The 144,179-nt window shown below is 38.7% G+C and overlaps 6 protein-coding genes and 3 long non-coding RNA genes across 12 annotated transcripts; 4 read left to right on the forward strand and 5 right to left on the reverse strand.

The window, feature by feature from the left end:
* The first annotated feature begins 13,734 nt into the window (after positions 1–13,734).
* On the forward strand, positions 13,735–27,191 carry LOC122968634. Its single transcript, XR_006398856.1, has 5 exons — positions 13,735–13,865; positions 14,678–14,719; positions 14,997–15,314; positions 24,207–24,303; positions 26,692–27,191. It is a non-coding gene; the product is annotated as an uncharacterized LOC122968634 (long non-coding RNA).
* Positions 27,192–43,733: 16,542 nt separating this feature from the next.
* Positions 43,734–46,001, forward strand: LOC122968910. The gene is made up of 2 exons (XR_006398910.1): positions 43,734–45,475; positions 45,508–46,001. It is a non-coding gene; the product is annotated as an uncharacterized LOC122968910 (long non-coding RNA).
* On the reverse strand, positions 45,874–53,218 carry june (JunE proto-oncogene, AP-1 transcription factor subunit). 2 transcript variants are annotated; one of them, XM_044334437.1, is made up of 2 exons: positions 53,184–53,218; positions 45,874–49,106 (listed from the first exon to the last, which is right to left on the reverse strand). In XM_044334437.1, the coding sequence occupies exon 2, from the start codon at positions 48,944–48,946 to the stop codon at positions 47,891–47,893; it is 1,056 nt and encodes a 351-aa protein (XP_044190372.1). In that variant the 5' UTR covers positions 48,947–49,106; positions 53,184–53,218; the 3' UTR covers positions 45,874–47,890. The 2 variants fall into 2 exon arrangements, with proteins under 2 accessions (XP_044190372.1, XP_044190373.1); XM_044334438.1 differs by lacking the exon at positions 53,184–53,218 and adding an exon at positions 50,677–53,162.
* Positions 53,219–59,919: 6,701 nt separating this feature from the next.
* LOC122967917 lies at positions 59,920–66,791 on the forward strand. Its single transcript, XR_006398709.1, has 3 exons — positions 59,920–60,085; positions 60,192–60,256; positions 66,718–66,791. It is a non-coding gene; the product is annotated as an uncharacterized LOC122967917 (long non-coding RNA).
* On the reverse strand, positions 62,268–68,553 carry LOC122968524 (oncostatin-M-specific receptor subunit beta-like). Its single transcript, XM_044333842.1, has 12 exons — positions 68,276–68,553; positions 68,026–68,171; positions 67,769–67,922; positions 67,611–67,672; positions 67,230–67,461; positions 66,882–67,058; positions 66,684–66,785; positions 66,419–66,586; positions 64,834–64,962; positions 64,588–64,681; positions 64,376–64,442; positions 62,268–62,836 (listed from the first exon to the last, which is right to left on the reverse strand). The coding sequence occupies exons 2-12, from the start codon at positions 68,164–68,166 to the stop codon at positions 62,381–62,383; spliced, it is 1,782 nt and encodes a 593-aa protein (XP_044189777.1). The 5' UTR covers positions 68,167–68,171; positions 68,276–68,553; the 3' UTR covers positions 62,268–62,380.
* Positions 68,554–69,193: 640 nt separating this feature from the next.
* On the reverse strand, positions 69,194–73,440 carry LOC122968526 (leukemia inhibitory factor receptor-like). Of its 2 annotated transcripts, none has more exons than XM_044333844.1 (6): positions 73,181–73,440; positions 72,878–73,080; positions 70,325–70,476; positions 70,066–70,219; positions 69,669–69,935; positions 69,194–69,552 (listed from the first exon to the last, which is right to left on the reverse strand). In XM_044333844.1, the coding sequence occupies exons 2-6, from the start codon at positions 72,945–72,947 to the stop codon at positions 69,254–69,256; spliced, it is 942 nt and encodes a 313-aa protein (XP_044189779.1). In that variant the 5' UTR covers positions 72,948–73,080; positions 73,181–73,440; the 3' UTR covers positions 69,194–69,253. The 2 variants fall into 2 exon arrangements, with proteins under 2 accessions (XP_044189779.1, XP_044189778.1); XM_044333843.1 differs by having other exon boundaries at positions 69,669–69,941.
* Positions 73,441–77,151: 3,711 nt separating this feature from the next.
* Positions 77,152–90,573, reverse strand: crata (carnitine O-acetyltransferase a). Its single transcript, XM_044332894.1, has 14 exons — positions 90,361–90,573; positions 88,633–88,929; positions 86,738–86,856; positions 86,285–86,338; positions 85,635–85,800; positions 85,060–85,234; positions 84,760–84,938; positions 81,090–81,190; positions 80,827–80,946; positions 80,550–80,672; positions 80,176–80,311; positions 79,798–79,860; positions 78,649–78,786; positions 77,152–78,301 (listed from the first exon to the last, which is right to left on the reverse strand). The coding sequence occupies exons 1-14, from the start codon at positions 90,385–90,387 to the stop codon at positions 78,086–78,088; spliced, it is 1,914 nt and encodes a 637-aa protein (XP_044188829.1). The 5' UTR covers positions 90,388–90,573; the 3' UTR covers positions 77,152–78,085.
* Positions 90,574–91,065: 492 nt separating this feature from the next.
* On the forward strand, positions 91,066–111,425 carry ptpa (protein phosphatase 2 phosphatase activator). Of its 2 annotated transcripts, none has more exons than XM_044332895.1 (10): positions 91,066–91,160; positions 92,183–92,286; positions 92,429–92,515; positions 93,167–93,292; positions 94,696–94,813; positions 95,991–96,090; positions 96,978–97,102; positions 97,704–97,804; positions 104,204–104,311; positions 110,548–111,425. In XM_044332895.1, exons 1-10 carry the CDS (start codon positions 91,136–91,138, stop codon positions 110,620–110,622), a joined length of 969 nt encoding a protein of 322 aa, XP_044188830.1. In that variant the 5' UTR covers positions 91,066–91,135; the 3' UTR covers positions 110,623–111,425. The 2 variants fall into 2 exon arrangements, with proteins under 2 accessions (XP_044188830.1, XP_044188831.1); XM_044332896.1 differs by lacking the exon at positions 91,066–91,160 and adding an exon at positions 91,225–91,334.
* Positions 111,426–119,512: 8,087 nt separating this feature from the next.
* Positions 119,513–123,619, reverse strand: ier5l (immediate early response 5-like). The gene has a single exon (XM_044334362.1). It carries the CDS (start codon positions 122,223–122,225, stop codon positions 121,332–121,334), a length of 894 nt encoding a protein of 297 aa, XP_044190297.1. The 5' UTR covers positions 122,226–123,619; the 3' UTR covers positions 119,513–121,331.
* Between the last annotated feature and the right edge of the window lie 20,560 nt (positions 123,620–144,179).

The following is a 144,179-nucleotide window of genomic DNA, read 5'->3' on the forward strand; positions in this document are numbered from 1 at the left end:
TGACAACAATCAACCAAAGATGAGAGACATTGTAAGAAAGTTTCGGGAGATCGCTGTTGAAGTAAGGAAGATGCAGGAGACAATAGATTGAGTCAGAGCAGGTGGAGCTGTTGTTGGAGGACTCGTTTTCATAGTTGGAATCTTGGTCTTTGAAGCAGCTCTATGAACTATGATAAAAATCTCCTATTTTTATCATAGTTAAACTTTTCAAAGACTCTTGTGATTAGTTTAGAGCTCCATGTATCCAACTGTGCAGCCTGACAGTGAACGCACCGAGACTGAGACTCCTCTCAGAAACAGAAGAGAAACATTCACCTCGCTTCTGTCTCAGAGTCGATAAAACAACTGTTCAAAATCACATTTTATTGGCTGTAGTTAGAGTCTTGGCCCCTCTTTGTGTTTTTGACTCATATTTGTTAACATTCATTTATTTTAGTTGTATATATGTACAGTATATATATATATGTGTGTGTGTGTGTGTGTGTACTTACTGGTTCCCAGTACAGGAACATCCCTGTTCCTCGGTAGTTAAAGTCGTTGTATTTGTTCCTTTATATCAGTGATGGAGCTGTGTTTCTTGTATGAAAGTTTCTATACAAATAAATGAATAATAAAATAAATAAATTCTCACTCATCACTTATAGAAGTTAAAGCATCTTATAGACAAAGCTGGCTGGTCGAACAGTTTGGTTTTTATAAGCCCTCAAAGTTGCAGTGCCACATCACATCAAATGTACCCCTTACAATGTAAAACAATGGGGGAGGCATGAACTTGGTCATGAAATTTCCTACTAAAAAATATGATTTTTAATGTAAGATTTGGCCAAGGTCATTTCGCAAGAAGAATGCTCTATATACATACAGTACATTATATACAAACTTTGTGTGAAGGTTGGTGTTATTATTTATTTTACAATAATTATAGGTCTCATATGTATAATTCAGTAGTGAGGATGACCTATGAGGGGAAGGGAAAAAAATGGAGTGAGAGTGACAGTTTAGTGATAATGTACTGTGGAAAAATACCATCTAAAACTAAAATTTGTAGCTCTATACTGCAGTTTTTCCTTTATTAGGGCCCGAGCACCTAGCAGTTCGCTCACACTCTCCATTCAAATATATGAGTATTTTTCTGTGTCCAGCTGCAGTTACTTATTGTCTCTACACACCTGACAGTACACATTTCAATCAAACTTTGACCAGGTCATGTGGATCAAAAGTCTTTCCTTTTCTAAAAATAAACTGGATGAAAATTAGGAAATTAATTTGTTTTACACACAAACTCATCAAGAGTTTTCAATTTACTAATTGAAATTGAAGTGAATGGGCACAATAATTTTGATGTCACAGGTGTGAGCAAGACAGACATGTCTCACCCTGCAGAAAATTCTCATCCTCACACTGTTGAGATTTAATGTTTCGCCATGACAGAGGAAGTTGCGCCAAACTTTACATGTTTGATAAGACTCCTGGCCTGAACACATCTACATGACAATATTCCATCAGTGATGCAAACTGGCTGAATAGCGTCCCCTACGAAATTTCAGTTAAGCAGCCCCAGTAGCAGGCAAAACAGTGGACAAAGGAAGTGATGTTTATCTCCTTCTTGAACTGTCTGAAAACAGCCCGGGTCTGAAGACATCTACATGCCCGTCACAGAAGCCCTTCGATTGCGCCCGGTGTACGCAGAGGCACGAGGGTCCGTTCAACGCTGCTTGCAGCTTTAATTATTATTATTATCACTTATTATTATACTTTTATTATCAGTATCAGTATCATGTATTCACTTATATTTATAAATAATAATACTAATAATACTTTGTAAACTCAGTACTGTGGTGATTCTGTGGGATTATGACTCAATTTTTCCAGTGATCTTATTGGTGAATTTATATGTTCTGATGTCATACTCAGCAGGTAAGCTGTGCAGTGGTGGTTATCATGATGATCAACCCTGAGTAAAAGTGAACCAGCTTTGTGATTTCAGAAAACCTGAGTTAAGCCCAAAGATAGCTGCTAACCCATTAATCCCTAATTGTGATACACTGAACTCACTCCTGCTCTCCAGAGGATGACTCAATCCCATGACTTTTCCTCTGGCGCCAAACTTTACACTTTCACCTCCACTGGTAAGGTTCTATAAAGAAAAGGTAAATCATCAGTCTGCTGTCTGTTCTGTCTCATGTTTTCATATTGTGTCTGTAATGAACACTGCAGCCTCTAGAGGACGCTAGCAGCATTTTAGTCTCAGATGTTTCTCAGTTGAGTTTCAGTTTGGACAGCACACTTCACCTCCATGTTGACCTCGACCCTCCTCAGGTGAACAGACCTCTGTGGGGCTGAATCTGATCCAGGTGGACGTGTTCAGTCTAAACACCGCCGGCTGAAGCTCTGCCCTCCGGCATAGCATCAAGGTCGTCCTGTCTGAACTGTAGTGCTCCTCAGGCTGCAGCCTGACTACTCTGATTAAACAACACCTGGATGACTTGCTGCTCCCAGCATGCTGCTGCCGCCACCCAGCACCAAAGACAGAGTTAAACTGGCTTTTATTTACTCTTTATATGGAGAGAACTTAATTAATTTGATTTATTTTGATTGATTACTTATTTTACACACATCATATGTAACACAGACTAGACTGAATCATTTTTCTGCTGTGTCTTCAAACTGATATAAACAAATCTGGTTAATATCTCACTGACTTGACATTTAACACTTGAATATTTAGTGTAACATAACATGTTTTAACGGTAAAATACTCCTGTCTGAAAAAAACAGCCACACAGCTTGAAATACAAGCAGGGAAAAGAAAAAAATACATAAAACAACCACTCAAGAAAAACAAAACTAAACAAATATCAATATGAATATAAACAATATAAATAACAACATATATTTATAAAATATATTTTATTTGAATAAATAAAAAACAACATACTGGGAAAAATAAAACATTCACATGAGAAAGAAGCATAAAATAAAGAAACATATATTTTTATAACACAATATGTATATATTTTATTTATACATATATAAAAAGTGTACTTACATACAGTGTATATACACAGAATAACTTGTCTGCAGTGCTTTATTTAAAATTCTTTTGGAGATCCCAAAACTTACTGCACCAATTTTTTTTTTTTTTTAATTTTGGGGAAATATGTTTATAAATGATTCACAAGAGATGGAGATGGAATTTTGGGTTTAAATATTTCATTCAGTGTAATCATCATATATCTTCAATAAAGAACTGGAATAAGATCATACACAATACCCACAAAAAATCTGACACATGGCCACATATGTAAATTACATTTATAGTAGGGCTGCCAATCAATTAAAAAAAATTAGCTAATTGATCGCACAATTTGCTGATTAATTGCTTTTTTCCTTCTTCAGACTTGTAATAATGGATATTTAAATGTAAAATCACAGAATTAATGTAGAATCAACACAAATGAAGTAAATTTAAATTCAAATACTATTGTTTAGTAGCATCTTTTTAACTTTGAACTCAGATCCTCTCCTACATATTTCCAATTAAACCATCAAGGTCATCAAAATTGACTGTCAGCTTGAAAGGTAGATTTCTCATATGCACTTACAGAAATAATAACAAAACCCAGGCCTTTAAAGTACCAGTTGAATTTCAAAACCGTCAAGGCCATTAAAATTAGATATCAGCTTAGAGGGCAATAATTTCTCATAAGGCTGCATGATATTAGAATAACTGACATTGAAATATCTTTTTTCTGTGATATACAGTATATTGCCATATGAAAAAATACAGGAAATTTCACCAGATTCATGCTGTGTGTTATTCATGTATAGATATAAAATTAACAATCATAATTTTCATCATTTGAGTACTTTAAAAGTCTGTCCTCTTCTAACAAAACAAAATCCTCTCTTACTTCTACCACACTTGGTTCAGCTCTCTACCACCTCTTCAGAAATCAGCTTGCACTCCACTTTCAGTATCAAAACAACCAAAGCAGGCCCCACTAGTCGCCTACCACAACCTGTAAAATGAGTGCTGCCTGTTTTAGTTGTTTGATAAACTGATCAAGTGCACCCCTTCACCAGAGCACATAATGACTGCTGTTCGTGTCTGTGTATCACCTGCCTGTAAACGTGCAGGTGATGCGGCTACTGTACAGATAATGTCACCTGGATGCTAGAATCAGGCAGTTACAGAAGGTGGCTTTTGAGTGCGTGTATTCCTGTTATCAGTGGCACCTTGTCACAGTGTTGGTTCAAAGTTAAACAGTTACTGTCACTGTGGTTCGTGCCCTAATGTAAGAAACACTTAACACATGCAACACACACACACAAAACTTGAGGTATCCGGTAGGGGTGTGCCCAAATACAAATACATTATTCGGCAAAGCACAAATAGTGGGTTTTTAACGAATATTTGTTTCATACAAATATTTTAAAAATTGGTTTTGGGAAGAAAAAATAGCCATGTCAAATACCAGCACGCAGGTTGGTTACATCGCTATCTCAGTCTCTCTCCTCTGCTCTGCTGTTACATCTACAGCAGGTCTCAATGAGGAGAGTCACATCCACCTGCTACATGATGCACATTTCCTTCACATCACTCCCGGAGTTGAGGGTGTTCCCCAGAGATAAAGCTGAGCTACTGACACAAGCAAAGTGTTTACAAGGGACTCTCCATAACCTGTTGTTCCCCTTCTCCTTTCCACAAAGTTAAGTTGTAAAAAATAGGCAGAAATGAAAGTGCAATAATTGCCTTTGAAGTTCTTCTTTACACATTACACACTGTACTGTCTCTGTGTTATGGGTGTATAAATAGGCAGAGGTCTGTCTGCAATGAGGCCATGAGTAAAGTTTTAGCTCAGTAGTCAGCGCAGTCGTCTAGGAGACTCCAGTTAGAGACCCGGTGTGAGGACCTCCTTCGTAAGGTAGTTTATTCATGAACACTTATTGTAACACTTTAAATTTCTCAAATTAAAAGTGTAACAAAAACAAAAACAACATTTTTAAGCCTCTTTCCACTTTAATTCGAATACAAATACAAATACAAATAATTTTGCTGCCTCAACAAACACAGATACAAATACAAATACAAATACCAGGCTCTCTGCACATCCCTAGTATCCAGATCTATCTGGTCTTAAATCTTGCTGACACATAAATAAATCTATTTGCTGCTTGAGTTTGAGAGTTTTACCATCCTCAGCCGCGCTGGGAGGCCTGTTTATCTTCCACCACGCAGATTAAACATACTTTTCAACATCATTAGAAATGGTAGATTACATGTAAATAACACAACTGCAACACACACTGTGCAGATTACTTTTTACCTTTTCTCCAAAGATCTGTTGGGCAACTTTTTAGAGTGAAACTTTCCAAATAAAACTCCATCCTTGTCCTTATTCATCTTTAGCCGGTTTGGTTTAGCAGCACTGGGCGTGATATGTTTTTTCCCCAGGATGGCAAAGTCATGACCCACCGTACTCTGCCTCTGATTGGCTCACCCTGATATTCTTACCCTAACCCTAACCAATCTCACTTCTCATGCCTAAACTTAATCAACCCAACCAAGGAAGGCAACGAATACTAGCCAGTCACAGGCAGAGTAGGAAGGGTCATGAGTTCACCATCATAGGAAAAAAAAAATTAGCGCACATTGTCACACATCACGTCATCAGCCGCCACAGGAAGTAAATAAAACACAGCTGCGTTAATTGCATTATTATCACTAATTTATAGCATACTGTATATGTCAACTGTCTCTCACCAATATTCCAAACATAGTCACAAGGTCACATACATGATGTAATATATTTGAAAATATTGCAAAAATTGTTTTATATTTACATTATATATTTATATTAACATTATATTTTTATATTTTTTCAGACATATATTTTTTTCTAACCAGCCGATTGAAACCCAGAACCTTCTTCTTGTGAGGTGAGACAAATATCCCACAATGTGAACATATAATGTGAATAATGTGAATATATTTTTAACTGCATTAGATTTGCGTGATAATTTTGATTAAGTAAAGCAGTTGATTTTTCATATCTCACTTGTTATTTGCACACTGCAGCTTCATAAAAACAGTTTTTTTTCTCTTTACCTCTGATTAATGGAAAACTTTTTCAAATACTTAGCAATACAATCTGAAAATGGCATATGTACATACACACCTAAATTATGTAATGTATTGTGATATTTTCATAATACCTATAAGATATGGACATATTAAAATCACACATGTCAAATACAAGTTGACTATATTCCACATAAATACAGTATATGAGCAAAGCAAATGTTTGTGCTATCGACGCATAGTTTTTAATATATGTGAAGAACCGATATTGGGTCAAATTATACTGTATGTCCATATATGTAAAGATACCATATATACTACAGTGTAGTATCCAGTATGTACTGTATGTACTGTATGTTCATATATGACCATATGAGATTTATGTATGACAGTGATGTGGAAATAAGACCACTTAACACCACTTAAGCGTACAGTGTGTGCAGCAGATCTTTTTCTTCTGTTGAGACTCTGCCGCTGATGAATCTGTTCATGCTCTGACCCAGATAGAACCACAGAGCTTCACTTTTCATTCTCTTCAGTCTGGACTCTAAGCATTCAGCCTGGAGCACAGAGCCGAGGACTCCCAGTAAATGGAGGTTAGCGGGACGAACAAGATGATGATGATGATTATGATGATGATGATGATGATGATGATGATGATGATGTTGTTGTTGTATATAAATATAAACACTGCCATAAATCTAAAATCTGCCCAGCAGCGTCTATCAGATCTATAACACTGTCTGATCTCTCTGCCAATAATCTGCTGCTTTCTCAAAAACAGTAAAAAATGCCTTGGGGGAGGAAACTGAGCGGGGGAGGAAGACAAGGGGGACGAAGGAGGAAACAGGCTTTAACTGAGAGCGGAGAGCTGTCGGTTCAAACCCCAGAGAGAAGAGAAAGATCACAGGGAGAGACTGAGTGCAGCTGTCTGAGTACCACAACCAGATCAAACTATAGAATATAATTGTAGTAAAAAAAATTATGAGCAACATTATTAATGATATCACATATAAAAATAATAAAAATGCAACATTAATGTTGTTAATTGAAACTCATACAAATGACTCATTTGAGAACTTAATTCATGCAATGAATGAATGAATGCAAAAGAATTATTTTCTTCTAGAATTTCGTGTCCTAGAAGTACTTACTTATTGCAGAAGAAATGCTTAATTTGTGTTCTAGATTTACTTCATTATTGTTGTGCCTTTGCCTAATATGTGTGCACTAATTAGTAATTCATGCACTAGAATGACTTATTTGTCATTGTGAACACTGATTAGTAATCTGTGCTCTTCATTTAATCATCCCATGCTCTAAAATCACTCAATTTGTGCACTAGAATGAATTGATTTGTGATCACATTTTCTTTTCTTTAAGCTGTGCTAGCAGTCTGACAGTTGGTCAGTCAATCCATCATTTTAGTCCAGACTGAAATATCATGACAGCTATTGGGTGTATTGCCATCACCTGTTTATTAGACATTCTTGTCCCCATGATAAGGAATCCTTATGTCTTTGGTGATCCCCTGATCCGTCCACCAGCAGGTCAAATGGAATGGAATTGAATGGATCAGCACAATTGTGGCAATCCCGTGACTTTTCTCATTGCGTCACCATGAGGTTGACATTTGTGGTTTTGACTGAAATATGTCCACAACTATCACATGGATTGCCATAAAATTTGTCACAGACATTCATGTCCCCCTTAGGATGAATTAAAATAACTTTGGTGACCCCTTAACTTTTCTCTTTCCCCAGACACTTACAGTGCTCTGTAGTGAATGGATCTGAAGGCAGTGAAGGAAAATGACTAAGAGAGGAAACACTTTGAGATGAGCAGGAGAGGAGGAGGAGGAGGATGAATGTGTGACTTCATACTGCTGTTTGTGTTTCAGGGAATGCAAGTATTTAGTTTTTCTGCCAAAACTCCCAAAAGTTCATCTACGGTTTACACAGAGACCTGACATAACCTCCTCTAATTTGATCAGGGGATTTTACAACATTTCACAACATAGGGACCGATGTTTCCTAGCTCAATTTGACAGAACCTAGTGAATCACTGCTTAGTGCAGCTAATGATGCACACCTGTAGTCACTGATTACACAGATGATCTGCCCGACTGTCACAACTCTAAAAAAAAAAGCACAGCAGGACTGAAGACCTTCAAGAAAATATAACATTGTGAAACACAAAATACTCAACAGAAACCTGTATTACATTTGTGCAACAGAAACATTAGACTGAAATTAATGATTTAAAATAAAAACACTAGTAATGTTGGGAATCAGGGCATAGTGAAAAGGTGTTCTTTGAAGAAAAGGAGTCACTTGAACATAAATCTTAATATTAAGTTCATCTTTATTGAGAACACCTCTCTATCCCCAACTCATTGAAACTTGAACACCTGGAAAAGCACAAAGATTCTGGCCTCAATATTATTCCATGTGGATTCTGACATCATTCTCCTGTCTTATCTCCTAAATATCCCTTTACCCTGTTAAAGGTCTGGGATTTTATGCACTCACATCTTGTAGTGCTTCTCCCCATGCTGTTTCAAACTGGGTTAGTTTATTATTTTCTACAACTATTGTCCTTCCTATGTTTGAATAATAATACATTCCTTTTTTCCATTGTTGTAGTGTCGCAGGGTATGTGGATTTCCAAAACACAACTGATGAAAAAAGAACAATCCAAGTCCTCGGATACCTCACTGTATCCTGTAATACATCATGAAATGTGCAAAATGTGGGAGTTTCACCCCCAATATAAAGCAGTCAATTCCCTGTATATGTTATCTACAGTACATTCTATACATCATTTTACACTGGGTTGACAGCAAGTTTTCATTAACCATGATATCTTTTGTTAAACTTTCCTCCATCTAAAACTCCAATCAATTCTCTGTGTATCTTGATTCCAGCAATATATTCTACATTTTGTATTTTCTAGTGTATAGGATAATATTTCTGGAAGAGTCTGTAAACCTATTTTCTAACATCTTATAGACTAAATGATTAATCAACAGAGAAAATAACTGTCAGATTAATCACTAATGAAAATAATCATTAGTTGCAGCCTAATCATTATCAAAAACTCGCAAGCAGGAGTAGGAAGCAGTTGAACAGCCCAATGGTGAGCTGATTACATAACGATTCAATACTTTCATTCAACCATTGTTTTATCAATGAGTTTTGTTCTGAAATGAATTAAAATAATACTCAAACAAACACAATGTATCGACAACATATAGCCCATGTCTCCTCTAAACCATGTCAGCTCCTCATTGAACAATGCTGAAAAAATCTGTCCCATGAATGAACTATGAGTCTGCAAGTATCAGATCTCAACGCATCAGTGGCCAGCATCCTTTAAATCTGGAGAAAAGTGACAGAATTCAAACCAAGAGAGACTGAAAAAAACAGATGAGGAATGGTATGTGTCCCTGCTCACAAACCACAAATCCATCACAGCTGAGTCATTGTGTCTTGATAAAAACTATACATTTCTTGTCCTGCTTGGACAATAAATTCTTCTCTAGTGCCAGAAGACAAACCAGAAGAATGATGATGATCAGTGTGTGTCAGAGTTTATTCATCAGCTCAGTCAACAGAAACATGTTATTGTGTCGGAGTTTCTGTCTGTCAGCGTCACCATGACGCACACAGGGTGGAGACCATGTGACATCACTCCTTTGGGGTTAAAGGGCGTCGCTGTAACACACTGTAACCATAACGACATGGTTTCACCTCCTCCACGTGTGTGTGTGTAGTTCAGTGTTAACACAGCAGAGGTGCGTGTTGTTAGTTTGAGTCACGTCTGACAGTTTAATTCCTCTCTGATGTCATGAGAAAGTTTGTGAGAAAACAGACAGCAGGCAGTCTGTCTTTAACACACAGACTGAATATCTCACAACACCAAAACACACACTGAACACTGAACAGCAGCTGACATTCACTGGTGTCAGTCATCTTTACACTCATATTACAAAGGTATTGAAGTTGAGCTTCATATGAAAATTTCAGTGTCAGCAGTGTCAGTCATAAGTGAGAGGATTACAGACCCAACAACCCCCCCCCCCCCCCCCCCCCCCCCCCACCCCCAACCACCACACTCACCAATCAAGGCATTAGTTAAAACTGCCAGGCTGAAGCTCAGTCAAACTGATGAACTATTAAACAGCAAGAACTACAGACATCATCACTCAGGTGTCCACCGGAGATGAGACAGATCTCATGCTGCTTCATTAAACATAGCAGTGATCTTAAATAGCTGGTGGCATGGTCAAACACATCGTAGCAATCACAGACCATCTGGTACCTATCTCAGTAATCTTAAATTAGTCAATGTTCAGCCACAACCAGTCTCATCTCCTGTCAAAGAATCTGAAATTAACTCTTTTTAATGTCAGATCATTGGATAACAAAAAGCTTCTTGGTTAATGATCTGATAACTGCAAAGAATTTGCTTTGTATGTTTTTAGTTGAGACTAGATATGATGAGGTTAATTCTCAGTGCAGACTTGAACATTCATATTAATCAAAAGAATGACTCCAAAGCGTTGGAACTTGTGAATTTACTGGAAATCTTTGAACTCATTCAACGTGTAAACATCAGCATGGTAACACTCTACACTTAGTAATAACAACAGGATTAAACATTGATAATGTTTCAGTATTTGAATGATGACCTGTTTCTAACCATCATTGTGTGTTTTATGATGCCATCATAATCTTAACAAAGACTAAAAGGGGATTTTTGGTTAAAAAGAGATTCCTAGATGACAAAGTTGAAACAATGTTTTCTAATATGATGAGATCATTTGAGCCATACAGCTGTGACTGGCCTATAAATGACATAGCTGAAAATTTCAACAACATATTATCATCTGCTTTAAATACTGTTGCTCCACTAAAAGTTAAAAAGAGGTCAACTGACAGAATCTCTCCATCGTTAAACAATAACAGTGTTAATGAGATCAAGAGGATCTGTCGGGCAGCTGAAAGAAAACTAGACTCATAGTTCACTGGAATATATACAAAGAAGCCGTGACTGTCTATAACAAAGCAATACGTCTGGGGTCCATTCCAGAAAGCAGGTTCAACAAACTCTGAGTCTAACCCTGAACTCTTGAGTTGATGAACTCTGAGATGGGAAACTCCAAGTTGTCGGTTCCAGAACAGCCGATCACAGCTTGTTCAATCGACTCTGTTTGTTGAGCTTGTGTGTGGTGAATGTGTGTGTGTATCAGGCTGCAGCTACATGACATTTTAAATACATTTGTTCAGCTTTAATCTGACGGGGACAAAACACAGGAGGCAGCAACTGAAGATGAAAAATATACTTAAAGATTTAAAACATATATAGATCAAAAATATAGAGACATGACTATAAGCTCTCATTCTGATCCAGTAATGATGTGTTTGGTGGTTTGTACTTGAAAAGGCATCGAGGTTAAAAACAGTAGATACTGATTTTTTAGATTTAAACTGAGATTACACATTATGTACAATAACAATAATATTCGATACACGCTTTGATATGGACTGAATGAATGAGGAAATGAAACTCTGTAAGAGGAAGGAGACAAACCAAAGAAATGCTGTAAAATAATCTGGAGAAATTAACTCCCTGGATTAAATCTGAGGTTACAAGTCTTGGGGTTATTTTAGATTCAGATAACATTTAGAATTGACTTTAATGTCTCCTCCTTACATACAAAGCCCTAAATGGGCTAGGACCAAGCTACATTGCTAACTCCTTTGTTAACTATTTGCCTTCAAGAACACTGTGATCATCTGCTGCTGGTTTAGTGGAGATTCTCTGCAACAGCCGAAAGAAAATCAGGGATACAGTCTTTGTCAATTACACGCCAAAACTATGGAACACACTACCTGTAGATATCAGGGAAGCCAGCTCACTAAACATTTTTAAAATTTTGTATCTTTTCTGCTGCTGCTGCTGCTATTTTAATACAGAAAATAAACGGATGAAACAGTTTGTTCTTGTTAATCAAATGACTCACCTGAAGATGAAAACAGGAAAACACACATTAATTTCCCAGGAACTATTTTTTTCATCGTCCTGATGGAGTAATAGAACAAACAGATGATACACAGACCATAATGGTACAGTTGTCATTTTTGGTCTTGTTTTGTTATTTATTTATTTTTTTTAATAAACATTTTTGTATGAGAGAAATCATACAAAAATAACAAACCTCAGACTCAGTAAGTAAATATTAAATAAATCATGATAATAAAGACTATTAAAACTAGAGGAACCCAAAACTGGAATCTGATATGTAGTTTGTTTGTCTATCTTTAGTTTCAGGATTAATGTAAATATATGTGGACAAAAATAATGAATAATTCATATGTATGTGTGTTTGTATGTGTGTGTGTGTATGTCACCCTAAGCCTTCTGGCTAATAATAATCTGAAGGTACAGACAGTGTAACAAATCAACACTGAATGTATGTCAACAGCACACACGCATGCGTGCGCACACACACACACACACACACACACAGTGTCAGTCAGTCAGTTGTTTGGGATTTGTCAGATTTAATTCAGGAACATTAATCTGCTAAAAGACAAGCTGTACAAACTGAAAATACAAAGTTTGAAGTAAAAGAAGGATATATTTCTAACCTGGTCAGGATACAGTTTGAGTCCTGACCATAGACTATAAAAAAATGGACGAAGTCACCGTGACGTCACCCATTGATTTGTGGAATGTCGTTTTGAACATGGATGTATAAAGAGAACTGGATACAGCGTCGGAGGCAGAGCCTGTTCATTCCTATGAAAGTTGCTCAGTGGCACATGAAGCAAAAAAAGGCCACATTACTTATCACATCTATTGGGCCCATAGAGCAAGCGCACTAGTGACTTTTTGCTGGCTGAGCCAACTCCCTCTGGTTTAGCCCTCCAGCTAACTTGAATGGGGATAAAACAATTCAATCGTGCAGCTCTTCTAGACTTTCGAAATGTGATCAGACCGAAAAGGATCAAATTATAACAGTGAGACAAGTCATTTTGCAGGGGTTGTGACACTCAAAAAAATGTATCTGCTAATTTACAGACATCTCTTTCACAATGTAAGTCTATGAAAAAAAGCCTTTTTGGGCTCAGTAGCATCACGTGATGTTGTAATTACATGGTTTAGCTGCTATATCAAATTGGCTTCAAAGCCCGGCGCTGTTTTTGTATCCAGTTCTCTTTATTTATCCATGGTTTTGAAGCCTCATGTTTAGCAATTTGACCGTTGCCATCTTGAATTTGACTGTCACCATGTTTGATTTTTGGAGCCAGAAATGACCATATTTGGACGAAAGGGTGGATCTGACCCTAGTGCTAGCTGTTAGATAGGTTAGCACTGTACATTTATAATCTATGGTTAACTGTGATAATGCTAATGCTAATGTTAATATTCACTAGCAAAAACAAGGTCTAAAACCATTAAAACAAAATGTACTTTCCGAAAAAACTGAACAGCCAAACTCTGAACAAGACTTTTTTAGGTGACCAAAATGTTACATTTAACTTTCATGAACTGAAAACACACTGTGAAATAGCGGCAGCTACATCTATGGACCATATTCACATGGTGGCCATTTTGGCACAAGCCAACGAATGGATTTGTCATCTGAAAGCTATAGTAATGCTAACATTTATGTCAATGTTAATTGCAAACTTTACATTTCCTATTCTAACAGGATTTTTAAAAAAAGGATACAGCAACTCGATTGAAGCTTACATCCATGATGTTGAAGGTAAGATCTGGCGCCCGGCCCACACTAGAAACACTGTAATGTTAGGATAGCAAACATGACTGCGGAGCAGCTAGTTGAGTGCAGAACTCCATTCAGAAATGTTGAGATCTAGTATTGCTGTCCTTTTCTGAAAGCAGGCTGCTCACATAAAACATGGCAAAACCTGACAGTTTGACTGACAGACCCACTGAATGTGACAGTTTAACAACCAAAGCAGTGGAATTAAAATCAGATTTTTTAGTTTTTATGAACTGTTGAGTGTTGAATGAATTGGATTTGCTAAGATTAGCAGCTTTATTTCCAGCCTGTCTGTGATGATGCATCAGCTGAGTTTGTTCCATTTCTCAGAAAGGATCCCTGATTAATTTTCAAACGGCTCCATAGATACAGACTTATTTAGCATATGAGCTGTTTTATATAGTTTTCCTCAGTAACATTGGTGGTAGCAGGTGCTAACAGGCTAAGTTAACAGTGTCTCAGTAGCGTTGCATTAGCAGCAGTCTGGACAGAGGAGCTGCTAAGCAGCCTGGGAAAACTACAACTGTGGTCCCAAAAAGAAATAAAACTACAATTGTGGGTCCATGTAACACTTATTATCACCATCTTGCCATTCTTAACAGGCTGTACTTGACAGCTTCCCACCCTGAGTGTGATGTCAGAGGGAAATGGTGAATATGGTCTTTACTCTGTGAATCTGGGGTTACACCAGTTTTTCATCTTTCGCTTGCGCTTGCTGTCTTTTTCCGTTATTGTGCACAATTTCTCAGTCACAATTTTTTTCACTCGCTGACGAGTGCTTTTGGTCTTCACAGCGTGTGCCTCCTTGGTTTGGTGAAGAGAGAGACTGCTCACCAGTAAGTGGTTTCGCTTGTGGGATTTTCTTTGTTGTTGTGATTGCTGTGGAAGTAAGAAACAAGTTATTTGCTCCCCGTTGGTTAGTCACTTGTTTTATCAGTCTAGCAAGGAGCTGACACTCAGTTAGTCTGTCTTGTTACTGAGTTGTTTTGCTTTGAGTTTTGAGGACACCCACCATATTTTTATTCAATCGCTTTACATCACAGGCAGTACCTGCACTTCGTGTTCGAAGGCAAGGCCTATTAGTTGAATGTACTTCCGTTTGTCTCTTCCTAGCCCCATGGGTCTTCACAAGGTGCATGCACGCAGGGCTGGCCCCAATGCAGGCCGATAGTATCCAAATCCTCCCATATATAGACGACTGGCTGGTTTGTGCTCCAATCAGGGAACAGGCAGAGCAGGACACTGTGGCCCTTCTCTCTCATGTGACATGATTGGGCCTTACGTCAATTACACCAAAAGTTGTCTCATACCCAGCCAGTGGGTGGTGTTGACTGGGTTAACCCTGGACTCCCACCAAATGCTTGCCTCCCCAACTTCTCGGTGGGTGGAGGCCATACTACAGCTTCTCCTCCATTTCCAGAGCAACAGAAGGTTAGTGTAAAGCCTTTTTCTCAAGCTGTTAGGTATGGAGGATTGCCTGTTTGTCTGCTATGGTGGCCATAGAAAAGGGCATCTCCACTTATGATTTCAGGTTAATTTTCCTACTAAAATCTGTCTGAACATTGTCTTGTAGATTTCTAGCCGCCATAATCCAAATGAGAGAGAGAGGAGTTGATGAGTCACCTTCAATTATTACTGTCACAGCAATAAACTTAAACAGCTGTGAGTGCTCTGACGACTACTTTCACCCTGATTTTTTCAGGCTATATACAGTATGTCCTACCATGTTGGAAGTGTTAGTGAGGGCTATATGTAGGCTGACAAGGAGACTGCAGGCACTACTCAAGGATGAAGAAATTACCTCCACCTTCTTTGCATGTTTGCCTAACCATGCTAGAATTGATCATCAGACAAAGAAAAGGCAGTGATTGACAGCCTTTTCTTTGGTAAAGACGCCTCTATCATACATGAACAGGTCTTAAACAAGAAAACTAAACAGGATTTTAAGTAGGGTTAATGCATTTACAATACAGAAGAATTTTACCATTATTATGGAAATCTTGATAACCAATTTCATCAAACCTACACACTTGCCCACAAGTTCCCTCTTGTAATACAATATGTGCTTGTAACAACTATGCATGATTTACATTTGAACCACATTTATGGTTCAGTTTGGGCACTCGCAGCACTTGGTTAAGGTTCAGGGAAATCTCGTCCTAGTTATTTACTGAAAAGGTCAACAGTGACTTAAAGCATGAGACAGGATGTTTACTTTATTAACATTCAACCAACACCACAATCTTTCTCTAACTTTAACCAAAGTATTTTTGCTAAATATTACTTATTTTATGGTTTCAAGCTATTCTTTTACATTTCCATGTTTCTATGGTGTTCTGTGTATGTATGTGTGATGCATTGCTGGTTTTATTTTATGTGTATATTTGATAAATTATTGACTCCTGACGCACTCTGATGATGAAATTTGTTGTTTCATATTGTGAATTTGACTCGTGAAGAAGGTGTATGTTGCAGGGGCTTTTTCTACTCACCTATGCACACTACCAGACGTGTATTAGACAATATTCACTTTTTTATTTTATCATCTGACACACTGAAAACTCCTCTACACAGAATTCCCACTGTGTTGTGTAGAGAATCGTGACTGGTTTTGGACACAGCCTCACTCTGGTAACTGACAGAGACAGTGGAAAAGAGTAAACCCAAACTCTAGGCTTGTGGAGTTTGTGTGGTTTTATGGATGTGTGGTTTTATGCAGACTGAGGTCTACTTTGAAATCAGACTGAGAGAAAATGACTGCCTTTAATAAGTCAGGGTAAAACCTGATTGGTACAGTGCTCAGCAGGATGTGAACGATTTGGAGTTGAAGTGTAAAACATATAAAAGCATTGGTCTGGTCCTTTAAAATCTCTCCCAGCTCTGTATCCTTTCTGTTTCGTTTGAAGTTTTCTGTCCAATTTTGTTGATTTGACCTAATTAATGAATCGTCTCCATGAGCAGTGATGATGAGCAGCTGGTTGTTTTGGGCATTTGGCTTGATGTTTTTCTCTAAATATCATTTTCAACCTTGACTGAATAATCGCAGCTCAGCGGGCCAAGCAGCTCTGTGATGACCTTTGACCTCCAGAAGAAAAACACACTGAGCATGAAAATAGTTTGATATTCTACGATCATATTTAATGTAAAAAAAAACTAAACAAGAAATTAGATTTTAAAAATAAATATACAAAGTAGAGATTTAAATCTAACAAAATGTCAAAGTGAACTTTATTAAAACATGTTATTAAAGGCATAAAACCAATAAAATTACATGAAAATCAACACATAGAAATGTTGTTAGACATGACTTGAAATTAAAATATAAAATTTAAAAAACCCCGTAAAGAACTGAAAGCTGCTGTTGATTCTGATTCTGACTTCCAGTTTGAAGATGAAACAACATGTGAGGCGTTATTATTTTTAGACGGGCTGCGACCACGACTCTGGATGAAATTAGTTTATGGCTCCGTGAATGTGCACCCCCCCACTACACACACACACACACACACACACACACACAGAGTCAGCTCCGCACCGCTGGCCTCGTCCTAAACGTGGCTCTGATCAGATCTGATCAGTTTCCGCTCAGCTTGCTCTCTCACAGCGTGAACACAAAGAGGCAGCAGCATAAATTTCCTCGCCGTGTTTTTTTCTGTAATTTCATGCAGCAGAGCAGCTTCGGGGGCTTTTCCTCCATCATCCATCTGTCCGACTGTCTGACCACGCTTCCAGTCCCAGTTGAGCAGGTCGCAAGACCAACGTCAAGAAGTTTATCCAAAATGAAGCTCAAGCCAACCCCGCACTGACATCACAGAATAACTGAAATAAATATCAGTGCATTAAAACCACATGATGAACCACAGTGGAAAGCAAATATTCAACTTTATAAAGACTGTTTAGCTGCTGAAGGCTTAATGTGCTTTTGGACTGAAACTGTTAGAAACCAGATTTGATGACCAAAAACTTGAGTTTTATGTTCTGTAACTTCACTTGTCTTTTCAAAATGAAGCTGCACTATAGGACTGTAGTTGAAGAGTTGAAGGTGTTTCTCTGAGGCTTCGTTTCTACAGACAGGTAGGTGAGAGTCACATGACTTAAAGCACAGTCACACCAGCATTTTAAAACAGCAGTGGATTCACTTGCAGGACGTGGTAAACTTGCACAAATCTTTTGTGTCGAGATTAAAGGACGGGTTTACAATTTTTCAAGTCTGTCTGTTACGTTGGGTGTTGCAGGTGAACCCTAGCGCAGACAATCTGGCTGAACAAGGTTATTTTATTGTAAGGAGGGGGAAATGGGATGCAGCCAGGGGACGCTTGGACTAGTAGCTGGGAGCCTGGGGCTGTGCCTGAGGCTAGGACAAGGGGAGCCTGGGGCAGAGTCGGGCAGGTCTGGAGCAGGATCCATTAGGAAAAGCTGAGCTGAGCAAGGGACCAGGGTAGGCAAGCAGGGCTGACAAGACGAGGGGGGCAGGAGACAGGGACCGGAGACAGAGCAGACGGAACTGCATGGGACAGGAGACAGTGTGAAACCAGGAAAACAGGTAAGGCAGGAGAAACAGTTTGAAGTGTAGACTAACAAGATGAGGCTACGATCTGTCAGTGTGGATGTGGCAGAGCCGTGTGTTAGAAGATGTCTTGATTAATGAGGTGCAGCTGGTGGGGCTCTGCTCTGGCTCCAGCACACCTGTCTCGACTCAAACAAGCAGACACACACAGACCAAATGAGTCAAATCAAGTAGATATCTTTCAATGTTAGTCTTTTTAGTACCAAAGTCCCTCTTTTTGTTACTATACTTTCACCACAGCTCAACAGGGAAACACTGTCCGAGGAAACACAAAGAGGGAATTTGATGCTAAAGAGACTGTAAATGTGGCAGGTTAACTCAGACTGCTGAAGCCTCATATAAGCGTCACATCAACTTTTAAATGCATTTTTGCACATTTTTGGCCTCTATCACTTCCATTGAAAGCACATTTGAAGGGGATCTTTTAACAGCCAGTATGAACAGGAGGAATGATTACAGTGAGGAAGACCTCTTTCACTGTTCATATGGACACCTGACTGTTGTTTTAAGACAGACTTGAAAAACTGTGAACCTGTCCTTTAACTTTGGTGAACACTGACAAGCAAATCCACACCATCCGTCTTAACAGTGCTGACCTTGGAAGGAACAGACAGAAGTAGGAGGAAGTTATTGTATCATATCAGCTGTGTTGCAATGTCCAGTTTTGTTTAACCTCGTCTGTGGGAATGTAAACTGCTCCACAAAAGAGGCATGATTTTTAGAAAATTATGAGACAGGAGTCAATGGTACAAATACATTTCTTAAATAAATGTGTGAACTTTGTCTAACTAACAGTTGTGTCAGCCAAACTTCTAGAAACAACTATTTTTGTGAGGACACGTGGATGAACTTCACCGTGCCACTTTGTCGTTGGTCCCCACATACACACTTTCCTGTTGTTAGATCCATACACACACCTCCACCTACAGCTGCCATCCAGTGGCAAGATTCATTTGATTCCACATTGACTCATAAGAATAATTTAACACCTGCTTTGCTTTGCTTCATATTTGTGCTTACACACTTCTCACAGCTTCTTGATACAACCAGTTGTCCTCTACAACTCAAAGACAGATTAACAATCAGGTTTAATTTGACTAATGAACAATTAGAACAATAATTTTATATTGTTTTTTCTTTTTGACATATTGTGGTCAATTAGATGATAAGCACAAGTGGAAAGGTAGAGTTTACTTGAGAAAGCATCACGATTGCCAGATGTTTGTGTAGATAAGAGCATTTGTAGAGTTTTTGGCCTCACACTGACCTCACGTTTGGACTGTTTCACGTGTGAGTCAAAAGGTGGAGCCCTGTTTTGATTGCACAATGGACACCATAACCCGCAAAAACTGATTAACCTTTCTGGTTCCCTTTGCTTCTATTCTTCATCCCATCTTTCTTCCATTCACTCCTTTTGACAGCTTCCTTTCTTCTTTTAATTTTTCCATTCTTTTGTCCAGTCCTCTCTTCTTTTTTCTTTCTTCATTTTCCTTTTCCCTTCAAAATTTCTTGACTCAATCATTTCTTCCAATCTTATCTTCTTTCTGTCATCAGTTTTTCTCCCCTGTCTTCCATTCCTGACTCCTACTTGCATTTCTCCCTATCTTATCTTTCATTTTTTCTCAGTTCTTGTAACACTCCCTCTGTTCTTCCTTGTTCTTATTCCTACCGGTCAGGTTCCTGGCACTCAGCTGCCCCTGGCACTTATAGGCCCTTGGTGGTAAAAGGCCCCTGGTGACCAGAGGCCCCTGGTAGTCAGTGGCCTTGGGGACTGGTGCCATTGTTCTGGTTAGTAATCCATCTTTGCCTCTACTGGTTGCCCTTGAGCATCTGGTGGTTTAATGCCTTGCTCTAGGGCTCCTCTGTAGTATTTTTGGTGGATCTGCTCCTTTACTTTCCTTGTATTTCCTCTTCACAAGAGTTTCCAGACGGTGTTTGGCTCGGCTGTGTGGATTTATTTAGTGTCTGCAGATTGATCACGCTGGTTTGTATTTAACCTACTTAGGCAGAGAGCGAGCGCGCTAAGCTGAGCCCCCTGCAGGATTTAACATTTCCAACTGTCAGGACGAATTAACCGGCACTAATACCGCTTTCATCCCTCGCTGGGTTCCTTCAGTGGAGTGACTCACGGCTCTGTAACGCCGAGCAGGAAGATGTTGGAGCGTTTCTGAGAGTGATTCTTTTAAACATCCATGTTGATTAGACTCTGATCTGCTCCCAGGGGCTTCAAGAAGAAAAAAAAAACACACCAGCGTTTGATTTATAGAACAATAATTTTGGAAAAGTTCATTATTAATCTGAAGTTTACCACTTAATTGTTTTTAATGACAGGATCCAGGATGTATTGTTTTCTCAAATACACATTTTATCATTTGAAGACATTCGCTGATGATTACAACATCAAAAAGTACAGAGCCGCTGAGGTCATGTCTAATCAAATAAGATTATACGAGATTTATATCTTCTACGTGCAAGGTATGCAAACCATTGCGCTTGCAAAATATTGTGTTTTCTTTGCAAGATAAGATCTTATGCTTGCAGGATATAAGATTCATCTAGTGTATGCAACAAATCTAGTGTGCAAAATATTGGCTTGCAAGATACAAACAGTTAACAAATTAAAGGAAAAACCAATATAAAGTATCTCAGACCCCTCAATGACCCCTCAGTGCCACCTGGATGGGGTCACAAGCATTGTCATCCTGGAAGAGACCACTCCCATCAGGATAGAAATGTTTCATCATAGGATAAAGGTGATGACTCAGAACAACTTTGTATTGATTTGCAGTGATCCTTCCCTCTAAGGGGACAAGTGGACCCAAACCATGACAGCAAAATGTCCCCCCAAAGCATAACAGAGCCACCAGGTCCCCTCACTGTAGGGGTCAAGCATTCAGGCCTGGACCATTGTCTTGTCATGGTCTATGCCACACATGCACTCGCCCACTTTTAGAGAATATGGTGAAGGATGACTCATCTGACCATATCACTTTTCCACATCTCTGTAAACCAGTACCTATGGTTTTTGCACCACTGAACTCTCAAATGTGCATTCATCTTTCTAATGAGGGGTTTATGCGCTGCAACCTACTATAATATCTCTCTCTATGTAATTGTCGACGGACTGTTCTTGCAGACAGTCTGATCACATCCTGCATTGACATTCTCAGTCACCTGAGGAAGAGTTTCTCTTCTGTTTTTCCTTACATATCGCACTAATGCACAAGCATCACGGTCATCAAATGTACGCTTGTCAACCACGATTTCCTTCCCTATCTACTGATGCCCATAGATGTAAATGCGGATGTTACTTTAGTCACTGTTCCTATTGAAACACCAGCCAGTTGAGCAGTCTATGACTGAAGCTGCTGCCTCTGTGCCCCAACAATGAACCCTCTTTCAAAGTCACTTAGATTTTTTCCTCTTGCCATCTTGATAAAAATCAGAATCAACTGAGTCTGCTCAGTATCTTTAAACCTGCCACAGAGCATGATTGGATGTTAATTGCTTAATTGTACCATGCAGTGCACCTGTGTGGAAGCATCTGCATTCGTTATGGTTCTCCTCTCATTTTTTCAGGTTTTTCCTTTAATGTGTCACCCGTATGTATTAAACCCATATCTTGTGTCTGCAAGATACTATTTTGTGCTCACTTTATATTACACGCTTATCCGACATTCACATCGACTTCACACTGTGATTGACCAGCTGTGCGAAGGTGAGAACAGAGAGAATGAATTTGTGCGTGTTTTTTATTCAAATTATATCATGCATATAAACAAGACAAAATGAGGCAGATTACTGCCTTATTCTTTAAAAATTAGGAGAAAGTAAGACTTTAAAGTTGCAACATTTTTTATGAAAACAGTAGATCAAATTACTATGTCCTCTGTGAAAGGAGATGACCTCAGTGACTAACCCACAGAGAATTATCACCTGACTATGCAGAAATAAGAAGATGGATATCAGTTTCATCTTTGTACATCCAGTACAGAGATAGGTCCAGGATGTGTTTAGCCTAGCTTCATCAACAGATTTGCATTCTGTTTTCATAAATGAAGAAGCTATTTATATAAAGGAGATTTAATTCTCTAAAAATTTGAAGCCAACTTCACATCACTTTTTATAGTCACAGATTAATTCATTTTACAGTCATCAGATTTATGTGAAACGAAGGGTTGTTTTCATTTAAATCACTAAAAGGACTTTAAGATGTTCAATATGTATGAGGAAAAAATGAAAAGGATTGAACACAGAGTATTTTTGTCTTTTTGCATCTTTAATCAGAATCAAATCTAAATATCATCAGTCTCTCCCTGTTTTTTCTGTTGTTCTGGCTTGTATTTTACTGGTTTTTACTGGTTTTCTGTTCTGTCCTCTGGAGGATTAAAGGTTAAAATCTTTTTTTTCTCCCCCCAAATGCCAGAGGCATGTAGCAGGGGAAAATATTAAGATGTAAAAAACAAAAATTAAACATTAAAAGCTAGTTTAATTACAGACAGAGACAGACCACCACCACCTTATTTTCAAACTGTAAAATTTAAATAAGCTCCCCTCTCTCTTCCAAATCAAAGAGAAAAAAAAAACAGACCTCCATGAATTATAGATGAGCGTGAAGAGGATTAATTATAGCGCAGTAAAACCTGTAGCTAATGTGCTGCGTTCAGACCGACACTAATGCTGATGACAGACAGACAGAAACCTCATACATGTATCTCCACACAGGAGACTCTGTTAATATTTTCAGTTTTCTCTGCAGGGATTCAACTTTATCTGACTGACCTTCACCAACATTACATTTTATTATTAGACTTAATGTGCATCAGTGTCTCTACTTGGTCCTTCCAAATATAACAATATTGAGACTCTGTTGAGCTGGGCTGGGACAGGCTGTTTCCCCTTCAAATCTCCTTTAAAATATTACAAAACATTAAATGCCAAAAGATCAAGTTCAACCTGACTCTCCTTCTATTCTGAAACTCTGACATAGAAATGTGTTCTGTGTGTGTTCTGTGGCACAGTAAGCACAGTAAATCTAAACAGAAGAGGGGTCAGCGGGCACCCTTGTCTGACTCCCCAACCTTTTTTTTTGCTCATTTGTTTGCACAGTTAAAATGTAACAGTAAAATATCTATTTGTCTTTGTAGTTGGAAAAAAGAACTATGGGTGGCTGAAATTTGCAGATGCTGCGTCTTTTTTCTGCAACAACAAAAACAGGATAGTGTATAGTGATGGTGTAGATACAGACAGGAAAAATGGGGACAGGGGACATTGCAGTTATTCACAAGTTTGCAATCTATAGTGTAGAATCTAAATATTGTTGTGGTGATTATTTTGTTCTGCAAAGCTCACTGGTTTCTTAGCTCATTGCTTTGATTTTGGGTTTTAACAAAGTGAATAACAGTTGTTACTGATTAGGCAACATATATACAAATATATAAGAGACACAATACATTTTTCAAACGCACCCCATTGGAATACAAAGTATGGCTTGTTGCACTTATACACTATGAATTTTGAATTTGGACAGATCAATACGGATTGAATATATAACTTTTTTACCCACATCTCAATGTTAATTTAGAATTTTAAATAAAAAGTGGCAGCCATATCCTGACATCAGTTTTAAGAAACAAAGCCTAAATGACAACTAGTGTGAGTGTCCCTATGTTTTCCTTAACATGAAGCATCACATCAGGTCAAGCTGAATGTTGTATTGACCCAGAGTAATGGGTTTTGGCCCTCATTTCTTACAGTGGATTGGTGCCAGTCAGTTCACACTGCAGGGAGGGATTGCAGAGATCAAGACCCATTTACTCCCCGCAAAGAATGAACATATAGAAAGTAATACAAGTAAGTATATGAGCATATATTCTCAAACAAAACCCCAAAGTTATTGTTTAACAAAGTCACTATTGTTCTTTTTTACTTAAAAATGATTCCTTTTTAAGATCTCTTTGACAGTGTGTTTTATCCAGAGTGTCCGATTATCCTGCAGCACACTGTCACATACAATAGCTATATATGTGTGTTTGTGTTTATGTGTAAGTACAAATGTGTGTTGGTCCAGTATGTGTGCATGTGTGTGTGTGTGTGTGTGTGTGTGTGTGTGTGTGTGTGCTGTATGTCTGTGTGTGTGTCTGCAGGCGTCTACCAGTGTAGCCACGAGGAAACGGCAGCTGTCTGAACACATCGACACATACTGCTGTGAAGAACACACATACAGAGAGAGAGAGAGAGAGAGAGAGTGAGAGAGAGAGAGAGATAGAGTGAATATAATGTGAATGCTATTCTTTTGCATTTATATACATCTATAGCATTCTTGCAAGTAACGAATTGTATTGTTTCCTATACGTTCCATAATAATGTTAGTAAAACAAAAAGTGGGATATTCTGTAAAAACAAACCCCAATCACATTTAGTTTCTTTGATAGAAATCTGACTCTTAACCATAGATAAATTACACTTCCTCACCTGCAAATCAAAACATAGATTAAATGATTTTTTCCCTCAAAAAAAAAAAACATTCAGAGGAGGTTGGGGTAATGCAGATGTTCCTTTCAAGCAGCGTATGACCCGTCCACCAATTGGAGTAACAATCTGCACCAATAAAAGGGTATATGGCAGCCTGTAAGTAGCGTGAGAGGTGAAAGAGGACAAACAGTTCATGAAACAATAAGCTTTGTAGAGCTACGTCAGGCACCCCTGGTTCTGAAAGTAACAATCCCATTCATTTTTCCCATAGACTATGTTATGTGACACGGTCAGTTCTTTAGTAAAAAGTTGAAGGTACAAGACTGTGTACATAAAAATTTCGGGGTAGAAGCTAACTACAACTCCCTAAGTGATTTTACAATCTACAGAGTTAATCAATTTACTTTTAATTTCTGGGTAATTTTTGAGTGAATTCAACAACATGTTTGAATTCCAGAGCAAGGGCGACCAAGGCTCAAGTGTATTGTAGTATTCTTAGCCATCCACCATGCCAAAATCACGGAAAAAACACGATTTCTCAGAAATGAAGTTTAAATAATTGAAACTGGTGATCATAATATCCTATGGGATTGTTACAATATCCAGGCGAGTCTTGAGTTTCTGTGTTCAGTAAGATTGAGGAGATTGTTTAAAGACAATTTTGAAATGGGAAAACAGAAATGGGAACCAACGGCCTCTCCTACTTCCCAACTCTATCATGCTCCAAAAGATTTAAATGAATAAATCAAACTGAAACTGTAAATGTGAGGGTTAGTTTTACCCTCTGATCCTACATGATACACAATAATACCACATATAAATAAAAACTTCTGACAGTTGACTCCTTGTTCAAAAGAAAAGGTCATTGCAGACCAAATATTGTACAGGTTTCCTAAACTAAAGAAAAAAAAAACATGTCTCTCTATTTAAAGCAAGGAATCTCCCTCTGTCTGTCTGTCTGTATGTATGTCAGTTTGTCCTTTGCATATCTCGACAACCATTCATCTGATCCACTTCATACCTGGTGGTGGATTGCTTGTGAAGTTGTTTGGATGAGCAGTTCTCGAGAAATATATAAAAATACCTCATAAATAATGTTGATTTGCCTCTTCTTCTGCCCGTGGAGTCAACAAACAGAAATATGGATAGCGCCACTCTGCCATTGCAACCCACATTGTACTTGGAGGAGGGATTACATTTGTAGTGATAATCACTTGAACAAGAGACTTATCTCTACTATTGAACTGTGTGCTATGAATGAAACTTGGCATGTGCGTTCAAGACTTAGTGCTGGATGTATCAGGCACGTTCCGAAATCTATAAAAATACCTCATAAACAATGTTGCTTCTGCTTCTTCTTCTGACTCAACGAGCAGAAATATAGAGAATGAAGTTTAGAGAGTTAAGCTCTATTGCCGCTCCTCACACACGGGAACTTTGTTTGTATGTTCAAGACACAGTACAGGATGTTTCAGGCACGTTTTGAACATCAGTAAATTGTAGTGTCTACCAATAGTCTGCATGAGAGACGTTTAGGGGACGGGAACAACTTTCCCTAAGTATTGAGAAATTGGCCAATCCCAAACAGGCACGTTTTGAACAGGTACTGCACTTGTTTTACACAAAAACCAAAAAGAGACACAATATAAATTCTACCTATACAACACATTGGCCCATTTTAGACCCAGACTGCTTGCTTTTGCAAGATGATTTTTGGTATCTAACTTTATGTTGAACCATTCCCTCTTTATTTCTGTCATGATGCAGCTCTGCTGGTTTCTGGCAGCGGGACCTGAAGCTCTGCAGTGTGAAGTTGTTTTTACTCATGGTAACATTTCTGTGAAACTTGCCAAAAGTGGAACAGGTCCCAAGTGTGGTCACATACACAAAGTGACATTCACTCGTCCACATGAAATAGGTGGGTCCAGAAACTTAGTGACTATTCACAGGGCTAGTTGTTGAACTGCTATTGCTGGTGAGCTAGCACTAGTCAGTCACATTAACTCCTGGCTTAGATTTTCTCTCTACTGTTCTGTTGACTTCCCCCTGGCATTTTGTTCACCATTCATTCAATGAAAATAAAGATCTTCTTAGCTTAGCTCAGTCACCAACGGGACAATAACTTCACTCAGTTTATTCAAAAGACATACAGTATTTTAACCATTGACTTTTATAACTCATAACTGACTATTCCTCTTTTGTGGAACAGTTTTTACTCCGACAGAGGGGGTCAAATAAAAGTGAATAAAATACGAAACTATGCAAATTTGTGGGTCATTTTTCACCAGGGTCGAATTTAATGTAAAAAATTTGCATGGGTTTCCTTCACCCCCATGAGTGAATCCACTAATCGCTGCTATTCCATTATGAATTGAAGCTCTTGGTGTGTTCCTGATGTGTCCAGGCCAGTATTTAGGCATTTGAGGCATTGGGGCATTGATTGTGCAGCTACACATGAACAGGTGATATTCATCAAATTGAAACAAGTGATTTCAGACAAGTTTGTGCAGTTAAGAGAGTTTGGTCAATCTGACTTGGAACAGTTGTGCAAGCAAACCTCACAGAATAAAGTAAGAGTGGTTTAATATAAGTATACTAACATGTTATTGTGTGAAATCTTATGTTTCTTTGTGTCCATGTGTTGTCCACATACTTCAGATGTCAGCACATCTAGCAGTAGTCATATCTGTCCTGGGACCTGCTTCAGCGGTAGCATCATCATTAGCATCATTCAGTATTGGTTTACAGTAGGGATGTCAGTTTTGGCTAATTTTGCTTTCGACAGACTGACACCCATTAACCAGTAACAAACCGGTTCATTTTTAAGAAAAGTTAAGATGGTGTTTGTGAGAGCTGTCCAGCAGTAGGTGGTCAGAGCTAGCTTAACTTTTAGCTCATCCTTCCTCTCCTCAAAGTGGTTTTCAGTGCATTTAGTCACAGTAACTCTCGATGGCATACTAATATAAATCCTAATATGAATATAAGTTGACCCTGATTATAAGACAACCCCTCGTTTTTCAACAACTGTTTTTGGAAAAATAACTTTACTTTTTGAATATAACTTACATCATAGTATAGTTACATACACACTCTCCTACTAGGCCCTTGGAAGCGGCCAAAAATTATTTTCTCTGGCAGTTAGCATTTAAACAACTGCCTGTTTGTCTTTTTGGGCTCCTTATCATCTGTGACAGTGGTATTTGGCAGCTTGACATGTTCCGTTTCTGCAGTAGAGACGGCGGAAGACGCTTTGTGCTAGCCTAGCAACATTAATGCTACAAACAACCCATAATGCAACACACTGATACTTTATGCATTCAAAAAGAATATCTGATGTTGTGAACATGTAATTCTAGTTTACAGGTAGCATTAACAGCCAGCAGTGACCCTCCATTCTCTTCAAATACAATACATTGCTGCTCTGCTTTCTCCACTGCTTTGTTTGTTATCTCAAGTTCCAGCACTGTTGATGTTATCCAGCTGTTTCTGTTTGTTTCTGAGGGTCTGTGTAATGATAAAATGCCAAATACCTCAGTTAGGCACACAGAGACCTCTAGAGATAGAATATGAGATCATTGTCAGCACCTAACAGTTGATGAAACCATATGTTCTAATTTTGGCTTATTCCAGTGGAAAAACTCAAATGCAGGGTAGACTTTGACTTGTAATGGAATATTTTGACATTGTGGTATCACAACTTTTAATCAAATAAAAGATTCACCACTGGCAGCCAACATTTAACATTTTTAGTCTTTGTGTTAGTCTTTTTTCTGATCAGAGTGAAGCCAGCTGAGGACTGCAGGTAAGTCCACTTTAGGTCACAGCTTTATATCTCATTAGTATTTTAACAGAACCCTCAGGGGCTTGAGCAGTTGTGTTTGCCTGAAGGTGAGGTCTGCCTCTGCCAACCGGACTCTTCCTCTAACATGGACGCCTTGGAGTTTTGGTGTCTGATTTGTGCTGGGGCCTGGAGGTCAGAGCTAAAACGAGATCGGACCACAGCACAGTTTAATCCAGGCTGACATCCCAGCAGCCAAATCTGCTCCTCAGACTGAAGAATGAGCTGCTGTTGTTATTTAGAGATAAAAAACTAAAGCAAACGCCTGCAGGAAGTGATGCATGTGGACGGAGCGAGGAGCATCAGGAGGACGAGGAGGATGAGGAGGATGAGGAGGACGAGGAAGAAGAGGGTCATGGTCTACGGTGACCTCCTGACCTATTGTCTCAGCGTGAGGCCAGGACACTCGAGGACAGATGCTCTTCTTCAGTGGAGGAACACAACACTGTAAAAAAAATATATATTTTTCAACATATCCTCCAAACCTGGGTCAGTAAATCAATTGTGAAAAAGAAACATTGAAAACCCCAAGCAAGTATAAAGTAGTTTCCCTGTGAGGACCGTCACTTTTTACAGAGTGGTAAACAAGTCATGCCATGACACTGTGGTGGTGTCTGATGAACTGTGACAGCCGAGGCGCGTACCTGTCCGGACTCCTCTGTTAGAGCCTCACTGAGACAGAAGCTTTATGTAACCTCAGAGTCTGAGCTTGTTAAACACGAAGAGAAACAAACAACAACCAAATAAAGACACAGTCATGTGGAAGGTTAGAAAACAGAAGTTTGTTTCCTTATCTTTGGGAACTGTATGTGTGACAAAATAACTTCAACTCAAAGTCACACAAAATCAATTATATGTATCAATTATATCATATACAAAAAATAATAATATGCAAAAACTCTTTGAGGCTCTGAATTATGGAGCAGGAATCAGGAGTCATTTATTTTTTATTTATGCGCACAAAATACGAATTTGTATTCTTGAAATACTTTATTTATGTGCACATGCTCTAGTGTGGCATAGTTCTGTGTTATTTTGGCAGACAGGACCTTTTCTAGCAATTATGGTGCCCTTTTGCCCTGAAATTCACCCCTGAGGGGATTGATCTCTTTATAGCCAAATAATATAATGGTATTTTATTTTAATTCAATTTTATTCAGCTTTATTCAACCTCTGGTCTATGTCCAATGTATGTCTTAAACAACACATATCTAAGTCTGCATATGTCACCTAGCTCTCCTATGCCTAAAAACGCCCATGGCCCAGAGATCTTTAGGTGTTGAATGGTTCACAGTTGACTCCTTGTGACTCTTGCTAGATGTTCTCACAGCTACCAGCCTTGTGGCGTTTATAAACACCGGGGAAATTGAGACCAATTGTGACATTTTTGGCTTTCGATAACAGAACAGTATCTGCGAGCGGAAAAGCATCTTTGTGAGAGAGCATTTCTGCTCCATGTGAACAAATGTGGTCCCACGAGCTCAACCCTCCCTACACGCTGGCAGCTGCTCAACACTCGCTCGGTCACTTTGAATACTGACCATGACCTTTGATTGGCTGTTTGGTTTGATCACTGACACAGTTGAAGACAGGCCTGAGAGAACAAAGGGAAACATAAATAATGATATTTAGTGACTGATTCTTAGTGATTTGCCACAACCTAAAATTATGAAAAAGTGTTAGGCATCATGGCAAAAGCCTTAACACTGTTTAAACCCACTTTCATATTTGTGAAACCTTTATTTTTCTTATGAAAACAGAAAAAAGTTTCACTCTTATTTTTCCATCACAACCTCATTAGACCAGGTTTGAATCAAAACCCAACTTGTCATCTGGACTAGATTACCAAGGAGACTCCAGAGATTCATTAAAACATGGTTTCAGATTTGTTTAACATTTTTTCTATTTGTGAAAACACAAAAAGGGAGATTTCACTAATGGGGATAGAAATTCACAGCACGATTCCACATCTCTCCATTATGGTTGGTTATGGCCATATAGCACTCCTCTTTCTCACTTAAAAACAAAGGTATAAAAGTTATTTTTACCTTTTGAAATACAACCACAAATTATCTTTGTAGAGTAAATTTTCTAATCTGTCTAATGTGGTCTGGATGGGAAAAAAGCAGTGACCGCATTTGTTCACACAGAGCAGAAATGCTCTCCCACACAGATTCTTTCCTGCTCATGGATGCTGTTCTGTGCGCTCATATCACATACGCACACCTGGTTATTATGAGACTAATTAAACACCAGAGCTAAACTATTGCTGTAAGTTGTGCAATTAGCGAGTAGTTATAGCAAACGTTTAAAACTCTCACAAACTCGTGTTACCTTAATACAGGTTAGTACTAAATAATGCACACAGCAGTTAACCATAATGCTAACTCAGCTAACACCACCAGTTCGCTATTAGCTACTGAGCCAAAACAGTTAATAATGGTAACGTTAGCTAAGCTAGCTAACTGGATAATGAACAATTTTCTCTTCACCAGTTTATTTTTTACATACGTTGTTGTAAGTTATTTGTAACTTGTGCTTCTATAAATTCATCAAATTTTGATTATCAAGTAAAAAAATTTGATACAAATGAAATGTTCATTATTTCTCTTTTTAACAGTCAAATATTGTTCTTTTAATATCATATTAATAGTATTTAGTAGTAATCATATCAATAAAATCTTTGTAATCTTTTAAGAATCAATGTTATTATTGGATTTTGATTAACATTAATTGGCTGAAATATTTTTGGGTGCCAATGAATTCTAATTTTACCTCTAATCATTGTTTGGGTTTATTTAAAGTTTTAGTTTATGAAATCATAACAACTTTGGTTTACGTGTTTTCAGGTGAACATTTATGGCATTTTGAGGTTTTGAGGTGAGATTTGTATTCCAGACAGGCATTCATGCCTCAAATTTGGGACTGATTAATGGGTAGATTAATGTATTTCAATATATTAAGGTATTTTTAAGTATTCATATGAATGATTTAAATGGTTTAAAAGATTTTGAAGATAGCGTCAAATGTACCCGTTAATTTATGCCTTAATTGGACTTTGGACTTGAAATCAATGAAGGTATTTTTAATGGGTTATTTAAAAAAAAAACAAAAAAAAACTTTTTAAGGTATAAATTACCCTTAAAAATACCCTAATTCCATCATTATTAATGGGTAAGTTAGTGGAATTTTAAGATAAAAAAGTAAGGGAAAAATACTTTTTTCATATTGAATATGTATTTACTGATATAAATTTCACTGAATAAACATATACAAATATTTTACATGTCATTTTATTAGTATAAATCTGGGACTAAAAATATTTAAAGTTGACATATGAAAGATTTTCACAGTAGCTAATGTGCTTTCAATGTGATTTTCTTTTATATATATATATATACATGTATATATATGAAAACAGGCAACATATGCATAAGACATTGTGTTTCAATGTGGTTTACAAAGAAACTTGACCTGAGATTCTGTTGCTCTGTCCTTCTTCCAGTTTGTTGATTTGGGCGACACAACTCAGAAGTCTCCTGTAATTGTAATAATAGTGCTTCATAACAGAGCCACAGGTAAAAATATTGACGGGGACAATTCAGCAGCACTTTGACATTGGTGGGGACAAATCTACTCAGATGGTTTCATCACTAGTTTACATTGACTGCTGCTAGAGGGGTTCATAAGCTTTAATTTTTCAGATGACAAGGATATAAATTCCTTTTTATTCTAACAGTTATCTAGCAGGGTTTCTGGGAACTGTAGTCTTAAGAGTCTGAAGAGAGAACACTGAAACGCTACTAAATGTTATGACAACATGGAAGATAAACAAGTTTGTGCTCGTTATGTTTCATATCATTGAAGTGTGTGTTCCTGCTGAAACCTCTCAGAGTCACATCGTCCAATCAGAAGAAGGAGGAAAAAAGCTGTGAGAGAGAGAGTCAGATTCTCACTTTACTGACATTTAAATCAGGTACATCACACACACACACACACACACACACACACACACACACACACACACACACACACACACACGGAGTACTTGGCGGTTCATGGTGACTCAGTGAGTCTGTGGGCGGAGCATCTGAGTCACCCTCAAACAACTACAGAGCCAATAATACATTCCTCCATCCATCCCTCCATCCCTGCACACCTCCATCATCCCTCCTTCATCCCTCCATCATCCCTCCATCGTCCCTCCATCAGGTTCAGGAGATCACTGATTAAAAAGATGATTTGATTAAATCTTCACTCTGTGTTTTTTCTCGTCAGATCTGCTCAGTTTGTTGTTTGGTTTTGAAGAAAAAAGTGTTGTTTTCTTCACTGAACAAAGAAACGTTGGTTACATAACACATCAGCTTCTCACCAGTTTGATCAGTTCATTTTCGTACAGTGAGCTTCACTTCCATTCTCACAGATTCATTCATTCATTCATCCACTTGATCTGTCTGCTCTTTGCTCCAGTCATTCATTCATTTAGTTGAATGGATATGAACTTGTTTCCATTTAGTCATTGTTATTATTTGTTCAAACAAACAAATCTTCTCCCAGCATGCACTGAGGTGAAAGAGGGTTAAAAAGTGGTCAGTCACATGAACAACAAAACAAACAAATTCTCTGATTGATTGAATATATAATTGGTTCCGTTTATGAACGTTTTACAGATGTGTTTTACAGTGTCCTGTCATGTTGTCTTTTTATTTTCTACCTCTGTTTTTGTTTCTAGTCGGTGTCGCCATAGCAACATCAAACCCAATCACCAAACAAAGACACAGCTGAAAACTTCCACTGTGTGTGTGTGTGAGATTGTGGTTATGTAACAGGCAGTAACTCTTTGAGTCAGCCAACAACATCAACAGAGAGAGAAAGAAGGAGTGAGAGCTTCATCTCCTCATCTGCCCTGCTCAGGACTCTTTGAGCAAAACACAGACTCTTCTCAACCACTGAGACTGATGCCATGTTCATGTCATATGGAATACATGATGGAAGAGATGGGAAAGATTCCCGTTTTAATGACTTGCGAGCATTCATGTCATTGGACAGCTCAAGGATATTGTTGATGGCAGAGTTGGTCGTGGGAACGTTAAAAATGCACCGACAATGAAGCTTATATCCATTAAAGTCTGGTTTACTTCAATGACAGACTGGCTGATGTCATGTCCATGTTTCCTTGGTTTTCAGGCACATCCGTATTATTAAGTAGAAAATTAGAGTTTCCAGACTTAACAGTAACTCATGATGAGCATAGTAGCTCTAAAAGCACATTTTCACAGTTTGTAGTCCTAAAATCACAAAGATTTTACAGTTTGTAGTCCTAAAAGCACAATTTTTTATGGTTTGTAGTCCTAAAAGCACGAAGTATTTACTGTTTGTAGTCCTAAAAGATGTTAATGTTCATTGTTTGTACACTAAAACAGGAAGTATTACAGTTTGTAGTCCTAATAGCATGTTCTTACAGTCTGTAGTGCTGAAAGCACACACTTTTTTACAGTTTGTAGTCCTAAAAGCAGGAAACATTTATAGTTTGTAGTCCTTGAGGCACAAAGTTTTTACGTTTTTGGTGGTGAAAACACAAAGATTTTTTAATTTGTTGTCCTAAAACCACACATTTGTGTCCACACTTTGTGGTCTGACAAGCATAAAGTATTTATAGTTTGTAGTCCTAAAATCAAAAAGTGTGTATTATCTCTGTGTTCTAGTGTCTACATAATTCTACATTGTGAATTAATTAGAATGGTAAGCATTACGATGAATATTTATTATCTTCTGATCCAAGAAAACCAATTTAACTTATTAAGAAGAATGGAGTTGAATCCGTCAGCCTTCCCTCACCTTAATTAATTTAGTCTGTCAGTAAGTACAACTGCAATCTAACTCTGAATCGCAGACCTGCATGTTCAGTGTATTGCTATCTGTTCTTATAACCGGGAACAAAGGTCAGTCTGAGCTTTTCAAGGATCAGAGTCTTGATGTGAATGGATGTTCTTCACCCCCGCAGGCTACAGGTTGAGAGGCAGCAAGCGGTCTGACATCTCAGGTGAAAACACTATTAGCTTTGATGGAGGAGGTGAAGCAGACTCCACTGTCAGTCAGCTGCTGTCAGACACTCAGATCTCCTCTTTCCATCAGATCCTCACTGACGTCCACCATGTTGTATCATTTCTCCCCCAGAGACCTGCTCTCATCAAGAGAACCACCATCACCTCGGTATGACATCACTGCTCAAGGGGGTAGGAGGGCTCAGTGTCGCCTCAGGTGAGTCTTATGAATATTTAATGAGGCAGAAAGATTGAACTGAAGGAAGACTCCTGACTGGACCGGATGGTGACTTCCCTCCAGGTGTGTGGGGGTGTGGGGGATGGGGGGATGTTGACGGGGCTCAGAACTGGTGTGTTCCAGCGGTTTGACCTGAGGTCAGCTGCAGAGCAGGAGGCTGAAATTAATCTGATTTACATAGTATCTGTCCCTGAGCTATTCTTCTTCTCTCCGAAAAGCAGTTTATTTATTCAACTGACGTCAACACATTCCTGATCTCTAACAGTTCATCTTCAGGTGGATTCTTTTTTAACTGATCATACAGTTTTAAAGGAAAATCCCTGATGTATTTCCCATCAATGTGGCCATTGTGGCTCTATGTGTCATGCTAACTTTGCTTGTATCATCAGAAGATGATATGCAGTTAGCCATAATGGCTGCTACAAGTGGCTGATTTCTGCATTGGATTTCATTCAGACTCAGTTTCCCTGAATCTCTATAATGGAGTTGGAGAGAGCAAAGTTAGCATAAGACATAGAGCCACAATGGCTGCATGTATGGGATATATATCAGGTTGAAATAGACCAGAATTTTCCCGATGATGTCTGTGTCCCCCTGCTGATGTCATCAGTTGCTCACAGCTACAATAGAAGCACATGTTCATTTATCACATCACTTGTGTGGTGACAAGTTGAATCCTAGAAACCATCAGAAATTAACCAATCATAACCCATACGAGATTAAAGCAGCAATCCACAGATGGACTTTTTGCAGCTTTTGCAAGTAGTTTAGAACATTACATTTATGGCCATCAGGTGTATATTTAAGGTGCACTTGAATTCTGTATAATTTGTGAACCCTTAAAATATATATATGTGTGTGTGTGTGTGTGTGTGTGTGTGTGTGTGTGTGTGTGTATAATATATATAATATATATACATACTGCTATACTGAAAATTCACACTACATACATTCAGATAGATGGTTTTTGAAGTAAATATTTTGGCGCTATAAATTTAGTGGTAGTTAAGTTTTCAACTGTGATTACATTTCAAAATCAGATATTTAGTTGCTTCTAAGATTCAAGTCTTTAAGGACATAATTTGCTGCCATAAAGCAAGAACATGACATCTGACTGAATAAAACACTTGCAGTAAAAAATGATTATCAGAGTCAAGTTTCACATACTGAAAGTATCATAGTAAAAAGTCCCAATTCACCTGAAAATTCTGTTTGATTTAAAGAAATCCCTTGTTAAAAAGCATCAGTGTTGTTGTTGAAGTCTCTTTATTCTATTTTGAGGTCTCACCGTTTTGTCTAAAAAACTGCCATTAAGCAGCAGTGAGTGTCGGACTGAAGGATTCTCAGCTGAAAACATGTAAAACTACAACAACAGGCACTGACGTTCACTGTCAACACTCATTTATTCACAAACGTCTTTATTTTTAACAAACAGAATCATCAGAGAGCAGAAACACAGAGAAAACAACAAGACAGCAAACACACCAATACAGTTTCTGTGTGTGTGTGTGTGTGTGTGTGTGTGTGTGTGTGTGTGTGTTGAGGTGTGGGTGGAGGGGGTATTAGTCACCAGAAATGGCACAGAGCCTCTCTCTCTCTCTCAGTAAGTGGGTCACTCCATCTGGAGCAGAATATGGAAAAACAGCAACACAACGTTTTCAACCAAACAGTTTAACACACAAAAAAACATTTTATTCTGTCTGTCAGAAGTCCGCACAAAGTAAAAACAGTAAAACGTGAGCCAGTCAGCTGGCTGGATCACTTGATTGATTTTAGATTTTTTCTAAATCTGCTTCACTTCCAGCTAATGCACATCATTTTATCTCTTAAATGACCTTAATGTTTCTTTAAATCCAGATGAAATCTCTTGAGGGCTTATTCATGAAGACTCCTGTAAATAAAGGATTTTTAAATGGGCTTTTATGCAGGTTTGCAGGATTATTAATGTAAAAAAAATTTTTTAAAGTCTATTACATCATCCCTGACAGATGACCTTCATCTGAACTCACTATCAATGGAAATGTTTTTACTCTATTCCCTGTTTTTTTAATTTATTGCTTAAATGTCAAAGTGTCTTCATAGTGTCATTTGTTTTAATGGTGATTGAATTAGTTTTAATAGTGAGTTGTGTCTTTCTGGAGATTTCATTGCACTTATCTTCATCATAGAGCTTTGATTTAGTGTGTCTGTTCATCAGCATCACTTCTGAAACATTTTCTAGTAGTCTGACATAAAATCTTTACTCAAGGGCCGCTTACTAGCTTTTTTGAGCTTTCAACTGAATCTCGCTGTTAGTTCAGTTTAAGAATGAACTTTCACACTCAATATACTGTATGTCAGCAGGGGTTACATTGGGATTTCTTATGGGTGGGGACTGGGTGGTTTCAGGATTGCCATAGGTGAACATGTGTGAGCTCATAGACTACAAAATCTGATTGATTTCATTTGACAAACTGTAATAAAACAGACATTAAATTATGTTCTGAATATGTATTTTTGTTTATATATTACCATTTTTATTTTAAATACAAAATCAAATTTCCAGTTTCATTCTTGCTTCATGCCCACCCTACTCTGCCTCTGATTGGCTAGTACTCGTTGCCTTCGTTGCCTTCTTTGGTTAGGTTGATTAGGTTCAGGCGTGAGGAATGAGATGGTTAGGGATAGGGTAAGACTATCAGAGTCAGAGCCAATCAGAGACAGAGTAGGGGCGGGTGGGAAAAAATAACACTTGCTTCATAGCTAGCTTGACACTAACATGAAGCTGTTAGCTAGCTTAAACTGAAACTGAGCTCTGTTGAGTTCAGAGAAAACACACGCTAAAGGGATGTGCAGAGAGCCCAGTATTTGTATTTGTATCTGTATTTGTTGAGGCAGCAAAATTATTTGTATTTGAATTTGTATTTGAATAAAAGTGGAAAGAGGCTTAAAAATCCTGTTTTTGTTTTTGTTAAATTTTTGTTTGTTGTGTTTAATTTTAGAAATTTAAAGTGTTACAATAAGTGTTCATGAACCAACTACCTTACGAAGGAGGTCCCCAAAACTTTACTCATCGCCTCGTTGCAGACAGACCTCTACCTATTTATACACCCATAACACAGAGAAAGTAGAGTGTGTAAAGTGTAGGGAGGAACTTCAAAGGCAATTCTTGCTTTGCACTTTTCATTTTTGCCTATTTTTTACAACCTAACTTTGTGGAGAGGAGAAGGGGAACAACAGGTTATGAAGAGTCAATTGTAAGCACTTTGCTTGTGTCAGTAGCTCAGCTTTATCTCTGGGGAACACCCCCAACTCCATGTGAAGAAAATGTGCATCATGTAGCAGGTGGATGGTCTGTGTTTTATTTCTGTCCCTGTTCGTAAAAATGAACATTTATTAACAGATATTCTCAGTAAATGGGACAGTTGCACATGAACTGAGCCATGTTCAGCCGTGTCTTCTCAGCTCACTGGCTTGATGCGCCTCACCATTGCGCAATGGATGCATGTTTGTTTTGTTGTTTTACTATGTATGTAAGTGTGTACATTGTGTATGTATAAACATGTGTGTACGTATATGTGTGGATATATTCATTTATCTACAAAGAAAAGTTTTGAATTGTGTTTGAATTATCATTATAATAATTATTAAGCCTTACTGATGATGCTCAAACTCAAGGAAGACTACTGAGGAAGACTGTGAGATGTGATTGAAAGCTCTGGAAGACAATATTAAGTGGAACTTGAGTTACTATGTTTACTATGTTAGTTTTTTTTTTAGTTTTTTATTTTGTCAAACTACTGTTTTATATAGACTACTATTCACAGATGAGAATAGACATCAGTTCAGATGCTTACCGATCTAAAGACATTATGTCCTATCATTGATTATTTGTGATGTCTCTACAATACATACACTCAAATATCTCAAACTATTCATATTAATATCACTAACCTTGCCACAAAGACCGTATTACTGAACCGGAAAGACAGAACCAAGGTATTCATAACCCACTGGCTCAATCTACTGAGAGACCATTCAAATCTAGAGCTGCATCTTTGAAAAACAACATTAAATCCTATGAAAACACCTGGTCCCCCTTTCTACAATACCTTCAACTGATTCATCTTTCCACAAATGGCCCCCAATATAAGTGTATGTTTAACTATTCTTTTCAACTTGTATTTTTTATTCTATTTTTTTCTCCAATTTTTCTCTTTTCTTTATGTTCTCAATAAACCAACAAGAAAACACAATATGCAGTTTGTCTGTCTTCATGTCCCATCATGTCTTGTCTGTTTTGTAATGTCTTGTTTCTCAGCCTTTATACACAAATATGTATATATAAAGAATGATGTGTATTTTTTTTTTGTTTGTTTGTTTTTTTGTTTTTTGTTTGTTACTGTGCTGCTTTGTTGTACTGTACTTTGTACTGTGTGATTTTTTAAAAAAATTTTTAAAAGCAAAAAAACTGGTATAAAGACAGTTAAATTATTTTTTCCTTTTAGATAAATAAGAACTTATGATTATACCCTCTGTTGAGCTGAGGGAAATGCAGAGTTGGTGTTTGATTCTCGTTGAGTTTGTCACTACAGGTGATCCCTTTCGCATTATATGAAAATATTTATTATAGTAGCTTTAAATGCAGCTTTTCATAAGACAGAAGTTATAGTTTGCATACATTTGTTGGGACAGTACTCATATCATCAGCTACTTCTTCACCTTTCAACATTTCAATATGCAAATCGATTGTACATTATTAATGAATGTAAAATTACATTACATTCCAAAATGTTAATTTTGATGATTATTGATTATTGTATGGTACTAATTGAGACCCCTTGTATTTTGTACAACAGTGCACTGCCTATGTAGGAGTTTTTCACCACTCCTACATTTCATCCACTCTTAACCATGTTTTCTACACATTACATTTGATCAAATAAATTATCTGTTGACATTTCAACAATTCACTAAAACATTTTCTTATTAAATTTATAACATTTCTCTCAAAATGTATTGTAAAGTATCTAAATGTATTTGCTGTTGCTAATTAGTATAGTATATAAACATATAATTTTTAGTAGACAGGTTTGCCTTCTAACCAAATGTGATCTTGCTAAATTTGATGATGAGTTCAAATGTCCATAACTGAGTGTTTACAAGTCCAACTTATGAAATTTGGCAGAAAAAAAATGCAGATTCCAGATTTGTAAGCATTTTCTATGAGTAAAATAACAGGACTGTGCAGCCTTGTTCTGTGTTGTCTATTGAAGGTTTTATTGATGAGTGTTTAAGACTTCTGTTTCCCTCTGAGGGCAGCCACAGGTTTTCTGGACTGACCTACGTGTTTGAGTGATAACAGCTTGACTCATCTGTCATTGAAGGATTTCCATAAACACTGTCATTAACATTGGTGACTCAGTTTGGCTCCGTCCTCAACAACAACACAAAGTCCAAACTTTAATTTGTTAAGTCAAATTGTGTTTGGTTTTATTTTTTAGAAGAGATTTCCATCTTGATTTATTTTTAGATTTAAGTTTAAATGAAGTGACTTCAATTATATATATTTTTATATAATTATATATATTTTTTCTCATGAAGATACTAAAAATGTTTAAAGATCCCCTCCAGACATGTTGTAAAATATGTAAAAATACTTGGAAACCCATGTTTTTCCACAAAAACAGTCTAATTACCTCATTATGATCCCTAAAATGGCATTTATTCATTGTTCCTCACTGAAACATCTGGAAGTTTAACTGCTGGACACAAGATGTCTCCTACCTCACTGAAAAGTCCATTTTCACTGTTTGTGCACTGGAGGTTTCAAGTTTCCACATCACACCTATGTAAGTTGTAGGGGTGTGCCTGAATACAAATACGTTATTCAGCAAAGCACAAATAGTGTTTGTTTGTTTTTTTACAAATATTTGTTTCATACAAATATTTTAAAAATGATTTGTTTTCGAGAAGAAAAAAAACCCATGTCAAATACCAGCGCGCAGGTCGGTTACATTGCTATCTCAGTCTCTCTCCTCTGCTCCGCTGTTATGTCTATCAGCAGGTTTCAACGAGGGGAGTCACATCCACCTGCTACATGACGCACATTTCCTAATTTGGACATCACTCCCAGAGTTGGGGGTGCTCCCCAGAGATAAAGCTGAGCTACTGATACACATGAAATGCTCCCAAGGGAACACCTCATGAACACTTATTGTAACACTTATTTAATTTTCTAAAATTAAAAGCATAATAAAAACAGAAACAGGATTTTTAAGCCTCTTTCCACTTTTATTCAAATACAAATACAAATAATATTGTTGCCTCAACAAATACAGATACAAATACAAATACTGGACCTTCTGCACATCCCTAGTAAGTTGCGTACTGGACCACTGTTTGTTCCAAACTAGTTGTGGTTGTGATGTCACAAACCCTGCTTGTAGGCAAACCCCTTAAACTGAGATTTAAGGTGAGCACAGAGAAACTTTACCCATTCCGCAGATAAATGTGAAAAAAACCTAACACATACATCATTCTGCATGGTGAAACATCTTGTCGAAAGGCCTGGATCTGGCCTCTGAGTGACACTGCAGACAATCAGAGACTTCCTGAATGGGAGGAGGATCTACCATCTGAGAACATGGAAGTATTTTCCAGGAGATGAGCAGCTTATAGGAGGCAGGTTAGGACTTACTTATGGAACAGGGTCACAGATTTATATTGAAATCTGCAATGACATTGTTACTTTAGCTATCAAATTGTCCTTGTATTTTGATGTGGGCTTTATTATTTTTTATTTATTTTAAATTGTGGTGATGTGTTTTGGATTTCATGATTGTATTGTTTAGTTTTTATGTTGAATGTCTTGTGGTTTTGTTTATGTTTCTTTGTCTTTTAATATATTTTAACCATGTTGGAAATAAGTTTTTTCACTTTACCATGTTATCCCTTGGATTTTTGTTTTTGTGTCTGTAATCCACAAATAAATCATATCATATCAAGCTCAAACATCCAACTGAAGGAACAAGAAGAAATGTTTTTGAGTGGAGAGGGACTTTAAAACGCATAAGTTACATGAACTGTGTTTATGAGTTTCTGTAGAATCTCCTGATGAGTGTGAGTTCCTTTTTCACTGAAACTGAGACACGAGGACTGTCATCACCTTATTGTCTCATAGCTAATCATCATTTTTTTTTAGCTATGAGGAACACGTTAACACGAAGCAGAAAACTCCAGATAATGTGTCAATTTGAAATATCAATAGAACAATAGAGCCAAATGTGTCCAACATTTCTGCCATAATGTTTGCAGATGACACAACATTGAGTCTTTCCCACTCAAAAACCTCACTCTGTATACAGAGTGGTTCAAAGCAGAAACATTGTCATTAAACATTAAAAAATAATAAACCCCTCATTATTTTGTGATAAAACAACACAATGCAAAATAGGCTATATCACAGTTCTCACTTGTGAATGATGAATTGCCTTCAGTCTCTAAATGCATCAGAATCATGACAAGACCTTGATTTGAAAAGAGAGATCATGTGCAAAAGTTACAAAATCTATTGGTATTGCCTAATTAGGGAAGTAAGGTACTTGTTTTTGTTTTTTTGTTTGTTTCCACACCCTTTATCATTCTTTCAGTCTCACAGTGCACTGTGAGACTGAAGTTTCATCCCCAAAAATGCTTACACTGTATCACCTTCTTTTCTGGAAACTCACTTTCTTACAATGTATGATATGAATATTTTCCAAATATGTACTTTTATATACAATAAATAGTTCATATAGGGAAATCTTCCAGATCATATCATGACCTATTATCAAACTAATTGCACTCCTACTTCAGGTTCAACTGAAGGGAAACTGTTTTTTTGTTTGTTTGTTTTTTGTCTACTACAGCAGTATATCTCTTAAATCACTTGTCCTGTGTTCTCCTTTGAGAAAAAAATCTGAAACCAAAATGGAGAAATTCATATTTAAATTCTTTGGTTTCATGATGGCGCCCCCTAGTTTTACATTATTTCAATGAAATGTTGTTCCATCATCTGCTTACATAGTTGGAGTCCTTATTTCCATACAGCAAATCAAATCTCATGTAAAATAATAACATGTTGTTCTGTCATAGGCAGTGCAGACAGTCACACTGAGCCTGATAGCATCCTGCTACACAACACAAGAGCCACAGACTCTGAACAACAACCCACATTAGGTTTCCTGCTAAAGTCTTCTTCTTATCTTACTTAAAAACATGAGCACACATCTTGTCCTGCAGCTTAGCTTGTTGAACAAGCCACCAAACAAACATTCACCAGGAAAAAGTGCATTGCTAACATCAGTTAGCAGGCTAGTTAGCTAATTAGCTGCTCAGCTGCAGCATATTAAACAGCATGTAAACATACCTGCAAATGTAACTCCGGTCCAGTTAGATGCTGGTTTGGTTGCTGCTCTTCAAAATCCACATTAGTGACACGCTACCTGTCCATGACTTGTAGCTACAGTAGTTTGTTACATATGGTGCAACACCAGTATCCCCTCCCACATTAGACACTTAATAATATAAGTGATGGGGGACAAAATCCATAGTCGTCCCTCTGTGCAAAAATGTATTCAAAAGTTTATCTGAAACTAATATGAAGCTACAGCATCCAGATGAGTCAAATCAAGTAGATATCTTTCAACATTACAGTCTTTTTAGTGCAAAAGTCCTTCTTTTTGTTACTATACTTCCACCGCAGCTCAACAGGGAAACACTATCTGAGGAAACACAAAGAGGGAACTGATGCTAAAAAGCCTCATATAATCATCAGATACACTTTTAAATGCATTTTTGTTCAAAATGACTGTGCAGACACACTGTGGATTTTGGCCCTATTTTGGCCCCTATCACTTAACTAAAATTATAATAATGCCTAAATAGCTTCTTATAAAAATGTCAAAACCCTAATGGAGATCCGCTGGTTTGAGGATTCCATCAGGCTTCATCCCCATGATTCTGTGAAGTGTCTCCTTTTACAGTAAAAACAGAAATAGGAAGCCTTCTAATAAGGCTCTTTCTTTGGATCCTTAAGAGGAAGTGTGTGACCCACTTAGTAATTACAGTAATCCCCAAATTTCTCAATGCGAAACCAACATCTGTTCTATCATAACAGTTTCAACACTGAGGTTGTTTGACTGATTTTTAATTCTGAATGTGAAATTTGTTGACATCCAACTAAAATAAATGAGTCATGTCTCAGCGAGGCATTCAGGAAACTGCATTTGAATTGAATTTTCAGAAATCAACCCAGCAGCAGCTTAATATTTCATCACTGATATATTGACACAAACATCTCAACACAGCAGAACAGTGTGAAGTCTGTATAACAAAAGATATTTATAATAAATAGGGACACAAAGTGAATTAAACATCTTGTACACACACACACACATCAGTATATTAATAACAACAATTTTTATACATTTTGTACAAAAATAGAATTATTAGAGACATCAAAAGCCTTGTTCAAGTTCGAAAAAATAAATATTTTCTTGACGCTTATCAACATTATTCTTCAAAGTCTCTTAATGTCAGACAGAAAACATGTAACTGCAAATTGTTTTCATCCTTAAGTATTAATTATCATTTAAAACTCTGATATAATGTAATGTTTTTAAGTAGTAGAGCTTTATCTTTTTGTCGCCCACAAAAAATAAATCTGATTTGTTTTCTTTCTTTTTTTTTGCAGTTATATGTTTTTCTATCTGCCAGCTTCAATATACAAACTGTAGCATGATACACACGTGCTGACTGGACAGTAAAGTCAGTGCAAAACAGAGTCCAAAAATAGAAAGGGATCATCAGCTTCAAGTTAAAAAAATGTGTGAAAATATCAATCAACCCACCACATAAACAACAACAATAAACCTGTACCAACATATTAAAGGCCCAATCTGTACATTTTATCACCACATAAATCTGAGATTTATTCACACACGTAACTTATGCTACGTAAGAACATTCTCAATAAAATGTATAGTTATCGAACAATAATGCACACTGAAAAATAAAACATATTGTGAAGTGTTTTCATTAAGCTTTGGCAACAAAGAATCCTGTTCTCTGGCTGTCAGGTGTCTGTTAAGATCATGTATGTGGACGCATCATTCGTCAACATTTTAATAATCATTCTAAATCACAGCTAAGGTATATTAAACTGCAGTAACCATAGCAACAGTACTGATGGTTCAGGCTGAGTTACAGTAAACTCACTGGGGGAAGTCTACAGTCTCCTCAAGGACCTCGGGATCTCATTCACCACAACAAGCATTATTTTCATATATATGTACACAATGCAGAGTGTGTTATTTTTCATAACTACACAAGTTGGTGGATTATCCCTCATATAACCTTCTCAAGGACCTCTACAGCCCACTCAAGGACTTCCACAGCCTCCTCAGGCACGTCTTCACAGCCTCCTCTGCAACCTTGCAGAGAAGTCCTCTGCAAGGTTGCAGAGGACTTCTAATGTCCTCAAAGATCTCAGGACCTCATCCCCTCAGTGAGCATTATTTTCACATATATATACAATCAAGAGTGCATTATTTTTCATAACTGCACAGCTTGGAGTAGATTATCCCTCATATACATTTTGATTTACATTTAAGATTACAGATTGGGCCTTCAAATTCAAGCTCATTTTCCCAGGTTGACTAGTTTATATTTATTTTCACTGTAAAAATATGTCCAATTTGTGGAGTCTTAAAGGTATTTTCTTCCTAAAGCAGGTGAAACACTTTTGATATTCCACTGAGATCAGATTTTTGTGTAATAAAAAAAAAAAAAATCAACATAGCACAAAGTGATTTTCTGTACACAAGCACCAGCAGATTTATTTTTCTGCCTTTTAGAAAGTTTTTAATCAGCGGAAGCCCATTACTGCCAGGAAGGAAAAAAATACAAATGCTCATGGCAAGTGACATTTAGTAATGGTAAGTCAAAATTGAGACTGACAAAATTAGAACTTTTTGAAAGTTGAAATAACATAATGGCAAAGTGCTAAGTCAAATCATTTCATACAAAATCAAAATTTTGACTTCTTCATGAGTATTTGATTTCAACAATGTCAATATCTTTCTCTTTTCCTAGCAGCGATGGGCTTCTCCCACATAAACCTGCAAACAAACAAACCAAATTAATTTAGTTATATGAATCATACTTTTTACAGTGTAGAAAAGGTATAGGAATAACAAGTAAACTGCATATTGTTAACATTATAATTATCAAAATAATGGGTGTTATTCAACAGTCAGATCTTATTTGCATGATGTTGCTGTGAAATAAGAATAAAGGAGATATGAAACGCTTCATGTTCACAAAAACAACCTTTTTCATCTTCATTTCTGTCCAATAATATTTCTCCTGCTGCAGAAGTCAAATACACTATTTGAAAAAGTTGAAAATATTTGAAGTTGAAAATTAAATTCTCTACCAACAGAATTTTATTCCATTTGTTGAAAGTTAAAAAAAGAAAATCAGGTATTACAACTGTGAGACTAAAACTCTCCTTAATTCTGAAACTTTTTGCAAATCAAGAACAGACAAAAAACAAAAAAAAAAAGCCAGTTTTGCACATGCCAGTTTCCAAACTCAAACCAGATATCCACATTGGCAGATCTTAAATTGAACATTTCCTCTGTCCAGATTCCAGAAAGATCCAGAGAAAGTGCAGAAAGATTCCACCGGCCAACAGCTGAAAACACCAAACAGCTGCGGGGCCGGAACAACACGACGACAGAACCTCAAACTTTAATTCATGATCAAAACACAGCTTCAAACAACACACAAATAAAACACAGAAGCACAGTTCATAACTGAGTTTAAATCTTCACTGCATGATTACCAACCAGAGCTGAGCTGTAGTTACAGTTATGTAAAGAGATTACAGTAATCAGATAACACAAATCTATTGCAGTTACTGCAAAAAGTTATCAAAGTGAGGATGTTTTTTAGCTGCATTACACTGTTGTTTTGTAGTGACATAAAAGTGATCAGATTACAGTAATGAGATTGGGGAAAAAAACTGCAGCATCAGCAATTTTAAGCAAAGTGTTACAATTATTGCAAGAAAATGTCAATTACAGTCTTCATTCTGAAACCAAAAGTAATCTGATTACTTGACAATGTTTTCCACATAAATGACATCACTGACAGCACTGATTCTGATTAACTTTTATAAGCAAACTTCTCATTATTGTTCAACTAATGAAAGATTAAGTTCACACTATAAAAATGTTCATCTTAACATGTTATTTATTCCAGATGTGAAATGTGCAATATGATGTGATATAAAAAAAGTCAGAGGTGGAAAATAATTTCACCACTTCCAGTTAAATTGATTTACTGAGATGTAATGACATCTGAAAATAAAGAAAAGTTTCATGAGCTGGAAATCTTGATTTCACCTTTTGAATGTAACGTGTCAGTTCCCACAAACACACACACACACACACACACACCTCTTTGAATGTCACACCCTGCTGCTAAACAGTCTCTTCAAATGAAATCCATCACCATCTATTCATTGTCAAAAACCCCAAATTGTCCAACGTGAGTAAAACTTTGCCCACGTCCAGGGATCCATCCTTCCTGTCTCCTCTCTAAGCCCCGCCCACTCTGGCTGGATGATTGACAGTGGTTTACGGGGAATGTCGGTTCAGTAAATCCCAATAAACAGTCCCACTGAGGCGTTACTGACACCGAGCCGCATGCTCTCTTCTTGCTCTGACCGAGAGCATGAGCGAAACGCCAAAATCATAAAAGTAAACCTCTGCCTCTCGGCTTATTTTCACATTTTTGTCCTCCTGATGTCCCGCCTCCTCAGCAGCTGGAGTCCTCGCTGCAGGTCCCGCCCCCTCCTCCTCCTCCTCCTCCAGACTTGGCGGCCGCGCCAACGGCAATCTGGCAGCCGTTGGTGACGTGACTCATGACCTTCTGTTTGAGCTGAGCGACCTGCTCCCGCAGCATGGCAGCGGTGGAGGCCAGATCCGAGTTCTGACTTTTCAGGACTTTCACCTTCTCCTCCAGTCGCGAGATCCGCTCCAGCTTCCGCTTGCGACACTTAGATGCGGCGATGCGGTTGCGGAGCTTCTTGCGCTCAGCTTTGATTCGCTCCTGCGTCTCCAGGTCGATCGGGGAGAGGGAGGGCGGGGATGTAGGGTCGCCTGACGGGTGAGGCACCTCTGGGACAGTCTGAGGGGCATCCAGACCTCGAGTGTGGGGCTGAGGGTGCCCGCCGCTGCTGTGGCCTGAGCCACCACCGTAAACCATCTGCCCCCCGGAGTACGCCATCTGGCCTGGGTTGTAGCTGCTGAGGTTGGTGTAGACGGGCATGTCACTGCCTGGCATCAGGTTCCTCTGATATGGCGCCTGCAGGGCGGTGGAGGACGAGGACGGGGACATGGGCCCACCTCCTACCAGCTGGTTCTGCTTGTGAAGGTCAGCCAGCGCTTTGACAAAGCCGTCTGCGAATCCCTCTTGCTCGTTGGTGGCCTGGTTGCGGTACATGAAGGGGTTAGCGGAGTTGTTCACGGGGCTGGTGGTGACCAGTCCCTGGTTGGACTGGATGATCAGGTGCTCCAGGTCGGGGGACGCCAGCTTCAGCAGGTTCATGTCCGCTGAGGACGCTGCCGAGGACACCGCTGCTGCCATCAGGGAGCTGTTGCCGGCGAGCCCCAGGTTGTTGTGGTTCCCGCCCCTGCCTCCTGCTGCACCACTGCCACTGCCGGGGAAGTGATGGCTGCCCGCCACTGACATGGCCTTTTTACTCATAAGCATCTTGTTTCCCGGGTAACGCTCGTATTCGACGATCTGGCTGAAGCCGGAGACGGTGGGGGAGTCATCATGGTAGAAAGGAGTCTCCATCTTGGCCGTCATTGACGAAGAGGCGTCTCAGAGGAAATCTTCACAATCAGATTAACCTGAATATCAGAGGGGATTGAAACGTTCCACTGACGTCGGCGGCTGGAGGATGACAGCAGCACAAAGAGAAGAAGAAGAGACAAAGACAAGAAGAGGAAGAAGAGGAGACGAGTCCCTGCAGGAAAACAAACAAGTCTGTGAGAAGAAGAGGAGGGTGAAGAGGGCAGAAAGATTACAGATGTGTAAACTATGAGGTCGTACGGACACCAGTCCTGCATGTGTGTGTGTGTGTGTGTACATGTGTGTTATTTTGTGTGTGAGGTGAGACTAACCGAACTCTGACAATAAATAATATTGGATAATAAAGCTGTATTTATAATATGCGCCACTGTTTTCTGTCTGTCTCTGTTAGTTGAACTCAGTCATTTAAACAATCACCAGCATTATATTAACTGAAGGTGATGAAGACTGTGAGATGTGGTTGAAGGCTGCTAAGTGGACCTGGAGATTATATTGCCAAACTACCAATCACAAGGTCAAGACTGAACTATCAAGACTCAAGGTTCTTTATTCATTGACTTATATTCTGTTTCATTTATATTTTTTATTTTTAAGAACTTTCTGCGTCTTTATTTTTCATTTTTACTACTTTACCATCACTACGTTCAACCAGCTAATGTTCCTGTAATATTCCATTAAAGATGCTATTATGATGATAGTTCTTGTAACCTTTGCAGAATTTTCCAGCTGTGTTCAAACTACTGTTATGTAAGACTGTTGCAGTACAAAGAGCAGACTGGAATCACACTTTAATTCTATTAGATAGATTTTTTTTTTTTATCCAGCATTCATCGCACTGATGTTCTGCGGACGGCAGTAACCAGTGTTCACTGATGGTTCCTTTGTGGTTGTTTTTTAAATCTGGAGAACATGACTTGGAGGTTCCTCTGACAATTTTAACATTACATTCATTTGGCAGATGATTTTATTCATAGCGACAAAGCAACATTTTTTTCTACTTATACACACATCTGGAGCCATTTAAGTGTTGAGTTTCTCGCTCAGGGACATGTTGTCATATGGATGAGGATCAAGCCAACAACCCAGACCTGCTCTACCACCTGAGCTACAGACGTTTAATATCCGAGGAACATTCTAGAAACCATTTTCATTGTTGCTGCAAATGTGTTTGTTATCATTCCACCTAATTAATTTGTTTTCTTCTTTTAACAGTGTCTTTCCTGCTGCTCTCTTGTTATTGTTGTAACTTCCTTTTGCCATTTTGTTTAACTACGTAAAGCATCTTTGAGTGCCTTTAAAAGTGCTGCATAAATAAAATGTATTATTATTATTTTATATGAACCTGGGCTATCATAACTAATACACATTTATTATTATTATCATTATTATTAGTAGTAGTAGTGGCAGTATGAATGTGTTCTTTCATCATTATGAGTGTTCAGTTTATCAGTGTATGGTGTAATAATAATCTACATGAGATCCACAGGTTAAAGGTAACTAAGTACTCTACATAAGTAGAGTTCTGGCTATCACCCCACTGATATGGAAGTTTTTGAGACCAATCTTGACTTGTGACAGTCTGAATCTGAAGATCTGAAGATGAATGAAAAATAAACTTGCCAGCAGAGGTGTGTCATATCACATCATATTGTTCATGATCATATCAGTATAAACAGCAGCAGGTTTTCAAATTTTCCATATCATGATATTAACAATATTGCAACCTGTTGACGTATTTATGTGATGACCAGCGCCGCAGCAACACACATGGCTGAAAGAGAAAGTAACAGCGACTTCTGCAGAGGCTTGATAACATGAACCTTCAGAGAGAGATCCAGTCACACAACTGTGCAGGAGAATAGATGTGTCAGTATAATACCTCATACGTTCACTTCTCAATAATTAATCAAAGCAGAACATTGCAACCCTGTGTCATAGAAATGACATTTATAATACTAATTTGTTTTCCTTATCATGTTGTGATGGGAAACTGATGGTTGCTGCTTGATTTATGATCACAGGCAATGTTTTTTTCGAGTGAAGGAAAAAAGTGCTACATTTTTGTACCACACACAAGTTTAAAGGGTGGATGGCAGGCGTACAGGACGCAGCAGGTCCTGCATGTCATTGAGTTTAGGAAACAACAGTATGGTGAAGGTTAGGAAAAGGCAGAGGTTTTGGTCGAATGTCAACAACATCGTGCTTCTCACCAGATATAATAAACACGTAATTATTGTGGCATTATATTCCTTTAAAACATGTTTGCTGTTGCAAATCGGTAGTACATAAAAATCATTTCTAGGAAACAAGCTGAGGGGAGCAAGCAGTCACCAGGTTGAAGTTAGACTGATAATCACCAGTCGGACATGTTTTACCCAAGCGGCTACAAGCACAGGTTGAAACTGAAGCCATTGTGGAAGACCCTTAAAGTGCAGTACCACTGATGGTCACTAGATGCTGCTTCCTAAAAATCCCTGGCTCCAATAGACTCCCATTCAAAAGTGTCAACTCTTTCATGAAATATTAAGTCAGTATTTTATTCAACAAGTTATTATGGTGTTAATCTCTATATGTGGGCCCTCTAGTAAGTGTGCAGATGACATTTTGGAAATTATTGCTCCGTTAATAAGATATAAAGACGAATAGTGTCTTTGATGCCATGTGGGCGTTGACTGACAGCTGTGATTGACAGTTTGCTTCCCGGTTCTGGGACTCGCGCTGAGTCAGACTATTGTCTAAGTTTAATGTTTAACTTGATAATGACAGCTAACTTGTTAGTTAGCTACTGTTAGCACAAGTGTGCACCATTCGCTGTTCCAAGTAAGCTAGCGTTAGCTTGGATCTGAGGTAGCGGGGCGTGTCTCCAGAGTGTGAAAGGCAACACCCCAAACTACTTATTTGAAGGCTCCTGGCTCCAAACGGAAAAGATGACGCTGACCGTAAACTGCAATTCACTTCAAACTGGCTCCAATGTAAACCAACGCGTGACATCACACCTTGCTGTGTCCATCTTTATATATAGTCTGTGGTTTTACTTAACACTGAGTTGAAGTCAGCTTTAAGTTAAACATTGATCAGCTCAGTCAGTACAGCAGGTGTGTATGCATCAGTGATTTTAAATATAAGAGCACAGAGCCACAGCTCTGCTCCTCTAAACCACCACATCACACTGACACACCACATCTCAACACGGCAGCCAAAAAACAGATGATACTTTTTTCATATTGTCATAAATATTGTTATTGAAAAATATCTTGCAATATCATATTATATCATATATATTATTAATATAAGTCCACATTAGCCACCTCTTACTGTCAGTGCTCTCTGCTGGACAAGCTCAGTAAATGACCTCCAGCACTGTTTCTAAATGACCTCCAACATATCTTTGGTATTTCTGTGCTGACATTTCTTGTTACTTATTGGCCAACATATACACCAATACACATATATGCAATATATAGTATCAGCCAATATATCTGCCTGACTGTTTTATCAGTCTAGTTCTAGTTCTACTTACTTTATGTCAGTATTTCCATCATTTTCTGCTGTTTTATACTTTCACTCCACTACACTTCAGATGACATAGCCTATAGTATGTACGCTTTATTCTGACAGCTGGACTTACTTTGTAGATTTAAAAAAAAAAGCATAGAAAATATATAATCCGCGACTAAAATATGATGACTAATTTTAAAATACTCAACAGAGTGTTAAACGGTTCAAATCAGCTCCTTCTCCACCAGCTACAGCAAAGTGCTGGATACATGTAATGCTACAGCAGCATAATAATAATCCAATAATAGTTCATATAATATGATACACGGGAGAATTATCATACTGTATCAGGCTCTATATGAATTAAAGGGTTCAGTATTAAACACGGCATCGTTGTTATTGCTGTTTGGAATTAAACGCTTTTCATTCATAGGGTAGATTCAAGTCAGACAGTGGAAACAGTCAGTGAAATAATCTCTCAGTATTAAAGCAGTGACAGTTTGATCTCTCTGTTCCTGTCATTTCTGCGAGACTTTATCTGATCTTCCAGCCGCTCTAAATGCATTAAAGTTCCCGGTCCAGCCGTTAACTTCAGACCGGGAGAAAGCAGCGCGACTGGATCAGCTGGATTCACAATCATCCTGACAAACTAACGAGCATCTCATCAGAAACTCTCACAACACAATACAACACATCTGAACAGTAATAATGTCTGATAATGGTTCATACTCACAGAGAGAGAAGCAGAGCGCTGCTGAACGATCCGAGAACAGACAGTGAGTCAGAGAGAGAGAGAGAGAGAGAGAGAGAGAGAGAGAGAGAGAGAGAGAGAGAGAGTCAGCCTGAACACACACACACACACACACACACACACACACACACACACACACACACACACTCCATCATTAAGTGAGTCACACTCTGACGTTTTCTGTTCATTCGCTTATTAACACATTTCTAATGAACTAATTCATTTACAAGGTCCTGTTTGAAATATTTTACCCAGTTTGCTTTCATTAACTTAAATACAAAAAGTCAACTAAATAGGCTAAATGATACTTTAATTAACGTAATACACTTAAACTGAGAATAACACAAATAAAAATACAGAATCAGAATAATAATCATCGCCATCAACATACACTATTTTTCTATTTTACCCATAAAACTAAGAAAAATAGCAAATGTAAGCCACATTAGAATTATTCTTTCATTTTCTACAAATGTTATATGGTCTTAAAAAAAACACCATATGTAATTTATGTGCAATTGTACAAAGTCCACAGGCTATTAAAATCATCATATTCCCACACAGAGGGTGTGACCTCTGTGACCTCAGTTAACACCGAAATAGCAGTTGATCAGTTGATCAGCTGATTAATGATTATTGTGTCAGATCCTGATCCTGAATCTGTTTCTGTTTCTGTTCATTCTCATTTTTAATCCAGCAAATATTAAAACAGTCTGAAGACCAACCGACAAATAACTGTGTGTGTGTGTGTGTGTGTGTGTGTGTGTGTGTGTGTGTGTGTGTGTGTGTGTGTGTAATGATAGATTAGTGTGTTTACTTTGGCTGGGGCAAAGTAATTACAGTTCTCACTGTAGGTGGAGCAGCCAACACACACACACACACACACACACACACACACACACACACACACACAGTTCAGGAGAAGATGAACTGAGTCGTCCTGCTGTGGAGGGAAACATGTTGGAGAAAATAACTGAACGAAACATACATTTGATTATAAAATAAGTTCACTATCATGATTATTACTGTAATTTGACCTGTAACTGTGATGGTGAATGCATTTGAAGCAGGTGGTGAGTGTTATTTTGGACTGACGAACATCAGAATGAACATTTTGACCAGATTCTATAAACCACACCAACAGTCTGCAGTCCTGCCAGCATCCCCTGGAGGCTGCAGTCTTCATTACAGCCTGGTGTTTTCTTCTTGTTTCTGGTGTTCCTGGCTACAGACAGTGCCTGTTTGGTTGAAAATATTCGTAATTCCTGTGTTAAGTATAAAAGATTATAAAAGAGTATTAATGCGGTTTCACACACCAGCAACAACACAGTGTATATATAGATAGAAGGAAACAACACACTGCTGCAGTTTACTGTATGTTAATATAGAAGACAGAAGTATGTGTCGGAGGTTATTGCAACAAGGCTGCTCTGTGTATCCGCCGTGGCTCAGTGGAAACCACCAGAGGCGTCATGGTACTTCAAATAGTTTAGATTGGTGGCTTTAGAAATTGTTAAATTCTATTTTCACAATAAGTGTATTTAATTAGCTTTAATAATATGGTATATAAACAAAAGTTGCTTTTCTGAATGTTTTTATTGTTTAACTCTCTTGCTTAGCTTAGCATAAAGACTGGAAACAGCTAGCCTGGCTCTCTCCAAGGGTAACAAAAATAACCTTTCACCACCTCTAAAGCTCGCTGATTAACACATCGTAACTCATTTGTTTAATCCAAACAAAAAATTAAGTGCAAACGACAAATTGTGATTTTACAAGGAGTTATGTGACAGACTTTCTTGGCCGGGTGCAGTGACTTCTTGGAGTTGCCGCCGGTTGTCTAGCAACCTGTGACAACAGTGACAACAATACTCCAGAAAATGACTACGTACAACCACGCAATAGTCCAACAGGCAGTGACGAGTACAGTATCAGAGCATGAATCACTGTCTGTCAGACTGCACACTGATTTAAATGGAATTTAAATCTATTTAAATGGAAACACATTGCATGAAGTCTGGCTGTTTCACACAGCAGATACTGTTTGTTTATCCAGAGTGAAACTGATTTCACTTGTAGGTTATTTGGCTGTTCAGGGTGAGAGTCCACAATGTAATGGAAAAAATCTCCCTCTCGCATCTGAAAGTTATCAGCTGCCATGACATCATCTGAACAAACAGGCATGATGACATCATACTGTGCCGGAGAGAGAGAGAGAGAGAGAGAGAAAGAGAGAGAGAGAGAGAGGGAGGGAGGAGAAAACTCAATCTTTTCAATGAACAAAATCAGAACAAGACGAGACTGAAACAGTTAACTTCATATCTGAAACCACTTTACTGTAAACCTGAAACTTTCAAACAGAAACTCATTTGAGTCTGCAGCTGTTCCAAATACTAAAACATAACAAAATATTACCACATCTTCAAGACACACTGTCCCAGGTCTGTACGGACTGTATGGAACAATGTCTGAATGGCAAAAAGAGATCTGCATTAAAGGAGGGAGGTTGGGATTTTTTTTATTTTTTATTCACCTGTTGGCTGACTGAGTTGTAACATAATTTAATTTTAAGTCACCACTATGTCCCTAAGACACACAAAGAACTAAAACAGTCAAGAAAGAGGGAGAAAATCCAGTATTGGAAGTCAGGGCTTCTCTGAGAAAAGTTGAACTCAAACCAATTAAGTAATAGATGAAAACTACTGGATGTTAAACTGGATCCAATTATCAGAGATATACTGGTTGCCAAAACATTAAGCTGTTTGCTTCAACAGAGCTGGTGCATTCATTCCTTAATTTTTCCCTCAGTAACTTCAGTTCACCACAAGATGTGATTTGGAGCAGCTGTGCAGTTTACTGAGTAACTTTTTTATTGTCAACACACCCAATGAAAAGACCAAAACCAACAATCAATTTATTCCACCAGTAAGTACACTGGGTGACATGTTCCTTACAATGAACACACCCACTGTAGTTTATTGTGACTAAATACTACACAAACTGTCCTGATGCTGTAAATACTCACTATAGCACCAAATGTCTTTTAATCCATTGCTGAAAATAGTCCCAACAAATGTGCAGGTGCACTGATCCCGTGTTTAACAAACTGTGTAATATCTGAATTTGTATCATTTAGTAAACAGGTTTTAGTGGGGACTAAATATTACTGTTAGTGTCAGAGGATCAATTGTTATGATTTGCTTATATATATATATATATAGATATATATTTCAAATTGTCCCTCCTCTAACAGCCATCTGTCAGTCTGAGCACATGAGTCTGCATACAAACAGGCTGAGTGTGAGATTCTTTCACATCTAAGAAAAAGCAAAACATAGAAAGATTAGAGAGGACTGAATCCTGGTCAGTGGTCAGTCTATCACCATCATCTGGAATAATGTGGGAGAGTAGGCTTGTTGAAGCCACCGAGACATGAAACCCTTCAGACTGAGAACAGAGGGGAGCTGATGAAAGAAGAAAACATATTACTCCATCATATCTCCAGTAGAGATGAGGCTCAGGCTCTGTGCAGGACTGTGACAGGAAAAATGCCAGAACAATGATTGGGATAATGTTTCTACTCAAACACGTAAATATTTTGTCTTTCTTCATTCCGATTGTATTTATATATGTGGTGCACGGTAATGATAATCTTATAATGGGTTCAGTCCCAGTCAACACAGAATCTTCTCATCAGTAATGTAGTGATGGCTCCCTCTAGTGGTCATTACAGAAACTGTCAGAGTTTTATCATTCAAGATTTAATGTGGAATAATGGGATACATTGCATCCACAAACAAATGTCTTATCATCAATAATAATACCTATGAAAAGTAAGAAACTATGGTTTTACAACTCTGAATCAAAGTTTCAAACTTTTTTGACACAGATCAACAGACAATGATCCTGTAATGTCAAGGTGAAAGCAGATCTCTGTAAAGTGATCTAAAATAATTACAAATATAAAATATGAAATACATGTTTGCATAAGTATTCACCCCATTTAATAGGACACACCTGCTTAGTTACACAGATATTATGTCTGTGGTCAAGGTGTTTATTTGATTGTAAATGCAGCTGTATTTATCATGGCAAATCCTCCACCATGAAGACAAAAAACACTCCAAGCAACTTATGAAAAGCTGACTACTGAGAAGCACAAGTCAGAGAATGAAGACAAGAACATTTCCAAACTACTGATCTGTCTAGAGCAGGCCATCCTTAAAAAATTGAATGAGCGTCCAAGAAGGAGACGAGTGAGGAAGACCTGTGACAACTCTGACGGAGTTCTGAGCTTCAGAGGGTGAGAGTGCAGACGCTGTGGAGACAGCAATGGTTGGCCGGCTGACTGCACTGCACAGTCACAGCTTTATGGGAGAGTGGGAAAGAGATGAATAAAAACCACAACATCTGGACTACAGTTTGCCACAACATATGTGGGAGACTCTGAAGTCAGCTGGAAGAAAGTTCTATGGTTTGATGAGACAAAAATTCAACCCATCAGACAACATGTTACACTGAACATCATCATGAACCATAAACCAGCCAGTTGCTCTGACACCTTTGAACATGAAAGTTTTTGAAAGACTCATCCTGCCCTTCCTAAAATCAATCACTGAACCCCTCATGGACCCCACACAGTTTGCATACCATTCTAACAGGTCTGTGAATGATCAACCTAGGCCTGCACTTCATCCTCTAGAATGAAGACAGCCGGGGATCCTACACCAGGATCCTGTTCACTGCCTTCAATTCAGCATTTAACACTATTGTGCCAGAGCTCCTCCACACCAAGCTCTCCCAGCTGACTGTGCCTGAGCCTCTCTGTCTGTGGATCACTAACTTCCTGACAAACAGGAAGCAGTGTGTGAAGCTGGGTAAGCACACCTCCACCCCTTTGACCAGCAGCACCAGAGCACCACAGGACTGTGTCTCCTCTACTGTCTGTATATGAATGACTGCACCTCCACAAGCTCCTCCATGAAGCTCCTCAAGTTCAGATGACACAACCATCATTGGTCTGATCCAGGACGGGGACGAGTCTGCGTACAAACAGGAAGCGGTGCAGCTAACATCCTGGTGCAGCCATAACAGCCTGGAGATAAACACCCTCCCTATAGTAGAGTTGACAATAGACTTCAGGTGAGCCCCTCCACCACCGTCAACAGCACCACAGTCGCTGCTGTAGAGTTTAAGTTCCTTGGCACCACCATCTCTAAGGATCTTAAACAGGACATCAACATAAGCTGCATAACCAAGAAGGTCCAACAGAGGATGTTCTTCCTGAGGCAGCTGAAGAAGCTCAACTGGCCACAGGCAGAGTTAATCCAGGTCTGCACTGCCATGGTCCAGTCCATCCTCACATCATCCATCACTGTTTGGTACAGTGCAGCAACCAAACTGGACAATCAGAGGCTGCAGCGCATCATTCACTCAACTGAGGAGATCATCAGCTGCTGATCAGCCTGGACACAGACTCTTCGAATTTCTCAAAACACTGAGATCCATAAAATCCTCTATCAGCAGATACAGAAGCTGTTGTTCTTCTAAATAACTGTTCTGTTATCAAACTGGACTTAACATCTCACATCCTCCTTTAATCTCTGCACTGGTCACTTTCATATCTTTCATTAAACTGGACTTTACATTGTACATTGCATTCAACCTCCACTGATACGTAATTTAATTATTTATGCACATGTCACATTTAATTTTTGCTCTTGTCACTTTCATATATTCTATACACTTCATTTCTTTGACCATAACACAGTCAATATTTCATTTCGTGTTTTATATACCATTTCAAAACTATTATTATTCCATTCTATTTAAAAATTTTCATTATTTTTAGTACTACTTTGTTTATTTACTATTATTATTATTACTTTACTCTTGTTATATTTTTGTTCATCTGTTGTGTTTATGGGAGCAAATGCCAAGACACATTCTGTGTATGCTGCATACTTGGCTGATAAACATATTCTGGTCAGGACAGAATCATTCCTATATAAATGCTGTTTAAATTATTTGCTTATAGTAATCAATAGTCCACTTACAGTGCTCATTTTAGGTCTTTTAAGACATGAAAACATGGGGGGGAAAATAAAATTACACTAACTCTAATTTTAATTTTTACCTTTCTCCCATGATACACTTATGATATTGTAATTAGCGGTTGTAGCACCATTATCAGGGGTGTGGTGGTGCGGGGTGTGGGTGTATTTACTTGTAACTACCATGAAACAATCAGAAAATAATGTTTTCTTCCTCTCACTCACTGGCTTTCACTGCTCGCTCTCCTCATCCACTCTCTAGCTCGCTTGACCACTGCTTCTCTCTCTCTCTTTCTTGCTCTCTCTCTTCTCTCTCTTAAAATGAGTCAGGAAGGCATCAGCAGCGAAACAGCTGTACTGTATTTTGAAACAGCTACAGCAAAGCTGGCCCTCTCATTAGTTTTTCATTCATGTAATAAATATACAAATATCAGTTAGATGGTAATCTGCATGAGAAATAAATAAAAAGAAAAAAAATCGGTTATAATAATCATACGCTTATAGTGATTAATTTGACCCAGATGGCATGATCACTATAAGCAATTTCACTGTACTAACTAGCTGACGAGCCAGCCAGCCCAAGTGTGAATGAGCAAAAGAGATATAAATTCTGTTATTGACAGCACTTTACATACTTTACATTTATATGCCTCTTAAGTATTTCAAAACAATCATATCAGTAGGCATAGATTATTGTCTAGAATTAGTTAATGTCAGTGAAAAGGTCACATTGTGTTGATCATAATGCAATTTTATATCCCTCAATTCCTCAACATGTAGATGGATATATGACATTTCTTCAAAAAGGCAGCAGTTCTGCCAAAGGCCATTCAGGTGAGAAGACTTTGCCAGTTCAGACAAATACAAAATTAAAGTGGCTCATTAAGCCTGGAGCTCTTGTAAATCTGAGTTTAATAAAATAACGTGTTACTGAAAACAGGCGAGGAGAGGGAGAGGAGGAAGATGGAGGAGACTGACAGGGCTGAAAGAGCAGGTCTGATGGAGGTTAGTGATCAAGAAGAAAGCGAGTAGAAGTTGTTTAAGCTTTCAGTTAAAATTAATACTGAATTTTATGACATAGGCCTATTACTCATATTAGGCATAAACAGCCTAAATGATTTTATGACATTTTTAGTTTTAGAGGTTCACACATCAAACATCAGTCTGTGTATGAATAACATACTTAGGACCTGCAACATATCTAAGAGAGAGGAGATAGCATTCCTTGACTTCAATACCTTTGCTTGATCTGTGCAGTCAGTGGATGGAAAGCATTTAAGTCATATTAGATCTGTAACTATTACAAACTATGAAGAGACAGATCTATTGTGTTGATTTTACACCTATCGCTACTCAAAAAATCATGACCGACAGAAAAAAAATCCTCCTCCCAGCCCCCCTGCTTAGCCCCCCTAACCATAAATCTGTAGTGACGCCCCTGGTCTAGATATTGTTTCAAAACCTTCTTTACACTGCCAGGACTATACTCTAACAGGGGAAAGAGTGAATCCTTTGTCTATTCATTTATGCTGTTGGCTTTAAAAGTAGTCAAATTAAATGTGTTGAATCTAAAAACATTTGAATCACCTGAATAAATATGCACCATGTGTAATCTTTTAAATGAACACTCCCAGGTTGCTAAAACTCAAAATTTCCCAGGAAAAAAAAAGAGATGTCCTCAGTGGTAGCTATTCAGCTCCACCAAGACTCCATGTTTTTACAGCTTCACCATTCCATCAAATGGAAATATTCTAGATGTGTTTGGCATCATTTCTTACACTTCCCCCATAAAAAAAATTAGGCGGACGTATTTCATGTCTCTGGAAAACTATGTAGGTTTGAACAATGTCTTGGCTTCAGTTTCACTGTTAGTCACAACTATCAAAAGAGTCTGAGTGCAAGGCACGTCTGGCCATTGTGACTCACCATTACCCAGAAGGAGCCACTCCATTACACATACGTATTCCACATGGATTTCAAAGTCATTACTAAACTCAAGCAGCTGAGTCATGATTTCACTTTACAGAGATCATATTGTATTTGATACTTACAGAAGGATAGAGATCAATGCCCCAAATTAAGACAGTAGTTCACAAGTTAAATGCATTCCTGCTGTTATTTATTCATATACTGCATATATATGACCCAAATACATGGGCAAAACCTCAGCACAACCATTGCAGTCATTTTTTTATTATTCAGTAGTTCACATGTATGTCACTTCATCAGTGATCATTCATGAAGACTAAGAGTCTACAGTCATGCTAGTGCTGTGTGTCTATACTTGTGCACAGCGGTGCTTTGCGCTGAATGCTAACATCAGTGTGCTAACATACTCGCAATGACAATGCTAACATGTTGATGTTAACAGGTATAATGTTTACCATGGTCACCATCTTAGTTTAGAGTGTAGCATGCTAAAACTAGCTAATTAGCACTAATCACAAAGTACAGCTGAGGTTGATGGGAATGTCATTAGATTCACAAGTATTTGGTCATAAACCAAAGTATTGGACCTGATGATGGCGCTAGAAGAGAGGATCACCAAAGTTATAACAATTGATCCTCTGGGGATCAGAAATACCTGAACCAAATTTCACAGTAATCCATTCAGCAGTTAGTGAGATTTTTCAATAAATACTGAAAATGTCAACCTCAAAGTGGCATTGGATGAAAGGTTAACACATCAACAAAGTCAGTAGTTCATCTTGTGGTGAACATGAATGTCTGAATCAAATGTAATGGCAATCCATCCCATAGTTATCCAAACATTTCACTCTAAATTAAAAATGTCAAACTGCAGTGCAGCTAGAGGAAAAGTCATCAACATCATTACAACTTATCCACAAGTGACCTAGAATATCTGTAGCATATCTGTGCTAAGGAAGAAAGGAAAGGAGGGAAAAGTCCGCACCAAATTTCATGCCAATCCATCCCATACTGTAGTTGTTGAGATACTGACCAACCGACTGAGTGACATTACCTTTCGTAGATAAAATCTGTGAATCTGTACACATAATATATATTATTTATTTCACTAAATTCACATTAAATTTCTGTTTCTGGCAGCATTATCATATTTGCCTTCATATTTATGACATACTTTATAGGGTGTACATGCAGCAACTATTAAGATGAATTAGGTAACAAAATGTAAGTGAAGACACAGGACAGAGGACTGTCTGGATCCTCTTCTGGCTGGTTTATGAGACTCTGAGGCTGGTATCCACTGGAGCATCTCTCTAAAGGTGTCCCCTTATGAAAATCCGGTCCTGAGTTGGACTGCTGATCCCCAGTCTGCATTATCAGGTCATATGAAGGGTTAGGAAATACACGTTTGAATGGGGAAGATGGTAAACCTGACGGAATGGCAGTGGGTAAAATGATGGGTGGTGGGGTGTTTTTTTTCAGGGGCTGGTTGTAGTAACCCATTTGAGTTTGTGTAAAAACACAAGGTGTTTTGTCCTGGCTGATGTAATCATTCCCTGGTGCACCTGATTTACGATGCAGCTCTGGAACATCCGTGATAAGTGCTTCACTGTGCTGACACAAATCCACGCGAAGAGGACGACAACTATGTTCACCCTGGAAAACATAAAACAAACTCACATTCATATATAAGATAGGTGGTAGCTGGTTATACAAAAATGCTGATAACCTTTGAACCAATGATGCAAATTAGTAGCAACACTCAATTTTATTTTCAACAAATATCAAAGGCGTATTCCATCAACTTAGAAGAGACTAAGGGCGCATTCAGACCGAAAACAGCTTTGTATTACAACAGTACAAGGGGCTACATTGGTTGGCGTGCTGTCTAAGGTGCCAGTGAGACAGTGAAATATGATCCAGGAAGTCCAGCTAGAGCTACAGATTTAAAAGGCTTATCAGATGCTAGAATACTGCACAGCCATTTGTAATACTCCCAAACATAATTTTACAAGTCTGGAAAGTTATGGTGGCGGAAACTGCTTTATCTTTCATTGTGATGATTGTGAGATAAATGGCAGAAACACATTCACATTATAAAGTAATCCCCTAGGGAATGTGTGCTTGCATATGGGTGATTAGCCAATGCAGTGCCTTGCTGGAGGATGTTGCAGCAAAAGTTGAGCAAGGTTCAACTTTTTTGCCTGATGACACTGGATTGTTTTGCTGGAGCTCCCTGCATTGGCACCCCCACTGTGTTAATGCACTGCCTCCATTTGAAATGAATGAGAGGGCTTAGTTTTTTGTACGCAGAACTAATTTCGGTCTGAACACTGACTAGTCTAAAGTCAAGCTAGTGGCTCTGTGAAGCTGAGGCACAGTAGAGCTTTGAGCCAAATGCATGCAAATGAACGCCAGCATGCTAACATGCTCACAATGACAATGCTAACATGCTTACAGTATGTTCAGCAGGTGAAATGTTTACCATGTTCACTATCTTAGTTTAGCATGTTAACAGAATATTTGCTAATTAGCACTAAGCACAAAGTACAGCTGAGGCTGATGGGAATGTCACTGATTGTCTGTTTTTTAGTCAAAAACTAATGTTTTGGACAATTTAAACATTTGGACCTGTTGATTATGCTAAATAAAAAATCATGGGAACACCAAAGTGATTAGGCTGAATTTTTGTACAGTAACTGTTGTTGAGATATTTCAGTCTGTCAATAAAGTGGTGGACCAACTGATGACTCAACAGACTGACATTGTCATTCCTACAGTCATGCTGCTAGTTCAGCTGAAAAGAATCGAAATCAAAGCATATGAAGCAGAGACATCCTGACTTTCAGTCTAGAATCTGTTAAGCTCCACCAATGCTGGATCCTTCACTTCCCATAATGCAACTCAGTTGGTGTCCCTGTCTTGTAAATGCCCACATCTTTCAAATTTTATACCCTGAGTGTTTCTAACACTTGTATCTGTCAAAGATTTGAAGTCTCAAGCCCAGTCCAAGATAAGCCTGACGACATCACTGTGCCATCATCAGGGTTATTTTTTTTCAGAATTTAGACAGATCCTACCAGAGCCACAGAAGGCATTACACAAGTGTTTTCACAAATTGAGTAGTGATGAGTAAACCGATCTTCATGTGTAAAACCAGTGGAGTGTCCCTTTAAGACGGTTCTGAGAACTTACCGGTGACGACAACCACTTGTCCGTCAGCACTGGCTTTGGGATTGGAGGGTAGACATTGTGTTTGATACTGTTGGGTGTAAGAATACATGAAAATACATCTTTTAGCCATGAAGTGGGGAAACAAAACTATGGCAACATCATTTAATCATCCACATGCCACCATCAGAGGCAACACTTGAGCAAATGACATAGAAAATCTATGGCTTACTTACCATGTCCAGTGTCTGTAGCAAAGTATAGTGGTAAGGGAAAGGAGACCAAAAACTGTGACCAAGGATATGAAGACCGCCGTAATCAAGTAATCAGCTGGTGAATTAAGACAAACAGCCCAGATGAGGAACAGGAGTAAAACAAATAAAGTAACAATCAGTGCTCAAATTCGATTTTGTTAAATTTCACTCATGAACATGGATTTCTACACAAGTGTGTTGGTCTGAAAGGGAAAAGAAACAACATACTTGGTGAATTCAAGGTGGCAGAAATGAATGAAGTGCCACATTCTCCAACCGCTGTCTGTGCCTTCACTGTGAATGTGTAGGTACTGATTTTAAGATTTCTTGCTGTCAGGCTGGTAGTCTCAGGATCTTCTGAACCAAAAGAGAGAGATTGAAAGAATGGGTTCACAATTTTTTCAAGTCTTTCTTAAAACAATAGTTGGGTTCCCAAATGAACATTAAAATAGTTTTTTTTTTTGCCATTATCATTCCTCTTGTTGATACAGACCATTAGAAGATCTCTTCATAATGCACTTAATGATGGGGACAAAATCCACAGTCTTCCTCCTGTACAAAAATGTATTTGAAAGTTTATCTGAAGCTAATATTTAGCTTCAAATCCAAATGAGTTAAATCAAGTAGATATCTTTCAACGTTACAGTCTTTTTAGTGCCAAAGTCCCTCTTTTTGTTACTATACTTCTACCCCAGCTCAACAGTACAGGAAACACTGTCTGAGGAAACACAAAGAGGGAATTTGATGCTAAAAAGACTGTAAATGCGGCAGATATCCACTTGATATGACTAATTCAGTCTGCTGGAGCCTCATATAAGCCTCACATCAACTTTTAAATGCATTTTTGCACAAAATATTCCTTCATTAAAAATCAAAAAGTGTGGAGTCTTTGTTTTTTCCACTGTTGATATATAACTGGTTTGGCACTTTATGTCCCATTGACCTATTTCATATATTAACTACAAAGCCCTTTTGTTATGTTGTAGGTTTTTTACTTTTGATGCATAGGTAGGACTGGGTGATATACATAGTATAAGCACTAATTGTGAAATTAGAAACTTTGATACACTGTTAATAAGTTACATTTCTATTTCTTATCTTTAATTTCCCTATCTTTAGAATTATCATTTGACTCTGTAGTTCCCTCAGCTCTACAGAGCTTTATGGTTTCTTTTATTTCATTTTCATGGTTCCACATCCTACAACTTTACTGTTTGATTCAGTCTCACCATTTTCATCAATGCTGTTTAAAAATATAAAAAAAGCTCAGATAAAGCCACTGTATACTACCAGTCAAGCATGACACAGCAGAAAGACAGTGACTAGCCGGTGAACATAACTGAGCATTACAGTAAGAGTCAGATATTTTTCTCAGAAGTTGGTGGCAAGCAAACAGAGCTAAAAGGAGAGTGAATATTGGATTTAAATTAGTTAGAAACATGACTCCAAATAAGTGCTAAAGTTGCTTCACATCTCCTGGATGTGTAAACAGGTACATGCTAACATGTTCGCCAGATCAACTTTGTAACTGATAATATGTCAATGTTGGCATGTTGATGTTAGCATTTGGGTGCCTGGGTAAGCTGATGGAGCTTGGCTGTAGACTCTTAATCTTGTTTAATGTCAAAATCACAATGTGAAAACTTTGACAGTACAGTGCAGCAAAGTGATAATGTTAGAGCATTGGAGGTCAGCGGAAACACTATCATCAGCTAGTGTTGCACTTTAAATGCTCAGAAGGTGAGAATGAGTATATATCCTTGAAAGCAGTTTTTGTGGTCTATCATCTGAAAATAATTGGATGTCACAATACCTTTGCTGACATTGATGACAATGCTGTTGTTGTTGTTGTCCAAAGCATACAGAATATATCCTTTGATGAAAGCAGTCTGTTTTCTGAGAGATATAGGATGCCAGGATACCACAACATCTGAATCCTGCTGTTCCATTGTCAATGTTTCAAACAGGCCGTCTTGTATTCCTGGCAAAGCGTAACATGGGTGAAACACTGATAAACTAACTGACATATTTATTGTAAGAACAATATGCCACGGGCTATTCATACAATTGAATCTTACTTTTCTCTCTGACATAGCCCTCTCTTCTTTCTAGCAGCACTGGAGCTCCCTGGGTGCAGGCATATATGGACAACAAGTAACGCAATCCGTCTTTGAAGTTTTCTGGGGTGCGGATATAACAAAAGAGATGTATTGTAAGACAAGAAAATGTCTTGTTACATAGGTGCAACAGTTTTGAGGGCAAAGAATAGGACTTACCTGAAAATATACTGGCATTAGTTTCACTGGGAGGCACTTTGAGCCACTCCACTCTGCTCTCTCCTAGGGCAGGACACCAGTCCACTATGTAGCCACAGCTGGCTATAGGACTGGCAGACCAGGACAGGTTGAAGCCACCGTTGCTGCCAAGGATCCTAGAAGGGATCACTCCGTTTGCTGGATTTATATAGAGGCAAATGTTTGCTAACATGCTTCTTTACAAGGTGATAATGTGTTCATTTTGTGTTTACAGCTTGCTGTGCTGCCCCTAAGTGGTAAAAAATCTTTTAATGCAGGTTTAAGGCCTGGATTGTTCCCAAAATGTGTCCATCTTTGTTTGCTTCATACCTGAATTGAAGCTGTGATGTATTGAAGTGGTGATGGTTGATGGGGAAGAGCTGCCATTTATATTCCTAGCTGTAACGCTGATGATATACTCTTCTGTGGTGTTCAGACTGAGTGCAAGACTGTCTTTGGGGTGAGCCACTTTAGTTCTATTTTGTCTCTCTGGGGTATTGGTGTGTGCCCATGTCACTTCATGATCTATGATGTGTCCATGGCTCTGGTTGGCCTGTAGCATCTGTGGAGAGGTAACATCAGGTCTTTTTCAGGACTGGCATAGCATATTCATGGCAACCTTGTCTCCAAGAAATTGTGTTTATATACTACTAAACTGGTTGAGGTTAAATGGTGCCTTATTACAAAATGGTACCCAATCACCTGACTTACTTTCCAAATGATTGTTAGTTGGTTATCCTTCATCTGCATCCACACATCAAGAGCATCTGGAACTGTGGGACAAAAAGAGACAACCAGAAAGTGTGAAAAATATCTATAAAATTGCAGTTCTAGGTTACAAGTTTGTTGTTACTTTTTTTAATACCTACCATCACCCTTTGTGTGGAACTGGATACTTGAGCTCCACTCACTCCATTTCCAGAAATAGTGAGTTGTTCCACATCGTACCATTACTGTGTATGCCCAATCTGGTATCAAGTCATCCAAAACTGTAAAATTAAGGCCAACTCCAAAGTTTTCGCTCTGGGAACACAACATGAACATGAAAATTGTTAGCATAGTTCAGAAAAGAATTTTACTTTAAAAACATTGCTAATGTATCACCCTCCTTGCTTTGTCAACTCACTATGCTATTTATTTCACCGTTGCTAACGTTTACTTGGCATGTTATATTGAGATTATTGTACTGTTGCGCCTTCCACCCCCACTCCAGGCTGACATTTCTGGCATTCACAGCTGAAGCTGTCACTTCCAATGGGGCAAACATGTGCACTGAAACAAAAGAAAAATAATGATCAGCAGAATGTAATCATTAAAAAGAGATATGCATAATCAGGTAAGCATTTTAACACACCCAAATGCTGATTTTTACAAACCTCTTTTAGTGAGGTCTGCCCTGTCTGTGAGCTCCACTGTGCCAAGACTATTTTGTGCTGTTAAAGTCCAGTTCTGCTCACCAGCACTCACTTGCACTTTTTGTGAGCATTTCCCCCCACCTGTACAGTTTCTGAGTCACAAACACCAGGAGAATTTACATTTTAGTTCAATACAATTGCTCAATGCTTTCCCTCAACATGAACAAACAGGCTACCAGGACTACACCTCCAATATATACTATAAACAGTGGTGGAAGAAGTATTCAGGTTCTTTACTTAATTAAAAGTACCAATACAGGAATGTAAAAATACTCCATTACAAGTAAAAGTCCTGCATGAAAAATCCTACTGCAGTAAAAGTACATAAGTATTATGAGCTTGATGTCATTAAAGTATTGCAGTAAAAGTACATAAGTATTATAAGCTTGATGTAGTTAAAGTATTGCTGTAAAAGTACATAAGTATTATGAGCTTGATGTAGTTAAAGTATTGCAGTAAAAGTAGTGGTTTGGTCCCTCTGACTGATATATTATTATATATGACATCATTAGATTATTAATACTGAAGCATCAATGTTAGAGCAGCATGTTACTGTTGTAGCTGCTGGAGGTGGAGCTAGTTTCAACTACTTTATATACAGTTAGCTAGTTTGGTCCAGTGGTTCCCAACCTAGGGGTCGGGCCCTTCCAAAGGCTCACAAGATAAATGTGAAGGGTCGTGAGATGATTTATGGGAGAGGAAAGAAGAAAAAACAAAATTCTGATACACAAATCTGTTTTCAGTTTTTGGACTTTTTCTCTAATCTTTGATTTTTGCTGAAATATTGGATTATTTGAATATTTATTGAAATGAAAGCATGTGAGAAGTTTATAGGGAAAAATGCTGCTTTTACTTATTTATTTATGCATTTGTTTTGTCTTTTTTGTCCAGCTGTCTTGCTCATATCCAGTTGTTGTGCTTTTATCTTCTGTTTTTAAGTTAATTGTCTTGCTTTGTCTTATTTAATAACCAGAGAGAAGCCAAACAGAGTTTTTTTATACTTGTGTATAATGACAAATAAGGATCATTCATACTTAAAAGAATCAAATCCTCACAGCATTTCTTCGCTTCCATACTCCAACCTATGGCTACATCAAGTAGTATAGTTTCATTATACCTTCCAAGTAGATGATATTCTGTTTCATTCTTGACGCGTGTGTCATTTCCCACTGTCCACAGGCATTCAACTGATTGCAGATCCCGGGTTTCACAGAGAAGATTGCTGTCATCAGGTGGGTCTGAGTCAAGTATCATCAAAAAAACCCAAAAACAACTGAGCAGCCAGCATATTTTAAGAAGATGTATGTCAGACTCCAAAATCTCAAAATTCATCTGAGTACTAAACCATACTTACAGCCAATATAAGCACAAGCCCCATTCTCTTGTGTCTTTGTATGACATTTTACATCAGTGCAATATGTGTTTGATGCTTGGTCCAGGTTGATAGTCAAGGCATACGTCTGATTGCTGATCTTGGTAGTGTTCATATAAGTACCAGAATACCGACTTATATCCATTCTGTCAAAAGTATCCCCCACCGGCACAACGCAGCAGAAGGTTGCTCTACTGCCAACCTTAAACACTCTGTCCCGTGGAAAAACCTCTGGTGTTTTTGGGTTACCTATCCCTGCAAATGCATAATAATAGGACATAATAAGCATCTCAAGGAGTACCATTACTGTCAAATGTGTGAAAATGATAATTGAATATTTTGGAGGATCAAAATGAAGTTAAGAAAACTGAATATTAACCTGGATGAGTCTGTTCCTGTTTCCATGGGCTTGTACGGTTTTTGTAACGGGAGCTGAGCCGGACTGAATGGGAAGCACACTCCAATGGCAAATGAGGCTTCCAGTTCCAGGAATGAGTAGATCCTATTTGGTCAGGTGTCACAGCAAATGTATCCTAAAACATTTTCACAGTCAAATTAGAGGTATGTTTATTTGGCTATTCCAGAAGCTGAGTTTTAAGGAAGTCAGCAACACTGGTAAAACAAAAATCAGCTCTTACATTATGTACTTGCTGGTCTGCTATGAGTACCACCACCTCATACATCAAGACGTCATGTACTGCTAAGCATGAAGGGTCGTCTTCCCATGTTAACAGGATCTTCTGGTCAGGGGTGGTAAGCCTCATATTCTGTGGTTCACAATGCAAGACACCTGAGGAAAAATGTCCATAGTACATTTTAAAGGACCCTCTTTACCTTACACAGCAAACAGTCAAACAGTGGTGAGGCGGCATCAGGAAATATTCCAAATAAATTTGATTATAAATATCAGTCCTTCTGTTGTCTTGTTGAACTATTTACAGTTAATAAATTGTTTACAACACAGCTGACTATAAGGTATTACTAAGCAGATAGTAAAACATTTAAATATTGATTCATGTATTTGTCAACTAAAGAACCCCATTTTGTGAAGCATGGATAACTGGTGTATAAACTGATAATGAAAGATTGACAGTATACAGTTGTAATCATGGAGGACATATCTTCATAACATATCCATCTTGACCATGGTTCTCTGAGTAAAGAGACAATCTCTCAAGCTCTAACCGATCGTTTCATTACAATCAAGGCTAACTGGAGAGACCATGCATACATGGTGCTCATATAACTAAGTGTTAACAAACAGTGCATGGCCACCAGTTGATGTGTCTTAAACACTATCCATATCTGCTGCCCCCATGGGGGTCAGTCCCTGTACACACAGTACCAGTCAAGTGTTTTGACACACCTTCCCATTCCCTTGAATGAAAAAGTGTGTCCAAACTTTTGACTGGTGCTGTATGGAGAAAGATATCTAGTAATGGAGTTTTTCCATTACTTGGACTTAATGACCCATAACCTGGATCTTCCCATAACCTTAACTTTTGAGAGGGGCAAAGATGGTCTGTGCGTGCTTTTCTTTTTTTTTCTTAATGAAATGTTACTGAAAGTTTTCCTTTTTTCCCAAGAGGAATAACATTGAACACAATATGAACAAGCATGGCCTGGACAATTAGATGGGGTGGTACCAACAAAGTGAACGCATTTTTAAGAGCATTTATGAAAGAGGAATTTGCAGAGTGTGCATCAGTACAACAATATCACACATTCAGCCACACTTCAAGACTGTAGAGCACAGGTGTTTGCCCAGTTCAGTGTACCAGAACCTCTCATGATTAGCTCATTTAGGTCTGTGGATAAATCCCTCCTCTTTGGCCTTTATCCTAGCACTGAGTCTCTTCATTGGAAGAACTTTAAAGATTTTCCTTTCTGAAGAGGAGTTTGCAAAATAAACCATGGAAGTAAATTCCATGGAAGTAAATTCCATGGAATATGTCCAAAGTGGGCGGAGGACAGTGGAAACAAAAGGAAAACAAGGAACAATGACTAAATGTTCAGTCGCAGGTCTGCAAGTCCTGGTGATGGAAAAACACCTTAAGTGAACATTCAGTTGCACTATTTTTAAAAACTACTATTTCTAAACTAATACTAATGCCAGCCCTGTGGATGCCCTATATTCTTACAACACCCATCTGAATGGAATACAGTCTCTCTAGTAGAAACTATATCAGTCAGTCTTAATACTCTGATTTCCAGCTTAGGCAGTTGTCTGTGTTTGTAGATATTAATCATACAACTGCCTTTTGATTAATTTATATTCTCGGGTTTTAGAGAGGTTTAGTAGCATAATGTTCAGGATCCACTCTATGGGCTTTTTGTTTTAATCTGTGAAAGCAACCATTAGTTTGTGGTCACCAAGAAATTGCCCTCAGTGGTGATGAGAGTTTAGGGCAACATGAACTTTTATAACTTTTTTAATGATGGAAATTTGAGAGCATTGCACTATTTCACTTGCTGTCAATAAAGTACTGATGAAGCCCTTAAGAAATTCTCACATGAAAGATTGCCCTGGAAATGAGCAGCTGTCTGTCTGCATTACTCATGTGGATAAGAGGCAAGATAATGGCCCGTGTGTAATCAGAAACCTTTCTATCTTTTGTGGAAACTGAAGCACGAGCGGCCATTGCTAATTCTGTTTAGAAGATCACAAAAACAGGCACCGATGTACAAATTTGTGAATCCTGAATGATCTTGAAGACATTTTGTCCACCTGTGTTGGACACCCAAAAATTAATTCCTGGCTACAACCCTGATCTGTGTGTATATTAGCTGAGATGGTCTATGACAGAATCTCCACCAATTTACCTCAAGCTGGTGCATATTAAGCAGTCTTAAATATACTGTATTCATATTGCCAATAACATTTCAGCACAAGTTACAGAAACCAAAAGCGCACTGTTAGAACCAAATATTTTGTCTGTGAAGACAAAAACAAAAATCTGTTTAAAAATGTCAGATTATTATTACAGTAAATAGGCTGCATATGCATTTATACATTGACAATTTACAATCAGTGCAAATAAGCATTACTAGTGAACATTGTCCTCTCTTAAATATGATGTAATTTGAATTGTATATTCACTTATAGTATCTGATATTCCTTACAGCTGTAAAGAATATTAGATAATCTTTATACTTGCAGACTATTACAAGTTAGAAGATGATATACTCACCATTTTCTTTTCCATTTCCGTCTTGTGTGCTCTCGCAGAACAGCGAGAGCAATAATATCCATATGATCATTATCCTCCGCACAATGACTGTGTGTGGTCAGATACTTTTATTCCTTTAAGGTAAACTTGTCAACAAGTCTTCATGGATTCAGTGCATTCATCTTAAAAATGCCGTCAAAAACATCTACTACTCAGGCTGGCACCTGTCAGAATAAACATCAGTATGTTCAGTGTCACTAAAATAGATAATATACTTAACTAAAGAACACATTTCTGATGATAGGGATAAATCAAAATACTCACATGAGAAATTCGCTACAGATGTTACACAAGATTTATTTTCATTTGTAAGCTACGAGGATTAAGAATCTAACAGGAAAAAAAAGTGTCGAGTACACCCTGAAGCAGCGCTCCCTTCAGAAGAAGCAGTGATACTTGGTTTGAAAATCCATTCGCTGCTTGAGCTTTTAAAGATTGTGAAATCCATGTGGAAGCAGGAAATGGAGCAGCTGCGTTCTGGTAATTGTGAGTCACAGTGGCCAGATCAGACATGCCTAACTTGCACTCAGAATCTTGATTATTGGAAGTAATTTTACAAAAAACAGTTTCAGTATGAGTATGGTGGTCCTTTATCAGGCTGGCAAGAAAATTCCCTTTATTCTTTTGTATTTCTTATGATTTCTCTGGGTCCATAGTACCAGCTGTACTGTGAAGAGAAATCATGAATTTGTGCACCTTATCTTGAGGAAAATAAACTTGTAATCATTCTTTTCTCAAATCCTTTACAACATAGACAGTGTTTAGTGATCCAGACATGAGTGAAACACATGCCCACATACACCAACAGGAACAACAAACTCATAATATTTTCAAGAGACTTAAATTATAAACAAAAGTTCAATATAAGGAGAAGAATATTTTCTGTTAAGTGTGAGATTCCCATCAGTTTTTGGTCAGTTAACCAGAAAAGTATAAATAGAACAGGAAATGGAGACCACAGGGTAATGAAAGAGCAAAAGGAAGAGTTCCGCAGAAATGTTTTCTATGGTACACACAGATCAGAAATGACATATTTTGGGCATAGCGTTTCATAATAGACCGTACTTCCACCATTCCTCTCTTGTGAACACTTAACAAACTTCACTCAAATATGAAGGATAAAAAAAGTCCTTCATATTTGCATACACATATATTTACATATATTTGTGTATGGGAGACAAATAGACTTAACCTCTGTTACATTATTTCTCTTTTAGGTTAAATAAAGTCAAAAACAAAAACTAGTTTCAGCTTCCTGAACTGAACATACAATATATATTCAAACATTGTCAGTGTCAGGTGTAGTTCTCAAGTGGGCCCAAGCGCAGAACACAGACGCAGATGACATTTAACAGATTTGTTATTGTTATGCATTTCACAAGGGAATGAGATGACTGGGGGCCAGTCCCAGCGCCAGAGCAAAGTATATATGACATGATATATTGTTGAAAAATAAGCTCTGTTCTCTGCCCTGAAACACTTGGAGCGTGTCCAATGAGGGCACAGCCCAACTGAACAGCCTCTGAGTTAACGCTCATACCAAACTCCCGTATAGAAATACACAATTTAAAATAGGCCTGGTTTATAGGTTTAAGGTAAGCAACATAGCTGACATTTTTAAAATAAAGTAACGTCTCCAGAGCTAAGATGGGATTTCACAAGGTGTACTAGACCAAATGGGTAAGAAAGTTTAATCCACCAATCACAAGGTGACCTACTGGTTACCGTGGCTGGTATCATCTTCACAACATATGTGCTTGGATCACTTTGGTGGATGTGGTTTTTGTCTGAAAGCTGTCACTCGCTCTCCCATGTGAGGGGAGTTATCAGTTAAGATCAGATGGAGCAGCTGCAGAGGAATTTGAGTTGCAGTGAAGGAGGGGAAAAGGTCAGAGACTGTTCATGGATGCGCTAAAAATTCATACACTCAAGGTTAAGTACAGGGTAAGTCAGGCTTCGTTTGGCTGATGGGGAAGTGAAAGTGTGAATCAACTGTAAGAGTGTGGAGATGAGGCCTTGTGTGGTGTCACAGACAAGATGCTACATCTGAGAAACAGATAGCCAGTCAATCACCATATGCAACATGTCACATGTATACATGTGCTGTAGAATACGTCTTTACAAAATAGAGTGGACACTTTTCTTCAGTACCAGTAAAAAACATTTTGATTAATCTATGTAACTGCAAATTAGTCACAGTCTTATTTTGTATGACAATCTGCTGAAATGATGACTTGAGCAGGTTGTGCTTCCTCCATGTTACCACCCAGACATATAATGCTTGGATCATGAATCCCCACATGGTCATGTAGGTGAGAGGGAAATTCTGGATAAACTAAGCAGATACACAATGATGTGTTCCGGCCGTGGCTCAGCAGGTAGCACAGGTTGTCCATTGATCACAGACTCGATGATTTCATCTCCAGCTCCTCCTGATCATGTCTTAAGTGTCCTTGACACTGAATACACAAGTACTCCCCTCTGGCAGGCAAGCACCTTGTATGGCATTGGTGTGTGTGTGTGTGTGTGTGTGAATGAGAAACAAATTGTAAAGCACTTTGTCTGTTAAGGTAGAAAAGTGCTATATGTGTGAAGTCCATTTACCAGTTTACAATTCTAAAGACTACAAATGAATAACAAAAATCCTGCATTGTAGGAGTGTGGAATTTAAAAGATGTGCATGTTTACTGGGCAGGGAGGGTCTCACAAAAGATATGCTACCCACTTGCATTTTGGGAAATGTAGGACCAGTGTTTTGGGGGCTTGATTCATACTAGGGACTAAATGTAAGGATTTTTCAGCCTCTGCTGCTTCCATTTTGATCATTCTTTTTTCAAGTCTGTTTCTTGTGAGTCCCCCAACTTTGTGGAAGTCCAATAATAAACCACTGAATTAATACAATCACACAATTTCCTGGTTTCTGCTTTTACCAAACATGTCAGGTGCTTGAAAAGGAGACTGTGCAACACAAAAAGCTACTGTAAGGACAAAACCGACAATAACTGATGACAAGTGCTTCAGAAAATAAGAATTTAATTTGGGACGAAGTGTTGAACAATTTGATATTTGATATGATTGTTATATGGATACATGTTTCCTGCTAGATGGTCCTCCCAATATAATTAGCTTATGTTGTACATTCATAATAATTACATCTCTTTCATTAAACCTACTGTATGTCCACTATCTTGCAAAATAAACATGGATGAAATGCTAATTGGCCAGCACAAGTCAGTCAGTCAAATCTGACATCACTATCTGAGGAAGATTCAGTGACTTTGCAGTTAAATTAAAAAATTAAATTCAGGCAACATTGTATGGCATGGCACTTCACAGAACAAAGCAATAGTATATAATTTCAAACATGGTAACTTTAAACCAATAAAATCATTGAAGCCACTATTTGTAAGACTGCATTCTGACTTTGGTGACTCCTAGTGGTAACAATGCATCATAAAACCACAGAGCCCACTGGGTGTTATATGGTAGCAAATAAAATGTGGAAATCAGAGCGCACAGCTTCATAAACTAAGAGCACATATTGATAAAGTGTCAGGTGAAAAAGGTATTTGGAAGTGTTCAGTGAAGATAGGATCATGGAAGTGATGAGACTTTCAATACTCTGACCTTCAGAATAAAAGGGGCCCAGGAGAGCAAGAATTGTGCTTTAACAAAGAGTAGCTGTGCAATGGTGAACATGCTATGACCTGCTTTTATTTTACAGAATTACAATTCCCTGGTTTTATTCTGAATGCTAGAGGCACTGTCTGAGACTTTGTGTTCATAATTTTAGGGAATTTTAATTAAACAGAGAACTCAGTTTAACAATCTGTTGAATGGATCCGTATATTTGATTTCTCGATCTGTGCAAAGAGTTTATTATTAAATTACACTGGCCATGTTCATATATATAGATATATCATATTCTATATTTTTGTTTTTGGACTCCACTAGAATAGCTTTGTATGATTCACAGTTCAAAAAACTCTTTCTTTATCTTATACTGGCCCTTTATGCAGCCCCACAGTTCAGCCTCTGTCTCTAACAGGCAGTTTTAGCTCCTGTCTCTTTAAGGACCCCCTCCCAATGAGCCCACTCTGTTCTGATTGGTTAGCTTTGAGCAGCATGATGTGTGTTAAGTTACTGCTCATGAAAACACAACACTTCCTGCTTTTGCTTCTTCATATTAAAAGCTTTTAAATGACTAAATAAAGGGAGATTTTTATTGTGAAGAATTTATAGGAAATGAAACGTGTTCGCTGAATTAGCAGAGCTTCGTTAATGGCACTAGTCTTCAATAAAACAAGTCAACAACATATGGAGATATTTGGAGCTATTTGTTCTGTGGATCAGTTAGAAATAATGCAGGGAGGTAGAGTACAAGCAGAAACAGCCACAGTGATGATGACGTTTGATTAAGAGCTGCAGACAACCAGCACACCTCCAAAATGTAAACTACTTGTTTTACTTTGCCCTACTGTGTAATGGAAAAACACTCAGCATGCTAGCTGGAGGCTGATGTAGTGATTTGTGCTAGTCTTTACAGTCAACAGCAGAGCATTTCAAGTGTTTAGCTCTTAGCTTAGACATATTGTGTTTGCTACTGTTCTGGTTGCTTGTGAAAATAACTGGCTATCCTCGTCTAGAAATCGTGGGTAGAGAAACAAAGATGCAAGGGCAGTTAGAATTTCAATGAAGCCCCAAGTGACATAAGAGGGGGCATCAAATCTGAATGGCTTGCTGAATCACATGAGCTCAGAGTGAGCCAGCCCACACAAAACAAACTGGGTGGTCTTATTCCACAGTTTGTGTGTTAGTAAACACATCAGAGACTCAAATATATATGTACAAGCACTGAAAAAGTGAGTTTTTCATAATATTGCCCTTTTAAAAAAACTGTGTGCATCATCATTAATATAATATTATATGCCTTTGTATTGTACCGCCAGTGGAAAAGCACTTCTCAGTCATTGCACAGCAGAAATCACAGCATAATTTAAAGTGCATAATGATGATCAATAACCAAGGGTGGTGTGCAGTCTTCCAAATGTCACTTGATCACACTGGGAGTGGTTTTCCTATCAAATCTTTGCCATTAGAGTTGTCACTGAGACTAGCCCTGTAGTGTCCACTTCATCCACCAAGAGGTTAATTAAGTCTGGCGGAGCTTCACAGTTTGGCTCTTGGTGTTTGTTCCAGCAGTGTCCTCATATCCATCAGTGCACCCTCCACAGCTTGGGCCAGATGTGCTGTATTCGTTTCTTTACAGGTGTTAAAAGACGACACTGCAAAGTTGATGTGATCGTTCATGGGATTATAGCACACACCGTATCCGTTGGGTACAACCGGGCCGAAACACATGACGCAGTCGGTCTTGGATGGTACCTTGTGGAGAGATGAAAATGTAGCAGTTGGTTGGAAAACAGTTTGGGTTAAAAGGGTCAATTGAGGCATATTTTCCCTCTACAAACACTGTTGTGTTCCACTAAGACTGAGTACAAAGTCTACCAGGTAGGCCACAAGACAGTCTTTTGGCTTGGGTGCAAATGTATTTGTGATGTGCATTTACGTAAATGTTTTGGCATTCAGCAAGCATTTCCCTTTCCTGTGATGTTCTAAAGCAATACAGCTTAAAAAAATAAATTTATGGAGTATTGGGCTATAGGAAAAATATCTTTGCCATTATGTAGTGGTGTCTTCATTTATCTCTCAGTTTAAACCTTGGCCCATACCTGACTTGTAGAGAGCTGGTAGTGTAAAGCTTTGGTGTAGGCGCTGTCTGTGAAGAGATCAGGAATGGAGAGTTTTTCCTCGACAGCCTGCATCTTAAGACCCAAGAGGTGTCTGTCTATGGCCTGACCACTGACTGCCTGTGGGAGTGAAGAGAATAAATTTGTTTGCACTGTTAATCACCAGATGTTAACTACTTAAAAGTAACACTTGTGTTATTGACATCAACATTTATTGTAATGTCCGTTGTCCGACTAAGTATTGATAACACACTTAATACTTCACAAATTAGAACTCTTATTTGATGTACATTTAGTTCATTTTCACTAATACATGAAAATGAACTAAACAGGTTTTATTTATATGAAAAAAAGCAAAACGACTGCAGGCAAGTTATGTAATTGGTGTATGCCCGAACGATGCGTATCACAGGTAACAGCTTTACCCATTACCATCCCCCATCCCCCGCCAGGCCAACCACCTTTTCTGGTGGAAACCCTGTATTTGGTTATAAACCCAACTGAAATTCTGACCTGATAATGAAAATTTAAAAAAGGACCAAAGTGCAAGATTCAGAGGTATCTAGTGGAACAGATGGCAGAAATGGAATATAATATTCATTCATGTGTTTTCTTTACCTTAGAATGAGACCTTTATATCTGCATAGGGTGTGGGTCCTCTTCCATGGAGCCCACCATGTTGCACCGCCATGTTTCTACAGTAGCCCAAAACGGACAAACCAAACACTGGCTCTAGAGAGGGCTTTCCTGTTTTTTGTGAGTTTCACGGCCACCATAGTTTCTCCTACATGCTTGGAAGTGGAGGGTAAGGAGTATTCAGTTGGTTGCAATCTGCAACCTCACCGCTAGATGCCACTAAATCTTACACTCTGGTCCTTTAAGGGATCACTAATGTGACTACAACTCATCCTCTGTAAAACGTCCATGTCATGACAATCCATTCAACAGCTGTTGAGATGCTTCACTCAGGACCAAAGTGAAAGATGGATAGACCAACACCCCCACACTGCCATCCATAGAGCCACACTGCTAGCAGACTAGCATGGCTAATAAAAAATGTTCAGTAACTATCTAAAAAACAGCTAGACTTTCACTGGCCACAAGTATTGAGCTGGTGCTGTGAATACTCACCATATTAGTATAAGACCTGTGTGCTTTTACAGCTTTCTCCATTAGATCGACCTTCTCTGTGTTCTGTTCAAAACAGGAAGAAGACAAGAATGTTACAACTCATTCCTTGTAGTAAGTTAGTGTTTGTTTAACAGTGTTCAAGTATATTTGAAAAGTTGGCTTGAAACTGCAAGTAGAACATTGGAATTCTTCAAAATAAAAACATAAGGTTTCCAGTGATGTTTGAGACTTCATGCTGTGAGTGTGTCTATGGACTGAGGACTGTATCAGCCCAGTGTTGCCATCTCAGAGGTTGTAATCTGAGTCAGCCAGTTTAGTGCCAAAATGGCTGCTGTCAATCACAAATACATTACATCAGAATCTTCCCTTTTATCAAACCTGTTTGCTAGAGTCATCAAAGGCCTTGACAAAGGCAGCTGAGGCACTTGAGGCTGATCGGATCGTATCTGTGCGGCCCAGTCTGAACATACGCAAGGAGGCACTTTCATATGTGGCACAGCACCGCTGATACATCCTGTTGATAGGAGAGGAGACCGTGTGAGAAAACTCTTAGACATACTTGGTGTTTAATATTGCTGAGAGCATTGGTTTATCCATTGCTGGATATGGACACAAACATCTTTGTTACAGCAAAATTGTGCTCTTAATCTTTTTTAAATGAAACCGCTGGTTACCCTTGGATTAGAATGTAGAGAGTAAATAAAGTCTCCATACAATACAGTCTATCTCTATATGACTTTTCGGCATCTTACCTGTAGTAGGCCAGCTGGAGCGCCATCTGTATAAAAGCATCAGGGCTCATCTTGTGGGTCTTTGGGACATTTTTCCCAAAGTGGCTAAAGACCATAACCCTCACATCCAGGTCCTGAGCCAGTCTGTGGTGGGAGAAATGTCAGGACAGTCAGACTTTTCTGAGGTTTTTTGGATGATATTTGCAGAAACATTTGTCCCATTGTGTCACTATACAATAAATATGTATATATACTTATTTTGCTGGTCAGTGAGTGTCTATATAAAAGCTGCCCTCACATGTTCATGCTCTGCTTGGCCTCCTCAATGTCTTTCTTGATCTCAGGTGTGATGTTGAAGTGTAGTTTCTTGGGCATGGGCAAAGGCACCATGGGAGACCGCACCATCTCTGGCTTCCTCCTGTTTCCACAAACAAGAGCCCAAGAAGAAAGTCACCATTAACTGTACTTAATAAAACCATGGTTTTCTATCTGTGGTCAACCTGTTCATGCTGACAGCACAGTGTCACTGTATAAAGACTAAATAATCTTTGACCTACTTACGTGTATTCTACAACATGGTCAATCAAGGCAACGATGGGTGGGCCCTCAGCTGGCGCATGCTCGTAGTTCGCACCACATGTCCCATCTTCTCCAATAATGAACTGAAAGATTAGAAGATGAAACTTGTAGAGAAACCACACACACAATGAGCATTTGCATTACATCCCAACCCCTGCAAACTGTAAAACTGGTGAAGTAATAACTTGACTGTCAGCAAATTCCTGAGATGTTTCTAAGAATTTTGGGCAAGTCTAAGTCAAGTCTCAAGTCTGTCAAAGCAAGTCAAGTCCTTGAGGGGAAGTCAAAATTAAGACCAATTTTCCATCAGAAGTGCTTTTCAGACAGTTGAACTGCATCTGAAACCCTCTCTCCACACCTCTCAGACACTGGAATTCAGACACTGTGCCTGACAATTTTTGTAACTTTTCTGTAACCGACATTCACACCAACTTCACACAGTGACTGACAAGCTGTGTGGGAGTGAGAAAGTAGCCAGGGTCTGAATTTTTTTCTCCAACTCTATGTGTCATTCTTTACATGACTAACTCTTTCACTTTTCCTGTTAACAAAGGGAGGCACTAACACTTAACATGTGTTCAGTATTCCCAACTGTATGCATTCATTCTTGGTTACCAGAGGGCTGCTTTCTGTCTTAAATTTACCACAGAAACTGAATCAGGATGAAGCTGTTTAACAAAGCAACTCAGAGGTGACATGACACCACAGAAACTGAACCAGGATGAAGCTGTTTAATAAAGCAACTCAGAGGTGATGAGATCAGACTAGTCTTGTTTAGAGTACTACTGATTTAGTATTGCACTCCTATAACATTGCTGGACTCACGATGGACAGTTTTCTAAAAAAGGATCAAAATCTATGCAGCAGAACCAGTGATATCTTTTTTATTCCATACATTCTTCCTCCTGGTCAAAACCTGGTGCCTACATTACCCACGATGCATCTCAACCACAGACAACTCTCTTGGAGATTTGGGTGTGTTATGCTAGTAGTTGCTAATGTAGCCTGGAGCTGCTAGCCTAAAGCAGAGATGAGGTCACTTCTTTCTAACTCCACACCCCCAGATTATTTTCATTTTCAAACCTGAGTCAGCGTCAGTTGAGGCTAAAGACTACAAGTGACATCACTTAAGGCAATTAATCAGATTTCACACAGCTGTCTCTGGAGACACAAAAGGCTTTATACTACTTTTTTTCCCCACATAAGTGGTAGTACTCCCCAACACCTAGAAACACATGCTGATGTGTGTATGAACTCAGGTTTTAAGTATGTAATAAGTGCTTCGCATGTCTAATGTGAGTGCAAGCTGACTCATGCTCACAGTGCAGCTGTACTGAGTGACTGCTGGGGTGGGAAAATAGTGTTTCAGTCTTGCACATTGACTGTAACACTGTTTAAGCCTGTGAAGCTAACTCTGAAAACTAGTCTGATCAGTTGCAGACTAGTGGTAACTCAAGCCAGACTTATTATTTAAAACTCTTTTATGAAACAGATTTCTCTGAAACTAAGCCTGACTTACTGAAGTAAGCCTTTTTTAAGTAGTAATCTGAAAGCTTTATGAAACACCCCCTATGTCATGGAAAACTAAACAACAGATGTATGAGTGAATCTAAAGCCTTTCTACCATGCTAGGTCTCACATCAACATGCAAGAAAATCAGTAAAAAGTAAAGACAAATTTGAATGGAAAGAAACACATTTCAAGCATAAAGATGCAACAGAGATGATAAGGAATTTAAGGGCTGATAACAATGACCGACAGGAGAGGAAACCATTGCTCTGTTTTGCTCTCCCACTAACCAGACTTGTCCTCCCTTCTGCTTGTTAAGTGAGTCTAAAAGTGAGTAATGGTGTATTGCTTAACCTTATGGCTAATTCCAGTGTTTACCTTATGTGTTGTTTATGTTTGTATATTACTAAAACTCTGTTAAAAGGCCAAATGAGAATGAGTTTAATAATTTATGTTAAGATGAGTAAATACATATGACTGTTCTCTAATGCCATATGTATTTCTCTGTGTAATTTTTACAAACCCACCATTTGATAAAGTAAGAGGGAGAAGTCCATGTCAGCATAAATTTCCTTTTTTGTGAAATCTGTCGCCTCACTCACCCTAATTCCAGTATTTCTCATATCCTGTATTTGATGTCTCTAGGCTCCAGCCCTCTCCAATTAGGTTATACCTAAAGCATCAATGTTTGGAGCCCTCAACCATCTCTTCAGTAAAGAAATAATTTATTTATTGTAAACTTAACATGTAGACTAATAAACACCAGACCTTATCTATTAAGTGTGTGTATGATACAAAAACCTTTAAAATAATTTTACATACTGTTGGACTAATTGTGTATCTAAAGCCCTTTGACTCCATTGTTCAGTTCCTCCAAGATTTAAGAGATTGTTTGTGATTATTGCTGCTGCAAAATTTTGGTTGTGCAGCAGCTCAAAAACTGAGATACAATTTTTAATGTTTTATGTGCTCTTATTGTGGTAAAATTGCAGGGATTGGGAAAAATTGCAAGCAAAGGAAAAAAGGTTTTTTTTTAAAACTACTACTACCAGTAGTAGTTTTTGTTGGCAGGATTTCTTGAATTTGTGTTAATTATCATGATCACAAAATCACAATTTCCTAGAGGGACTGATTGTTGGAAAGGCTGCAGCTGTTTTACAACAAACTGGTAAAAACTGGTAAACTCCCCTCTCCCCATGCAAACAAACAGTAACACAGAGCAGAGCAGAGAGATGCAAAATGTACACACTAACTTACCATAAAATACAATAAGACCATGTTTTCTGTTCTGCTACTCTTAGTCCCCTTAGGTACTGATCATAGACTGTATAAAAATATGGACGTAGTTACTGTGACGTCACCCGTTGGTTTCTGAAGAGCGGTTTTACAGCTCAAAGCGAGCCACTCCGGCCGTCGCCATCTTGGCAGTGCATGGTGCTACCTAACTCCTAGCCAATCAAAAATGGCCGAGTGGCTGAAACAAGCCGCCTAGCGGCTGGCAGACCTGTCACTCAAAGCAGCCATGTCCTTCATTATGCATAACTTTACGCCTTAATAAAACTTAAACGGGTGAGTTATAAAAAAATTCACCCCCCGTACAGTTGTCATGAAAGGGGAAATTAGCTATAGAGACCAAGACCATTTTTTGTTCCAGGCTGTAAACATGTTTATTTCTGTTGTAAAGTTGGGCATTTTAACATGGGGGTCTATGGAGAATGACTCGCTTTTGGAGCCAGCCTCAAGTGGCCATTTGAGGAACTGCACTTTTTGGCACTTCCACATTGGCTTCGTTTGACAGCCCCAGAAGATCCTAAACTTAAAACAAATCCCCGTCAAAAGCTGGTTTTGAAAGGTGTTCCTACTCCACAGCCAAGACTCCAAATTATTGGATGCAAATAACAAATTAATTTTCTTACATATTGGATATATCGGCCACCAATATCCTGCATCCCTAAAGCCCAAACATGTACAGAGCCTGTGCAGAAAGCTTTATGCCCTCATTTGAACTAACAGCTGTAGGAAACGTCATGTAACCGTTTTCTTTATTTGAGGTATTACTAACAATTGCACTTTAACTCAGGAAAAGATTGTGTGTGTGTGTGTGTGTGTGTGTGTGTGTGTGTAAAATGCCTCTGTGGGTCACCTGTAGCGTCTTGTCAAACCAGCGGTTGCCACTGTTCCACTGGCTGCCTCCTCCATGCAGCATCTGGACGGCAGCACAGCTGCGGTATGTGTCCTCAGACACTCGAGGCATCGCTCCATCCAGACAAACTGTAAAGATGCTCCTTTGGATAGCCGACACAGATTCTTTGTTGGTCTTATCTGAACACAACATGCACACAAAGCAAACATGATGTTAGCATGGAATCACACTGCAACTGTTAAACAAATGTAGACATTTTTACATATTATATGTAGTCAAATCAGTGGTCTTTTAGCTCACCCTTGATTAGGTTGACATAGGCTTTGCCCCAAGAGTCACGATGCTGGGTGGTGAGGATGCCAACAGGCTCCATGCTGGTCTGTAGTGAAGAGCTGCAGATCCTCTCCAGCTGCACACAGAGCTGATCAGCTGTCAGTGGAGTCCCATCACTGTTATACACGTCCAGCACAAAGAACTGATTCAAAGAGGAGGAAAGATATAACACACTCAATCAGGCTTCTCATTGTTAGTCGAAATAACAACGGTAGGTGGTAAATATCATCAGCTGTATTTAACTAACACTGATTCACTAAGTTGGACACAAGAAACAATAGTGCAGTTGGTTGTTGTCTGGTTAGTGTGTTCTCTGCACAGAAGCTTTCTTAGAGAGAGAAACACTGGGTGTGGAACCTCAGTATTTGTTGAGTAGCAATCCATATGTGTCTGTAGAACAGACAATCAGAAACTGTCAAGTATCAAAAGGATAGTTGAGAGAGCTCAAAGTAAGTTGAGCTTGCTTTGTGATACAGGCTTCTGGTCCCAGAGGAGCTCAGACACAGATTAATGACTTGGACCACTGATGTTGTGCTCCTCACCTGGAAGTTGTGTACTACAGTGATGTGTTTGGGGGGCTTGGAGCTCTTGGCATGGTTCACCACAGAATCTCTCTTCAGACCAGGGATGCGGCAGGATGAGAGCACTTCATAGTACTGATTCATACACAGCGGCTTCCCACCCAGGTACTCAACTGGTAATGTCTCACTGCAAAACATTCAAGCTCTTCCATTAAAACATTAACTTGACCACGCGATATGACTGGGATATGGGGGTTGATGCACATACAATATTCATTAAAATGTTTGAATTAGAAAAAGCTATCACAGTATTCCATATGCATTACAGGCACAAAGTCAGAGTCAGAAAGGGTTTATAGAAGAATTTATAGATTTAATGAAGATAAATTCAGCTCAACTCTTTAGAGAAACAGATTTTATATTTATGGCCTCAGGGGAAAAAAAGCATGACCATCTTCATAGCTAGCAAAAGACACATCTGACAGTTCAAACTGTAAATGAGTGTAATTTAACTGTCCTTTTTTATTGATATTGGTCAATTTTTCATATAATATTAATCATATTTTTCTATCATTAAATTTCTTGCCACAATATATTACTTCACCCTGGGAGGACAGAGATGAATCAAAGTGGTAGGATGATAAAACTCACTTCTGAAGCCCTATACTCACTTGTCAATCATTGTCTTGAAGTCCAAAACACCTGCTATCAGTTTGGCAGCAAACCTAAACAGAGAGAACATGATTATTCATTCGAATGTTGAGTTGTATGAACATTTCCTTATGTTGCTTAAATAAACAGTCTGTGCCTAAAAACATCACTTTTAGAAAGACTGAACTGATCACAGCACAGTGGAGCTGCAATAAGTCATAATGATAGTGATGCATCCAAATCTAATCGACACACTATCTGACTTATTGTGTGTAAATGGCTGCAATTTGTCAGCCGTAACACACATACCCACCGCATCTCTGCCTTCTAAAAGAAGCTTATCAAACTGTTGTAAATGGCTTGAATGGGCAATTACATCCACTGTGACTCACAGTAGTAAAAAATAAATAAATAAAACATGAAAGAGTCCAAGGCAGACCAAATTAGTCGAAAGGGGATTGTAGTGTGATCACCTTATTTGCCCTTGCTTATCATGGAAGTTCATGCGGGGCAAGACCAACCCAGGACTTGAATGGACCACCACAGGCAGCCGGTAGTCTAGATAAGCCACCTGAACCCACCACTCTGACAACTACAAAGACACAGAGAAGATAATGGCCAGAAAATGAAGTTCATTATAAAGAAATAAGTCAAATGTCAGTGGAGTTTATAATTAGATTGTGTCAAGAATAAAAAGCAAGAGTTTTATGCCAGGGAGTCATACAGTGCTGCTTGTGAACCCTTTAGAATTTACCCTATTTTTGCATAAATATGACCTAAAACGTGATCAGATTTTTATACAAGTCCTAAAACTAGATAAAGGGAACCCAATTAAACAAATGAGACAAAAACATTGAACTTATTCATTTATTTATTGAGGAAAATTATCCAATCTTACATATTTGTGAGAGGCAAAAGTATGTGAACCCTTGCTTTCAGTAACTGGTGTGATCCCCTTTTGCAGCAACAATTTCAACCAAACGTTTCCAGTAACTGTTTATCAGCTCTGCACATCAGCTTGGAGGAATTTTAGTCCGTTCCTCCTTACACAACAGTCTCAACTCAGGGATGTTGGTGGGCTTCTCAACATGAACCACATGCTTCAGGTCCTTCCACAGCATTTCTAAAGGATTAAGGTCAGGACTTTGACTCAGCTGTTAACTTTCTTCTGCTCTCACTATTCTTTGGTAGAGTGACTTGTGTGTTTAGGGTCGTTGTCTTACTGCATGACCCACTTTCTGTTGAGCTTCAGTTCACAGACAGATACCTTGACATCTTATTGTAGAATTTGCTGATACAACTCAGAATTTGGCGCCTTCAATGATTGCAAGCTGTTCTAGTCCAGAGGCCATAAAGCAGCCCAAACCATGATACTACCACAATCATGTTTCACAGATGGGTTTAGGTTCTTATGCCGGAATGCAGTGTTTGCTCATCACCAAACATAAAACTTCTCATTCAAGCCGAAAAGTTTTATTTTGGTCTCATCAATCCACAGAACGTTTTTCCAATCACCTTCTGGTTTATCCACGTGGTCTTGAGCAAACCGTAGATGGCAGCAATGTTCTTTGTGGAGAGTATTGGGTTTCTCCTTGCAACTCTGCCATGCACACCACTGATGTTCAATGTTCTCATGATGGTGGACTCATGAACACTGACTGTAGCCACTGCAAGAGAGACCTTTAGTTTCCTAGACGTTACCCTGGGGTCTCTTATGGCCTCCTGGACTATTACACATCTGCTCTTGGTGTGATTTTTGTTGTTCGACCTCTCCTGGGGAGGGTAACAATGGTGTCTTCCATTTGTACACCATCTGCCTGACAGTAGACTGGTGGAGTCCAAACTCTTCAGAAATGGTTTTGTAACCCTTTCCAGCTTGGTGAGCATCAACAACTCTTCTTCTAAGATCCTAAGAAATCTCCTTTGTTCCAGGCATGACACACTTCTACAAACCTGTGTTGTGAAGCTCAGAGTTTGACAGTGAAGACCCAGATCTCTTTTCTTTAAATAAGGCAGAGCCTGCCAGACTCACACTTGATTGTCAACCCATTGATTGAAACACACAACTCTAATTTCCCCTTCAAATGAATTGATAATCCTAGAGGTTCACATACTTTTGCCACACACAAATATGTAACATTGTATATTTTCCTCACTAAATAAAAAAACATATGTTAAGTTTTTGTCTCATTTGTTTAATTGATGTCTCTTTATCTAATTTTAGGATTTGCATGGAAATCACGTTTTAGGTCATATTTATGCAGAAATAGAGCAAATTCTAAAGGCTTTACAAACTTTCAAGCAGCATTGTATATTCTCACTAAACTTTTTTTTTTAAATTAGAACTCGGTCTAGTTGTTGAGCTCACCCAGTTCTCTGTGTTGCGTGCTCTCCTCTCCAGGCCTGTCTGCAGTTTCTCTCCAATCCCTCCAGGCTTCTGAAACTCGTCCACCATCTTTTTTGTGTGTTTCAGCTCGTCTACCTCCACGATGGGCTCCAGGGCGGTGAGGTAGCGCTCACAGGTCTGCTGCAGAGGGGGGACAGGCAGACCGGGCAGTCCCTCCTGGTGGGTCAGGTATCTGCCGGTGACCCGGGTCACCGATACAGGCTTCACCAAGTGACCAGGTTTAATCAAGCCACAGGGTTTCGCCATCCCCACCTTCACCTGAGTGACAAAAGAGTAAATGTGTGTATAGACATTTTGAAGAGTGTGCTGTTGCTACCTCCCCAGTTAACTACATGCTCTAATAACCAAAGAATCAAATGTGAAAAATAACTCTGCTACATGCAACACTCTACTCTTTATTCAAGTTATTTTTCACAGCCAGTAAGTTTGTTATCACAGATAACATCTGCTATTACACTGTACCTAACATGTCTCCTTCAGTCCTTCAGTAGTCTGATGAATGCAGGTCAGTGACATAAAACAGGTCATGCTGAATCTGGCTTCTTAGTGTATTACAATAATATACATTAAAGAACTTTGGTCAAATTTTGGTTTGAAAACGTATTGAAGAAACTGACTTATTTGCAAGGATTTTTCTGGGGCTAAATCGGTGGCCACGGCTATTTTTGGTTAACAGTTATCATAAATTATTTTATGATACTCTAAAACTCTATCTACTGAGGCTGTTTTAACAACAGTTCTTACATGCAGTGTGTGAACACCTGAAAAGCGACATTTCGCCGGTAGAGGGCAGTCTGTACTTATTTTCAACTTGACTACAGTTTGGAAAATGATGTCAACAAAGGTTTCCCTGCAGGGCATTGATAAGACGAGCATCGAAAATATTTATTACCTATTTTAAAATGTTCCCAGCGCACGTGCGACTTACAATAAGGTGTGACTGCTGCTTTTTTTCATTTAAATGATCAAATTCTAAAGAATATGAGGATCAGGGGTAAAATGCATTAAAGTTATTATCATACAACATAAGCATTTTCAACAAGTCTGGTGTCGCTCATGTTACTGTTACCATATGAATTGGTGAGGCTGAAGAAAAACATCCGTCATGCAAGAAAACAGCTGGTGTCATAGAAACGTTTAGAGCGTTTCCAGCTTTTTCAGGACTATCTTTATACCTTATGAGCTGTTATTAGTCTGCAGACATGTTCCTTTGTCGAAGAGTAAGTGCAGCTCAGTCTGTGTCAGTGGGATTTGAGTTAACGTTAGCTTTCAGATGCGTTTTCTTATTTCCTTGTCAATTCAGGACAACGTTTATTACAATTCGCTAAACAGTTTTAATTCAAATTAAAGTAAATATGATAGTTCCTGTCAAATAGTCCTCTACTGTCTGTTAGCTGTGTTGAATCTTATCGAACCGTAATATCACCTTTGACCCAGTTAGCTAACTTACACCGCTATGTCAGTTCATGACGAGCTAGCCAGTATTAGCAAAGATTCCTTCAACACCTGTCTTAACTAATGTTAGTCAACAACATCATTAACATTAAGGCAGTCTCACGCCAGCGTTAATAGTTATTTATAGTCGCCAATGCTGTTATATTTAACCAATGTCATGGAACATTTCGGTAAGCTAATGTTGCCTTGTGACACCAGTATAACGCCAGAGTCAGCTAAACGTACGTTACTCACCATAGTTCTGCTGCAAATGCCCCACATTCTGCATCAAAGAAACGCCCACAGACTGAGCTCTGTCGGTCCCCTAACAGGATGAAAAATTTGTTTAGTCCAATATGTTATCGACCTTTGGTCAAAGCACCTCTGACTTCTCCACCACACAGGACAACTGTCGAACACAATGTGGGTCAAATTGCTCAGCTGTGAATTCTCTGTGCCACCATAAATGAAATAAGTGGGTGTGACTTATTGACTCAGTCATTAGATTGTATTCCAAAGTTTTTAGGAACTTATTTACAACCATCACATCACATCCAATCAAAGATGAAGGAGACACTTATAGTCCGTTCAAATCTTTTATTCTGATCACTGGAAGTAAGTGTGGTTTTGGTCAAAGTTAGATTTTAAATAAGGACCCTGTAGACTTTTTAAAAATATATATTATATAATAATTATATATATTATTATATATTATATTATGATATATAGCTCAGAAAAAGGGGCAAAATGTGACTAAATTCACTCATTATTCTGTATGATTACGTTTACATTTGATACTTTCACAACATTTTGGCCCAATCAAGTAAAATGTGGAATGTAGGACTTTTATTTATTTATTTATTCATTTATTTATTGTGGTAATAACAGGCATCCACGGAGAAAGTGGTAGAAAGTGATCATGTGTTTTGTACACAAAGATGTCGTTTACTTTTCAAACAGCGGAGGCAGAAATGAGTCATGGCTGCTTTAAATCTGCCCGAAACTCACGAAGGAGACTGTCAGCCTCGCCATGGCGGAAACAGAGCAGCAGGCAGGTAAAGATACAGCTGGATGTTTGTGTGTTCAGCATTTGTAAGCTCTGTATCGCCTCTCATCTCTACGCGGGTTAGCAGGTTCACTGCACTACCTAAGGGGACATGTGACGAAATAACTTTAGTTTACGCTTGTAGGGAAACACAGACAGTCCCGCTGTTCCCAGTCAAAGCTATGTATGTTATGGTTACATTTCTGTTGCTTGAAACTTGGGCTTGTTATAAGTCTACATCTGTGCACCAACTGGAAGTCGTATTTTAAGTACTGTGTAGTTAGCAGTCATTGCCAAATTATATTTAATTATTGTGTTTCTAGCTGTAATGGCTGCGAGGTGTTAGCTAGCAAAACAGTGAATTTACAAGAGACAACCGCTGCCTTTCACTCGTGTAGTAAAAATATCTTCACCGGACCAAAATGTATTTAAAAGTCGGGCCGTGAAATTATTGCACTCCTATATACAGTATATACATATATATACGATATATATCATACACTTTGCAGACGCAAACCATCCACGTACCAAGACTGATGTGACGTATGTAATTATTCTCGTTTTTTGGTCACTGTAATTAAACGGTTACTCTAGTATTACACTTTCATTAAGTTAATTAAGTCACTAGAGACTGTGTTTTTTAAAAGAATTGTCAAGACTGAAGTAGCAGAGGCCGAGATATTCTGACTATTAATTGATTTATTGACTCCCTTTAGTCCCTAGTTTGAGTTAAACTCCAAAAATACCGGACCCTACATTTCCCATAATGCAATAATGTAAGAGCATCTTTACAGTAGACCTTCCCTCTGTGGTTAACACCCTTGGATGTACATGTAAACACCCATGCCCAAACAGAAAGCCTTATAAAGGCAAACTTAATATTATATGCAATGACCACTGAATTCACTTATTTGTAAACCTTAAAGTTAAGTACGAACTATATGCTTACATGAATGATCTCAAAATAGTTATTTAAAAAATCAATTGAGATTATTATTAAATTAAAGGAAACAGTCTCTGTAACTTTTTTAGGATCCACCCCTGAGGATGAAGCAGCTGAAGCCAACACCACCTTCATGGTACCCAAGAAAGAAATCAGCATGGTGCCTGACATGGGCAAGTGGAAGCGATCTCAGGTAGCTTCCTGCCTGCAGCTGTGTGCACATATTTCAAAATCCACATGGTTTTTATCTGATATCCTTACTGTTATTGTAGCAGTTTGGCTGACTACACATCTGGATACACTCCAGTTGTTGACATTTCTCTCCTTTTTTACAGGCATATGCAGACTACATGGGCTTCATTCTGACACTGAATGAAGGTGTAAAGGGAAAGAAGCTCACATGTGAATATAAAGTGTCTGAGGTATGTTGTCTTTGTGGCTTCTGAGAGCCTGTATCTTTTGTGTGCTGGTAGCCTTTTATATTCTTAAGGATTATTATTGTCGGGGTTTAGAGGATAGCTTCAGTGCTGTACTATTGTGTGTTGATACTTATATGTCAAAGGACTACATGTTAACACTACTTAGAAATCTTAACTAAAGGTCCACCCTCCAGCTTTTCCTGGAGCTTTCAACCACACCTCACGGTCTTCATAAATGGATAGAGTTTACTCCATTGTCGTGTCTTCTCTATGATATCTAAGCCTGACCAAATGCTGTGACATTTTGCATGGATGATCATGGCCCCCAGATGAATCTTTTGGTGAATTTGCTATATTTCCACGCTACAGTAAAAGCAAGTATTTTTCACTCTCAGAAGGGAGTTTTTTTTTTTTTCAATAATGCTCTCCGCAGAGTGGAGGAATTTGGTCTTATGTTGTAGTGTGGACGGGGAAATGGAGCTTTTCCAAAAAAGTGAGAGAGTTATAGAAGCAGCAAAGACATAGCAGAATTAATGATGCTGTGTCTGAACTATATGTCCTGGTTTATTGTTTGCTGTTTGTTTCTGATTGACATGATAATGATGTTTATCAGCATAAACAGCAGTTACAGTGTTGTTGTCTTGTGTGTGACAGACAGTGGAGAAGTTACTAGATCTTTTGGGGACTCTGGACAAATGGATAAACGAGACCCCTCCTGTTGACCAGCCATCACGCTTTGGTAATAAGGCTTACAGAACCTGGTACAGCAAACTAGATCAGGTTAGTACACACACACACACAAGAGTAACATTTAAATGATTTTTCAAAGTCAGTGAGACTAGGGGTGCACTGATCTGACTTTTTCTCCCCTGATACTGATTAAGATTCCCAAACTCAGCGGATCTGCTAATGCCAGTGCTGTCATTTCCCAAATGTAAAATCTGTAAACCTCTCTATGTGGAACTGATGAAGATCATTATTATATGTGTAATGTAGCTGTAACTACTATTCAATTATTAACTTAAAGAATTGATCTGAGCTTAAACTAAGTTTAACTTAAACTGAGTTTAAGTCAAACCATCCCTCTTAGGCTTAATCATCAATCAAACTTTATTTGTATAGCACCTTCCACACAGGTTAGTGCAATTTAAAGGTGACTGACAAAGTAATAATAAGACAGTACAATAGAATAGAAATAATAAAAATTAGATAATAAAACCAATAAAATAGGTTTATAAAGTGACATTATGAAATAAAACTAAAAAAAGGAAGTGTCTTTGGGAAAATGCTGTTATGAGGTAAATAGACTTTTAAAAAAGGTCATTTTGAAATTACAAAAATACCTATAATTAAATAAAAATCCAATCAAAATACTATTATGTAAATGAACAGCATTTCATAATAATTAGTTGAGTGGTTTTGGTTTGGTCCATTTAATATTTTAAAATTTATTTGTATGATTATTTATTTCATAGTGTCTTTTTAATTTATTTAATATTCAACACTTTGGGTTCCACCTAAACAATGTGGCTCCTCCATCATCTTTTATGACTCCAACTGCTGTCGAAGTTAAAACTTCAGTTATAGTCATTCTTCGTTCTGTTAAGCATGTGATGAAATGTATTTCAACCACACAATGTTAGAACATAAGCACTAGTCAAAAAGTTCAGATGTCTAAATCAAATTTTACAAAAACTACATAGAGTAAATTTAAGTTAACAAAAATCTGTTTCAAAGCATAGGCCTACCACTGCTTTCGCATCGAAATGCATTTATTGTGGGTCACATGCAGGAAGTGGCGTAGTAACAGCAGCAGCTTCATGCATCATTTGCTCACTACATTAAGTGAGCAGGACAGAAAACTGTATTTAATATGGATCAGTCACATCTGCCTGATCCCTGCTCCGCTCAGTCAGGTCAGTATCTGTGCATCCCTTAATGAAACTGTAACAAAACAAATCTCATTCCACGTAATCCATAAAGCTTCCCCATGTCACATATAACACTTAAACACACTCTCAACAGAACCACATGCTCTTTTGTGGAGATGTTTGCAACTCACACGTGATGTTGGTGTGTGTGTGTGTGTGTGTGTGTGTGTGTGTGTGTGTGTGTGTGTGTGTGTGTGTGTGTGTGTGTGTGTGTGTGTGTGTGTGTGTGTGTGTGTGTGTGTGTGTGTGTAGGAAGCAGAGGCCTTGGTGTCAGGAGTGCTCCCTGCTGACAGACATGCAGCAGCTCCAGAGATAGCTGTCTATCTGAAAGAGTCTGTTGGGAACTCCACCAGGATAGACTATGGAACAGGTAACAGTGCTGAGTGTCCATGATTTTTATTTCAGTCCAAGCTCTGTACAAAACACTGAGTGTAGCCGAAATAACTATATTATTTTTATGAATTTTACTTAAGTAAGTTAAGTAAGTAAAGCAAAACTAGCATATGTCATGTTGTATTGCATGTAGCGGTTCTGAGCAGATTACATTACACAAGTGCAGTAAATGGGTTGAAGAGGTCTTGCTATGGATTTCGCAGTAGTTCTGCCCACATTTGTACCCTTAAACCCCGAATATACTCCCGAGCAGACACGCACACGGACAGCTGCAGACATCACGGATGCACAGTAGTTCTGTTTAGACTACTTTCTGGAGTCTACTTGGAGGATGTATTCCATACATGCACAGTAGAAAGGCGTCTATTGAGTGTAGCGTAGTGGCCACACGGTCACAACAAATTAGCTGGTGTTATACTTTCTGCATCCGTGAGTACACGAGGATCCAGTAGGTCTGCATGATGTAAATTTCGTCATCAGAGGGTGTATGTGTGTCGGCTCTCTGCACACATCCACATACCTCCAATTTGGGCCACTGTGCTACAATCGAGGACGTGTGGAATGTGGACTCCAGAAAGTAGTATAAACAGAATTATTACATGTCGGTGGTGTCCGCAGCTGTCCATGTATGCATCTGCTTTGGAGTATATTCAAGGCCACTGGAGGTGTACGAATGTCCACACAGAGCCTATGTGTACACCCTCTGATGATGAAATTTATGTCACGTGGACTCTAGCGGACCCTTACGGACCCTCATGTACCCTTATGTTAAAGAGTTAGTGCACCCAAATTGCAAAAAAAAAACCCTAAAACTATCACTCCAAGGAATTAGATTCCTTTTGGCTTCAGCAATAAAGACATTTGGACAAAATCAAAATGTCACATTAAGATGATGCTGAATAATTGGTAATAATAAAGTATTGAGCAGAAGAAAAGGTTAAAGAAGTGGTATTATATACTGTAAACTAAAAGTAACATCATTGATAGTAGCAGTAATAAGTTGTAAAGGTAAAAGTAGTAGTAACTTGATATTGTCAAGTTTTATTCATCATATTACTGCCACATTCAGAAAGTTGCAGTAAGCAACTTTGAGTGAAGCATAAATGGACTGCTCACACATCCAGTTCATGTGTTATATGTGTTTGTCTTCTCAGGTCATGAAGCTGCTTTCGCTGCGTTCCTCTGCTGTCTCTGTAAGGTTGGAGCTCTCAGGGTCGATGATCAGCTAGCTATCGTTTTTAAGGTTTTTAACAGGTGAGCTGCTACTGCTGTGGTCCACTTCATTTTGAGCGCTACTGTGCGGTTAATGTGATTGGTTCATTTTTCGAATTCACGGGATGTGATGTGACTTTTCTTCTCTAAGGAAAATTCTGCTATTTTTCAAACTGAGTCTTAGTCTCATAATTGTGATCATTTTAAATATGGGCCATGTTAGCTAAATATCATATCCATCATCAAAGATTTTAAGAAATACTCCATTCTTAAATCAGACAGAAACCAGTCAAAATGATATTATATTATGTCTCCTTTGTGTAGCCTAAATTAAACCTGTGTGCTTCAGGATAACTTTATTTAATTGCTTTGTATTTCTCCTCTCAGCTCCTGAATTTATAGTTCTTTACTGTCATCTGACTTTGAGTTTACTACTACTTGATTAATCCTACTGTACTCTTACTTCAATAAATCATCTGAGCTTGATTGTGCCATGTACAGTATTTGTATTTGAGTGGGTGATGGGATGTCTGTAAGAGTGTCCCAGTGAGCTCTGATAAACTGCCACACTCTCATGGTCTTAACAGGCACTTGAGCACTGTGACAATAACTGGAAATATGTCACACAAGTAGCCGCTTGACTGCTTGCAAACACCGCAAATGTGGATACTGGGATGGACCCAGTATGCATCAGGGCAAACTGCGCAATTCAACTGTCCAATACGACACCTTGCTAGATAATGTAGCAAAAGCTGAGCAAGGTTCAACTATTTTGTCAGAGCCCTCAGCGCTGGTTTCATTCCAATGAAAATAGAGGCTGTGTTTTTTTCACTCAGGGCTGAAGTCTTTCTGACCATGACCTATCTGTTAATATTGATCACTCTGTATTCTGACCCTCTTCTGTTTGCACGCACTGTTTGTTTTTGAAGGTATCTCGAAGTGATGCGTAAGCTCCAGAGGACCTATAGAATGGAGCCAGCTGGGAGCCAAGGTGTGTGGGGACTGGATGACTTCCAGTTTCTGCCCTTCATATGGGGCAGCTCCCAATTTATAGGTAAGAACCTCACTGCAGCAGTTCAGAAAGAACTATTAAAAAAAAAAAAAAAAAAAAGAATGACGGAGCTGTCTGTATCTATTCTGTGAAAAGGCCCATGAAATCTGGCTGAAGGCTTTTGATGAAGACGTGTCAAAAGAACACAGCAGTAGTTCAGATGTGACTAAATGAAGGCAGGTATGATGGTGGTGTTTGATTGAGGTTTGAAGTCTTAAAGGACTTCAGAGACAGAACAAAAAGCATACAAAACATACATTAAAGAGACATTGGGGCATTTGGGTCTAATGACTCACCATTTGTACTCTGTTTCTGTGAAAGTGTGGATGTGTTTGGGAATGAAGCATCTTGATTTGTGAAGACATCAAGTTCACAAGTGAAAGAGAAGTCAACTAAGCAGATTAAAAGTCATTGTCGTAGTTCTGCTCGTCCTGTGCAGTGGTACAAGGTTCAGATTTGACACCATGTCCATGTGACTGATAAATGTACACTTCCCCCCACATGTCCTCAGTGCTGCAACATGAGGTTGAATCCAGTAAATGGGAAGGTAAATAGTGACACCTGGTGATGAACATGTGCACTTACAGCCCAGTCTCCCCTTCAGATCACCCAACACTGGAGCCTCGGCACTTCATCGATGAGAAGGTGGTGAACGAGTATCACCAAGACTACATGTTTCTGGAGTGCATCAAGTTCATAAATGAGGTGGGAAATTCTCCACACATTCACAATCATCACATTTCTTTTTTTTTTTCTTTATTTGCTTTTTGTTTTGCTCAAACAAATTGAATTTTACACACAGTCATTTGTATCGAGTACTCGTGATCTCTGTCTGAACACGGCATTATGTATTACATGCATGATCCATATAAAACAAACTTCACATGGTTACCATACACTTCACTCGCTGAAGGGACATGGAGCGGTCAAAACAACAGGAACATTTCTCAGTTTAATGCCATTCAGTACAAAAATAATGCAGTATATACTCCCTCGTTATGCCTCGTAATGTTTTTATAGTGTCAGTTGTGTCACAGGGGTTTTGATTGAACGTCAAGTCCACACTATGGTAGCATTGTACTCCATCGCATTATATGGACAAAATAACAAACATCTGGAAGACTTTAAAGCTGCGTTATTCAATGTTTTATGTTTACAATTATCTTTAATGTGAAAGGGGTCGCTCATAATGATGAACCCACAGAGAATTATCACATGACTTAGCAGCTCACCTCAGCTCTACAAAGCTTCTGAGCATCTTCCAGCTCTTTGTTTCGGTTTCCAAGCATTTAGCAGCTAAAGAGGCAGATATTTTTTTAAGCAGTTGGTGGAGAGCAAAGCAGAGCTAAGAGGAGAGGAAATAATGGATTTAAATTCCTTTAGTGGCCAGAGACATAACTCCAAATAAATGATAATGCTGTAATGTCTGCGTCTGCTTTGCCATAACAACTTAAGAAGGGAATGATGTGTCATTGTGTTTACAGCTTGTTACACCGCTCGCAAGTGGCAAAGATAATGAAAATGATGAGAGAGAAAAAAAAAAAAAGATTATAGCGGCCTTAAGAAGGTTTAAGTCAGAGACCTTTTTTGTTTTTCCACATTAGTTTTTGCCTTTAAAGTCTATTCACCCAAACCATGAAAAACATATTTTCTGACATACCTCTAGTGGTATCTATCCATGCTGATAGTTTTGTTTGTCCAGGTTTTGAGAAATCCTGTCTCTGAGATTTCTGGGGTGAATGGAATTTTGTTTGTGCTGCTCACAGCACTGAAAAATGACATTTAAGAATTCAACAGCAACATCTTTTTCCAGGAACAGTGTCCCTGATACTCTGGCTAATCCACAGAGCACACTGTGAACAGTTTTCTTTGGTAGTATTTCTTCAGTAGAAAATAGTTCCAATGAAAAGCGATGACTGTGATATCTGTTGATAAGAAAATACATTTTTGTAATGCAAAGTGACATTTTTCTAGAGAGTCAAAGCCAAGGGAGTTTTTAGGACATAATTGAGATAACACCAGGAAAATCCATGTACAAATAATTGCTCAAGTCTTAGATTTATAAGTGAAAGCTGTTGTTTTTGTTGGCTGCTATATCATCAGTTCCCAGACTTCCCCAGAGCTTTCCTGCTGGTTAACCATAAGTTTTTTTTGTTTTTTTTTTGTTAATTTTTGTTCCCTGAACCAAGAGGAGATTGAGAACAATCTGACAATTCTGCATTACAACACGTGGAGGTGTCCAAATGTGGTCTACTGCCCCCTAATGGACATTACCCTCACTGTGTGGTTCAACTCTGCCAATTTCTTTTAAATGTATTTAAAAATCTAAAAAGAAAATTCTAAGCTGTATCCTATCACTGTTTACTTTTTATATTACTTTACCCAAGGGGATATGGGTTACCTAATTCCATATCAATGTATATTCAATATGCATACACAACAACATGTGTACTTGTGTGGATATTGTACTGATTTAGCAGTTGGGAATAAATTGTTGGTCCACAGCTGAACGTGGTTTTGTTCAGGAAGAAGAAGACGAGGGAAAGGCAGATGGATTCTGTTGGTAGACTGCCAGAGCAGGAACCGTCCGCTTTGTTTTTGGTTTTCAGAGGAAAAGGAGGGGAGGGAAGTAGAGGAGGGCGTTGGTTGAGCAAGCTACATCCTTTTCCTCCTTCCCACTCAGACGCGCCGCCTCCTTCCCTCGTTCCCCTCATCCTCCTCCTGCTTGACCTCTCCCTCCTCCTCACGGTCATGAAAGGATGCTGCTGTTGTGTCAAGAGAGGCCTCCGTGTTTCTCCTCATCCGTGACTCCCACTTTTCATTTTTATGTGACTTTTGCCTCTCTTTTCCTTTGTTAGTTTTGGTGACTTTTTTGGAGTGACCATGTTCTAGAGCTAAAAACAGCAGACAGAGCATTTATAGGCAACTGTTTTGATAATTGATTCATGATTTTAGACATTTTTCTTGCATAAAATCCAAAACATTGCTCAATATGTTTCTCTGGAAATTTTACTTTTTCACAACATTTAAAAAAATAAATCTGTTCATTGGCAAAATAATCAACAGATTAATCAAAATGAAAACAGCAGTTAGTTGCAGCTCAGAATCTTGTTTTAGGTACAAATGAAATTCATGAGTAGTGCAGACTTGTCATGAAGAGGCAGTCTGGTTTTCCGCACAGGGCAAAAATCCTAATTTTACCTGAAATCATACCTTTTATCTGAATGAATTTGGAGTTTAAATGTTGTACCAAAATTAACTAAAATAAAAATTGCGTTTTTTAGCATCTAACTTCATGTCAAACCGTTCCCTCTTTATTTCTGTCACAGTGCAGCACTGCTCTGATGACACGTGGCTCACAGCTGGATTCATGTTTTCTAATTGTTTCGGGTCCACTCATGCCATTACTGACACTGCTAAATATGTTATGTTTTTCTCTGCTGATTTTTGAGAGCAGTGTGATTTTTATTATTTATTTATTTTACTGTTTGGTACCGTTTTTTTTGAATGAGCAGATGGCATTCATCAGGCTGAAACAAGCGATTTATGCCAATTTTGTTTATATACAAGAGGTTTGTGAATCCAGCTTGTAATCCAGGAAGCAAACCACCCAGCAAAAAGTAAGAGAGATTAGGATAAAGTGTTCTATGAGTCTCACTGTGTGTGTCCTTTCAGCCGACAAATATTTTGAAAGCGTTTTTTTCTTCATAAAACATTTACAAAGCCAATATTTAATGTTTTAAATCCCACAACCACGTTTACTTGCTTACTGTCTTCTTCTTCACTGCCTTTGTTGGCACATTATAATTCTTCGAGCAACACTGCCACCAACAGTTGATCAAAGGAATAGCATAAAGCCAACGGCAGAATGTGACTCACGCTGTCTGCGATTCGTTTTCAAAATGTGACAGCTTGGTAGTAGATGTAGTCACAGAATGCAAGTTTAACAACATAGCAACAATATGTCACTTTAGCTGATGAAATCAGCCTAATTGTGGGTTAAATTAACTACAAAAAACACTTAAGAAATCTTTTTTCTTTAGTTTTTTGCCGTTATTCAGAAAGAAACTAAGCACTCTTAGGCAGACTTTCTTTTTTGGTTCTGTTACTTGCCTTATTCAGTCTCAACTGCAGGCTTGTTTTTCCTCTTTTGTTTACTTAGACAGGCCTGTAAGCATGCAACTCTCCATATGTATACCCCAGTATTTTCCTCTTATTCACACACATGTGGATACTTCAAACTCATGCTCTTTTTTTAATTCACACACAAGGCTCTTGTGTGCTTGTGTGTGCGTGTGTGTCTGTGTGTGTGTGCATCGTCCTAAACATGAGTCACTTCCTTCCCCACATGCTGCTGTGAATCACTCCTTCCTCCAGGGAACACGGGCTGTCTCCACCCCCCTTTCCTCCCTCCTCTTTGCCCTTCCCCCATGTGTTCTCATGCGAGGCCCTGGAAAGTGTCTAGAGCAGTGTGAGGGGGGGTTGATGGGGGGGATGGAAAAAGGAGGGGGTGTTAGATTGATGCCCCAGGGTCTGGGTTTGGGTTCCTCGGCCTCTTGGGAGAAAATGGTGGGAAAACGGTCTATAGTCTTCAATTCATTCATACATTCATAAATTCATACATTTGTTTTTGTCAGTCTTACTAGTTCCAGTGAGTGCAGACTACCATTGTTCCTCTGCATGTTCTTCTTATTACTTGTCTATCTATATTAAGCTAGCACACTCGTTGTTGTCTCCAGAATTTATTATTTTGGAGATTGCCAGAACAACAATCAGCCCTTTGTTCTGCATATTCTTCCTATTGCGTTGATTATATTGCTGAAAGCAGTGATCAGTGATTGTCATGTTATTGTAAGGGTGACTGAGAAAAGAAGTCACCCTATTGTTTCTTATCCCATCTGTATTCTTATATTTTTCTTTATTTTTCATTTTACACACATTATCTTCAGAAGAGCAAAACTTAAAATCCAAAAAGAACAATTAAAAAACAGCAATAAATGCACCATCACACTATCAGAAACTATATACCCAAAGTTTAGTTTGTTTATAGGATCATCTCCACTCTTCACAATTGGATTTCCAAACATCACCAGTGGGGGGCACTGTTGGGTACTGGTGAGTGCAGCTTTAAAGTTAGGTTAGTCATCGACGAGCCTGCCAGCATAGCATCAATAAACTCCACAGGGGCACAGCTCATAGCAATGAATTGATTTTCTTTATTAGATGAAAAGTCATGACATCTGCAAGTAAATCATTTAGAAATAAAAAGTATGTTTTGATACAAATTCTGCCTCAAACCTATATTTTACAAATGTGCCTCACGACAATTTCCACCCTTATTTTTTGCCATTAATGTTGCCCTTCCAAAACATTTCTTACATCCATCTATCAAATGTCTACTTTAAGATGAAATGTAATGTTCAGATCAATTAAAAAATCTGCCAAAATAGAGCAGTTACATTGGAACATTAGTTCCCTGATTAGAGGTTAATCAGAGTAGTTTGTGAATGCAATACTGCTTTACAGCCAACTCTCAAATGTCATACTTAAAGCTGCTCCAGTTAATATTTATTGATATTTAAATATTGATAACATATCAAATAATTGTGTAATGTGAAAACTGTCACTCATAGTGACAAACCAGAATTATCACTCAACCCTGTAGTTCCCATCAGCTCTACAGAGCATTTTAGCATCTTTCAGCTTGTTTTGGTTTTAGGGTCCGATACCTCACTGCTGCCCCAAAGTGGCCAAAAATTGATGAATGCAGCTTTAAGGTCTTAGAACACCATAAATAAATCTTTAAACATCCCCTCCAGACATGTTTGAATTTGTTTACTTCCTTTTAAAATCCTTAATGTTACATTTCCTCCTTCTCCCTCATGTAAAAATCCAGAATCTATTAAAATATTTTTAGTTTCAAAAGTTAAACTTCTGCACACAAAATGTCTCTTACTACACTAAAAAGTCCATTCTCAGTGTTTGTGCACCAGCGACTTCAAGTTTCCACATCACACTTGTGTAAGTTGCATATTGGCTCCAAAGTTGTTGTGATGTCACAAATCATGCCTGGAAGTGCACACCTTAAGATGTTTGATGGGCACAGAGAAATGTTCTTTCTTCACCAGATGAATGTGAAAACAAACTCTGCTCATACATCATTCTGCACAGTGAAGCTGAGACAATGAACTGAAGGAACAAGAAGAAAAACACATCTTTGAGTGGAGGGGAACTTGAACCATATGCAGAATCTCAAACTGGTTCTTGCCTCACTCTGGACTGTGGGATCAATTAAACACCATGGTTATCTTCAGATTCCTTTCTACTAAAAGCTCAACATCTTCCTTTTTATATGCAGTAGCATCTATTCCTGTAAAGGATGTATTAACTGACAGTCCAAAATAGATTGGAGAAGAGTTTACTTTATTATCAATAGCTGCCACAGCACTGGAGGCAGCGCTGCATTTCTCACATTCCCTTCCTGAACCAGCAGTTCCATTTTAAAAACTCTGAATCAGATGGAAAAGGTGGATATAGAAAGTTTGTTGTCTCCTTATTGATTGACAATAGCAGCTTTGATTAGCTTGAATTTAGTTATTTACAATGGATTCCAATGGTGACCCACTTTCACTGTATAAAAAACAAAATCAGATATTCCATAGAAACTTTTCAAACCACTCAGCATAATCCACTCCTCCACTGCCCATCAATATGCTCAGTATGTTCCAAACTCTCATAGTTTCACCAAAGTAAGGCTTTACTGACGTGAAAACAGGTCACCATTGGAATCCATTGTCACTGAGTCAATTCAAGCTGACCAAAGCTGCTGCTCTCCATCAGTGGAGAAACTCTAAACTTTTTAAAAACTGCCTTTGCAGCCTACAGGGGGAGTGTTTGATACTCTGAAGACTGATATTGTACAGAGTATCACTTTCAAGAGGTTTCAAGGGGATTATTAGAAAGATTTAAAAACTATTCTGTTCTTAAAAAAACAATAAAATGAAAAGAAAATTATGATTTTGTTACAGAATGGGAGTCACACCAGACAGATTATACTTGTCCCTCTTTCATCTTGTCTGTCTCACTCTTTTCTCTGTTGTGTAGATGAAGACGGGTCCGTTTGCTGAACACTCCAACCAGCTGTGGAACATCAGTGCTGTTCCTTCCTGGTCCAAAGTCAACCAGGGTCTGATCAGAATGTACAAGGCTGAGGTATGCTCACTCTCTTTCTCACTGATCAGTCCAGTTCCTTCCTTTATTTATCAGTCTGATAAAAGATTTGGTGGAGAAAGAGTCCCAAAAAAACATGAATTACAACTTGCACAGAATCTAAACAGCACACATACGAAAACTATAAAGAAAGAGTAGTCAGAGTTTCACCATGCTGTATCTGTTTGGTGGAGCAGTTTATGCTCCAGCAGAGCAGGATTATATAGAAATGGATGGTGTGACACAGATATACAGTACACTATTCCACTTTGGACTCTCTGGTTCTCTTGGTTCCTTCAAAGGTCAACACTGTGGAGACGGTTTGAAGTTCCTCAGAGGTGCGACTCTGAATGCCAAAGTTGAAATCTATATGAAAGCAGTGTGTGAATTTTACTTCACCCGCACAAACATATGCACTAATCGCAGCTAATCTGTTGAAATAAACTGTTTGCAGGGCCACCAGCAAGTGACATTTTTGGGTCAGATGAAATGTCTTTACAACTATTGGATGGATTGCCATGAAATTTGAATCAAACATTAATGCCCTCAGGATGAATTGTAGAAACTTTTGTGTTCCCCTGATTTTACATCATCAGGTTAAAAATCGTCCAATACTAAATTGTATAAAAATGAATGAATGTGCTTCCCAAATTCCTATATCTCTTTCAATGTATACATGTTTTCATTCCAAAGTATTTCTTCCATTCACTTGATAGCTCTATTTCTTAGTTTATATGGCCAAAAAACCCAGAGTTCAAAGAACATTAGCCAACTTTTTATTTTACTACTGGTCTGCAAACATTCAAACTATATTGCACTGGTATTGTATTAACAATCAGCCCCCACCGTGGCTGCAGATTGAGGACGCCTCATGCAGTTCTTCCTCTCTAATGTCCCTCTTGTGCCTCCCTCTGGTGTTTCCATCAACATACTCCAGTAATATTATAGTTAAACACTGTCTTAAGATCTGGACTCAACTCAAACACCACTCTGGATTCAAGGCGATACTTCTTCTGTCCCCTGTACACTCCAATCATCCCAATCCTCTGTTTCCTCCCTCTACTACTGATAGAGCTTTTGCAACCTGGGAAGACCATGGGATTGTCTCTGTAAAGCATCTTTACATGGATGGAACACTTGCATCTTTTGATCAGTTAACTTGTGTATTCAATTTACCGAGGACCCACTTCTTCAGATACTTACAAATCTGAGACTTTTCATAATCACTTCCCTGGTTTCCCTGCTGTTTCTAACTTGGTTGACACCTCTACTTGGTCCGAGGATCTCAGTATAGAGATGCAAGCTGAGGTTTTGCAGTCAGTTTTGAATTGTGTCCACACGTCATGTATTTGTGCCCATCACAGGGTCTCACAATGCAAAGTAGTTCAGAGTCCACTGGGCTAAAAGCAAACTAGTCCGCATCTGTTCTGGCACTGATCCAAATTGTGATAAATGTCACCTAGGACCAGCTAATCCCACCCACATGTTCTCCCACCCGATCTCTATTCTTTGGAAGTCTGTCTTTGACTCAGTCTGAGCCATCACATCTGCTAACATCCACCCCTTACCCTTAGTTGGCCTGTGTGGTGTCCTACCCACTGACCATTCACTGCCATGCTACTTCGTTAAACTTGTTATCGAGGTGTGTTATTCTGGTGCACCTCATCCCCCCTTTCATACCCATTGGATAAACGATGCCCTATCCTTTGTGAAATGAGATAAAATTAAACCCTCCCTTTGTGGTTCTAATGTAAAATTTTCTAAAATTTAGCAACCCCTCTTGGAACATGTCAGGTCCCTTCAGCTGGATGCTGTCCCCATTGGCTGAGCCCCCCCCCCCCCCCCCCCCCCCGTACTGCACCAACATCCTGTACCTCCTGGCCAAGTCCTGTTTTCCCCATGTTAGTAGCACACAGTATGTCTAGTATGTTATTGTCTCCAAAATGTCTTGTACATTGGATATATTTTTATGTTCTGTTTTTGTTTTTTGTTGTAATTTTTTCTTGCGTTTGTATTGTTATTATTCTCTTGTCTCAGTAATAACACTACCTCTTTTTTATTTCATTTATTCAGACATACATGCGAGGGTTTATGTATGTGTGTTTTTTGTGTTGTAAATTCCACAAATAACTATAAAATATATAAAATTTGTCCAATACTTTGGTTTATGACCAAATGCCTTCAATACAAATGACACCCATCAACCTCAGGTATACTTTGTGTTTAGAGCTTAGTAGCAAATGCATTCAAACATGTGAAAGTAAAGCCCAGTTCAGACCAAAGATTCACGACAAGACGAGTTGAAGCTTGCAACTACTTGCAATGCACCGGTCTGCAAGACCTGCCAACTCACACCAATGCGAATAGGCAAGACAGTGTATCATCTCCATAGCAACAACTTTCTGTACTTCCATTCTAACCGACAGCGTTTCAGGCTTTTTTTGTAGCTTGAATTTGTATTGTCTTAAAATATGAATGAGGATAGTGAAATCGCTGGCTTACAGGATTGGCCGCTGCAGTGTGACGTTGGGTTGCGTTCGGCAAAAGTTGATTATGGTCCAACTTCTTCCTGCAGGGTCGCTGCGTTTTTTTGCAGCACCCCATGTGGTCCCCTCTCCCACAGCCTAAATTCATAACCCCATTCAAATGAATAGGAGGACTGGTGTTTTTCCTGCAATGCCCAATTCGGTGTTAATCAACTTTTGCAGAAACGCAACCTGACATCACGTTGTGGTGGCCAGTCATGTAAGCTAGCAATCAGACTGATCAGACCTGTACAACCCTGCCATGAGGGGAGGGAGGACAAAGACGTTACTAGGACGAGGGGAGGACATTTCTTTTCGTATGAAAATAAAGTTAGGCTTTGCTTCTTGACTCATTTTTTTAAAAAGAGAGAGAGAGGCGGTGGTCATGCGCGCTAGAGAGTGAATGAAGAGAGTGTGCGGTGGTAGCCAGTGAATGAGAGAAATAAAACATTATTTTCTGATTGTTTCACAGTGGTTACTTTTTAAAGCACAAATAAACACGCCCACACCTCCGCACAACCCTGTGGGAAGGTGCCGCAATGTCGGATTTAGTGTGAATGCAGCCTATTGATGTCTCTCCTCATCCCTCTGCACCGCTGTCAAAGTGATATTTTCCATGTGAAGGCTTTTTAATGCACATATTCACATAAAAACGCATTACAAACCCGGTTAAGCAACACATGGCTAAGAAACCAGCTTCTTCCAGCAAGACTCTAGCTGTGTAAAGCGGATTTCTCTGAATCAGTCGCCCTGATTAAGGAAACAGTGTTTTCTTGTTTACATGACATTTTAAGAAATCAAGTTATTGCAGAAAGACAGCCGTAACCGGGTTCCTTAAGACCAAAACGCTCTAACCGACTGACTGCAAGCGTAGAGAGAGGAGAGAGGCAGGAAAGGGTTAAGAGAGGAATGGAGAGAATGGAATTGTGTGTGTGTGTGGGCGGTTGGGGGTGGGGTTGGGGGGATGTCTAAACCCGTTCTCCCCGCCTGCATGCCCACATCCTGTGTTTTCCAGAGCAGCCTGTGAGTCTTCCCAAAGAGCTGAGGGGCCAAGCTGTCTGCCTCTCCCTCCCCCTCGCCCCCCCTCCCCCCCACCCCCCCTCCTCCTCTGCCGTTCCCTTCATTAAATCCTCCCCTCCCTCTGTCCCGACCTTCCTCCAAGCCTGGAGCAACCATCAGCAGACTTGCATTCCTCTCTCCCTTTTCCTGGCCCCACACAGGGTTTCGGGCAGAGAGTTGTACTAGACCTAGAAAGAGCAGAATCCACCATTTTCTGTGTGAGAGAGGAGGCAATTTTGTGGCCTGTTTTTGAGCATAAACCGAATGCGTGTAATGATACATATAAACAGTAAAACAATGGTAGATGGACTTTTGGCCTCACTTGAATGGACAGAATTATACAGTATGTCTTACTTTATGTCCATACTTGAAATGAAGATCAGTCACCCAGCTCTCACCTTTTTGTCTTTTAAGGCCCCTGCTAGTGTTTGTCACATGTTTTAGCTAATTTACTACAAGTCATGTACTTTTTCTCTTCCTTATTCAGGCAGCTATCAGGTCCCGTTCATTTCTCTGTACTATAAAAAAATCAACTTGCACAGACTTGAAACTTTCTTGAGATAGCTAATTCATCACAGTGAGCTTCATGTATGATCTCATTGTCGTCGAAGACAAACTAGTTTTAAGTCTCAGCGAGTTCATTTGCATATTGGAGGGAAATGAATGGAATCCAGTCTGTCTGGGACATAGGAAACTGATTCAGAAAGACTCAAAGCTGGTGTTATTCTATATTTTTCTTATTGTAAATCTTATGAGATGACTAAAACCAATCAAAACCAATGTCTCTCAATACTTTCTGATTTCCTTACCCTGTCTACAGAGCTCAGCCCCAAACCCATTGGCTCATCCTGTAGATGTAAATCTTTGTGAACAGCTCATACAGCTGGGCACTGTAGTTTTTGTTATTCAAACAGCAGAAAATAGTACATTTGTTAAGGAATATTTTCAGCGGTGGATTAATACACATTTGGCGTGCAACAAGGGTTAAACACATAAAAACACTAGTAACCTTTTAATATCTAGAGCCCAGAAATCGACTGTTTAACAGCAATGTTAATTAAATCTGTGTTAATTGATTTTAATAGGCCAGTTTAATCCCTTTACTGACAGGCACACAACAGATAAACTGTTAAGGCCTTTAAATGTTCTGTATAAATAGTTTATCTCTGATTAATGAACCCACCCTTGATGATTTTACATATTTTCACTGATGCAATAGCTGTCCAGACAAAAGTTCTCTGAAGCATGTTGTTCCACCCCAGTTCTGCCCAGATGATCATGACTGATAGTGTCACCGCACAGACAGACCGAGCACAAGAGTTCAATTCCACCGTGCTCCCCCAGCACAGCCTACCAACCCCCACTGCAGCCACCCGAAAACCCCCACCCCTGCTCCCCAAAACTGGGTCTGTGTCAGTACGCACAAAGAGCCTCCTCTGGGCTGATCTGCGGCCATTTTGAACACGTTCAAAGTGAAAGGCCAGGGGGAAGAGTTAACGGCTACGCTCCCTTTAGGTCAAGGTTAACTCTGTGGATTTGGGCCTCAGTGGATGTCTGGTTCAAAGACAAGGGCCTGTCTAGTCACTAAAGCTCAAACAATGGGGAAGTCCCTGTACAAAATCATTAATGCTGTCACTACATCCAAACCTGCTTATATCAACTTAATATCAGAGACAAGCTCGAGTGATGAATCACAGCATATTTCATCTCTCACAAGCCAAATTGTCTGAAATAAATCATAGAATAATAGTTTTTCCTTTAGTTATGACGACATTTCACTGACCAAGTAACTGCTGAGTTGGGGGAAAACAGTGACTACAACAAAAGGAACCTCCCAACAGTTCATACAGATTATCTAAACCACTTCAGTTGGAAATAAAAAAAGTTAGCACACCCGCATTGTCACTAACAGTCCCTCACTGTACAACCAGTTAGATCATCTGACAGCTGGTATTCTTGCCCCACCAGCCTCTTTTTTTTTTTTTAGCAATTTAGCTAACTAGCTTCCACTTTACGAGTGGAGGCTTGCTAATATTAGCATTCATTCCAACAGATGTTTCTTTTCATTTCATATTATTACAACACCTGCTGAGTCAGCAGCAGCTCCTGCACACTCAGTGCTGTGTTCATCCCTCATTATTCAAAGGAGGGGGTCTATAGCTAGCTGTAGCTGTAGCTGTCTGTCTTCACTACTTTGTACGTTACTCTGAGAGTTGAGTCAGGCAGTGCTCACATCATAGATGGGAGCAGACTACAGCTAACAACGTCGCCCCCCCCCCCCCCCCCCCCCAGCTTGTTAACTGCCTGTGCGGTCGTTGGAACTGAAATGTTATTACGAAACACTTTAATACGAGCCATACACATGTTGGACCAATCAGATTACAGTACAGACATTGTCAATTGGAACCAAAAAGTCACATCCCCAGGAGAATGCTAATGTATTTTCAATTCAATAAATAATAATTAACTTTTGCCTTTTTGGTAATTATAAGTTTCACCAAGTAAGTATACAAGTCAAAATAAACAGATATGTTGAGATAAACATTAATGTACATATTTTTATTCTTAATTTCAGCTTGACATTAAGTGCTTGCTTTTCTCATTTTTCTAATGCTAGTTATTCAGTCCCTCTCTCTTTTCTTCTACCATTTCCAGTGTCTGGAGAAGTTCCCTGTGATCCAGCATTTCAAATTCGGTAGCCTGCTTTCCATCCAGCCAACGAAGCCTTGATGCTCATGGAGGAATGCCACACACTCGATGGAAAGACCAAAATCCCAACAGTTCGAACCCAACAGTTTTCCCTTCCTCTGGCATCCTCACATGCAAATACTACAGTAGCAACAATCAACCACATGTAGTTTGACGCGCAAATGCATTCCCACATGCACATGCATGTGGTCATGAAAGCTTGTAAGTGATCCACAACTTAATGCAGAGCATGTTGTGGAGGGCCTTTGCGATTTCAGAGCATCTTTATATTTTTGTCATTTTATTTATATAATGGATAGAGTTTGAATCAGATTCCGTTTTGAGGGATGAGATAGATATTTTTAAATAAGTGTGCTTAAAGATGCTTAATGCTTGAGTGTACTTCGAAATTTGGATCCTCATTAGCAGTAGCTCATTCACAGAGTGGGGTGATACAAATAAGACTGTTTTCTCTGAATCATTTGTTGCTTAGGGAATGGTTTGAATTCTCCAAAATCCTTTGTTGGTTTCTCCTTCAACTGTAGTTATTTTCTTGGTTTTGCTTTTAAGGCCAAATATTTGAATTGTGTTGCTAATGTACAAATATTTGAATTTCCCTCTTAATCCCAACATGTAAGTCACATTAATAATTTGCTAAGAAATAACTGTGTTTGAGTGTTTTTTCATAAACAAAATGTTTGGCAATCCAGTGTCTTGCTCAGAGGGTAAAAGGTAAAGAGTTGGATTTTTAAACCTTTCACAACAGCTCATCCAAACTGGAATGAATAGAATTTAGTTCAAGTAACTAAATGAAAAGTCACTTAGTAAAAAAAAAATGCATGAAAGCTCTCTTGGTTGTTTTTTTCCTCACAGTTTAAGCCACTGTTAATGGTGTACACCCAAGACTTCATCTTGAGTTCCAGCTCACCCCCATTGGAAGTTAAACCTGTTTTTTTTAAATCCTTTTAATTGGCTCAGTTATTGTAAACATTGTCAATTGACAAATATACTTGAATAAATTTTGTGGTTGTGCTATGAAAACATTTTCCTCAAAATTCCAGACTTGCTTCCAGTTTTTAAATGACTCTACAGTGTTAAATTCTGCATGGTTTTTGATTGGCCCATTTTAAAGATCAAGGCATGTTTTTTATTGAATATTGTTGTATAATCACATTGACCTGCCAAACCTGAAATTTCTCCATTTTCCCATCTTTGTTTGACCTCACCATACACTTAAATTTTCAGTTTCTTTGTTACATTAAAGACACCATGTATACTGTGTAAAATTTCCCACTTTGGCACTCCCCAATGGTAGTATGATAAACGACAGCAATGCATGCCGCTAATTTGAAAGACGCTATAATCACATAAATATTCTACATATAGTGGCTTTAAGTGAGAAATGGTCTGTTTTGTCTCTTCATCTTCATTCAGCTGCATCACATGTAACAGGTTTAATTTGGGGTGAACATCAGACTTCTCGTTTAAAGCCCACGCATGTATCTGAAAAGTCTTTTAAAACAAACACAAGTGTTTTATTGGTAATAGACTGTGACTTGTGTGTGACCCAGAGATGACCCCAGCAGTGAGGCAGATGGATTCAGAGATAAGGGGAAAAGTGTTGAATATTACATGAGTCGGGATACTTAATACTACTTCTTTTGAAGGAAGATTTTTTTTTTTACCAGGAGTAGGGGAACTCTGATTCATGTAAAATTTACAATTCCAAAACAACATGCAACAGTCCTTTTTTTTTTTTTCCACTATGAGCCTTCACAGGACGGGGGTGGAATTCCCCTACATACAGGATGTTGGACTGCAGTGCAGAGAGTGGTGGAATATAGCACAGCAGTCCAAAGGTGACTGAAGGACTTTGTACAAATGTTGTTCAACTAGAACACAGCAGCTGTGTCCCATTTTAGTCGAGGCCTCTGTCGTAGGACACAGGCCGTGAAGGTGTGTCCTTCAGAGGGCTGAAAGCTCCCCAGATGAGACGCTCTACAGATGAATCAACATAATATCATGAGCTCCTGCCCCTTGACTCACTGAGACACAAAGTACTGCTGCATTCAGTGGATCCTCTTCTACTCACACAGTACCAGGCCTTTGTCTTCAGTCAGTCGTAAAAATATCACATGAACTGTAAAAAAACCACCACGTAAAAGAGAAAAAAAAGGAAAAGCTTGAACATGTTGCTTAACACTACATGTTGAGCCAGTGGTCCACTTTCAACAAATACTTTGATGTGTTTGTGAATCATATACACAAATTATGATGGAGAAATTGAAATTATATGGACATATTTATCAATATTGTTTGGTAGGAATCCATTGTGTTGAAGTGAAACATCACAACTAGTAAACTCAGTGTATCCCTCGCAGAACTTGTCTACCGCTGGTATTCAGCACTCAGTCGGTGAGACACCTCTTCCTTGGCTCTAAACAGGGGAATGGTCAGCTTTATGAGTTGATGTGGGCTGCCTGAATTCACCATTCACAAGTGAGTGTTGCACAATGAATTTTGGGATACTGCAAATCGGAGCAAAAGCAGGCTGAATTTCTTTGCCTCATTTGTAGGAATGTTTGGAATGGGACAGCTGCGTCGACTTGTTCTGATATGTCTGGTCTTGAAATGTGGTCTTCAATGGAGGCAGTCTGAAATGAGAAGCAAATGCAGACTCAAGATGGTGGAGAGCAGCAACACTGGCTCTCCATAAACATCCAGTCTGCATTCAGCCCAGTGTTAATGTTAAAATGTTTTCTGATATACATACATAGGGGGTGACTATTTCTTGGTTGGGACTTAAAACTTCCTGGAGTCTCCGATGGTTTGTTGCCAACCAAGAAATAGTCCAGCAATAACCATCCATAAAATGACAATTTGATGTTTTTACAGATTACAGATTTAACACCATATTAAGTATTAATTAGTGAGCAGCTTTAGAGGTGCTGGTAGGTGTATTTTGTTATCTTTGGACAGAGCCAGGCTTTCTGTTTCCTACTGTTTCCAGTGTTTGTGCTAAGCAACATTAGCCGGCTGCTGGTGGTAGCTTCCTGTGTAGCGTACAAACATGACAGTGGTATTGACCTTCTCATCTAACTCTCGGAAAGAAAACAAATGAGTGTATTTCCCAAAATGTCAAACTTTTCCTTAACACATAGCAGTCCATTAGTCAATATGTTCATGTTCAACTCTTCATTTCAACAACACTGAAAGGTATGAAGACCTTGGAAATGGATCAAAGACTGAATGAATCTGTCATCTAAGAACTAGTCATATCAGGATATTCCATCATCAAAGTTTTTTATTAGCTGGATTTATTACCATTCTGAAGTTTTCCTCAAGGGTGTGGGCAATTTTACTTTTTTCCCTTTCAGTGTGCAAGTCAAACTGTGACCTAATTTATTATGATTAGTACATGTAAATAAGATACAGCAGACTGTATTTCCTCAAATAAGATGGTAAATGGTAGTCAATTAAAAGCCAGGTCTCTAATAATGGCCAGGGGCGTGGTAGACATGAACCAATGAAAGCTGGCCCCAAAAACAGGCCTGGGAAAAAACAAGGGTGGATAAACTCCTGGTGCCTGTTATATAATGTATATGCCCGTTAAGTATTAATAGTAGTTACCTGGATGAAATGCCACTTCTATGAGTACATGTGTAGCCCTCTGGGGAGGGGATGGAGAAGACATGATATCATTTAAATACAGGGAGGAAATATGGTATTTCATTATGCAAATAAAGACATGACCTGATTTTCAAAATGCAAAAGGAGGTGTGTCCAGTGGGCTCTTTAATATTCAAACAGGGGTGTGGCCTGTTAAATATGGGTGTGGTTTGTATGTTTAATTGAAATGCATGAGAAATTGAGAAGCTTTTAACTTATGTGCATTAGGATGTGGTCTAGTTGTCTTTGATATGCAAAGTGTATGCAAAATAGAAGTCTATTTGGGTATTATGCAAATAAGGGTGTGGAATATTAGTTTTCTTCAGCGTGCAAAAAAAAGAATTCGACCTTGTTTGGGTGTAACGTTATCTATGTCATCTTTAATATGTGACATGGGGCGTGGCCTAATTTTAATTAAACATGCAAATAGAACAATTGCCATATTTTACTTGCAAATATATTTATTATATATGCAAATATGGGTGAGGTCATGACCTATTATCCCATATACAATTTACAGCAAACAGCTTTTACAGTTTTCACTATCTATCATAACTTTGTTGCATTAAATACATTCATCTTCAGCTCATTTGGATTTTCTTCCAGTTTTCTCTCATCACTTTTTATTACCAGAAGCAAGAGGTCCTCATGTGAATTGCAGTCAACAGTGTCATCTTGTAGCAAGCCAAAAGTGTTTGAATGTGTGGAAGCACAAAAAGAAAATATGTTTAACTGATCAACTCCCCTTAAAAATGTCAGTATATTTTGTAAAATAATAGGTAAAACATTAAAGTTTATTTGTCTTATTTATTCACAGAAACCTATGTTCACTGTTTCATATAAAGCCAAGCAGTCAGTGTCAGTTTTAGACCTTCATCAAGAGCACTGCTACACATGTTGACCATTCACACATTTCCCCAGAAAATTCTGTTTTCTTACAAAAATGATGTTTAAATTTATTAATAGGGCACTTTTCTAAACAGGCATTGTAAAGTGCTTCACAACATAAAGACACTACTTAGATACAGTATCACAACAGCAATGAAGTACAAAAAATGCTTCTTTAAGCATCTCTCCATCACTCTGCTGCACTTTTGTTCTAGTGCAGCCATAAACAGAAACATACTATATGACGATGATCTCACATGGATTGTGTGATTGGCTGTTCTTCTAAATCAGTGATTGAGACTCAACAGAAAGAAAGAAGACAGCAGACAGTTGGGTAAGTTCATCCAAATTTCAATAAAACATTTTTGTAATTTGTACTACTTTGTACATCTGGCAGTACAGTATCCAGCCACACTGTGATCTGTTTTCAAAGGGACTGTTTCTTCAGAAGAAACGTGTTCCAATGAGAATTGTTCACAGTGAACATTATCAATTATCCAGAGTGACCAGGAAGTCTAGAAAGACATTTTTATATTGAATTTGTATTAGCTCCGCTAGCTACAGTAATGGCAATGGATTGGCATGAGATTTTCTACATTTGATGTTGATGGTTCCCAATGGATTTGATCACTTAATTGATGACCTCTCCTTTAGGTCTTAAATTTCATTTAGTCCAATACTTAATGCAACATAGTAATTGTTATGTTAGCATGTTGGTGTAAGCATTTAGCTCAAAGTACCATTGTGCTTAACTACAGCCTTATAGAGCCTCTAGCATGGCTGTAGACCTTCCTCAACAGCCTTATACTAACAGCTTAGCAAGAAATTTTGCAGTGGAATCAGATATTTCCAATGGAATTGCTGCAATCTGTGGATTTGCTCACAGGCGCAAAGTTAAATTTTTCACAGTGTGTTCAATTTTAACTTTGACACACAACCAATTAACTAATAATAGCAAGCCATCTTGACAATGCTGACCTTTAAAGGGGAACAGTGAGAGCTGGAGGTGGAGGAAGTGGAGGAAGCTATCATGGCAACCAAGCTCACAAGTTTGGTTAACAAGCTAGCTAGCTCTGGGAGCTTTTTCTCACTTCATGAACTCTTTATTGAATGAAATGATGTATAATCCTGAAAACAAAATGCTACCGGGGGAATAAATGGTCCAACAGAGAAAATAGAAAGAAACTTGAATGTCAGAAGTCGAATGAACAATAACTCTGCCTATTGTTACTGTTAGAGGTAAATTAAAAATATGTTTTTTGTCATTTGGTTGAATCGGCCCTTTAACATTGCTGCAATGCAGAAGTATTCCACTGTGTTTGTGAAAGCTTGACCATCAAACTTAAAGCAGTTTTGTCTGTCCACAACAATATGACTCCAGTGTAGAAATGTATCTGATCTGGAGAAATAAAAAAAGAAAGTAGCAGAAAAGCTTGGCCTAGTTTGAATGTAAGACCACAACTGGTTAAAAAAGGGAGAGTTTTCAGATGTGTCCACATAAGCCTGGACCTGGTCTACATCAGATCCATCTAACAAAAACCCTCCCTGGCCTACCTTCCCCTCCCCCGCCCTCCCCCCACAGACCTCTGCACAACCTGGCTGACCTGTACGATCTCTGCTGCCACAGTCTGCCTCCCCCTCCCAGTACACCTATTCCCTACAGTCCACCCCCCCACCCCTTCTGCCATCACATGTGGCCTCCTCCCCCCTCTGCAACCCCCCCCCCCCTCCCACCACCACCACCACCACCACGTCAATCCCCTCTCCTGACAAAGCATACCCCCACCCCGCTATCCCCCCTTCTGACTGCACCTCTCCCCCCTCTTCGTTTGTCTTCCCCTCCTCCTCCTTCTTCCAGCACCCCCACACAACACTAGTCACCACAACTCCCCCCACCCAACCTCTCTCACCACTCATCACCCCGCCACCTGGTATCGTCCTTCAGTGTGGATCAGGTGAACAGAGGTCTGTGATTGAGAAGATAAATAAGAATTCTTCAGTAATAACTTTTAGTGTTTTTATCTCATGTCAAGCTTCAAATTTATACCTTTTTTAAAATCTAATTTTTGTTTATTTTATCTTCACTTATTTAATTTTTAAATATTATTGTCCTGTCCTCACATATCTATATCTTACAATATTGAATCTGTGTTCTTCATGTTGTGTATTGTGCATATATATTTCAGTAATGTTATGTGTTTCATGTTTTATGACAGAATCAAATAAACAAGCAAATAAGTGAGAATGAATAACTCAAAAATCATTGATGCCAAAAAGGAAATCAAAGATGTTGATTGCGTGTGTGTTCATGGGTGTCAGTCTTTTCCAATCCAGATGGAGGAGCTGTGTATACACCATGAAACAAAACCATTGTCCACACCGTTAGTCAGTATAGCAGAGAGGGCTGAACCATGATATGCTTCTGATATCATTCTCATGTTTTATTGTAGTCATTTGAAGCAAAGGTTCACTGTTTTACTGCTGTAGGCAGATGTTCTCTGTGAATAATCAGATATCCATTCATCCTGCATCTCATTTCTGCAGAATTACACAATGCATTGTTCACAGTGCCTCATCGCTTTCATTGCAACCTACCTACCGCACATTATTATGGGTAGCTGGAAAAAGCCTGGAGAGCTGAGGGAGCAAACGAGCAGCGGTGGTGGAGGTGATGTGTTGGGGCAGAGCGATGCCTCACTATGAGACAGAAAAACGAGACAGCCAGGAAGAGCAGGAGGAAGGAGGAAGGAGGAGGAGGAGGAGGAGGAGGAGGAGGAGGAGGAGGAGGAGGAGGAGGAGGAGGAGGAGGAGGAGGAGGGTGTCGGGGGCTGGTGAGTGGAGAGTTTGAGGGAGGGTCAGCCCGAGGTGGCTCTGCTCTGCATACACAGCCTGACTGATATCTTCATTCATTGATTTTAAAGAACACCACCAAGTGGCACAGAGCAGAGATAACAGGACTCAAAGTTTTTCCAGAGGAGGGAATTCCAGGTTGAATTGAGAACGTCACATATGCTATATATGCAGTGCATCATGGGAGCAGACAGCAAAAGTGAAGAATGGGCCCTTATATGACTTTTAGCAGATAATGTGACAAACCTAATCTGTTTCACATCATTGAGCATTTGATGGTTTCTTATAAAAAATAAAATTAGACTCACTGAGGAGCCAAAACACAGTATCTTTGAGTCGTTTGCAGCACCTGCTAATTGCAGAATGTGAGCAGAAAAACAAACCCTGTGCAATTAAATGCAATCCAATACAACTGCCATGCAGTCTTTATGAAGCATTTAATGTTCAGTATGTGACACAGAGGAGTTACTTGAACTATGATGAGATTTCTTGAGGCTGTTTGTGGAAGTATTCTGACAAAAAAAAAAACACAACTTAATATCCACTTACTAGCTTTTCCGGAGCTTTCAGCCTCATCTCATGGTGGAGTTTGCTTATGGAAATAGCTCAGTGGTAATCAAATATTGTGTAATATGATTTTGGATGGAATATAATGTATATAATGTGCAAACTCCATCTACTGAGGAAGACCGTCAGATTCGATTGAAAGCTCTGGAAAAAGCTTTCAAGTGGACCTTGAGTTTTGTTTTTTGTTTTTCTTTTAAAGATAAAGAAAAGCCTCATGCTAAACTGTGTCTTAGATAGATTATATTAGATTATATTATATAATGTTGGCTCCACATTCGAGTAAGACACCCTTTGTAAAGGGTTTATAAGTAACTATAATACTTTTATTAATGTTAAGTAATTGCAATGATTTATAAATCAGTTATAAACCATTTATAGCGACGTCTGTTAGGTTACCAGGTTGTGAAAAACAACTAATAAAAGACTGGAGACAATTTATTAACATTCATAACTGCAGACAAGATGAATTATTGTTAAAAAAAAAAAAAAAAAAAACTTCATTAATGACTTGCTAATATTTTAACTACTGACCTGGCTTAGAAAGTTATCATTACCCTTTATTAATGACATCTTACCAAAAAGAAAGAATGAATAATGTAATGATAAGGAATGGCTTGCATGTGATGTATGAAGCATTAGCAAGTGATTTATAAACTATTAATAAAGCTATCAGTTACAACTTACAACCCCTTTATAAAGGGTGCCCTACTTAGATTTATTACATGTATGTATGAAAATGTGTTCTTCATCATGGCAGCATGTGTCAGTCACTGCAAGCTTCATCCATCTTTAATATGACAGCATAACAAAAGGCCTCATAACCGCAGTTAAGATTAAAGTTTTCATTTTTTTATTAAGATTATAAATTTTTTACAAATATTTTCTGGAACAGTTTCACCCGGCGATATACAATTTATTAAGCACAAAAATACAAGAATAACAACAAAATATGTAGAGAATGGCTGAATACTCTCTTTATTTTGGTACACATAGTGCTCATAAAGCTAATGCATGGATTTTTCAGGTTATGGCTAAATCATGAGTTTGCCTTTTTAAAACAAAAGGACTAGGATTATTCTTTTACAAAACAAAGTAAAACTCACAAAACCAAGACATGTTGGAATTATGAATCACTGTGAAGGCTTTGAGCAACGACCATGATTAATAAAGGATGTCAAACTGCCAAAATAAGCCAGACTGTTGGGAGCTGAGGTGTAGTGGTGACCCCAGTAATGAGCCCAAAAAGTGTAACAGAATTGAAACGTTGGCACTCCATTAAGTGATATGAGCTGGATCAGAGTCCATGTACCTCAAAAGTGTTTAGGAGGAGTCTTGAACATGGTGTTTCACGTGACAATAAAACTGCTCAGAATGTGCAAGGTCCATTTCAAAGTGGAGAAGGTGTTTTTTGTTTTTTTTTTTTCCAAAAGGCTCCTCAGTCCAGGACAGGACAGAACAGCAGAGACATTCAGTCACTTTCAATGTACTTTCAATTTATGACAATAGCTAGCAGTAGTGTGCATTAGATTTAAGGCAGCGGAAGTCAATCCATTTCATCAGACTTAAGTCACTACAAGAGTGTACTCTGTAGACATGTATCTCCCATTCTGAAAACCGGAGAGCCTGCACATCATATATATATATATATATGTGTATATATATATATATGGCACAAACTCTTTCCTCGCCCTGTCAAAACTATTGTCACTAAATTGCTCAATGTTTAAATATCTTTTCTTTTTCCTGCAAAAATAAAGTCCATTCCATTCAGACCTTTTGGGGGAGACCAGGTTCAGTTGTAACGCCTCAATTTCCTCCAATCAAAAACAAGTGCGTGTGATGTCATCCATTGCACACCAATGAACCACACTCACATGTTATTAAGTTTTAAGACAAAGGTGTGCTTTGAGGTATAATTCTTAATAATTTCATCTCTTGTATATTTTGAATTGTTTTTGTCAGAGTTGTGTGAAAGACTAGAAGCTACTGAGGTTAGCTAGTGACAGACTTGATGTGATTTTAGCACATTGTGTTTAATTATGGCTAACACTCAGTTGTAAAACATGCTAAAAAATGATTTAGCTAAATTTTCCTAAGTCCTTGTTTGCTATGCAATTTCAGATTTGCCCATTTAAAAAATTGAATGAAACCTTTTATCAAATGAGTAACCATCACTGAACAGTTCAATGAAATCTCCTGCTAACCAAACTGATATAGGTTACAAGAAACATGGCATTTTTGCTCTATGTGAATACACTGCTTTCACCAAATACATATTCAGCAACACACCCTTCACTATTGGCACATGGAAAGGATGTGGAACAGTACTTTAAATGACTGCGAGTTTCCCAGTAAATGTGTAACGTTCCCATTCATTTCCCATTCTGTAATATTTCCTGCAACCTTTCAAGAATGTTCTGGTTTGATTTACTTGTTGTAAGAACATTCCCAGAAGGTTTCAGATAACTTTCCTCCATGCTTATGTAAATGCTTTTGGGCAATATACATAAATTCCTAACATTTGCCCATTCCCTGAAGGTTAACTATGCATAAAGGTTACCAAATTTCTTTTTTGCTACCCAGAAATGATATGTAAACTTTTGGGGGGAACAGTATGAATTTGCTAACATTCAGGAGCATTCTCATAAGCTTGGAAATATGTTCCCAACCAAAAACTCGTGAGTAGGAAACAGTTCTTGGTTGGCTTTTGTTTTCTAATACTTTGAGGGGAAAACAGTTAAACTGACCCCGGTCTCCCCTATAATAAAGTGTTTGATTCAAAATGCCACAATTGCCCGGGTCCATGCTCCCAGACTGGCCAGAGCTTGCTTGCTACAGATCTGCTCCAAGTCCGCCTGCCTGCTCAGCAGCCCTGAAAACCCCGAGCCGAAGATGGAGATCAGGTTGGAGATGTTGGAAGTGTCCGTGTAGTCCGGGTTGGAGTAGGAACAGTCCTCGCGTTTCGCCCGTTTGCGAGCCGCTGTAAAATCCGAAACCTCCTCAACATCGGATATGCAACAACCGAACTCAACCTTCCGTTTTTTGGCCGGGGACTGCGCGCCCTGACCGCACTGGAGCGCGTCACAGCAGCAGTCCTGGTGGAGGTAGCCGTTCTCCACCGTGGTCACCACATGCGTGTCCAAATCCAGCACTGTGGTTTTGTTGCAGTGCGTGCTGTTGTTTGCGGGAAACTGGTCACAATGTGACACAGGGGAAGCCTCCATGCAGCAGCTTCGGTAGTAGGAGGGCTCCGGTTCTTTGCTGCCGTCCTCAAGAGGAGAGCAGCCGGAGAGAGGGAGAGCTGCCCGGCCGTGCGCCGCTGGCTGCGCCGCGCCTCGCTGGCACGCAGAGCCGCACAGACTCGCCTCCTCGCCGCAGCAAGCAGCCCGCGCCTGCTCCTCATCGTCGGCGTCCTCTGCGTTCAGATCCAGAGGATTCAGCTCCTGGATCTCGTTGCAGACCGTCATCACCTCCTCGTACTGCTGCATTCTGTAGATCTCCGCGTATTTCTCCTTGATGTAGACTTGCCTGGCGTTCCTCAGCACATAGGAGACCAGCAGGTTTTTGTGCAGCTTGATTCCCCCTCTCTGCGTCCTGGAGTTGTGGATCTTCATTAAAGAAATGGAGATCAGGCTTTGCGCGTCCACTGCGCATTCCATGGTGTTGATCATTATTGTGTTCCCCAAGTCTACCTCCTCTCCGGGAGAGGAAAACCGACTCTCAGCTATCTCAGTAAGAATCGTTTTGTTCGAGGAGAAAGACTCAAGTCAGCTCTGTGGAGAAACATTGGACACAATGATCCGCCTCCCTCTGAAAGTCAGCAATCATTTGCAGATGCTTTGAAACCAGAGTATATATATATAGTCAAGACAGAGAGTCCGCCCTCCTCAGGACGAGCCAATCAGCTGCCTGGGTTCTGTAGAGTGACAAGTAGGGGCTCTTGAAATATGTCGCTGTCGACCAATCAGCGTCAGGCGGTTCCTCTGTACTATTCAAATTCCACCCAGGCTGTCTAACAGGAATGTCCTCATTTCAGCTGAACCATAGCTGAGACTTCCAAAAAGCAGTCACTTCCTCAACGCTGGATATGCAAGAACCAGCTATACAGGGTATACATGTTCCAATAGAGAGGTTTTTTAAAAAAAAATCCAACCAATATAGCCAGTCATCACAGTGCGTTTGAAAGTTTGTTTTTCCATGGAAAAATGTCAATTTTAATATTTTGCCCAGGATAGCTGAATTATGGAATTAATTCTGTCCCAAAACTGAAACACTAAGACAGAATGATAAGAAACAAACAAATTAGTAAGAAGCAATTTATAGAAAGCAACAAAGGAATTTATAGAAACATGTGAACATTATAAATTAGAACAAACTCCTAAACCATTACAGGCAAAAAAAGCAATAGTCTTTATAAACCCAATAAATCCTTTTTATTTTGATACAGTGCATTAAAATGTGTCAGGTTTTGTCAGTATTTGTTACCTTTTAATACGAGTGTTTAACTCAACACATCTACTGTGTATATGTAAAAGTCATTATGCTATAACATTAAGGAAAACATCATATGAAACGAGATATTTTGAGAATATAAAACTACTTGTAATATGATGTGAACAGGCAAAATGTCATTCAAAATGGGGAATGTGGGGGATTTGCTGAAGTCATCCATAGATGTAAGTTTCACTCAAGAGGAAATGTTGAGTCGTCTAGCACATTAGCACCACATTACTTACAAATGACTGTGTTACAAACTTTGTGTATTCAGAGGAAAGAAGAACACAGGACCTGGAGGAAAATACCTGCTTTGTTTAAAGGGTTGGCTCATCCAAATGGTATCTAGCCATAGTTTTGGTTTCATTTGTCCAGTTTCTGAGATAACTATCTGATAGATTTCTGTCTCCATCCCATTACATGGGAGGTGAGTGAAATCTCATTTGTGGTGCTCAAAACAATGAAAAAATGCATTTAAAAAATCAGCAGCAGCATTTCTCTCCAGGAACAGAGTCCCTGTCACTCTGGATACATAATGGATCTGACTGTGAGCAGTTTTCATTGGAACTACTTTTTTTTTTTACCAAAGAAATAGTCCACAGGACAGTGAGGTCTGTGGATTGCCCAGATTTGTGTTTCTGCTGTTGATTTATTTGAATTTCATTCTTCGGGCAGTTTATGACCGCCACAAACAAAATTCCTTTCACCTCCACTCTACTGAGGTGGAGAAAGAAATCTGAGAGACAGATACGTCAAAATCTGGACAAATGAAACCAAAATTATCTGCATGAAGAGATACAACTATTTTTTTCTTTTAGTGTGGGTGAAATGACACTTGAAACACACATCATATCAGTATATGCATAGCATTTAATGAGGGCATGAGGTTTCACAGGCAACAATAAGACTAAGAATATTTTTGACTCAGAAAGAGTGAAAAACTAGCAAACCCTGGTGACTCACACTTTAAAGTACTGTATTTGTGTTATAAACTGAAGGGTTAGTCATAGGTTTACTCATTATGAGCATGCAGATAACATAAAACAAGATTCAGATAACATAATACACAGATTCAAGTAATCGTGTACTATTTCATTCTCAGTCAGCGGGTGTGCAGCCTGCACCATTTTCTGGAGAGAGAAGTTTCATTTGTGGGTGCAGTAAATGCTCACAAGTAGACACCACCACGTCTGAAAACTGATGCTGACACAGAAATACCTGAGTGCCACTAATGGCCACTAGATGGTGGCTCATAAAAAATCTCCAACTGCAGTGTTTATGGAGGTTCTGAGTGTTCTTCTTCTGTCTGTCATAGTGGCAAATTGAGGATGAAACTTAAAGCTGCTCTGATCAACATTTTATATGAATAATAGAAGCAACCCTCAAGGAATTATTACCAGTGCAGCTCTACAGAGCGTTTTAGCATCTTTTAGCTCATTGTTTTGGTTTTACAGCCCACAGATTTACTTTGTTCAGTCTCACAGCTCTCATCAGCATTGTTTCCAGTCACAGCTAGCTGTCAGCGACTAGCTGGTGAAGATAGTAGAGCATTTAACTGATAAAGGGGAGTGATTATTGAACTCACATTTATCCAATGGCCGGAAACAGGACTCCAAATGAATGCTAATGTTGCTCTGTGTCTGCTGGATGTGTAAATAGTATAGTTTGATACAAAAACTATACAGTTACATTTGTTGCAATATAATACACTCAAAAGGGTGATTCCATTGATTAGATTCAGCTGCAATAAGTATTTTTACTTTTTTAATAATACAAATGTATTATTAAATCTGATATTTCCTCATTTTTTTATTTCAAATACTGAATCAGAAATACCCAAGTAGGGTATGTCTTCTTCCAGACACACAGCAGTAAACTCTATTCTGTGTAGTGTACAGTACTCCACAGTTATATTCTGGATAATTTTCCAGTCAGTTCCTCAGGAGTTTTTTTCACTAAAATGCATCTTAATACATTTCCTGTGTCAGCATCATCCCTCTTAATTTGGCATTTTCAATGATGCTGTATTGTCTCTATGAAACATCTCATCACTTCATAAACAGAAAGAGGTGTCAGAAGTAGCTGTTAGCGCTAGCATTACTTGCCTTGTGTTGACTGCGCCACACAGTAACTTTACAGTCAGCACACATGTTGACTCCATATAAGTGGTGAGGTTTGTGGTGCCATCGGCATATTTTATGTTACAATTATGGGTTATGAAGACTGCTAATTGGTGTATACGGTGGTCCCAACATTTCCTTCAGTGTGCAAGTGAGTTAACAGCTAGAAGTGTGTCACACACATCTGCACAAACACATACCAGAGGGACAAAGAAACGGGAAGACAATGAGCTCCTTGGAAAGATTGGTTTTGACTCCCATATTTTCCACATTTCATCATCTATGGTTGTGTATTGTTCAAATCTCTGATTTTTGTATTGGCTTTCTGATACAGACCAGTTCATCTTTACATGTGTAGTTGGCTAAATAGGCAATTCTTTGTTAATAGCTTGTTGTGCTGCCTCTAGATGGACAAAAAAATCACTCAATGCTTCTTTAAAGAGAATTCTGTTTTGAAGGTGTTTTGTACACTGGTACACTGACAGGTGTCTCAGCCTATCACAATCAGCCATGTAGCTTCTCTGTGCTTGTCTCTGCATCCTCTGACTAAGTTAGGGTTTTCTGGCTCCAGATGGCAGTAAGCCTTAAAGCCAAACTCTAGGCTTCAAAACAACCGTTCAAAATGTTGACATCATAGACCCTGTGTCTGTTTTTTTAAATAAAACATATGGCAGCAGCTCAAGAGTCATGGTGGGTTGTTCTGCATTAAGTTTGAAATGATATTACATTAGATGGACATTTCTGTGCTGAATTTTTGAACAGAACATAAAATAGTTCTGCTTCTTCAAACTGAATTATCTGCCTCCCAGCTATATTCATAACACTGTGAGTGATTGAATAATAACAAACAATGTTATAAACATCAATCAGTGACACTATCTAATTCTAAAGGCAGCTCAATACCTAGAGTCAGAGGTGGGGGACTCGAGTCACATGGCTTGACTCGAGTCAGACTCAAGTCGCAAATTTGAAGACTTGAGACTTGCTTGACTAACATTGATGGAAGACTCCACTTGACTTTGACTTGGTATTCAAGACTTGAGACAGATGACTCAAAAAGACTTCACTTTTTTAAAAATTAAATATTTGCATTTTTCTACATATTTGATTTCTGGTGCAATGCCTGCAAGCCTGGCAACATACTAGAATGTGGCAGACCATCAGAGGCCAACGCAGGAGGCAGCTACCATGGTTGGGTCTAGTCCAAATATAGTAAAATTTGGATTCAAGAATTACGTTGTTGATGACAGTAGTAAGAAGAGAACAGCGGTATGCAAGGTCTGCAACTCAAAAATCCGTGACACAACCACCACAACATCCAACTTCATCCATCACTACAAAACCCACAAAGAAAGGTACATGAATGAGTCTTTTTAGATAACCTATTAGCTGGTGAAACATTAGATAGAAAGCTAACAGTAAGTTGAGGCTATGTTTGACTTGGCTTCGAATCAATTATGCATTTTATTGAGAGGACATTGTTAATGTAAAAGACAGTCGGGGGACTGATTCGGGGCCATATAACCAGTTAAACTATGCGGGCACATTACTAGCTAACACAGCTATATTATGATTTCAGAGCCCCACTCTGCATTGTTGTTCATTTAGGAGGCTTGTTATTGATTGCCACAAAATGTTAAATATCAGTAAGATTTATAAGTTGTCAGCAGGCTGCAACAGTTTTCATTAATGTTGAAAATAAAACTCAACTTTTCATGACTACTGTCTTTTAACTGATTTAAATGTGGAAACTGGGGTAGATCTTCAGAATTTCGTATGACTTGACTTGCTTGATTCTCACCAGAGTAACTTGTGACTTGCTGGAGACTTGAAGGTTAAGACTTGAGACTTGTGACTTGCACATGTGTGACTTACTCCCACCTCTGCCTCAAGTGAATAAAGGGTGGTAGAATGTGAAAAAAAGAAACACACATTGACCGGGTTATGTTCATGAGTCTGAGCAATACAAACCCACTCAGTCACATAGCACAGGAAACCAGCATTGCAGTGGCCTCTACAGATTCATCAAAGGTTCAAATGCTTGCCAAGTGAGTGCAATAACCTGTGTTGAACCTGTAGAGGCCAGTGCAGCACTAGTTTTCTGCCCTGTGTAATTAGTGTTTTGTTACTGTTTCTAAATTCACCCTCTGGGGTGGGACAGTGGCTCTACAGCCTGCACAGAGAGCCTGCAAACATATTTATTTTTATGCAAGATGAAATAGAAATCAAGGGAACGTGGACCATCCATTGGAAAAGACCAAGACCTCACTGAGTGATGGCTGGAGTACGCCTGATCATAATGTTCTCTATGAATGATGAATGTATGATGCAGAGCGGGACACAGACTCATCTTTTCTTCCAGAGGAGGTAGCTGTTTGCAAAGAGGAGCGCACCCCAGAGGGTCTGAAGCCTCTGTGATGAAGCAGGTTTCCTCCAATTTAATATATGAACATCACTGCTCACTAGATAGAGGCTTGCTGGAGGTGCCTGAGCTGAGATTCAGCATATAATGATAGGAATAGCATCCACACACTCCAATCTATTCTGTGCCATAATCGTTAAACGGAGAAAGCTTTCAGCTAGAGACTGACAATGACACATTGAGGATGTGAAGAAACATATGTCACATCACATTAATACACATTCAACAGGAAAAAGAAATTAACCATAAACACAAGACGCATCAAATACATAGTAATGTGTGGTAATAATGCACGTAGCCAATGTTATGACAAAAAGTGCATTGGTGTGTTTTCTGGAGTTATGAATCTACCAGCAGAGTGATAGATGGCATCTGGACCATCAGGGGAACTCCATACTCTCTTAATTCAAGTTGAAGTTTGCTGAGAGACTGTGTCAACGTTCACATTAAAGGGTCAGGTCACCCATATTACAAACATATTTTCTCATTTACATCAAGTGGTATAGAGCCATGCATGTAGTTTGGGTTCTATTTGTCATGGAGGTTGGTAAATGTAATTTGGTTTGTGATGATAACAGCACTGAAAAATGCATTGAAAAAAAAATACCAATGATCTCTCTCCAGAAACAGTGTCTGTGTTATTCTGGATAATCCACAGACTTTGCTATCAATAGTTTTTAGCTATAATTTTTACTGAAACTACTTTCTATCAAAGAAATTGTTCCCAAGAAAACAGTAAAATCAAAGATAAATTTCAAATTATCTACAAGGCTAATTACAGCTTGAGGTGAGTGAGAAAATATGGTTTGTTTGTTTTTATATCCGTGATATCTTTATAAGCTAATAAACATTTAAAATAGCTGTTGTTTACACTGTCTTTTATAGACCGAAAATGAGGCAAAAACCAGGACAATATTAAAGGAATAAAACATTTAGGGAAATACACTTTTTTGCTTTCTTTCTGAAGGTGAGATGAGAAGATGGATATCAATCTCTGTGTGTTAAGTACAGAGCTGGAGTCAGAATATGACTAGTATAGTATAGCTAGGGGGAAACAGCTAGTCGCAAAAAATTCAGTTCAAAAATACACCTACCAACACTTCTACAGCTCATTAATTTTTTTGCATCTCATTTGTTTAATATGTAGGTCAAAAAATAATTTGAGCTGGTGACTCCCTTTCTTTGATTATGGATTAAAGAAAAACAAGATACATGTTAAATATAGTTATCTGTTTGTATGTTTAAACAGAATTATTCTCACAAATTTGACTGCTAAAGTTCAGTTTAGTTATTTGCCCTAAACAGCCAATGTACTAACAACAGACGTTAGCTGTACCTAGCTAGCTACTTACTGAACTGCTGTGTGTGAACGTTTGTGTGTACCAAGCTGCAGCTACCACGACTTGAGGCTGAAGCCAATGCAGAAGAACCTTAAAGTGCCATTGATGGCCGCTATATGCTCCAACTGATTCCCATTCAAAAAGCCTCAATTTTTCTCTAGAAATACTAAGTCAATCATTTTTTTCAACGAGTCATTATGGTTTCAATCGCTAAATTCAGGCCCTCTAATAAGTGTGCTGATGGTCATTTAGGAAATTATTGCTCTGGTAATAAGATTCAGGGCGTTGATTGACAACTGTGATTGAAACCTGCTGCTCTTCCCTGCTCCAGGACTTGCACTGAATCGGACTATATTCGCAATATTTCGATAAGTTTGATGTTACTTGATTTCAGTACCTGCCCTGTTAGCAGTATTAGCTAAATTAGCTAATGTTAGCCCAAGCTATGCACCGTTCGGTGTTCCCCGTAAGCTAGCGTTAGCTTTGGTCCAAGGTAGCGGGCCGTGTTTCCAGACTGAAAGACAACACCCCACACTCCTTATTTGGAAGCTCCTGGCTCCAAACGGAAAAGATGGTGCTGAACATAAACTGCAACTCTTGGCTTCAAACTGGCTCCAATGCAAACTAACACGTAACGACTTGTCTGAACACGTTAATGTGTTGGTAAGAGTATTTTTGAACTTTGGATTGAGGCAAGCTAGCTGTTTCCCAGTGCCTCCAATCTTTATGTTAAACTAAGCTAAGCTAACCATGTCTTCACTCTGAGATTAATATTAATCTTTTTTATCCCACTCTCAGAGAGAAAGAAATAAGCATAATTCCCAAAATATTGAACTATTTCCTTAATAAAAAAAATTCCATTGCATGAGCAGGTTTTAAAATACTGACTTTGTTGTCAGTAAGATATGTTAATATGCCATTTGATAAAATCACATCGTGACAGTTGGGTGGTTGTAGTGGTGCCGTTTTTGTTCTTGTAACAAAAAGGAAGGATTCTAATTAGTATGTGTACATGCATACTCACATATTTCCACCTCTACTTACATAGCACTATACTGTTAATATACAGCCCTTTCCCGTAGATGTTCATACATTTTCACTAAAAGTACCGATTTTATTGCTTTATTCCATCACCATGTTTTGCTTCTCTCCACACATTCTTCCATTATATTGCGGTCTCTTTCTATTTTCAGTCTTTCCTCGTATCTGCACTCCCCGTCCTCCCACCCTCGCCCATCTCTTCCATTTATGTTCTCCCCTCATCTTTTCAGCCTCACTGCTCGATTGTCTCTGGCTCCTTTTACCACTCCTCTGCTTACTCTACTAACATCCTCTTATGTTTCAGCCTTCTGTTTCCTCCTAAGCATGTTTATTTCTCCCTCTGTGCCTCAGAGAGGGAGTGCAGCATTGCAGCACAGTTGCAGGTGTCAGCAAAGCAGAGGCTGTTTTCTCTCAGCTTCCTTTGCATGCACGGTCAGCACCGGAGACCATCGAGGTATCTGTGTGTGCTGCTTCCACAGTCCTGCATGCTCACCTGCTGTTATTACTTCCATTCCTATACCCTTACGTGTTTAAACTTCAACATTTCCTCGTGTTATCTATTTGTGTATCTTCTACAGCGAGCACCTAATTACCGCACTTCGCACCAACCTTGCTTTCATCTGTTCTGTTTAATCTTATAGAAAAGCAGATGTTTGTATCAGATCTTTCAGATATTAGATTTTAGCTCAGTATATTCCAAAGAGCAAGTGAAGAGTATGATGATTTATTGATGAAGATTTTCTCCCACAATGAGGCTAGGGAAGGACTATCATGCCTGACTTCACCATCCAGCCCTGCATGTCCGTCATACAAAATATATCAGATGCTGCTAATGGGGAATAATGCGTGTCAGTGACTGGCCAAAGGGCAGAAAATAATGTTGGACACACATGATCTATAGCACATACAATCAAAAGAGATCTGGTAACATATGAAATATATTCTGATTACTGCTTCACTATAACTCTGTGTATCTAGGTGGGGACGACGCATTTATTGTTTGCTTGTCTTTGTGAGCAACTGCCTATAACTGTAAAATCAGATACCCTAAAGGTTTGGTCCACCTAAATTATTTATTATAAACACCCCACTAACATCAAGTGGTATGGCTTCATGCAGATAGTTTTTGAACATCTTTTTTTTTTAAACATCTTTGTAAGATATCTGTCTCTAATCCAATAAAATTGAGGTGAATGGAATTTTATTTAAAATAAATTGTATCTCCTTCCATAGCGTCTCTGTTACTCTGCATAATGCACAGACCTTGCTGTGAACTGTTTTCATTGGGACTGTTTCTGTATCACCACTGAAAACTGTTGACATCGTTTAATTCAATTTGGGTAAATTGACCCTTAGTAGCTCAATCTATAAATGACCCAAGATATTAAATGACAATTAAGCACGCAGAAGTGCAATCAAAAAGGATGAGGGTGTTACTCCTGATTAAATTAAGTAGTAAATTATTTAAGGTAAGTGTGTCTACTACATAAAAAGAAAGAGTTCCCAATGCATTAAAGGGGGCATATGCACATTTCCGGGTCTTTATTTTAAATCTGGGGCTCTACTGGAATATCTTTGTATGATTTACATTTTTTAAAACTGCTTATTTATCTCATTCTGGCCTCAGTTCAGCCTCCGTCTGAAACAGGCTGTTTTAGCTCCCGTCTCTTAAGGCTCCCCTCCTGATGAGCTCACTCTGTTCTCATTGGCCAGCCCTTGGAAGCTGCATCTTGGGACACTTCTGCTGGCTCCGAAGGCTACGTCAATAAACCATGAAACAAACTATAGTAGGGCTGTCACTGTTTATTTGAAATTCAAACATTCGATCGAACGTGGGGGAAAATTAAACATTCAAGCTGTAATGACCTTTTTTCAAAATTTACAATCTATAAGCCTAACAGACTGTTGAGGAAGTTTACCTCGTGATCCAGCAGAGGGCGTTTTCAAAATGTACTATAAGCTTGACCTGTCGCATTTTCTGTGGCCTCTCAGTAAACTAAGCTTATGAATGAAAATGGAGAAGGACACCAGCTGCCTGTGGAAGATAGATATCCATCATTGTCTGTGCACTTTCACTGTGGTATTACATGTTCCCCAATTCATATTTGTGTTATGTGGCTCTGTCATCGCTGGTATACATGAAAACAAGACGTCCTGTCAGTGGAGTCAGACCTGCAGGTTGTTCTCTCTCTCCACATCAACAGCAGCTCACATGTCCCATTAAAATGCCTGCAGCCTTTTTGTGGGGTTTTGTTTGTTTTTCCTTGTACATCTCAAATATAAGCCCTTTTAATGGAAGAAAATTAAAGAAATGCATTTATCATTTTAATGCATTTAATTGTATTCATTGTTTATTTTTAGTAAAATTATTTATCTGTAAATCTGCACCTGTTGGCTTTTATTCTGAATGATTTACAATGAGGCCATATTATTTAACTTAAAAAAAACAAAACAAAAAACAAAGAGATAAAAAAGTTTGCTTTATGTAAACCACTGCTTTATATACCTGACATCATTACAAGCATCAAGCATCATATGTGTCCTCTCATAAAGCCTAAAGGCACTGCATTAATTGTTTCCTATGTTTTTTTGTTTTTGCCATCTTGGGAAGCAGAATAATCTGTGAACACAACATCTGACTATACTATCCTTATAAAGCTGATATGGCAAACATATTAGCATGTAAGCATATATTAACAGTGGCTTATTTAAACACCCAGCAGACAGAGAGCAACATTAGCATTTACTTGGAGTCCTGTTTCTATCCACTGGATGAATTTAAGCCCAATATTCACTCCCTTACTCCTGTTTTACTCTCTAACAACTCCAGAGAAAAATATCTTTCTCTTTACTAAACTAAATGCCCCATTATGTTCACCACTTAGTTGCTAACTCTGACCGTCCTGTTTAATGCTGGGCAGGTACTGTGCAGTGAGTTTATCAGAGCCTTCTCTCTGAAAACAGCTGAGATTACTTGATGACAGCAATGAGACTGAACCAATACAGTTAAGTTGTGAGGTGTAAAACCAAAACAATTAGCTGAAAGATGCTCAAATGCTCTGTAGATCTGAGGGAAACTGCAGAGTTGGGTGATAATGCTCTGTGGCTTTGTCATTATTAGTGCCTGCTTTCACATTACGTATAGTCATTTGACCCATTGTAAATATAAAACAGTTGGTTTGTGCAGCTTTAATAAGGCTAAATACAGTGTTAACTCAGGATGCAGTGGTTGTTATTAATAAATATTAGCAATTTTATTGACTATAGGCATAACCACAATCCTGGCACAGTGTGGCACAGGATGAAAAGAGCGGGATGAATATATTAGGAGAACTGCAGTATCAGCAGGTGGAGTTTTAATGATGGTGAGCTTCAGTAATGGCCAATCACATCAACTCCTCTAATCCCCTTTGAATGAGTAACTGCACCCAGCCTGAAAATCCTGCCCATGCTGCCATTTAGCAGTTTCTGCATGTTCTGCCGGAAAAATACCTTGTGAAGTAAAACACTTCACTTCGCAGCAGGGTGTGGTCCCAAGTGCAAGCATTCACACCTGACCACACCCCAAATGGGATTTTAGGTGTGGTCAAAATGTAACTCATTTCATCCTTTCAACCTGTAGGTCAGTGCTTTCACCAAATACACAGTTTCTCTTTGAAAGCAGCAGACAGTTTTATAGTATAGCTTCACCGGAGGAAACTGTTATTATCAAGGAGCCACAGAGGCTGTACATACCACTATATATACAATGCTGGACACCAGTTTCTGCTATCACACTACTAAAATTTGTGACCGGATCTACATATTATGGGGCCACACTTTGTGGTCATCAAAATAAAAAAATACAGGATGTGACTTTGGTAAAAATGTGCATAATGGCAATTTAGCTGGCAGTGCTAATCAGTTGAGAGATAATCAGTTGCTAGTGGATGGTGGCCACAGTATCTGATCTGATCAGAGAGAGGAGAGCCTTACACATTCCACTAAGCTGTGAATGTGTGAATGGTGTTATTGGTAGATTAAGTAGTATTAAGTTTACCCCTTAGGTAAAGGACAGGACTGGTGTTATTCTGTAGTTTTCTTATTGTCAACAAAATTCCATTAAAAGACCAAAACCAACAATGCATACATCTGACTTTCTTGCTATGTCTGTGGCACTCAGCTCCAAGTCCATTGGTTCGTACTTAACACTTTCTCATTCAAGTGAATGGGAATGTGTGTCCAAACTTTTGACTGGTACTGTAGCTCTTTAAAAACAGGCCACAATTATATAATTTTGTATTATTGTATATTGAAAAATGTAACAGTATGGCACTGTCATTTTTAGCAAATGTCAAACAAGAGGAAAAATGCATTTGTTGAGAACTATTTTCAGTTATTTATGCACGTTTGGTGGTCTAATAAGTATTTACAGCGGCAGGACGGTGCGTGGGGGAAAATAAACTACAGTGTGTGTGTTCATGGTAATAAAGGAACATGTCACCCAGGTCTATGCCACATGGGAATAAGATATATCAGGCTTTGATGCACACACAATACTTATTAGTAGGATCAATTCATTGTTAGTTTTGGTCTTTTCATGAGGTGACAATAACAAAAAGAATAGACTTAGAATGGCACGTCAAAATAAAATTTTATTTTGATGTGTTATAGAATCTGGACTCACATTTAACAAACTGCTGAAAGGGAAACTGACTAAAAACAAATCTATGGTTCATTCAATCCTACGATTGTTATGCTTTAAGAACACACACAAAGCGAGGTGCAGACCAGTGTGAGCTTTAATGCAAGTCGATCAAAATTAAAGCACGTCGCACAACTCTTCTCCAGTACACCATGCTTTATTCACCAAACGCCTCCAGCTATCTCGCTGTCATCAGGGTGAGGGTGAGATACAAAAGCATGGTGTACTGGGGGAGATTTGAGGGACGTGTTTTAATTTTGGTGGACTTTTATTTAATCCTATTGCCACACAAGAACACTGATACTAAATTACGTTCAAAGCCGATGTTTTGTTTTTTTTTTATGTTCAATTATATTGTTTTTAAAATTGTCACTCTCTACAATATCTGCACATGGTAATTACAGTGTGGTTGCAGTTAGGAAAGGATTGTGGTTATGATTAATAACAAGGAAAATGTTGGTTTTAGGTCTGTAAGGAGATGCAAACTCCAGTGTGCTCTGTTATTTCTCTCCAAGTCGACTGCTTCTTCTTATTTGTTATTACGTTGGACTGCTTGGCAGTCAGCGTTTTCTTCTGCTGGCTGTACAGCTCTATTAAAGGACCAGTGTGTAGGATTTAGGGGGATCTATTGGCAGAAATGGAATATAATATTGATAATTATGTCTTAATTTCATGTTCTTTGTTTTGATAGCTGGCCTTGCAATGTGTGGATGCTAATGTGAGCGTGCATGTGAGTGCATGTGAGTCCCTCTCTTTCCTCCTGCGTCCGTTTTCATCATGACAGCCGGGTCACAATGTTCTCATATTACAGTTAAATAGTACACTAAAATATGTTTCTGAAAACAGAAACAGGCAATGCACTAACAGAATCTTCATCGATATTTGATCAACACTGCCTAGTTTAACAGTTTAATCTTCCAACTTTATTGAGTAAACAACACACACATTTGTTTGTGGTGTGAGATGCTGGTGCTATAGTACGACATAGTGGCTGACTGTTGTATGTTGCACCTTTAACAAAGACCAAATTAGCAGTTAGAACCAGGCTTAGTAAAGACCAGTTTGTACAACCCATCCCAGGAATCATCCTCTGGAGACCGGCATAAATGATTGTTCAGACTCGGGCAGCCTTCGCTCAGAAAACGATGTACAGAGAAAGTAGAAAGACCTCCTGAGCAAGGCGCGTATTTTGACATTACACCTGCTCCTGACTGGGCGTAAAATTTACGGCCAGTCTTAGCAAGAAGTGGGCTTAAGCCTAGATGGTTCAACCAGTGTAACTATTAGGTCAGACTTAGAACGCCAAGTTACAACCAACTTTAAGACCATCAGTTTAAAATTTCCTGTTGTATCCAAAAAGTTAGACAATGCAGTATATTGAGTACATTTCCGCTCCCCAGAGGATAAACCATTTTCATTTTAGTGACCTCATGACCTCTCCCGCAACACCACCTACAGGACAAAACTTATATTTTTAGCCCCACTACCCATAAGTCTTTCTTCCATATTGTGGTGTGCAATGAACATTACTCATTAGCACGCTTACTGTCTGAACAGCCTTTGTGTCTTTCTCTTGTCCTTTCTTGTTCAGTCTTTGTCCACGAGATGAACATACCATTTTATGGTGTTACATTTATCCTCCCACCATTATCATTTACTGAATCCCAGTTTTTCTTAAACTTGCGTTCTCTGGTCCATCCTTTTTAAGAGTGAGTTCTGTTCATTATGTAAAAACATAAAAGGTTCTTTCCCTGCTGCCAGTAGAAAGAAAATCTGTTTTCTTTTTGCTTTTTTTTCTGTCTGGGTCCCTGCTGCTTTGCTATGCTGCTCCCCAGCCCTTCCCTCCTCCCTCCCTTCCTCTGCTTTTGCTGGCTCTGCTTTCATTCCACCCTCCTCCCCCCTCAGCTCCTCCATCCCTCCGTCTTCCCTCTGGAGAATAGGGGTCATTGCACAAATGATTACTCAGACCCCGGTCGCCATGGCAATGCTGCCGTGTAACGGGCGACAGGCATGCATCGTGCACAGCAAAGACGCCGATTAGTAAGCTGGCGATGGAGAGTGCAAGCGCTGCCTTTGTGTGGCTCCGTTTTGCCTCCATTTTTTTTCAAACATGCTCTGTTTTTCTGTGTGTCTCCAGCTAACTGGGGTGGAGGGAATGAGGGAGGGGAGCAGTGGAACAGAAAGAAACCCAGCAAACATTCTGCTCACAGCCCTCCAGCTTTGTCTCATTTTCTTGCTCGCCTTCTGTGTCTGAATGAGGACTGCTGTTGGCTTATTTCAGCAGCCGGTTAGAAACGGTTCTAACGGTTCTGTTTGCATTTATCAAATCTATCCTGAACGGTTAGCTAGAATCTACAGTTAGCAGGTATGGTGGAAAAAACATGTACACAAGACAAAACAAGAGACAAGAGTTTAAAAACTAATTCATATTTATGAGTTGCCCATGAGGTTTTTTAAGCTTTCCTTTTTCTCTTTTTCTGTGGTCAAAGCCCATAGAACCAGTCAATCACCCAAGTTACAAAAAGTCATATTATCTCACTTACCTCTGGCCAGCCATGCAGAAAGTTTGGGTTTAATTTGTTCATGTTTTGAGATATCTCCTTCTGAGATGATCTTCTCCAGGACACTGTAATTTTGTTGATAGTAGTAACAGCACTAATAAAAATGACATTAAAAAATGTCAAAAGCAATGTCTCTTTTTACAAACAATGTCCTAGTTATAAAGGGTAATTCACAAAAGACGCCACGATTTTCATCGGAACTACTTTCTACCAACATCAAGAGTTAAAGTGAAACCAGAGTGTCAAAATCACGTTGACATATTTAATACATGTAAATAATAGTAAATAAATATCCTGCCTTGGAACATAATCTTGCTCAACAGTATATCATGCAGTTTTTTTTCAGTTTGTCTAGACAGAGGCGGTAATTTAAAAAAAAACATACATTATACATTATAATATCATTGTTTGTGTAAGAATACTCCACAGATTTAACATTGCACTCCTGTAACGTTGACGGACTCATGATGGACAATTTTTTAAAAAGAACAAAAGTCAAGACAGCAGAGATATTGTCTTTTTTATTCTGTGTATTCCTCTTGTAAAAAATTACCCACAATGCAACTCAACCTGATTAACTTGACTGTACAGATTAGGATCTTTTATGCTAGTGGTAGCTAATGTAGCCCGGAGCTGCTAGCCTCCATAAGAGATGAGCAGCAGGCTACAGAGGTCTGCTAACCTCACTTCTTTCTAATTCACTCCAACTTCTCAAACATTGTCTCACCTCCCTCTGAAGCCACAAAAAGTCTTATACTAGTTTTTTCACATATGCAGTAGCACTCTCCCAACACATGGAAGCACATGCTGATGTGTGAAATTGAAGTTCCCCTTTAATATTTCAGTTTTTAGCTGCCTTTAACAAACAATCTTCCATGAGCCCTAGGTCATGCTGCCAGCTAGTTCAGACATGTCTGTAACAATGACAATGGGTCGAATGGAGCTGATGTTTTTAAATAGCAAAGAGTTCAAGTAAAAAGTTTGAAAAAATGACATTAGAGGGGAGCGTTCATGGATATCATGGAGGAAACTATGGAATAAAGTTTACTATGACATTAGTACATGCTCGGTTTCACTTGTAAGTTTTCCTCAGTGAGAGATTGTGTTGACTTGCACAGGTTAGTGAATCACTGTTTCTGGAAAGAGATGTTGCTGTTAATGTTTTTAATGTATTTTTTCAATGCTGTGTGTTTCCTGCATATGGAAATATATTTATATGTACATCTACTTTAAAATTTATTCTGGACATACTGTAGATTCAGCCATAGTTCTGGCTGTCAAGACAGTGAAAACAGCAAGTGCACCATTTCTCCACAGTGCTTTGAGTAATCATAATTGTAAAAGTCCCATCACAAATTTTAAGATCGTCTTTGTAGGCTTTAGGAAAGTTTTTCAACTATAAACCCTTCATGGATTAAAAATCCATAACACAAAGAGGAATAATTCACCTAATTTTCAGTTTAAGCTGTCCTGTCAATAGCTGTACAGACATCTCTTTTCTGATGATTGATTTGCATTAGTGATTTGCAATACCACAAATGACCACTGGGAAAAATTGGCAGCAAAGCTGAGCGAAGGCACCGTATCCAGCTTTTCTAATACATTCATGCATTGAACCTATTTGCAGTGATATCACCATGTTCCCACATCTCAGCAATTACTTTAGTGAGTACAATTTAATCATTACCAATGGAACAAATGGCCAGAACTACGAATATAACACCAAAGTTGTCATGAATTGTAGTTTTCCTTTAGAACTTAGTATATATATACAGTTTTGTTGCAATGTGCAGCATTCATTCATAGATGTTTTTAGTTACATTATTGTTATAGTTCTTACTGTATCCAGATGTTTTCTTGAGCGAGGAATCTTGGAGCATGTACTCTGTTTCACTGTGTGTTTGTGTGCTTGTGCATTTGCTTGTGCAAGACTCCATGTATCAGATTACCTCTGAAACTGGCTAAGATGCAGAACATTCCCATACTAAGTCAAGACAGTCACTGTTATGTCTAGACAGCTGCTTCTCCCCTTCAGATGGAGACAGAGATCTGGATGTTTGAAAATGTATGTGTGGAAATATTAGGGATAGCACTAAGGACAGATTTTAAAGCCACTGACAACTTAGTTTCAATTGCTAAGTTAAGTTCGCTGTATAATATTGAATATTACTAAATCAGCAACATACCAAGTCAAACTATTATTAATAAAGAGAACAGTCAGTCAATCTGCGTCATTGGGATTTGTTGTTGTTTAATTGACAATGGCCTGGAAACATAATCAAACAACCCCATCACTATCATGATAATATAACACTATGCAGAATAATGAGATCACTCCAATCACAAGGGGTCATTGCACAGGCAATGAAGAACTGACCACCAACCAATCAAGGTTGACAGCGATTGGTTGGTGGTCAGTTCTTCAGTTAAATTTGGTTAACATGCACCTCACGTCTCTAGTGTCTTGGTTATAGTAAGAACACAACAATCACTATCATCAGATTTTGATTGAAATTTTGCTAAATCCTGCACAGAAATATGTGACACAAGTTTTTTTAGCCAAGATTCACCCACTTCAAACTAGTAAAAAGAGCTCAGACAAAACAAAAAACTAAAGAATTTTTCATGTGAAATGACCAAAACTGTTCTGTTTCGCAGAAAATAATGTGTTCATGTTGGATCTCATCCTCATAGTAAAAGGCTGATTGAAAAAATAGGTTTTTAGGGCCTTTAAGAAAATAAACCATGTTATTTGGAGAGAGGGGTCTCACTGAAAACTGTGTAACACATTGACTTGTCAAGCAGATGGTATTAATAGAGAGCAGAAATGAAACCGGAACTTCCAGGATTCTGTTCCAGAAGTGAAAAAACACCTCACTCAAAATCCCATTTACATTTCTAACTCCACTAGCAGGGCTAAATCCATCCTTCGAGCCTTTCTCAATAGTATGGCATGTGGCTTGCTTCATATGTTTACATAAGGACAGCAGTTTTTTGAAAAATAATCTCATATCGTTGTTAATTCAATAATCATGTTTTTTAGTGGGCTTTAACAAACACCTTTCCCTAAATGTCACGGCTCGACAGAAGAGATGAGTCCATGAGAGAGTGGAGGGGTGCCGGTTAGTTCAGACATGTCTGTAATGACAGCAGGACAGTTTTTAGATGGAAAAATGTGCAACTACAAAGTTGAAAAAATGACTTTAGAAGAAAGTGTTGGTCAGATTTATGGAGATGGATGAAACCAATTTACGTTGATGTAAGTACCCACTACGCTTGTGTTTTTTTCCATGCTCACAATGTAATCATTGCTTGACTATTAAAATCACAAAGGTTTCAACTTCTGATAGCAAGTGCTATAGATGCTGAGTTGTCTTAGAATGTGGAAAGTAAACTCCAGGAGCACACTTCATTTTTTCAGAGAGACAGATGAAAGAAATGCTGAATGCACTGAATTACAGAAGCTAGTGGAACAGAGGCTGGCTCAGACGTAACGTCATGACTTAGGCTCTCTATAACCATAATAATAATGGCTGCATTCTATTCAGGTGTGTCATTTCCAGGGTAATGGTATTATTGTGCTTGCTGAATCACTAACATGCCTTGGTGGGACACCTAATGCAGCCATCATTAATGTTATTAGCTGCACCTGTGCTATTCCTGCTATGACAATTCAAAATGTCTGCTGTAAAAAAGGTTTATAGGGGAGGGCTACAGTGATTCGAAACTTTATGTTCTTATAGCCACATTAACATAAGTATTCTTTGGAGCCATACATTTCTGTCCAACTGATGAATGTCAGACCAATATTCACTCTCCCTTTAGCTCTGGTTTGGTCTCCACCATTCATGAGAGAACTACCTACACACTAACTGTGTCTGTTGTTTAGTGCCGTGCAGGTAGCATAGCTGGTCAGAGAAACAGAAAACAGTTGCCTGCTGCTGCTTAGAAGGACTAAAAAATACATACAAAATATGTATAAAAAAGTGTTAATTTTGTGTTAACGAAAATTTTGACGATAAGTATTCGTTGACGTCATTTAGTTTCATGACTAAATCGTAACAACATAAATGAAAAAACAACAAAAATTACGGCAAAATCTCTGTTCATTATACCCTGACAAGTAAAGAAAAGACAAAATAGTTGACCCTGTTCGGGCAGACAACTTTAAAGCATTAGTTGTTTTCCTTTTTAACCAATCATTTATCTGCAAATGCAAGTCAAATTCTCACTGCCCTATCTCTGGATGATTTTTTTCTGCTTGGTGCATGTACAGTGCATGTCCACTGCAGAGTAATAACAAAAACACTGTCGACATTTGTTCACATCATCGGTTCCACTGTCCAGCCTACTCCGTTATTGCTGTTGCAGCTGTAAAACAGTGGATACATTTTTTTGAGCATCACATAACGCCTGGGAAATTATTTGTTTCACTATCAGAATTTGATTCATTCAGTCCGAAAACATTTGGAAAGTCTAGAAGAGCTGCATGATTAAATTATTTTTTTTCCAACTATCTAACTAATTAACTACATTAGTTTTATTATATTTTTATGATGATTATGAGGGAAACAAACTAAAGACTCATAGCAAGCCAACCTCCAATCAAATTGTAGCATTTTACCGTAAAATGGACTTTATTAACCTGGCTTTTGTGGAATTTCGTCTGCCCACTCCACATGAATGTATAAGAACTGATATTATGCCATGGGACATATAGATAGTTTTGATAGCACGGTAGAGGATTGGACAACCTACATGGAAAGAGTTGAGCAGTATTGTTTGGCCAACGAAACAAGTGCTGAGAGGAAAGTTGCCGTGTTACTCAGTGTTATGGGTGCTAAAACATACAACTTGCTCCGCAGTCTCATTGCACCCACCAAAGCAGCTAGCAAAATCTTTGAAGAGATCAAATCTAATGTCATTGGTAATAGCGGAGCGCTTCCGGTTTCACAAAAGGAATAAAAAACTGAATCTGTATCAGAGTATATGGCAGAGCATTGTCAGTTCAGGGAGGGGCTTTCGGATGCACTGAGGGACAGGCTTGTGTGTGGGCTGCACAACGACGGCATTCAGAATCGGCTTCTGACAGAAGACAGACTAATATTTCCAGTAAGTTACAAAAGTTACAAAAACACTGCAGCATCCACAGTACACAAATTAAACACAAAACAACGCAAAAACTTCAGATGTGGTAAAACGTCACATGATCCAGCATATTGCTGGTTTAAGGATAAATACCACAGGCAGTGCAATAAAGGAGGACACATACGACAGTAGTTGAGACACATCCGTCTCAACTGGCATGAAGTAAAGGTCATGCAAATCACCACCAAACAGAATGTCCATATGCAGATGTACAACTGACACAGATACTGGACAAACATGCACAAGTGTTCAGAGAGGGCATTGGTACTCTAAAACACATCAAGGCATGGATTGAGCTTGAGGACAATGCAAAGCCAAGGTTTCACAAGGCACGTCCTGTTCCATATGCCTTGTGCCCTAAAGTGGCAGCAGAGCTCCAACACCTAGTGGACCAAGGAATGTTATCCAAGGTGGACTGGTCTGAGTGGGCAATGCCAATAGTACCTATAGGCAAAAAGACAACTGACAAAGTACGGATCTGCAGAGATTTCAAGGTGACAGTGAATCCCATAATACATGCAGACCAATATCCCACATATAGATGATATTTTTGCATCTTTAACACATTTACAAATGGAAATGGAAGAATCATCACAGAAATACGTGACCTTAAATACTAACACAGGCCTATATCAGTACAGTAGAGTAGTGTTTGGCATCACCAGTGCCCCAGCGATTTTGAAACCTGCCATGGACCATGGGATACCAGGCAGTCAGTGCTACTTAGATGACATTATTGTGACTGACACTGATAATGCCACTCATTTGGCAAACCTAGACAATGTTCTGACTGACAAGACTAAAGGAGTATGAACTGAAGGCTAACAGGAGCAAATATGAGTTCTTCAAAGACTCCATTGAGTACTGTGAACACAAAATCGACAGATATGGACTTCACAAGAGTAATGACAAGATTAATGCTGTCCTGAATTCTCCACAGCCAGAAAATGTGAGCCAGCTGCACTCATTCCTGGGCCTTGTCAACTATTATCATAAATTTCTGCCAAATCTGTCAACTGTACCACTGAATGCATTGGAACAGGAGTGCATTACGGCAGCAGGACACCAAATGGAGGTAGACCAGGGACTGTGCACAGGCCTTCACAGCAGCAAAGCTCTTAAAACCTCAGATGAAGTGCTGACAGACTATGACTTGTGCTTCCCTCTACACCAAGTTTGTGACGCCTCACCATATGGCATTGGTGGTGTATTATCACATAGAATGACTGATGGTTCAGAGCAACCCATTGCTTTTGCATCTCAGTCCTTAACATCTGCAGAATACAATTATGCACAAATTGACGGAGAAGCTTTAAGCTTGGTATGGGGTGTGAAAAAAGTTTAATCAGTACTTCTATGGAAAATGCTTCACCCTGATTACTCATCACCAGCCCCTAGTATCCATTTTCAGTCCCCAAAAAGGTGTTCCGGCCCTGGCACTTGCACACTCAACAATGGGCTCTATTATTGAACAAAACGTCTTACCATGTTTTACCAGTGATATATATGGGCATACACTGATTATATTACTTCCCCACCACCCCCACCGTCATTTTGCTTTTTTTTAAAAAATATAAATAAAACCCATTTAATTCATTTTAATGCATATCAGTGCCCACATTCATCAAATAAAATAAACTCTAATTAAGTGTGTTAGTGAAGTATTAAGACAAGGATTGACCCTGTCCTTGCCAAAGTCTGCGACTTGACAGTGAATGGATGTTCCTGCATATGGAGACACCCAGCTTCCGGAGTACTCTACTTGACAAGATCAACTTTCTGTGTGCTAAGGTTGCATTATGTGGGGGTCACACA

The sequence above is a fragment of the Thunnus albacares genome, chromosome 18 (assembly GCF_914725855.1).
Source record: "Thunnus albacares chromosome 18, fThuAlb1.1, whole genome shotgun sequence".
Taxonomy (NCBI): domain Eukaryota; kingdom Metazoa; phylum Chordata; class Actinopteri; order Scombriformes; family Scombridae; genus Thunnus; species Thunnus albacares.

What these genes read in the sequence shown, in the direction of transcription:
- LOC122968524 (XM_044333842.1), bottom strand. Translation starts at nt 68,166, where the DNA reads ATGTTTGCCCCATTGGAAGTGACAGCTTCAGCTGTGAATGCCAGAAAT. An exon ending in ACGGTGAAATAAATAGCATA is followed by an intron (nt 67,923 to 68,025) that starts GTGAGTTGACAA and finishes TTGTGTTCCCAG; the next exon opens with AGCGAAAACTTTGGAGTTGG. An exon ending in TAATGCCAGTATATTTTCAG is followed by an intron (nt 66,786 to 66,881) that starts GTAAGTCCTATT and finishes TCCGCACCCCAG; the next exon opens with AAAACTTCAAAGACGGATTG.
- june (XM_044334437.1), bottom strand. Translation starts at nt 48,946, where the DNA reads ATGACGGCCAAGATGGAGACTCCTTTCTACCATGATGACTCCCCCACC.
- ptpa (XM_044332895.1), top strand. Translation starts at nt 91,136, where the DNA reads ATGGCGGAAACAGAGCAGCAGGCAG. An exon ending in CAGGATAGACTATGGAACAG is followed by an intron (nt 94,814 to 95,990) that starts GTAACAGTGCTG and finishes TTGTCTTCTCAG; the next exon opens with GTCATGAAGCTGCTTTCGCT. An exon ending in GCATCAAGTTCATAAATGAG is followed by an intron (nt 97,805 to 104,203) that starts GTGGGAAATTCT and finishes TCTGTTGTGTAG; the next exon opens with ATGAAGACGGGTCCGTTTGC.
- LOC122968526 (XM_044333843.1), bottom strand. Translation starts at nt 72,947, where the DNA reads ATGATCATATGGATATTATTGCTCTCGCTGTTCTGCGAGAGCACACAA. An exon ending in CGGAAATGGAAAAGAAAATG is followed by an intron (nt 70,477 to 72,877) that starts GTGAGTATATCA and finishes ATTTTTCCTCAG; the next exon opens with GTGTCTTGCATTGTGAACCA. An exon ending in ACAGGAACAGACTCATCCAG is followed by an intron (nt 69,942 to 70,065) that starts GTTAATATTCAG and finishes ATGCATTTGCAG; the next exon opens with GGATAGGTAACCCAAAAACA.
- crata (XM_044332894.1), bottom strand. Translation starts at nt 90,387, where the DNA reads ATGTGGGGCATTTGCAGCAGAACTATG. An exon ending in CACGCAACACAGAGAACTGG is followed by an intron (nt 86,857 to 88,632) that starts GTGAGCTCAACA and finishes GTGTCTTTGTAG; the next exon opens with TTGTCAGAGTGGTGGGTTCA. An exon ending in GCCAAGCAGAGCATGAACAT is followed by an intron (nt 80,673 to 80,826) that starts GTGAGGGCAGCT and finishes CTCCCACCACAG; the next exon opens with ACTGGCTCAGGACCTGGATG.
- ier5l (XM_044334362.1), bottom strand. Translation starts at nt 122,225, where the DNA reads ATGATCAACACCATGGAATGCGCAGTGGACGCGCAAAGCCTGATCTCC.